The 144,179-nt window shown below is 40.9% G+C and overlaps 3 protein-coding genes across 5 annotated transcripts in view; all 3 read right to left on the reverse strand.

Moving 5' to 3' along the window:
* Nucleotides 1-6,237: 6,237 nt before the first annotated feature.
* NPM3 (nucleophosmin/nucleoplasmin 3) lies at nucleotides 6,238-15,246 on the reverse strand. 2 transcript variants are annotated; one of them, XM_070752857.1, is made up of 6 exons: nucleotides 15,070-15,193; nucleotides 13,305-13,390; nucleotides 11,188-11,307; nucleotides 8,119-8,212; nucleotides 7,434-7,564; nucleotides 6,238-7,338 (listed from the first exon to the last, which is right to left on the reverse strand). In XM_070752857.1, the coding sequence occupies exons 1-5, from the start codon at nucleotides 15,143-15,145 to the stop codon at nucleotides 7,446-7,448; spliced, it is 495 nt and encodes a 164-aa protein (XP_070608958.1). In that variant the 5' UTR covers nucleotides 15,146-15,193; the 3' UTR covers nucleotides 6,238-7,338; nucleotides 7,434-7,445. The 2 variants fall into 2 exon arrangements, with proteins under 2 accessions (XP_070608958.1, XP_070608957.1); XM_070752856.1 differs by having other exon boundaries at nucleotides 6,238-7,564; nucleotides 15,070-15,246.
* Nucleotides 15,247-19,097: 3,851 nt separating this feature from the next.
* Nucleotides 19,098-67,477, reverse strand: OGA (O-GlcNAcase). 2 transcript variants are annotated; one of them, XM_070752872.1, is made up of 16 exons: nucleotides 66,993-67,477; nucleotides 62,062-62,113; nucleotides 60,293-60,390; nucleotides 55,535-55,665; nucleotides 54,892-55,063; nucleotides 52,906-53,004; nucleotides 52,477-52,761; nucleotides 51,456-51,614; nucleotides 48,309-48,919; nucleotides 42,893-43,067; nucleotides 38,826-38,911; nucleotides 37,856-37,960; nucleotides 35,810-35,895; nucleotides 33,921-34,113; nucleotides 30,554-30,713; nucleotides 19,098-22,501 (listed from the first exon to the last, which is right to left on the reverse strand). In XM_070752872.1, the coding sequence occupies exons 1-16, from the start codon at nucleotides 67,216-67,218 to the stop codon at nucleotides 22,365-22,367; spliced, it is 2,775 nt and encodes a 924-aa protein (XP_070608973.1). In that variant the 5' UTR covers nucleotides 67,219-67,477; the 3' UTR covers nucleotides 19,098-22,364. The 2 variants fall into 2 exon arrangements, with proteins under 2 accessions (XP_070608973.1, XP_070608974.1); XM_070752873.1 differs by lacking the exons at nucleotides 62,062-62,113; nucleotides 66,993-67,477 and having other exon boundaries at nucleotides 55,535-55,660; nucleotides 60,293-60,379.
* A 12,122-nt stretch (nucleotides 67,478-79,599) lies between these two features.
* KCNIP2 (potassium voltage-gated channel interacting protein 2) overlaps nucleotides 79,600-144,179 on the reverse strand; it is a 74,473-nt gene continuing 9,893 nt past the window's right edge. Inside the window, exons 2-8 of the mRNA XM_070752880.1 lie at nucleotides 91,222-91,346; nucleotides 85,296-85,365; nucleotides 83,396-83,466; nucleotides 81,601-81,708; nucleotides 81,392-81,496; nucleotides 80,656-80,718; nucleotides 79,600-80,354 (exon numbers count right to left, since the gene is read on the reverse strand). Of these exons, the coding sequence (XP_070608981.1) occupies nucleotides 80,307-80,354; nucleotides 80,656-80,718; nucleotides 81,392-81,496; nucleotides 81,601-81,708; nucleotides 83,396-83,466; nucleotides 85,296-85,365; nucleotides 91,222-91,346 (590 nt within the window). The 3' untranslated portion in view covers nucleotides 79,600-80,306. The remainder of the gene's footprint in view (nucleotides 80,355-80,655; nucleotides 80,719-81,391; nucleotides 81,497-81,600; nucleotides 81,709-83,395; nucleotides 83,467-85,295; nucleotides 85,366-91,221; nucleotides 91,347-144,179) is intronic.

The raw sequence follows: 144,179 nt of genomic DNA on the forward strand, positions 1-144,179 counted from the left end.
GAATGGGATGAAGGAGAACAGCATGAGAGCCCCGGGGGGGGGGGACTCTCCCCAGCCAGTAGCTTGGAGTCATTAGGTGATGACGCACAAGCTGTCATTGACATGAGACAGCGACGTTCAGAGCAAGGAAAGGAGCAATTAAAGAGATATTATCACCATTGAATTAGAAACAGCTGGGTTTGGGTGTGGTCCTCATCAGCAGGGTTTAAAAGGCAGGCTGGCCTTTGAAGCCATGTGGAGTGTTATCAGCTTGGCGTGGCGTTATCCTGTCTTGTTTCTCGGGGTCTCTGTTCCTGGCTTGTGGCCCAGCAGCTTTAGAAGATCCGTGGGAGGTATAGGTCTGCAATCTACAGCCTTGGCTTGGCAGCAAGAATTCTGTATTGCTGCATGGACTTTTGGCCCTCGTGAATATATCTGAAGATACAGCATTTTTCTGTTTGTAAGGACATTTTCTGTTACCTGTGTTTTTCTTGAATTTTATAAAACTGCCTTTGCCTTTTAGCAGTGTGTCTGGCTTCTCTTTTTGGGTTGGTATTGGCTTCTGGAGTGACCCAGACAGAACAGTAGCATTTGAAAAGAGGTTGGATCTTGTATTTCCATTCTACATTCTCTAACACCTGAGCAAAGCTGGCTGAGGAACTCTGGGAGTTGAAGTCCACAAGTCTTAAAGTTGCCAAGGTTGGGGACTCCTGCTCAAGAGGACTGATTTATTTCATGAGCTCTCAGTTTTCTTCAACACCAGAAAACAGTGGAAGAGACTGTAACTTTATTAACCGTCTTTGAAGGATCTCATTGTTGTTCAAGAGTTTATACAAACTGGAGTATCACTGGTTTTCTTAAGGCTTTTGTCTATTTTTATGAGGGAATCTGTTGACAGAGGATACATTGACAGATCGATGTATTCAGACTGACAGGTCATCACACGGTGCTTTGGAACCGAAGCTGTGCAAGGCAGCTTTTTAACAGTTTCAAATGTGGCTGGCGAATAGGCAGTAGCAAATATGATGGACGTTCAAAGCAATGCAGCCTGATTACACATTTTGACTGAAGTAACTAGTGCAGATCTTTCAGTCTCTTAAAATGATGTGCAGGTAAATTTATTGCATCATAAACAATTTTTTTAATACATCCTGAGCTCCATCTGAGACCTTTGAAGAAATGGGTAAAACTAAATCCTTCAAAGTCCCTAGAAACAAATTTTAAAGATGTTTTTGCTGATAAGGCTGCCATCTTGTGGTTGCAGGAAGAATCTGCTCTTTCATAGAGCTGTTTAAAACAGAGAACTAAGTACACTTTTTTTGATTGCAGAAAAAAAATTCCATGCTTTTAGGAAATTTGTCAAGAATGCCACCCTATTCCACAAACCATTTTAATCATAAATGACTTGGAGACCTTCTTGTCTTATTGTTGCCATATCCCCAGCCTGGTATGAGGATTTCTTTCTTTTTTTTAATTAAACTTTATTAGATTTTTCATAAAAAGACAAACATGACATACATGCATTTAACGTATATTTGGGGTTGCCATTATCCCACTTATTTTTGAAGTCTAATACAGAAAAAAGAAAATTCACTAATATCATTTAAAATTGATATAAAATGAAAAGAAGAATTTTTGTTTTTATATACTTTATATCTATAAAATTAATAAAATATAACTAGTTCTAATACATCAATATAATTCCAAATCATTTAAATCTTATTTTTTCCCTTTTATTTAACCATGTATACAATTTGTTCCATATATCATAAAATTCTGATTCTTCATGATTGTTTAACCGCCTTGTCATCATGTCCATCTCGGCACATTCCATAATTTTTCTTATTACCTCATCTTCCTTGGGAATATCTTCACCCTTCCAATTTTGTGCGAACACAATTCTAGCTGCTGTCAAAATGTGAATAATTAAGAAAAAAATATCCCTTTTATATTTTTTATTTGTTATACCTAATAAAAAGAATTCAGGCGTTTTCTTTATGTCCTGTAATGTAATTTCCTTTATCCATTTTTCTATTGTATTCCAATATGATCTAGTTTTGTAGCAAGTTCACCACTGATGGTAAAAAGAACCTACAGTGGTACCTCGACATACGAGTTTAATTCGTGCCAGAGCCGACCTTGTATGTCGATCAATTCGTATCTCGAACCAATGCATTTAGATTTGGCTTTTCGCCCAGAGATAACTGGAAAAAATGTAATTCTTGCGCCACCTAGTGGACGCTCGGCTCGTATCCCGAATTTAAGCTCGTATGTAGAACAGAAATTTTGCTTACCTCTCTGCTCGTAACTTGGAATACTCGCATGTGGAGCAGCTCGTATCTAGAAGTACTACTGTATTTCTCGCTTACATTTCCAACATTTTGGTGACATGTTAGGAAACATCTTTGCTATTCTGCTTGGAGGCAGATGCCACCTGGTATGAGGATTTCTAAGTGGTTGGTCTGCTTACCTGGGAAAAAAACAGACTGAGGACGCTGATTTGGAGATTGTCTTGAAAACTGGTATACACAAACTCCCATTGTTGTAGCTTTCTTGGAAAGGCTTCCAACACCGAGTTATCATCCTCACCCATCTATCAATGTACCTGACTTCATTCTTCCTCGAAGCTTTTTGTCCCAGATATGTTATTTTATTAATTTGAATTTAATTGAATAGTTTATTTGGTCAAGCGTCATTAGACACACAAGGATTTTGATCTCGTTTTGTCTGATAAAAAAGATTTGTCAAGCATTCAAGGACTTCTACAATTAGAACCAACCACAGAAGACGCCTGATCACTTAGATCCAGGGTAGGCAAAATTGGCTCTTTTATGACTTGTGGACTTCAACTCCCAGAATTCCTGAGCCAATCATGCTAGCCTAGGAATTCTGGGAGTTGAAGTCCACATGTCAAAGAAGAGTCAACTCTGCCTACCCCTGACCTATATGACCAAAGAAACTGTTCAATTCTGTGCACTATTGCCCTTAAGGATCTAACCAGTGTCTCTAGTTAATGGATTATTTCCGAAGTTTATACTTCTTTTGCAATCTCTTTCTTGGGCAAATATTCAATAAGCATTTGAATACAGGGTTCAATCTAATAGTTTGGATGCACTGGATTGCTAGCCCTCATTTCCCCTGGACCAATACCACCTGTTCTGGCTGGAGACAATGCAAATTGATAGTTCAACAGAAGCCCCAAACTGGGGACAGAACAAAGTAAAAGAACTCCAGCCAAGAACCAACAAAATGTGCTTTCTCAGATCTGGAATCCAATTTAATCATTGGACAGGAATTTAAACAGAATTGTTGCTCAAAATATATTTATTTTTCTGGTGTGTGTTTATGTAATGTCTGTACATAAATGTCCTATCCATATATACATACCCAAAAGGAGATAGGGGAATTCCATACTGAACCAATTTGTTATCTTCACCAACACCAAGAAAAGCAACAAATTTGTTTAGTATGTTTTAATTTTAGATTAAAATTAAAATTTAGATTTCTATATAACATGTATTCACTTTTGTTGTCAGCCGCCCCGAATCTGAGGAACAGGGCGGCATAGAAATCTAATAAATAAATAATTTAATTTTGGGGACCGTGTTAAAAATTCACGTTTTACTTCCTTGATTGCTTTAATAAAGAAAAACCCTCCCAAATGCCCTTTTGAACAATGCAAAACCAGCCATGCTGGTCCAATCCTTACAGCCACCACTTCTTTCCACCAGCAGTAGATCCAGATCTACTACAATCCCTGCTGTTAGGTAGATTCATGGTCATTTTGGACTGTAATCCTTGTAGAGTCTCTGCTTCTGGCCCCTGCCAGCCAGCTAACACAAAGTCTCTGATAGACAGTGCTGCTGAAGTGAGTATGAGAGTCTATACGTGGAGACTACATTCAAGGGAAAGGAGACAGTACAAAAGCCAGGAAGATGATGCAGGATAGCGAAGGAATTGCTGGACCAAAAGCCAGGCAAGCAGAGGAGGTTTGAAAGGGCCTGGAGAAAAGAAAAGGCTGCATTGTAATCAAGAAAGCAATGGGAAAAGATAAGACTGAAGGGTGTTACTAAAGTGACTCACCAAGTAGAGACACAAAATACTGGTTGGGGAAGAGTCTGTGGCATAGCACTGGCTGAAAGTGAAAAGAAGGGAGCCAGAGTGAAGGCGGCACACCTAACAATAAAGCAGAGTCTGTATATGAACTGGATTCAACCAACCATGGTTTTGCATTCCTCAAACACAGCTGGAAGAGAATGAGCGTTGACTCACCTGATACGCTCTTTCTCTTGGTAGAGGAGTCGACAGTCAGGATGGGTTGTACTCGCTCGTTAGAGGCGTGTCCGAGTCATAGAAGTATAAAAAGGCTGGAACCGCCCACAGCCCCAGTTTTGATGACGTAACTGAAAACATTGACTCGGAGTGGCAGCACAACTCAGACTCCTAGATTCAACTAATTCAAGAAAAAAACCCTGAACTATATACAGGAAACTTCTTCAGCTCTACATTGAAGAGGGGAAAAAACAAGGAGAGAAGAAAAAGGTAGATAAGGGGAGGGAACTGACTGTCGACTCCTCTACCAAGAGAAAGAGCGTATCAGGTGAGTCAACGCTCATTCTCCTTGGAGGGAGGAGTCGACAGTCAGGATGGGACATGTCAAAGTTATTGTCCCGAGGGATGGGCAACTTCCACTACTTGTTGTAGGACCCTCCGCCCAAAGGCCGCCTGTGCTGAGGCAAATTTATCGATCTTATAGTGGCGGATAAAAGGAGTGAGAGAGGTCCAGGTAGCCGCCTTGCATAAGTCCTCCAGGGGGCATTGAGTGGCCCAGGCCGCCGAGGAAGCCGCACTCCTAGTGGGGTGTGCGGTTATACCTAGAGGCCCCTGGACGCCCTCCACGTCATAGGCTTTGGCAATGGCCCCACGGATCCATCGACCAATGGTGGACGAAGAAGCTTTGAGGCCGATCTTTTGAGGGGAGAAAATAAAAAATAAACAGGGCCTCAGATTGCCTGATGGGCCGTGTTCTTTTCAAGTAAACACGAAGAGCTCTCCTCACGTCAAGCGTGTGCCATCTGCGTTCCGAAGGGTGAGAAGGTCGGGAGCAGAAGGTTGGTAGAATAATGTCCTGACTCCGGTGGAAAATCGAATTGATTTTGGGGAGAAAGGACGGGTCAAGGCGGAGGACCAGGTATTCATCTAGCTAGCATCCTTAGTCTGGTCAGCATCAGCACATTATTTTATCCCCTGGTTAAGGGCTTAATTTTTTATTATTATTATGAGAGAGTAACAATGAAAGAGCTGGGAACATCATTAGCACCTGGAAAGAAACATTCTGAGTAGGTAGAGCAATGAAAAAACCCTGCAAAGATTTAGGGCTTGGAAAACATTCTTCTTTGCAGAGAGTAGCAATGAAAGAGCTTGCAAGCAAATAAGAGCTGGGAACATTGTTAGCAGCTGGTTAGGGCTGGAAAGAAACATTCGGAGCACGTTAGACCAATGGGGGAAAAAAACCTGCAAGGACTTAGGGCTTGGGAAACTTTCTCCGCAGGTATTAACAATGAAAGAGCTTGGGTACATTAATAGCACCTGGTTAGGGCTGGAAAGAAATATCTGGAGCAAGAAAAGCAATGAAAAAAAAAACCCTACAAAGAAAGGGTTTGTAATACATTCGTGGCAGAGAATAACAATGAAAGAGCTTGCAAGCCTGTAAGAGCTGGGAACATCGTTAGCACCTGGTTAGGGCTGGAAAGAAACTTACTCAGAGCAAGTTAGAGTAATGAAACAAACCCTGTAAAGACTTAGGGCTTGGAAAACATTCTTCACAGAGAGAAACAATGAAAGAGCCTGCAAGGTAAGAGCTGGGAAGATCGTTAGCAGCTAGTTAGGGCCGGAAAAAAAAGCTACATTCAGAATATAAGACGGACCTTAATTATCAGCCTCTTTTAGGGATGAAAAAATACAGTAATAGGAATAAGCCTATTAGGACGCTTGCTAAACAGTAGCAAATAATTCGGATTAAAACTAAAATTTTACTTTTGTAATTGTCAAGCAGCAAAAACATCCTTGCAAGGCTGAAACACTAATGGACCGGGACAATAATTGTAGCCTCTTTTAGAAAATGCGAGACATTCCCATTAAACCCATTACGTATGTAAGGAAGGGAATGAATAGAAAGGATTAAAAAATGAAGTTCTTTTGTTTTTGTATTTTTCAACACTCAACATCATTCAAGAAAATAAAAAGCCAAAGGGAAAATGTATTAAAAAATGTGTTTATTTAAGAAAGGACACCAGTAACAAGGGCAAAACATACAGGCAGCATTCTCAGCTATGTATCAAGTGTAAAAACGTGTCTCTCTCCAGCTTGTTCTGAATTATAAATTGTAATAAACTCCATCTGGTCAATAGCAAGCAGTGTTTCAATCTCTATGAAGTTAAATACAAAATATACCTTTATTTTTTTTTTTCTCAGAAAGCGAATCTAGGAAGTATCTGGACTATATCGACTATTGCAGAGAAAGTGGCTCATATCAAAACAAAATTAGGAGCCACCCAAACTTAGTAAAACGGAGTCAGTAACCTTCCCTGAGACGTTGATCAAAAACGTAACCTAAAAAAACGAATATTAAACATTTGGAAAACAGACCCTGCTTTTTATCTGTAAAAAATAAATAATATCACGAGCAAAGGGCTTATAATTGGGTACTTTTCTTAGTATCAAGAAATTCTTATTAGACAACATCACAGTATGGATCTTTCCCCTCAGGAGTGGAAATTACCTGCTTGCAGTTTGCCAACAAATCCAGATTTTTTTGCTCACAGAATAAGAAACACCTGTTATTTCTAACAGTCACCGTATTCAGTGAGCTATTTAATTCACCTCCAAATCAATAAAATAAAATCTGTAGCACTGGTCACAAACAAAAATCTCAGTCGTGGCAGCAAATATATCCATGATATGGGCACCTATTTTTTTAGCCACACAACTAACCACATCTAGATGGTTCTACTGCCCCCCACACCTTGGGGAGAAGCAGAGATTTCAGGCCAACTTCATTAAGCTGCTATCACAGCTGTCAGTTTTCCAAGATCAGGACATATGTCTGTAATACTACCATGACAAAGAAAGCCGGATACCGGAGTGTCCCTACCGTAGTATTGCAGATAGCTACTTCCCTTGTCCATCTGCAATAGCAAGTTCTTTTCCAAACTACATCATGCTATTTAGAATATGAAGTCAGAGATGGGGTTAACAAGCAAAAACTGTAGAATATTTTCTGTCCAGAACCTTTAAAGGAAAAGGCCAATTCCAGCAGGTCGGTACTAATGGTGTGAATCGACAAGTGTCCATGGTATCCTACAATAATATAACAAGCTTAATGAATGAAAACAAGAACTCTACAACATTTCCATTCAGGATGAGTATTCTTGGGTAACTGAACAGGTACCTACAGAGAAGCTCAACTATAATTTTTGTTTCTTCTTGGCTGGCTTGATAGGTGAAAGCTCTTCTTCCTCATCAATAGATTCCTCTTCATCATCATCATCACTGAAGTCATCATCTGACAGATCCTTTCTGTGAACTGAGAAACAATTTGACTTGTTTATCTCATCCAGAGAATTCCTCAAGCCTCTCTCCTTCCTATTTACCCATTAATTTCCGTTCTAAAAACAATGAAGTTTAAATTGGTAGAGCGCCCCTTATTTAGCAGTTCACACAATATTTATTTATTTATTTATTTATTTATATTTATATTTCTTTATTTATCTACAGTAGTACTGTACTCTATTAAAGAAACTGGTAGGATATCACATGCAGTTCCAGCTGAGAAACATTATAGAATGACTGTTTAATGCAAAGGGTCGATTTTAAAAGTCCAAATACTCATTAAATATATTAAAAAATATCTTTCCTCTACTTCACAGAAATTCATTTTTCACAGGTGGTCTTGGAACGCATCCCCAGAGAAAAATGAGGAATCGTTGTACTTACAAACATTTCTACTTAAGAACCTAATCACGGAACAAATTAAGTTCTTAAGTAGAGGTACCACTATACTACTTTTCTATGTCCCTTAACTACTTATAGCATACTCACAGTACCCAATATTCTTCTATCCCATTCCCAGGTTCTTACAGATTTGATGTTGTCCTGAAAGATGAACAGGTCCAGATCCTGAACGCAGACGGAAGGTCACTGGAGGCTGGAACTCAAAATTATCTAAACACAACTGTGGAAAAATAAGGAGACAGAACAATTGTGAAACAAGGTGAATATCTCCAAGTCTTATTTAGTTCAACAGGTTTTAAAGTTTATTCAGATGCTGTGTTGCAACTGTGGCTATTGGGTTGTGGGATTGTTGGGGGGTTTTTTTGGGGGGGGGGAAGAACGATCATGACATTTTCATATACAGTGGTCCCTCGACTTTCGCGGGTCCGACTTTTGCGGAAAACCTATACCACGGTTTTTCAAAAAATAAATAAATAAATTTTTTGAAAACACATGGTATTTTTTTTATTTTTAAAATTTATTTAAAGAATCCGTCTTTAAATAAAAGCTCCGCTTCTGCCCCAGCCTCTCGATCCTTCCCCTTTAATTTTTGGAGTGTTGGTATGCTCCACTTGAAGCCAAGCCTTATTGCCGCCCGCAGCAGCCAATTTTGATGCTATTGATTTCGCCGCCGCAGGGCCTCTCAGCTGTGTGGCGGCACAATTTTCTTCTGTCGGTCGCGGTGGCAGCAGGAAGTACAATCTGGGCAGCAGCGGCCAAGGCTCAGCCCCCTTGCCAGACCCGTCTTCTTTTGCCGCTGGCCTCGCCCGGGGAGGAGCCCTCGGTGGCCATGGACGAGCCTCCGTATCTGGAGGCACAAGGCAGCTCGATGGATGGGCGGCTACCTGCCTGCAGCAGCAAAGGGGGGCGACGGTTTGGGCTGGTCAGCGTCTAACGATGCCGGGCAAGCCGGAGGGATATCCTGGGAGCTGTTCCTCTGCTTTCGGGATGCCGAGCTGCTGGGGCGTTGGCATGTAATAGATGCAGCGGTTTGCAAGGAAGTGCTTGAAGCAGTTTGAGGCAAGGAAGCGGAAGGTTCAAATGGCTTTTTTTTCTTCATGAGGGAAATCAGGCTGAGTGCCCCCGCCCGCCCTTTTCTTTCTCTCTTCAGCCTGGGATGCCCGATTTCGTCGCCGCTGGGCCTCTCAGCTGTTTGGCGGCCCATATGTCGGCCGTCGCTGCCCCTGCGGGTTCTGGGGTTAAGTAAAACCAGGAATGGAGGAGGGAGGGGGAGGAAGAAAGGAAGCATCTCTACTTCGCGGAAATTCGACTTTCGCAGGTGGTCTTGGAACGCATCCCCCGCAAAAATCGAGGGAACACTGTAACGGAAGAGAAATAATGTGTTCCTAATTTGCAAATTCAACTCTCATTAACACGTCTATGGAGATTCAGGGCTCACTTTAACACCTTTTAAACCATTGCAATATAGTCAGTTATTCTAATGATTCATTATTATACCAAGCCACCTATTTAAGCTGATTTTAAAAATATGACCTAGACCAATGATGGCGAACCTATGTCAAGGGTGTCACAGGTGGCACGTGGAGCCATATCTGCTGGCACGTGAGCCGTTGACCTCGTTCAGGTCCAATGTGCATGTGTGTGCTGGCCATCTGGTTTTTGGCTCGCATAGAGACTCTGGGAGGGCATTTTTGGCTTCCAGAGATCCTTGGGGGGAGGGCATTTTTACCTTCCCCCGGCTCCAGGGAAGCCTTTGCAGCCTGGGGAGGGCAAAACACAAGCCTACTGGGACCACCAGAAGTTGGGAAACAGGGCTTTTCGGCCTCCAGAGGCCTCCGGGGCGATGGGGGAAGTGGTTTTCACCCTCCCCAGGGATTGAATTATGGGTATGGGCACTCACGGCTGTGCGATAGTACGCACACACACACTCTTTCGGCGCCCGAAGGAGAAAAGGTTCGCCATCACTGATCTAGAAAGTCATGGGTCAAGAAAGATTTTCTGATACCGAATTTTCAAATACAGTGATACCTTGTCTTACAAACTTAATTGGTTCCGGGATGAGGTTCTTAAGGTGAAAAGTTTGTAAGACGAAACAATGTCTCCCATAGGAATCAATGGAAAAGCGATTAATGCGTGCAAGCCCAAAATTCACCCCTTTTGCCAGCCGAAGCGCCTGTTTTTGCGCTGCTGGGATTCCCTTGAGACTCCCCTCCATGGGAAACCTCACCTCTGGACTTCTGTGTTTTTGCGATGCTACAAGGGAACCCAGCATCGCAAAAACAAGTGCTCCGCTGGCAACGGAAGTCTGGAAGTGGGGTTTCCAGCGAAGGAAGCATCAGTGAAATTGCAGCATCGCAAAAACACCGAAGTCCTCGAAACCCCACTTCCGGACCTCTGTGTTTTTGCAATGCTGCGATTTCACTGAGGCTCCCCTCGCTGGGAAACCCCACCTCCAGACTTCCGTTTCCAGCGAAACACCCATTTTTGCGCTGCTGGGATTCCCCTGCAGCATCACAAAAACACAGAAGTCTGGAGGTGGGGTTTCCCATGGAGGGGAGCCTCGGGGGAATCCCAGCAGCGCAAAAACGGGTGCTTCGCTGGCAACGGAAGTCCAGAGGCGGGGCATCCCAGTGGCGGCGGTGGGTTTGTAAGGTGAAAATAGTTTGTAAGAAGAGGCAAAAAAATCTTAAACCCTGGGTTTGTATCTCGAAAAGTTTGTATGATGAGGCATTTGTAAGACGAGGTATCACTGTACGAAATATTTCACTCAGGATTAACATTCTTTGGCCTACTCTGGCAAAACCACAGAAAGCAGGCCCTGGAAAATTGGGTGATACATCTCAAACTTTAGAACATAGTGGTAACGCCTACAGTTATATACTGCTCCACAGTGCTTTAAAGCCCTCTCTAAGCAGTTTACCGAGTCAACATAGCCCCCAACGATCTGGGTCCACATTTTACCAACCCCGGAAGGATGGAAGGCTGAGTCCTGTCCCCCCCCCCCCCCTTTGAACAGATGGGAATCAACAGAAGTTGCTGCAGGACCGCATTCTAACCACTGTGCCAATACGGCATATCAGAAGGACCACCGCAAATATGGCCAATTGTGTTTGAAAGTCTTTCAAATCAACATTCTGGAACCATTACACAACTGATTTTCTCCAAGACACCCATATTCCCAAAATATTATTTTACCCAGGGCTGGCACGACAATTTCAGGTTGGCCACAGGCACAGCAACCTCCTTGTTCTGATAGTCACGACCCACCACCTCCACAATGTTGCATTCATCTTTGGCACCCTCAGATAGACAGGCCTTGAAAAGAGGAGAAACAAAACTGAAACATAGAAGATTGACAGCAGAAAAAGACCTCATGGTCCATCTAGTCTGCCCTTATCCTATTTCCTGTATTTTATCTTAGGATGGATCTATGTTTATCCCAGGCATGTTTAAATTCAGTTACTGTGGATTTACCAATCACGTCTGCTGGAGGTTTGTTCCAAGCATCTACTACTCTTTTAGTAAAATAATATTTTCTCACGTTGCTTCTGATCTTTCCCCCAACTAATCTCAGATTGTGTCCCCTTGTTCTTGTGTTCACTTTCCTATTAAAAACACTTCCCTCCTCAACCTTATTTAACATATTTAAATGTTTCGATCATGTCCCCCCTTTCCTTCTGTCCTCCAGACTATACAGATTGAATTCATTAAGTCTTTCCTGATAGGTTTTATGCTTAAGACCTTCCACCACTTTTGTAGCCCGTCTTTGGACCCGTTCAATTTTGTCAATATCTTTTTGTAGGTGATGTCTCCAGAACTGAACACAGTATTCCAAATGTGGTCTCACCAGCACTCTGTACAGCGTGATCACAATCTCCCTCTTCCTGCATGTTATACCTCTAGCTATGCAGCCAAGCATTCTACCCATTTTGAGACTGTCAGAAATCACTACCCCTAAATCTTTCTCTTCTGAAGTTTTTGCTAACGAAGAACTGACAACTGAAGGGGAATGCTGAGGAATGTATATGAACTGAATCAAAAACAATAAATTTAGCCTATTTGCAGGATATACAGTATCTATATCTATCTATCTCTCTCCCTAATCTTCTTGCAGTAAAATTCCCTTTAGTGTTAATATTTACTAATTAAAAGTATGCAGAATCATAAATGCAACTAAGAGATTCTGCTATGGAAGCACAATTCTTACTTTATTATTTTAAGCAAGTAACATTTGGGATGATACAATCAGAAATGGTAGCCTTCAGCACAAAATATTTGATTTTTGTGTATTTGTGTGCACACACACATGTTGTGTTCTGTGGCATTATAATGCAGAAAAATATAAAGGCTCAGAGCCATCTTGCCCAAGCAGATCGATATTAAAGCAGCTTTGCCGGCAAAGTATTTTATCAACTATGTGAAGTAAACAGACTTTACTTTCATGTTGGCTACATAAGATGTGCAGCTTCATTACTAACGCTAACTAGAAACATAGAAACATAGAAGTCTGACAACAGAAAAAGACCTCATGGTCCATCTAGTCTGCCTTTATACTATTTCCTGTATTTTATCTTACAATGGATATATGTTTATCCCAGGCATGTTTAAATTCAGTTACTGCGGATTTATCTACCACGTCGGCTGGAAGTTTGTTCCAAGCATCTACTACTCTTTCAGTAAAATAATATTTTCTCATGTTGCTTTTGATCTTTCCCCCAAATAACTTCAGATTGTGTCCCCTTGTTCTTGTGTTCACTTTCCTATTAAAAACACTTCCCTCCTGGACCTTATTTAACCCTTTAACATATGTAAATGTTTCGATCATGTCCCCCCTTTTCCTTCTGTCCTCCAGACTATACAGATTGAGTTCATTAAGTCTTTCCTGATACGTTTTATGCTTAAGACCTTCCACCATTCTTGTAGCCTGTCTTTGGACCCGTTCAATTTTGTCAATATCTTTTTGTAGGTGAGGTCTCCAGAACTGAACACAGTATTCCAAATGTGGTCTCACCAGTGCTCTATATAGCGGGATCATAATCTCCCTCTTCCTGCTTGTTATACCTCTAGCTATGCAGCCAAGCATCCTACTTGCTTTCCCTACCACTTGACTGCACTGTTCACCCATTTTTGAGACTGTCAGAAATCACTACCCCTAAATCCTTTTCTTCTGAAGTTTTTGCTAACACAGAACTGCCAATACAATACTCAGATTGAGGATTCCTTTTCCCCAAGTGCATTATTTTACATTTGGAAACACTAGGAAATTGCCTGTAGCTAGTCTCCCCTTTTCAGAGTGAAGTGAAATATCTTACCATATTTAGAGCTAGGAAATGGTCTGAATCATCTTCTTCCGAGACTTTAAAAGTATAGGAACGTGCACTGCTGTTCAGCTCACATCCTAGGGGCGGGGTGGCGGAATACAAGTAAATATTATAACAAGGCATTAAAAAAAAAGCACAGATTTTCTTAAATGGAAAAGATAGGTTTCTCTAACTGCAGAAATGCTACACATTTCAACATGCTTTCACTCTGCAGAAGCCAAAAATAAATTCAGCATGGCTAAGCTTTTAGTCTCTCAGCTGAGCTTGATGCCTGCTACCTCGCGGAAATACCCATTTTGCTTTTCAGGCAAAAATACAAAAAAAGTTTGTCATTGCCTTTTGTGCTTTTTGAATGTGCTTTGTATTTTTTCTCCCAACTTGAAAAGATGGGAGGACTATATAGGATTCTAAAGCCAAAGGAATTAACAAGTATTTTTTTTTTCAGAGTTCAAAACTCAAGTTAACTTATGATAATTTATGCTAACAGCATAAGGTGACAAAGCATCTGTATGTGGTTAGGAACACATCTGTGCTTGCCCAACAATGTGACCTTAGACCTACAAAAGGATTACTACAAGAATTATCTGCAAAATCTACCAATGGTGTTTTCGCGTTATATAGAGCAATGTTCCCCAATCTTGGCAACTTGAAGATATTTGGACTTCAACTCCCAGAATTCCCCAGCCTGCTGGCTGGGGAATTCTGGGAGTTGAAGTCCAAATATCTTCAAGTTGCCACGGTTGGGAAACACAGATACAGAGGAACACATTCTTAGTTGTTCATTACTTCAAAGTTTCTGCTCAACAAAAAGTTATCTCTTATGAAAAAAATTGGGAGATAATTTCAGTGACATGTTGCATTTCAAATCAGCCTTTTATAGAAACGAAGGAAAACAGGCCCAGCAATCTCTATTGCACATTCACCTCAGTATTCCAGGCTGCATGGAATAAAAACAACAGCACAACCGGCAGTAAAGTTTAACAGCTTTAATTTTTAGTTCGCCATAGTTAGAAAACTTTGCCATGCAATACCACCCAGCTCCACCCAAGGAAGAATGAATGATTTTATCCTTAGGGGTTTTAATTGTTTTTGCATTGTTTTTCATTGTTGTAGGCCACCCAGAGTCCGGAAGGAGTTGGGCGGCCTATAAATCTACTTGTTTGCTTACTAAATAAATAAATACATAAATTTCTCCATCGTGAGTTCGAATCGAGTGAGAGCTGCATCCTGCCCTGAGTAACACGCCATTAGTTCCACCCAGATCAATGAGATTCAGGCAACGTTTCGCCACGTTGATTCGGCAGATCAACCCTCCCTTGCAACCCAAGAGGAAGCAACGCGTGGCTTGAATGCCTTCCCGGCCTCTTTTTTTGCAAAAAAAGGAACAAGCCAAGCCGTTTGCAAGAGCCGAGCCGGAGGGCACGAACCGAATCGGGTGCAGGGAAGCACGTGGCGCCTCCATGTGCTCAGCTTTCCAGAATCAAACCCCCGAAAGGCGGTCCCTTCATCGTGCGGTCCAAATGCATCGTGCTGATGCGATCATTAAAAGCCCCAGTCGACCGATTCCCGGAGAGATCAACTGCTCCCAAATGATCCCCGTTCCGGGAGCAGAGTCACCGTCTCCCTCCAAGCGCCTGGCTTGTGCTTTCGAGGCTGACCCGTCCGGTCCCCGCCGCTTCACCCGCCGCCCGTTTCTCAAATGCGTCCGCCCGGCAAAATGTCCGGCATGCGAAGTTCCCCCCACATCTTTACCAACCGAAAGCGAAACGACTGGTGCAAATCGGCGGCGGCGCTTCCCCGTCCGCGCTTTCTAGGTCCAAGAGAGAAGCCATGGCCGGCCAGGAAGCGCAGGGTAGAAAGGAGAAGGGAACGGCAGGAAGAGGCTCGAGTGCAGGCCCGCCTGTCCGCCCGCCCCGCCGGGGCTGCTCCAATGGGCGACGCCGCTTTTTCTCCAATGACGAGCGTGTCCGCTCCAAGAAGGGAAGGTAGACGAGAGAGCTTATTCTTTCAGTACAGATTGCGCAAATCGCGTGTCCCTTTGAGGTGTTGCACTATTTTTCACACACACACACACACACACACACACACACACACACACGCACAAACCAGGTGAGATTCTGAAACTTTTGGAACCCATATCGCATCTCAGACATTAACACCCTTGAAAATGTCCAAAGATACTTCACCAGAAGAACCCTTCACTCCTCCACTCGAAATAGAATACCCTACGAGACTAGACTTTCAATCCTGGGCCTAGAAAGCCTAGAACTAAGACGTCTTAAATAAGATCTAAGTATTGCCCACAAGATCATATGCTGCAATGTCCTGCCTGTCGGCGACTACTTCAGCTTCAACCACAACAACACAAGAGCACACCACAGATTTAAACTTAATATTAACCGCTCCAAACTTGACTGTAAAAAATATGACTTCAGTAACCCAGTTGTCGAAGTGTGGAACTCATTACCGGACGTAGTGTCATCCCAAACCCCCAACACTTTACCCTTGGATTATCCATGGTTGATCTATCCAAATTCCTAAGAGGTCAGTAAGGGGCGAGTACAAGTGATTAGAGTGTCTTCCATCCTCTGTCCTATTGCTCTCCTATATCTATACATTTCTTCTATTCCTATATCTGTTCTTCTAGTCTTTCATTGATATGTTCTATTCCTATAACTTCTCTTCTATTCTTTCTTAGATATATTTTACTATGAGTATATCCTTTATAACCTTCATCATGTATTTTACTATGTGTATACCCACTAAAACCCTCATTGTGTATTGGACAAAATAAATAAAATAAATAAATTAAACTATTCAAGCAACGAAAGAGGGGGGGATCTAGATTGCCCTATTGTGGGAAATGGACTTTAGGCATCCTGGGAATGTTGTTGTATGGCTATACTGTGCATATACACTGCTCAAAAAAAAATAAAGGGAACACTCAAAGAACACATCATAGATCTCAAGGATCCACAAACGTGGCCACTTTAAGACTTGTGAACTTCAACTCCCAGAATTCTCCAGCCAGTTATGCTGGCTGGATAACTCTGAGAGTTGAAGTCCACAAGTCTTAAAGTGGCCAAGTTTGAAGAACTCTGCTAGATATGAATGAATGAAATATTCTCATTGAATACTTTGTTCTGTACAAAGTTGAATGTGCACAACAGCATGTGAAATTGATTGGCAATCAATGTTGATTTCGGGTTTGGGAGAACGCCGAGAAGTCCCGGCTGTTTCAGAAGGTGACAGCCAGGCGGCAGCGCTTCTCGGCAGCCTCCCGAACCCGAAAAGTTCGGGTTTGGGAGAACGCTGAGAAGCCCCCCAGCTGTTTTAAAAGGTGACAGCCAGGGGGCGCCGCCCAGCGGAATGCCATTTTGCAATCTGCAGTGGGTTCGTAAGCCGAAAAAAGTTCGTAAGAGGCAAAAAAATTCGAAACCCCGGGTTCGTATCACGAGGAGTTCGTATCACGAGGGGTTCGTATCACGAGGTACCACTGTATATATATCACAGCTTTTCGCCCCAAACTCCCTCCCACGTTGCCTCAGTATAAGTTATGCCTTGTATAAGCAATTGCAGGGATATTCTTCTCCTGATCTTCGGAGGGGCGGCATACAAATCCAATAAATAAATAAATAAACCCCTCTTATGACAATGTATTGTCAAACAAAATAAAAAAAGTGAGATGGAGAGATGGAGGCCATGTGGAGGTTGTGTGCTGCAAACTACCCACCTCTAATGGGCCTCTCCTGCCTACATTTCACCCAGTTCACAAAGCCAGAATGATTTAGGACATTATCCCTGGCTGGTACGTGATCTCATTTAGGTACCAACAGGATGTCCTTAAGGATTTGCGAGGAGAAATCACCAATAAAAATACTGTAACTTTCTTCTACTTTTTGTTGTTTGGAAAACTGTGTAAAAAGCAATAAACACTGCTAAGGCGGACAGAAATTTTAGCATCCTGCAATGACTTGTCTCTAACTCTATCAAGCAACTAATCCTTTTATTTTTCATTTTTCATGCAGTGATTAGAATGCTCTAAAAATAAGACAAATAAGGAAATGTTTGAAAACATATTAAGGAATAAATTGCTCCAAAACAATTTTCTTTTGTTTTGCACTTTCTGAAAAAAAGTAGAAGGACCTGAGGTTATTAGAGAAAACTGAATGCAAAAATAACAGTTGTCTACATTACTGTATGAATGAATTAACATATTTTGAATTCTCCCTACACGTTGCTCCTAAATAATAAACTACAGTAATTGCATTTTAGACTACAGGATCTAGTCAAAACATGGGCCATAGATGCTTCAAGTAGGGAGTACATTATTTTCAGCATTACCTTGCCTACCTAAAGACCATCTGTTGAGACAATCATATTTTCCCTTCTTAGAAAAAACATTTTGAGATAAAAGTTATTACATTTCATACCATATAGCAACGTTTTTCAACCAGTGTGCCACGGCACACTAGTGTGCTGTTAGACATGGTCAGGTGTGCCGTGGGGAAATTAAACATGGGTCCGCAAACTACCATTCCTGCTAGGATGTCCCTTTTGTGTTCATCAAAACAGGTCCAGGTTTCACACTGAGTATAAATACATTCAGAAACTATATTATTAACTATATGTATAATATGCACTGTGTTAGTGTCATTTTGGTTGGCGGTGTGCCCCAGGATTTTGTAAATGTAAAAAATGTGCCGCAGCTCAAAAAAGGTTGAAAATCACTGCCATATAGCATCCTAACAAGATTCCCCCCCCCCCCCCAGGTAAATTTTGAAAACAGATAATGTTCATCTTTGGTTTTATTATCTTGTAAAGGCAGTAGCTATGCTGAGCCTAAGAGTTGCTATTTTGGAGCAATTTAAAAAATAAAGGTCAATGATGCAACTTTACGACCATTATTACTGTAATAGGCAGTCTCATTAATTTTAAACTTTCTACTCTACATTAAAAAGCATGTTAAAATGCTTGAACTAACCCTCAACTGAAGGCAATAATTACTGTCTCACTTATGCAGATTGCAGCTGCGAGAGCAATCATGGGCTTTCCCAAATATGCCCATGTTACACCAACACTCCGCAGTCTGCATTGGTTGCCGATCAGTTTCCGGTCACAATTCAAAGTGTTGGTTATGACCTATAAAGCCCTTCATGGCACCGGACCAGATTTCCTCAGGGACCGCCTTCTGCTGTACGAATCCCAGCGACCAGTCAGGTCCCACAGAGTGGGTCTTCTCCGGGTTCCTTCAACCAAACAATGTCGCTTGGCGGGACCCAGAGGAAGAGCCTTCTCTGTAGCGGCCCCGGCTCTCTGGAACCAACTCCCCCCCAGAGATTAGAATTACCCCCACCCTCCTTGCCTTTCAAAAGTTGCTTAAAACCCACCTCTGCCGCCAGGCATGGGGGAACTGAGATATACTTTCCCCCTAGGCCTTTACAATTTTATGCATGGTATGTCTGTATGTATGATTGGTTTTTATATAATCGGCTTTTAACTGTTTTTAGTATTGAATTTTGTTATATATTGTTTTATTGCTGTTGTTAGCCGCCCCGAGTCTGCGGAGAGGGGCGGCATACAAATCCAATAAATAAATAAGTAAGTAAGTAAGTGAGTGAGTGAGTGAATGAATGAATGAATGAATGAATGAATGAATGTCACTACATTGTGATCTAAATCTAGTTTTCCAGTATCTTCCTTGGTCCAGACCTGCAGCACAGAAGGAAGACATTCAATGAGTAAATATTTGGGCTCGTAAAAAATACCTATTCAATCCCCAAGTTCCAAGTGAAATATTTTATTAAACTTAGAAATAAGAACTAAAAATATAGGATAAGAAAAATCAGACAAATGACAAAAGAGCGACATGACAGTTTCAATTTCACACAACCTGGTTAATACTATTTCCAACCTTTATGACGTCCAAGAAGGCAATTTTCAAAAAAATATTTTCTGTTTAAACAATATGAAATTGAGAGATAAAAAGTATGATATATAAAACAGCTAAATCTGGAAAACTGAGCAATTGACATACTTGGGATGCAACAAAGAGGCAAATGAAACTTCAATTTGATGCCTTTGAAGTCCTTGCTTAATTGACTAAGCCAGGTATCTGGATGTGTTAAGGCTATAATTCCCATAATTCCCAACCAGTATGGGCTAATGAACTGACTTGCGTTGCGAAGTGTACTGATGTTTACCACACTGTCCACTCTACTGCAGGACAGAAATGGTACCAAAATGATATATATCACAAATGTTAATTCATATGTAACACGTTTCGACTATCTGAATAGAAATTTAACCTACAATAAAATTTACTCATTAAATATGCAATTCATCATGCTAAAATACTTAATTCTAGGGTGAATTTAAAAAATAATCCAGACATGTTATATGAAAATTATTTCTCTCTCTTATCTAGTAATTATGGAATTCAAGGGTTTGAAAACGTTATCAACTCCAATGGAATCAAAAGGATAGGACTAGTATTAAATATCAGGTCCCTACACAGCTTCCCCCACTTCCTTAATTCTTCTTTCTAGAATTATTGGGCAAAATATAAATTTAAATAAAAAGCAATGGTTAGGTTTTGACCATAAGGGTCCCTGAGCTTGGTTGCTGTCTTGCAGACATTTCATTACCAAACTAGATATCATAACTATCATAACTATTACCACTGATGTTACCTAATTTGGTCTACAAGGAAGGAACCAAGCTCAAAGAGCACCAAGGACCCTACAGTTCAATACAGTACAATAATTTCTCCTATAGGTAGACTAGGATCCATATTATTTGGAGCGAAGAAAAAGTGGAATTCGCTTAAATTTAATTTTTAATTAATTAAACATAATTTAATTTTTAATTAATTAAACATAACATCATTGAAAATTGCTAATTGATGGATCCGTGGAGTTTTTCTTAGGGCTTTGGAGGGGTACAAATTAGACACCTGCTGTCAGCAGTGATCTTGATCACATATAGTGATAATTACATTTACAGAATTTACAGAAAAGCACCCCCAAGAGAAATGAACACAAGAGGCAGATTTTGCTATATCCAAACCTGCACAGTGGAGCCAAAATATGAACTATCCATTGCTACCGTACATTCATTAGAGAGTTATAAAACACAACAGGAAAATTATTTTTCTCCACTAATTTTCCTCATTCTCTTAACATTATACCAAAACATGCCTTTACATTGACTTTGTAATTTATTCTATTTTTCACATGGTTTCCAAATACAATTTTACAGTCTGTTGTTTTGCCACAGATACAGCAGGTTGAAAGACAGTCATGAAAATTGCATTCCAACTGTATATGCAATGAAAACTTGATACTGCAACTCTGAAAGTTGGGTCAGTGCTACACTTTTTACACTCAAAGCAAACAACTGACTCAACTTTCAGGATTCACAGAATTAACTTATAACAGTGATAAATTTATATTTGTTAACAGTATAAAAATCTAGAGGCCCTCTCCCCACAAAGCTGCAATAAATCCAACTACTGTACTGTATATACACATGCTGTCTACTTAAAACAAAATGAAGTGACTTTTTTTTAGCATTCACTCAAAAGCATTTTAAAAAACCCATGAAAGTCATTTGTCCATTGTTTTGCTTCTCAAATGAAATGTATTTGCTGCAGCTGAAAATATCTGCTTTTCATTCAGAGAAAATCAAATATCAATAAGTAATTATAACTCAGGCCAAACACTAGTTTCTATGAAATGGGTGCAAATTAAAATGGCAGTAAAATGCGATTTAAAAAATGTATGATTTTTCTGATTTTTTTTTTTAAAACAGGAACAGTTCCATTTCCACCTTTACTAAAAAGAAAGAGTTTCAAAGGAAACAAAAAAATAGTTTCTTGTAGTAGGTGAAAATAATGAAGCATTATGTTCGAACAAAAGAAGTACATCCATCATTCCTCCTACAGCTCTATACAGTTTGTCAGATTGCAGTAAAAACCTTAAATGTTTGGAACGGGCAGTGATATTAAGATTAGGTAACATTTAAATAATATATAAAATGTGCTTTTGCTATTCTACACTGCCCCCCGGAAGTCTGTAACAAATATGTATGACTTGAAGACCCTGACTGAACAGGGGGATGAATGGAGTGCTGAAGTTGTAGACTTTCTCCATTCACCCACTGAGTATGGGTGAGCAACTGTCGATAGGTTCTTATTTTCTTGGTAGAAAGCAATATTTACCCATTTCCTGAAAATCCATTCTCTAAAAGCATTGATCCCTCTAGATCAGCACTTTTAAAAAGCTTTCAAACTGGCCTTCTTGTAAAGCAGTCTAGATCAGAAATAATATGAAACTCAGCCTCTCTGTCTTTTTTGAAATTGAAGGTGCCGTCTCAGAAAAAAAATGCCACTTTACTTTGGAAAGCAAAAAAAAAAAATATTACAAAACCAATTAAACACAAAGCATCAGCATTCAGCAAGTTTATATATATATATATCTATATATGTATATATTTACACACTGAAATTTACATTTCTGCCACTGAGTGACTTTGCCACAGACAAATGCACAATTTATTCCTACAAAGCTTAATCAATTTTCTTTAGAGGTGATGACCATTTCCTTACTGATAAGCAAAACAGCCAACACAACCATGAGTTATAGTTCATCTTTCATAACATGACCTGCGCAGGTATCCCTGTGTTTCTCTATACAGGGATCCTACTTCCGTGTTACATCCCATTTCATGATACAAAGGAGTCGACCTTTCTGCTGGTGTGCAGAGATGGAAAAAACCCCAATCCTTCTCTGAGAATTCTTGTGAATTTTTTCCTGAAGCTACTTCATATGCAGTATCCCTTGGCGGTTCGTGTTAAGACCAGGAAATGCTGACCAGTAACCATTCTTCTGTTTTCAGCAGCATAAGGGAGAATGTAATGGGTAGTTCTTTCCTGTCAGGCCAGCTGACCGCTTCCATAGAAAGGGCAGATAATAACAAAACACAGACTCACTACTCTCCAACCGTTGGTTGGCTCCAGTCTCAACAGGGTTCACTTAAAAAAAAAATCCCTTACAAACTTCTTCCAAGGATAAGAAAATCTTTTGGAAAACCTTCCATTTTGGCTATTTCAAAGCATCCCAGCTTGCTGTAAAATTCCAGGATTCGTTTATCATCTGGTCTCACCTCGCAGAAAGCCCCACGGGAGCCTAAAAAGAGAGAGATTTGTAAATGAATGAGGTCAAAAGGAAGACATTTGGTAAGAGAGTAGAAGCAGTGAGAATCTGGACTGGTAACTGAACAGAGAAAAGCATTGATCATTGTACATTCAATCCTATTGTTTGATCCAAAGTCCAACCATGCCCAGAAGAACGATCAGCTTTTCAGTCTTCATGAAATTGCCTAGAAACATAGAAACATAGAAGACTGATGGCAGAAAAAGACCTCATGGTCCATCTAGTCTGCCCTTATACTATTTCCTGTATTTTATCTTACAATGGATATATGTTTATCCCAGGCATGTTTAAATTGAGTTACTGTGGATTTACCAACCACGTCTGCTGGAAGTTTGTTCCAAGGATCTACTACTCTTTCAGTAAAATAATATTTTCTCATGTTGCTTTTGATCTTTCCCCCAACTTGTTACATGTTGTTTTTTATCATTGTTGTTAGCCGCCCCGAGTCTGCGGAGAGGGGCGGCATACAAATCAAATCAAATCAAATAAATAAAAAAATAAATAAATACTTCAGATTGTGTCCCCTTGTTCTTGTGTTCACTTTCATATTAAAAACACTTCCCTCCTGAACCTTATTTAACCCTTTAACCCTAGCACCCAGAAAGTTACTTCAGGCATGCCTGGAGCTCTTATAAACTGTTCTGGAACTTTTTTCAGGGTTTCCTGTAAAATATCAAGTTAAATTTTCTTGGGCATAGGAAACTAGCTATAACTGGATTATGCACCTTGGTTATGGACCTAGGCCTTCTCAGAAGCTTAAAGGGGAAAAAAAGTGAAACGTAAGCTATTCGAGATATACGAAGATGGTATATTAATTCCAACCTGCAGAGTCACAACCTTTTTTTGGTGCTTTTCTGTATCAATTGACGGTTTTCTGTATTTAATGCCCAACTGCCTGAATTTGCTATGGTGAATATGTTTCTGATAGCCTCTTTGGGATTTTTGTATCTTTCTTTTTTCTTCCATACAGTGATACCTTGTCTTGCAAACTTAATTGGTTCCAGGATGAGGTTCTTAAGGTGAAAAGTTTGTAAGACGAAACAATGTTTCCCATAGGAATCAATGGAAAAGCAATTAATGCGTGCAAGCCCAAAATTCACCCCCTTTGCCAGCTGAAGCCCCCGAAGCAAAAACACAGAGTTCCGGAGGTTGGGTTTCGAGGACTTCGGTGTTTTTGCGATGCTGCGATTTCACTGATTTCACTCCGAGTCTGCGGAGGGGCGGCATACAAATCTAAATAAACATAAACTGATGCTCCCTTCGCTGGGAAACCCTACCTCCGGACTTCCGTTGCCAGCGAAGCGCTCATTTTTCCGATGCTGGGATTCCCCTGCTGGGATTCCCCTGCAGCATCGCAAAAACACGGAAGTCCGGAGATGGGGTTTCCCATGGAGGGGAGCCTCAGGGAAATCCCAGCAGCGCAAAAACGAGTACTTTGCTGGCAACAGAAGTCCGGAGGTGGGGCATCCCAGCAGCGGCGGTGGGTTTGTAAGGTGAAAATAGTTTGTAAGAAGAGGCAAAAAAATCTTAAACCCCAGGTTTGTATCTCGAAAAGTTTGTATGATGAGGCGTTCGTAAGATGAGGTATCACTGTATATTAAAAGTAGTACTAACCTATATCCTAACTAACCTACCCAGGCTTCATGTTCTGGGGAATCCAGAGCATGCTACCATGGTCTTTTGAGACTGATGGATGCCAATGCCAAACCCATGTCCCCATTTCTGAATGGAAACATAATATGCAGTTATTCCATTGCAATGGCTTATGACAAAATGTAAATAAGAACAAATCTTCCACAAGCTCATTGGCAACACTACCAACAAGTGCCTTTTAGTATCTACAACTGCAAAGGTAATTAAGTAGCTAAAAGTGGGAACATAATTCTGCATGACTGACCCTCTCTTGATCTCATTGAATCTCAGATGCAGATGGCTTAGTAAGCTTTCCAAGATAGATTTTAAGATAATGTGATGGAGAGGCACACAATAATAAATCTTCCTCATGTTACTGATAGCAAGCATCAAGTAAGAAAATGAAGTATTCAATTCTGGAATAGTTGCTAATTCCAAATATTTTTGGAAAGTAGTTTCATGTGAAACTTATTACAATAATTTAAACATGAATGTTACATATAACTTCTAGATTACAATCTTGAACTCTTTACTCTGTACTGGTGGCACCAAGAAGCAAGGAATATGGTTTGCCCATTCCTGATTATTTACATTTTCCATCTCATATTTAAATGTATAAAGCACAGGTCCACAACTTTTCTGACTTGGCAGCCAGGTGTGTGGGAGGGAATAGTTTATTGTGAGTGGCACACGTACCCACCACTCACATGAAGGGAGCTTAATACATGTAAGGGCTGCTGCTTGCAGGAGGGGAGTTTCGCATGTGAACGTAAGGTGGCTGCTGCTCGAGGCAGTGGAGCTTAGTGCACAAGGTCAAGCTGCTGTAAACTCATGTGCTTAACAGGGAGTATTCTGACTTACCTTGCTGTGGGTTCGCTTCCTCATGCGCTGTGTGGGTAGGCACACTGTGGGGGCGGGCATGTGCAGTGCTAAAAATGCAGCTTCTTTGCATGCGCAGAAGCAAAAAAATAGCTTCTGAGCATGCACAGAAGCGAAAAGCATTGAGAGAGCTGGATTGGGGCCACGTTCAGCCAGCCATCGCTACTGGTTTCGCAAGCAGCGAGGGTATCTCTGCTATCAGTTCTATAGAACCAGTCCGAATCATCAGGAACCCACCTCTGGTATTCGCCCATTGCTTGTGTGGCTCAGTTCTGAACAGGCTGTGGCGTGGTACTGGGGAATGGCCTAGGGCAACGATGGTGAATCTATGGCGCAGGTGCCACAGATGGCACATGGAGCCATATCTGCTGGCACGCGAGCCGTTGCCCTAGCTCAGCTCCAATGTGCATTTGTGTGCCGATCAGCTGAAATTTGGCTCACACAGAGGCTCTGGGAGGGAATCTGGGAAGATGGGGCAGTGTGTTTTTACCTCCCCCGGCTCCAGGGAAGCATTTGGAACCTGGGGAGGGTGAAACAGGAGCCTACTGGGCCCACCAGAAGTTGGGAAACAGGCCATGTTTTTGCCCTCCATGGGCATTGAATTATGGGTACGGGCACTCGTGCATGTGCGATAGTGTGTACACATGGTCTTTTGGCACCTGAGGGGGAAAAAAGGTTCACCGTCACTGGCCTAAAAGAGTTAAATAGTAAAGGGATAATGAGAATTGAACAATTATATGAAAAGGACGGGAGAGTTAGCAGAACTTGGCTGGAATGGTGGCTGGGTCAACAGAAATGGCTGCAGATTAATGCAATAAGTAAATACTTAAATAAAAGTGATAATAAAGAAGCTTTCTTGAGAGAAGAAAATTGCTTAGAGAAAATATTAAAAGAAAAGATCAATAATACAAAAGCACAAGCTAGCAATATATATAGAATGTTATTGCAAGCAGAAGAGGAAGTAATAAAAGGCTTGACAAGATGCTGGCAAAATGATTTACAAATAGACGAAAGTGAAATGAAAGAAATAGTAGAAAATATACATAAGATTAAGAACACAAGAGTTAAAGAGATGAGAAGAAAAATCTTACATAAATGGTATTATACACCAGCACAACTTGCACACTTCCAGGGGAAAGAGAAAGGTAATTGTTGGCACGGTTGCCAAAAGAAAGGAATTTTCATGCATATGTTCTGGGAGTGTGTAGAAATACAGAAATTTTGGAAGGAAGTGCAGAACGAAATAAATAAAATGTTACATATTAATTGGACAATTACAAAAGAAACAGCGATTTTAATTAATTAAACAAAGAGAACTAAGAGATTTTAAAGAAATAAAAATTGCAGCACTGGAAAGTGCTCAAGCGGTAGTGGTATTGGGTTGGAAAGAGTCTATAAAATGGACACTACAGAACTGGTACTGGTACATGGTGGATCACATACATTTTGAAATCATGGAAATAAGATTAAACAATTTTGATGAAAATAAACTGGAGAAGCTGATGGCACGATGGAATAAGGTGAAAGGTTATATGCAGAGTAGAATCTGTGATGTAAATGTGAAAAATAAACTCCAATCACTCTTTCAATAATAACAAATGCAAAGTAGAGCCAAGGAAATATATATATATGAACTACCGTAGTAAATATTTGAACCCCCTGCAATTGGTGGTGGTGGTGGTGATGGGGTTTTTTTTGTCGGTCAGGTGATGGGCACACGCACTGTGCACTGTTTTATGTTTGTTTTTTATGTAACCATATTTACAAAATCTATATATATATATATATATATATATATATATATATATATATATATATATATATATATATATCATCTTAATTATTTCCTATATTTTTTGCACTCTACAACTTTAGCACTTTATAACTTTAACGATTTTTTAATAATTATATGTTATTCTATTAAGATCTTGAGAATAACGTAGTGTTAATTAGTATCCTATTTTAGTGTAATTGATTTTTATATTGTTTTTTAATTGAATTTATATTGAATTTTTAATAATTAATATTTTAGCTAATTTTTTAGAAGGGGTTTTAAACTAATGAATTATTGGGGTGGGTATGATGACACGTATGAAATGAATGATTGTTATGGATGGGCTGGGTGGAACTTTGGTATGGATGAAATAAATGGTATGAATGATTTGATTAGCCTACCTGACACAGGAGAGGCAGGAGGGGAGGGGGCACCGATGTCTGAGGTGGTAGAGGGTCGGAATATTCCAGTCCTGCTGGGGAGAGGCAGATATGGCGGGGGCCACAGAGCTAGCCGTTCCAGGGGAACAAGAGATCGTTGCGTAATAACGATCCCTTGTTCCGGCTCTGTGAACCCAATCCTGGGTGCTGGTGATGAGTGTAATTCTGGCCCTGGGCTCAAGCTGCTGCTACTCAATGCCAGGTCGGTGGTAAATAAAGCTCTCCTCATCCGGGATCTGATCCTGGATGAGGAGGCCGACCTGGCATGTGTTACTGAAACCTGGCTGGGCCCAGAGGGAGGAGTCCCTCTCTCTGAAATTTGCCCAGCCGGGTTTCAGATATGGCATCAGCCTCGACCCCAGGGAAGGGGGGGAGGAGTGGCTATTATAGCCAGGGAGAGCCTTGGCTTGCGTAGACTCGTTGCTCCAGAGATTGCGGGCTGCGAGTCCCTCCTGGTGAAGTTGGACTTAGGGGTCCAGGTGGGCTTGTTTCTCACGTACCTGCCTCCCAGCTGCGTGTCACAAGCCCTGCCTGTGCTACTCGAGGAGGTAGCCGGGTTGGCGGTGGGGTTCCCCAGACTTATTGTCTTGGGGGACTTTAACCTGCCATCGCTCGGTGAAACCTCTGGACTGGCACAGGAGTTCATGGCCACCATGACAGCCATGGACCTGACCCAAGTAGTACAGGGTCCGACTCATGAGGGGGGGCATGCACCCGACATGGTATTCCTCTCTGAGCAACTGAGTAATGGTCTGAGACTAAGGGGCTTAGAAGTGTTGCCTGTGTCATGGTCAGACCATTTTCTACTGCGGCTTGACTTCCTGGCTCCAATCCTTCCCCGCAGGGAGGCGGAACCGATTAAGCTGTTCCGCCCCAGACGCCTGATGGATCCAGAGGGCTTTCAGAAGGCGCTTGGGGTTATTCCAGATACACTCGTACACAGTTCGGCAGAGTCTCTGGCTGAGGCCTGGAACAAGGCTGCAGCGGAGGCTCTTGACCGAATTGCGCCGTTGCGACCTCTCCGCGGCACTAGACCCCGTAGAGCTCCATGGTTCAACGAGGAGCTCCGGGAGTTGAAACGCCAGAAGAGACGTCTAGAGAAGCGATGGAGGAAGAGTAAGTCCGAATGCGATCGAACACTTGTAAGAGCACATGTTAAGACTTACAAAGTGGCGCTCAAGGCGGCAAGATGCGCGTATCATTCCGCCTTGATTGCATCAGCGGAATCCCGCCCGGCCGCTCTGTTTAGGGTGACCCGCTCCCTTCTTAATCAGGGGGGAGTTGGGGAGCCCTTGCAGAGTAGCGCCGAGGATTTTAACACGTTTTTCGCTGATAAAATCGCTCGGATCCGAGCGGACCTCGACTCCAATTGGAATACAGAGTCGACTGACAACGAGTCAGTTGAGGTGACTGGGGCACGTACTTGTCCACCTGTCTGGGAAGAGTTTGATCTGGTGAAACCTGATGAAGTGGACAAGGCCATTGGAGCTGTGAGTTCCGCCACCTGTTTACTGGATCCGTGTCCCTCCTGGCTGGTTTCGGCCAGCAGGGAGGTGACACGGAGCTGGGTCCAGGAGATTGTCAACGCTTCTTTGGGGAGGGGGTCCTTCCCGGATCCCTACAAGGAGGCACTTGTGCGCCCCCTCCTCAAGAAGCCTTCCCTGGACCCAGCCATTCTCAACAACTATCGACCAGTCTCCAACCTTCCCTTTATGGGGAAGGTTGTTGAGAAGGTGGTGGCGCTCCAGCTCCAGCGGTCCTTGGAAGAAGCCGATTATCTAGGTCCTCAGCAGTCAGGATTCAGGCCCGGCTACAGCACGGAAACTGCTTTGGTCGCGCTGATGGATGATCTCTGGCGGGCCCGGGACAGGGGTTTATCCTCTGTCCTGGTGCTTCTTGACCTCTCAGCGGCTTTCGATACCATCGACCATGGTATCCTTCTGCACCGGCTGGAGGGGTTGGGAGTGGGAGGCACTGTCCTTCAGTGGTTCTCTTCCTACCTCTCTGGCCGGTCGCAGTCGGTGTTAGTGGGGGGTCAGAGGTCGACCTCTAGGTTACTCCCTTGTGGGGTGCCTCAGGGGTCGGTCCTCTCCCCTCTACTATTTAATATCTACATGAAACCGCTGGGTGAGATCATCCAAGGGCATGGGGTGAGGTATCATCAGTATGCAGATGATACCCAGCTTTACATCTCCACCCCTTGTCCAGTCGGCGAAGCAGTGGAAGTGATGTGCCGGTGCTTGGAGGCTGTTGGGGTCTGGATGGGTGTCAACAGACTCAAACTCAACCCGGATAAGACGGAGTGGCTGTGGGTTTTGCCTCCCAAGGACAATTCCATCTGTCCATCCATCACCCTGGGGGGGGAGTCACTAACCCCCTCAGAGAGGGTCCGCAACTTGGGCGTCCTCCTCGATCCACAGCTCACATTAGAGAAACATCTTTCAGCTGTGGCGAGGGGGGCGTTTGCCCAGGTTCGTCTGGTGCACCAGTTGCGGCCCTATTTGGACCGGGAGTCACTGCTCACAGTCACTCATGCCCTCATCACCTCGAGGCTCGACTACTGTAATGCTCTCTACATGGGGCTACCTTTGAAAAGTGTTCGGAAACTTCAGATCGTGCAGAATGCAGCTGCGAGAGCTATCATGGGCTTTCCTAAATTTGCCCATGTCACACCAACACTCCGCAGTCTGCATTGGTTGCCGATCAGTTTCCGGTCACAATTCAAAGTGTTGTTTATGACCTATAAAGCCCTTCATGGCACCGGACCAGAATATCTCCGGGACCGCCTTCTGCCGCACGAATCCCAGCGACCAGTTAGGTCCCACAGAGTTGGCCTTCTCCGGGTCCCGTCAACTAAACAATGTCGTTTGGCGGGACCCAGGGGAAGAGCCTTCTCTGTGGCGGCCCCGACCCTTTGGAATCAACTCCCCCCAGATATCAGAGTTGCCCCCACCCTCCTAGCCTTTCGTAAGCTCCTTAAAACCCACCTCTGTTGTCAGGCATGGGGGAATTGACATGTTCCTTCCCCCTAGGCTTATAAAATTTTTGTATGGTATGCTAGTGTGTATGATTGGTTTTTAACTTGTGGTGTTCTTAAAATTAATTTAATATTGGATTTGTCTTGTATTGCTGTTGCTGTGAGCCGCCCCGAGTCTGCGGAGAGGGGCGGGGGTTTTGCCCTGTGTAATGTTTTGCATGTCTATGCGACGTTTCGGCGAAATCACATCATTTCTGGAAATGCAAAATGTAGTTACTGCTCCTGATACCCCAGTAACCTGAAAAGCAACAACAGCAGTTTACCATTTGCCTTGAGAGAGGACAGTAGGCAGGCCATCATGCTTTTAGCAACACTCGGATCTGTCACTTTTTTATGAATATCCATCTTTATCAGTGATGGGAAGTTGGCAAGGAATGTTTCTGGCAGAACGTCTTGCTCCTCATGAAAGCTCAGCATGATTTTCTGTAATATACAAACATCTATATTTACTATTAACAGTATGCATTAGAATTATTACACCGGCTAAACATGGGCTGTTATAGCATCTTGTTAGTCCAAAACATTGAACAAACCACATAGAAAAGATGCTATACTGCCTAAATGCTATGAATCTATCCCTGTCTTCATTTGATCTAATATGTTTTAAATTAAATGCTCAAAACTAGAAAAACTGCAGGAGCTTCCCCATGAAAAATATTTATTCTTAGAATGGGTTTTTTCCCTGAATAATTACTTATGAATGGATAGAAGGAGGAATCTTATATTCCCTTTATAAAAATGGAAAAAAACCCTGTTGAAAACAAAGCAGGCAGCATAAGACATAAATGTTTGCAGACAGCATTGTTATGGAATATTGATGCCCTTAACACCAGTTGCTGCTTGCAAGATTTGCTTAATCGTTTCTGTTAAAAGTCTTAAGAAGCTTATTTTTGCCTATTTATCCATATTCTTGTTATGCACTTTAATTCATAACTTCCTTTCCAGAGGATTTCAATTCTGTTTCCTCATTACTCTAATTGTAAAAGACTAGACTAGACTATAGATTGAGCTTGGGGGTCTTTTATTCCAGCCCTCTACTCAAGCAAGAAAACCTATACCTGTGATAGTGAACCTCAGGTGGCACACAGAACCATATCAGAGGGCACGTGAGGCGTTGCCCTTTTGTCAGCTCCAGTACACATGCGCACGCTAGCCAGCTGATTTTCAGCCTTGGGTAAGGCTGTTTTGCCCTCCGGAAGCTTCCCCAAAGACTCAGACTTCAAAAATCCACCCAATAGGCAAACCAATAGGCAAAATGGACTTCCAGTTTGCCCGTTGTGCTTTTTTTTGCAGCCCGGATGCTTCAAGTGTCCTGAAGTCCTGGTATGCGAAAAACAGCACAAAGGGCAAACTGGAAGTTTCGAAAACATTTTTTCACCGTCCCAGGCTTCAGTAAGGCCTGTGTGCATGTGCGAGGGGGGGCATGCACAGGGGCAGCGCATGCATGGAGGGAGGGAATGTACTATTTGACTATTAAATAATGAAATACAACTGCACCAACAACAGGTTTGTCAAACTGTTTTTGGCCTACCATAGATCAGCAAAACTCAGAATGCCTTCATTGTTCTGATTCTGGAGAAAATTTCAGAATCTTAAAATTCAGGAAAAAATAAGGCAATGCTGGTGCATATACTCAGATCGTGCAGAATGCAGCTGCAAGAGCAATCATGGGCTTTCCCCAAAATGCCCATATAACACCAACACTCCGCAGTCTGCATTGGTTGCCGATCAGTTTTCGGTCACAATTCAAAGTGTTGGTTATGACCTATAAAGCCCTCCATGGCACCGGACCAGATTATCTCAGGGACCCCCTTCTGCTGCACGAATCCCAGCGACCAGTTAGGTCCCACAGAGTGGGCCTTCTCCGGGTTCCGTCAACTAAGCAATGTCATTTGGCGGGGCCCAGGCGAAGAGCCTTCTCTGTGGCGGCCCCGGCCCTCTGGAACCAACTCCCCCCGGAGATTAGAATTGCCCCCTTGCCTTTCGTAAGTTCCTTAAAACCCACCTCTGCCATCAGGCATGGGGGAACTGAGATACTCTTTCCCCCTAGACCTTTACAATTTATGCATGGTATGTTTGTTTGTAGATATGATTGGTTTTAAAATAAGGGTTTTTAAGTTGTTTTAGTATTGGATTTACATGCTGTTTTTATTATTGTTGTTAGTCGCCCCGAGTCTACGGAGAGGGACGGCATACAAATCCAATAAATAAATAAATAAATAAATAAATAAATAAGTACTCACTTCTCTTTGTACTCCAACATAGCATATAAGTAACCCTCAACTTACAACCAAAACTGAGACCCAAATTTATGTTGTTAAACAAGACAGTTAAGTGTTTGTCCTATTGTACAATTTGTTTTGTCCTAGTTGTTGAGTTACTGCATTAAGTCACATGTTAGGCAAACCTTGCTTTCCCCTTGACTTTGCTTGCCGGAGGCTGACTGGGAAGGTTACAAATAGTGAATTGCATGATCCCAAGACCATGCAACTATTATAAACACATGCCAGTTGCCAAGGGCCCACATTTTTCTTACATGACCAGGAAATGCTGCAATGGCTGGAGATGTGATATGGTGATCTGGTAATACGGTGCCCCTGTAATCTCGAACAGCTGTGCTCCACTAGAGTTCCCATTTTCCCTGTGCCTTCCTATATCCCTGCAGCCATCAGCCCACTCTAAATCAGCTGCTGCATTTGTGGAAAATGGTACATATCCCTATAAAAAATGGTTGCTATGACAGACAATAATTCAAGGGAATTTTTAAGAATGAAATCCAGTTTCTTCACTAAAGTTATATATTAATAGAGATTTCTTGAGTCAAAGAGAAAAATTATGTATAGTAACTTTTTATCATATGCATTTATGGTACCTCTACCTAAGAACGCCTCTACTTACAAACTTTTCTAGATAAGGATTGACTCCAATTTAACGGCTGTTTTTAACTTTACAGCAACTGCTACAAGATCAGAAACATTTATACTTTGTTTCTCACATACGACTTCGCTCGTCCCTTCCTGGCCCCCTTTCAAGAACCATTTTCCACTTATAAATAAATAGACCTTTATTACAGTCAAAGACCATCAATATAATTTAAAAATTTTAAAAAAAAATCCAAGAACCGTTTCAGCTTCTTAGAATCTAGACATTTTAGTATCTCTTTGATCCTAGTAGTAGATTCTTGGGTGATAAATGTAGTCCTTGACTTACAGTAGTTACAAGCCCGAGCCTCCGAAACTGTAACCGGAAAAGACAGGAAGAAGCCTCCTTGGAGCCTCTCTAGGAATCTCCTGGGAGGAATCAGAGCCGGAAAAGGTGGGGAGAAGCCTCCATGGGGCCTCTCTAGGAATCTCCTGGGACGAAACAGGGCCTCCACCCTCCCTGTGGTGTGGTTTCCCCAATCACACGCATTATTTGCTTTTACACTGATTCCTATGGGAAAAATTTCTTCTTCTTACAAACTTTTCTACTTAAGAATCTGGTCACGGAACGAATTAAGTGGGTAAGTAGAGGTACCACTATAAGTCTAAAATTTAACACTGGACAAGACCCGCTTAAATTGTTCCCTCTAAAGAAGAAATGGAACATTTATCATGTTACTTGTTCATATCATAAGCTGGCATGACTAACCTCAGCCTCTGATAGTTCCTTATCGCCGCTTGGTTTGCTATATTTCTCCTGCATGAAAGGAATCCAGGAAATTTTGCATTTCTTAATGAAAGGAGTTACATCAACAGTACCCAGTGCATAACCACAGATGCCACCTTCATCTTCCAGAACAAAGCAGTAATCTGGACTCAGGGAAAGCAATCCACCCACCAGCCTGAAAGGAAAAGAGCAGTGAATGAGACCAAAAGCAATGAAGACTCAAATCATAAAAACTGCATTAAATAACATACAACAGCCACAAAACATATCTACAAATACAGCAAAAAAAACCCTACTGATATAATGCATGGGAATAAAACCTGAAAGATATGAATTAATTAATGAAATCAATAAAAACTGTGCACATTATACAATACCTTCAAAGTAAAAACATTAGGCTAGTAGGCTATTGTTATGCTTTCTAATGAAACTGCATATTCAGAAGTTAATTACAGAGCACTGCACACCAAGACAACTAGACACAAGAACAGTTTTCTTCCGAACGCCATCACTCTACTAAACAAATAATTCCCTCAACACTGTCAGACTTTCTACTAAATCTGCACTTCTATTCTACTAGTTTTTCTCATCATTCCTATCACCCATTTCCTCCCACGTTGACTGTATGACGGTAACTTGTTGCTTATATCCTAAGATTTTTATTAATATTGCTTCTTCATTGCTTATTTGACCCCTATGACAATCATTAAGTGTTGTACCACATGATTCTTGACAAATGTATATTTTATTTTATGTACGCTGAGAGCATATGAACCAAGACAAATTCCTTGTGTGTCCAATCACACTTGGCCAATAAAATTCTATTCTATTCTAAAAGGATTTGGTGATATCTTATAGGAAATTGTGAAAAATAAAACCTGTAGAGCTACTGGCAAAAAGAGAAGATAAGGCCATATATCAGCTCATGAAAATCCACACCAAAGTGACCAGGAAAAGGAAGGGCTGCCTCCTGTACTGGCCATGTCCACCCCAAAATCAGACTTGGCTTTATTTTTAGGACATATCATATTTTCAGGGAAACATGGTATTAGGCTTTGCAAGTCGTCCAAAGGAGAAAGGTTTACATTGTATCCATAGTCCATGTTATATACATTTGTTTTCTTCTAACTCCATAACTTTCTCAAGCAATCAGATACATGATTTAAGACATTTAAGGCTTTTTCTCTGGGATTTCTCCTTGCATTCAGAAACTGGAATCTTAAACATTTGTAATGTATGGCCAATAATTACTTAATCCTACGTCACCATAGTTGTGAAAACTATAAAAATCTCACAATGCACAAATGTTATATACAATGAATTGTATTTTTTATAGAAAGAAGTATCTAATGCTGTACAAATAGAATATATAGCCATCACCATAGTTCCCTCTAAGCTGAGCAGTGAGCAATTGCTCACTTAAAAATCATCATCAACTCAGAGTTTTCCAAACCTGCCCAGAAGCCGAGAGGGAAAGAATGAGAGGGAAGGAGAGAGAGGGGAAGAGAGAGAAACAGATAGAAAAAAGAGAGGAAGGAAAAGAGAAAGAAAAAGAATGGGAGTAAGGAAGAGAGAAAGAAAATCAAAATCTAGTTTGAAACTAGCTCAACTATTTAAGTGGCATTTTGATATTGATAGAGTTTCCCTATTATGAGCTCACTGTTATAGACACACAATACAGTATTTTATTTTGAAATTCTCTGAGGCAAAACAGGGTGGGTTTTTTATTTATTTGTTTGTTTGTTTGTTTGTTTGTTTGTTTATTTATTATTTCTGTGCCGCTCAGACACTATACTTTTCCGCCCACCCCAAAAAAAAATTAGAGGGAACACTGGCCATCACAATCAAATTTCTGTCAAAGTAATGCATACTTGTCTCCGATTAGATCGGGCTGACTGAGAAAAGGCTGAGTAGTTCCATCATCGTATATTTCTCTGCAAATCTTGTACACTGATGCCTAAAGACACACAATACATAAAAAATATGTTAAAACTTTGTGACGTTATTTTTCTTTGGAAGTCATACTATTTCAATATGAAACAAACATGCTCATTTACTAGAACCATGGTTCTGTAGGTTCATATTTCACAGATATTGCAAGTATTGATAATGTTAAGTTGGATTTATATAAAAAAAACCTCTTCAAAATTCCACTCAGTAATGAAACATACTAGACAGAATTGGAAGGATATTACAACAGTAGACTCCCATCTTCTTTGGTTTAATATGAGATTACAAAATGCAAAATTAGTTCAGACTTAGTTTTCAAAGTACAGTGGGACCTCTACTTATGAACTTAATTCATTCCATGACCAGGTTCTTAAGTAGAAAAGTTTGTAAAAAGCATTTTTTCCCATAGGAATCAATGTAAAAGCAAATAATGTGTGCGGTTGGGAAAACAACAGGGAGGATGGAGGCCCTGTTTCCTCCCAGGAGATTCCTAGGGAGGCCCCATGGAGGCTTCTCCTCACCTTTCCCTGCCCCGTTTCCTCCCAGGAGATTTCTAGAGAGGCCCTGCAGAGGCTTCTCCCCACCTTTTCTGGCCCTGTTTCCTCCCAGGAGATTCCTAGAGAGGCCTCACAGAGGCTTCTCCCCACCTTTTCCGGCCCCGTTTCCTCCCTTCCTGCCTTTTCCAGTTACAGTTTTGGAGGCTCGGGTTTGTAAGTGGAAAATAGTTCTTGAGAAGAGGCAAAAAAATCTTGACACCTGGTTCTTATCTAGAAAAGTTCGTAAGTAGAGGCGTTCTTAGGGAGAGGTACCACTGTACAGGGAAGCTCTGATTCAGGCATCTTATCAAGGAAATCAGCCAAAGTATCAAGAATATTTACACTTTTTAAAAGAAACAATAGCATCAAGCTAACTAGATTCTACAACTTGGGGAAATGTTGGTGTAAATAATGCCAGGACTGCATATTATTTACAACAAACATGGAGTGAATTATTTAAATTAACTTCAAAAATAAGCTTTCCTATTCAAGCCATACATTTCTCAGGCATTCAAGACTTAAAAAAAAGGCAACAGTTGCCTAGATCAGTGTTTCCCAACCTTTTTTGAGCCGAGGCACATTATTCACATTTACAAAATCCTAGGGAATATTGAGCGGGGGGGGGGTTTCTTCCTCCCTTTCGCTCTAGTTCTCTCTCCCTCCCTCTTTCTCTCTCTTCCTTCCTTCCTCTTTCTTTCCCACTCTCTCCATCCCTCTTTCGCTCTTCCTTCCTCTTTTTTGCTCTCTTTCTCCCTCCTTCCCTCTCCATGTCTTTCCCTCTCTCCCTCCTTCGCCCCCTCTTTCTTTGTCTTTCTTGCTTATCTCTTTCTCTATTTTTTTCTTTCTCTTTCTCTCTCTCTTGCTTATCTCTTTCTCTATTTCTTTCTTTGTCTCTCTCTTGCTAATTTCTTTCTCTATTTCTTTCTTTCTCTCTCTTGCTTATCTCTTTCTCTATTTCTTTCTCTCTCTCTCTCTTGCTTATCTCTTTCTTTCTCTCTCTTGCTTATCTTTCTCTATTTCTTTCTTTCTCTCTCTCTTGCTTATCTCTTTCTCTATTTCTTTCTCTCTCTCTCTCTCTCTTGCTTATCTCTTTCTTTCTTTCTCTCTCTCTCTTGCTTATCTCTTTCTCTATTTCTTTCTTTCTCTCTCTCTCTCTTGCTTATCTCTTTCTCTATTTCTTTCTTTCTCTCTCTCTCTTGCTTTTCTCTTTCTCAATTTATTTATTTCTTTCTCTCTCTCTCTGTCTCTCTTGCTCCCTCTTTCTTTCTCTCTCGTACACCACGCCGGCAACAGCGGCATCGGGCAGTAGCCAAGGGTGGGCGGCAGAGCAGTCGACTGCTCTGGCACACTGGTTGAAAAACACTGTACTAGATCAAGATGTTTTCTCTCAAAAATCAAATTTGCACAAGACCACAAAAGAATTTAGGTTACCTCATCTTTGGGAAAATAAGGCCTGATGGTGTAGATTTTGGAAGTAGGAGTCAGAGGAGGGGGCTGAAAGAAGAGGTCATTTGCTCCTTCAATAGGCAGCAAACGCTGTGGAAATAAAAAGTTAATGTCAATGAGAAGCAAGAGACAATACATTCTTGGGTGCGCACTGCAGACTCCCAAGATAACTTTTGGTATTGCAGGCACCCCAGAGGAAGGATAGGATTTTGCAGGCTTTACAAACGTAAGGACCATTTTATCCGAATAGAAGTCTAAGATACGCAACTGTTACAGCACTTAACATTAAACTCGTTTTTGGCTTTAGCATTATCTTGCCAAATCTCATCTATGTTCTCAGCAATAAGATAGCCGTGTGTCAGGAGGAAAGGTTTGGTCTGAAGAGGGTTAACTGGCCAGAGACACTAACCCAACACAACGTGCTGACTCAATTGGCTGTGCGCAGAGAGCACCTGTGAGGGGGAAGAAAGTAAGCCCCTGAAAAGTCCATGAGCAAACTCAAAACACAGAAGAAGCCAACTTTTTTAAAAAACTTTTGTTTTCCAATTGATTGGTCAAGTATGCAACCAACGTTTGCTTTGAAAGAGTTCTCAACTACACTGCATCGCCATCTCTTTGCTCATGGAGTTCTCACTGGAAGACAAGCGGGCGCGCATTGTGCAATTGCGGGCGCAGATAAAAAACGCTGTGCGACCTGCAAAGAAACAATGTGAAATGTACAACTAAAGCCGCGGCGCTTCGCATGCGCTTGGGAATGGCAGCATCTCCTTGGGATATTACTGTAGAAATGGGAGGAAAATTATTTTAAAACAAAGCTATCAGGCTATTTTGGGTTTGGGACCAGAAAGCCTTCGGCAGACCAAGCCTTCCAGCCCTCCGATGTGCCAAATAAAAAATAAAAAAAAGATTTCTCAAACAAAGACAATGTCATTCAGTTGTGAATTCATATTGATACCTGGAACTCTCCTGCTAGACCACCTCTAAAGGCCCAGGGTTCTTGGTCTCCACTTAAGAACTGTGCTGAAGATTGACTACGACACCCTGTGGAGATCAGATCCAAGCGGAGAACGTTACGAGAAGGGGGATTATCCTGAGATACTAAAATGTCCAACAAGCTAACACATACTTTGTGGGAAAAGCTCTCTAACTGAGGTATTATCCAAGAGCTTGCTGGGCTGTAATAATGTTGCACAGTACATAGCTACCTAATCATAAGGTGCTTGTTTTTCTTCATTAATAAAATCAAAAGAATGTTACAATGACAGCCTTAGAGTGCAGACAGTCTACTACTGCTAAAAGCTGCTAAGCTGCTCCATTTGATACAGGTACATGAAATATTACAACATATAAGGAAACAAATGTCTAGTTTCACCCAGTAAGGGATGTAGAGTTACTAGCCATTACCACAGCCCTTAAAAAAAAAAACCTGGACCTGTCTGAAGTCACATTTTCATACGGTTTGAATCTTGCCAGAAAACTAGGTTTGGGATATGGGATAATATAGCCCAAACAGCTATGTAGAACAAGTTTCTTTTTCAGAAGTTAGAGACAAATATTATCTACTTCTCAGCCATATAACACAGCAGGTACTTCATGACTGAGAAAGGCACCAATGGCTTAAATTACGGTTATTCCACAATTACATTAGAAATGTTATAATTTCTGGATAGCCAGGCTTACCGTATGCTTTTACATTTTTGGCACAATCGAGGATGAAGCTATAAATTTTAAACTATGACTCAACTGCGAGGGAAATTCTGTTTAAGACACTGGAAAATCAATCAGTATAATTATGTTCTTAAGGAGGAAGTAAATAAATGATGCGAAGAGTATATCACCCATCTAGTTTTCTGATAAGATAAGCTGCGCAAGTTTCTTTCTTCTTGTGGACAGCGATCTACTTCCTGTTCAAGTAACAATCTCAGATCAGTAATCACACACATCATGCTAGCCAGGCAGTCTCAAAGCGAATCAAGCTAAATATTGTTCCTTGGTTTCAAATTATAAAAGCAAGCCTTTAACACAGTAAAGCTTGACATAACCCAGAGAGCCCAGTTTGAGCTTCAACTGCTTCTATTTGCTAGTCTCTCATAGACGGAGACTTTATACAGAACCCCTTCCACAGGTAACTTGAAATACTTCTCCTTTGAGATTACACTGTAACTAGCACATCAACTATTGCACATTTTATAGAGCTGCATGAATGAAGAGCTGTATGAATGAAAATCAAGAGTTAATGCCTAAGTCGCTGCGCAAATGTGACTTCAGCCCATGCCTACAACCTTAATCTGAACTGCCTCACAATCAGAACTTTCCCATCTTAAAATTTATTAATCACGACACGCTGAAAGCATCTGGCGTGGTCCATCCAATAGCAGTAGACACTTGTGCTGAAGATTCTCCCATCTGCACACATTGGGGAAGAAGACAGTAGAAGGCATTAGTAATCCATAGTAGAATTATCTACGCTAGTTATATAAACTGAATGCTAGCTGGATTGCAAGAAAAAGTAAGAAAATCAGCCTTCAGTGGATCACTAAGCATTTAAATGTTCACTGATACTGTTCTGACTTAAGTTTTTAATATTTTATGTGTTGTTAAAACTAAAAATCTGTTTTATTATATAAATAATATCAACTAAAAATCATTAACCATTGGTATCAGTCAGAATTCACCATTAACCCCTTATAGGGCTAAAGTGTAGAGTAGAACTTGAAATGTGCAAAATTGGTGATTGATTACTGTCAAGGGAACACTAATTGGAGAAACCTATATGACTAAAATATAAAACTATGTATATTCTGGTGGATTTTATTTATTTTAAATTTTGTTAGGCCTTTAGATTTAATACCGCCCCTGCAAGAATCGATTAATAGCTTGAGAACCTATTTTATTCACTATTAATATTATGCCTGGATTAGCTCCACAGAAAAATAGAATCTCATACTTAGTTCATTTAAGAAAATTACTGCTAGACAACTTTAGAGTCTTGATTTTAAAGACCACATAGGCTCCCAGCATCTTCCATTCAGAAGGTAATACGTATTATTTAGTTACTTCAAATAATACTGCCTTTTATTTTGGAATCCTATGCTCAATCCATTGATTTCTACTTCAATTTTTGCCCTACAGAAACAAGGCCACTATTTCTATGTTGCATAGGAATTCCATGACTGTGTGCCTGTATTTATACTTATAAAATTACACAGTATGCTATGGACAGCATAGATTTGTCTGTTTAGATTGTTTACTTTGTATTCTAAAAATGTAGAAGCTGAAAGTTTATCTGATGAGGCTGTGGGTTCACCATGCCTAGCGGTTGTTATGAGGCTGGATAACCATATGGTTTATGTGATTTTCCTACACACAGCAGGGGGCTGAATTACAATTTCCATAATATGGAAATTTTATACTTTTAGTCCTTTATATTGGCCATTGTTATCTTTATAGAACAAATTTAGCATTTATCTTGTTTAACTAGCCTAATCTTTTGAGCTGGTGAGTTTATCACTGAATTCAGTAAAGAGAGTGTAGAGACATTTTAGCTTGAACTGAAATCATGTATTTTCACTACATATCAATGTAGTGCTATTTTTGCCTTAGCAAATTAGCCGACAATTTTAATGAGTTGTCAAAGAATAACTTTATTTTTCCAACTGTGTAACTATGGAGTCCGGTAATGTGTTCCATGCTTCGACAACTCGGTTACTGAAGCCATATTTTTTACTGTCAAGTTTGGAGCGGTTAATATTAAGTTTAAATCTGTTGTGTGCTCTTGTGTTGTTGTGGTTGAAGCTGAAGTAGTCACCGACAGGCAGGACCTTGCAGCATATGATCTTGTGGGCAATACTTAGATCTTGTTTAAGGCGTCTTAGTTCTAAACTTTCTAGGCCCAGGAATGAAAGTCTAGTCTCATAGGGTATTCTATTTCGAGTGGAGGAGTGAAGGGCTCTTCTGGTGAAGTATCTTTGGACATTTTCAAGGGTGTTAATGTCTGAGATGCGATATGGGTTCTAAACAGATGAGCTGTATTTGAGGATGGGTCTGGCAAAGGTTTTGTAAGCTCTGGTAAGTAGTGTGAGATTGCCAGAGCAGAAGCTACATAGGATTAGGTTTATGACTATAGTCTTAATGACTTATGTGATCCAAGAACTGTAGGCTGATCCAATACAGAGCACTAAATTTATGCAGACATTTGTGACTACTACAGAAATGGCGACAAGAAACCATCAGTTTTGCTGCCTGCTGTGTACATCAAACAAGTCCACAGCGTATTTCCTTACAGCTGCATTGAAACCTGAAAGTGAAACAAGGTCACTAGAGGAACCCAGGCCATGCTGGTGCTATTCCCAAAAATAGTTAATTTGTAAAAAGCTGCAGACAAACATGCCAAAAAAAAAAAGCTCTTGGTTTTGGCTTCAGAAACCATCAGTCTAGCATAAAAGCAGACTCCAGAGCTTTGTAATTTCTTGCCCTTGCCCAAAATTAGGCTCCTTGCAAGTGTCAAAGCAAATCACTTTTGCACCAGAATAGCCTTATGCTAAAGCTCGCATGCGCAGAGAAAGGCTAGAAAGCTCGGCTCCCTCTTGGCCAAGCCCAGTGAAAGGTCACATCTGCAAGTGTTCTGTTGAAGACAGCAATAACATTATTGAAACAGAGCAAGCAGCAGATAGCTGAGGTATGGTCCCATTTCATGGTGTCATTTCCAATTTTTCCATAAGCTTGAAAATACTAAATAATACGATCCAGTGTGCATTCAGTCTGAGTCAACACTCATATTTCAGAGATAAACTTTTAGATTAATTAGCCCAAGGGAAAAAATATCTATATATAAATCAAGAGCTATTCAGGGTTTTAAGTTCACTTGGGCTTTTCTTACCAATTTAATTAAAAAATACAGTAGTAGTTTATGTACAGCAGGATCCCAATATGAAAACATTTGACGTTTTCTTTTTCCCGTGGGCTAATTGAAGACAAACATATATGCTAGCTGACACTATAATTGGTTCCTAAAGAACATACCTAGCCACTGCACAAAAGATTTCACCATTGACATGATGCTCTTGATGTCCCAGACGTATGAGTACATATCGTAAAGGATTGTCCGGTTGGCGCAGTTGGAAAGACGAGTGAACATTCCCATCACCAAGCTACACATCTCTTCAAATTTGGCGGCTCGAGACTGCCATTCTTCAATCTAATAAAATTCATTCAAGTTATTTAGTTCCATTTTTAATCAAGCAGCTATACGGGTCATCCATTTACAACCATTCATTTAGTGACTGTTGGAAATTACAATGGTACGGGGGAAAACATAGAAACATAGAAGACTGACAGCAGAAAAAGATCTCATGATCAATCTAGTCTGCCCTTATACTATTTTCTGTATTTTATCTTACAATGGATATATGTTTATCCCAGGCATGTTTAAATTCAGTTACTGTGGATTTATCTACCACGTCAAAAAGTGACTTATTTTCATACTGGTGACTATTGCAACATCTCCCTAGCAATGGGATCAAGGTTCAAGCGCTTGGCAACTGACATGACAGCTGGACTGTGTGTGTATGTGGGGGGGGGGGGGGGGGGTTGTCATGTGACCACCATTTGTAACCTTCCCAGCTGGCTTCTGAGAAAGTCAAGAAAGCAAGCCAGATTTGCTTAACAATCCAATTCACTTAACACCTATAGTGATTCACTTAACCGTCGTAAATTTTGGGCTCAATTTTGGTTGTACATTGAGAACTATCTGTACTTAATTCTATAAGAACATAAGAAGAGCCATGTTGAATCAGGCCAAAGCCCATCGAGTCCATCATTCTGTGTCACACAGTGGCCCACCAATTGTCCATGGGGATCTTAAGCAGAAAGAGAAGGCAAGACCCTCCCTTTCCCTTGACCCCCAACAAATGGTACTCAAGAGAATCCTGCCTGCCTCAACCAACATAGAGGCAGCACTTGGACATACGTTTCAATAACCACCAATATACTTGGCATCCATTAATCTGTCTAATCTGCCTTGAAGCTATCAAGGCTGACAGCTGTCACGGCCTCTTCTGGAAGTGAATTCCATAAACCAACGACCCCCTGGGTGAAGAAATATTTCCCTTTATTTGTCCTTGCTTTCTTGCCTATGAGCTTTAGGGAGGGCCCCCTCATCCTAGTATTGTGTGATAGAGAAAAGAGTTTTTCTCTATCCACCTTTTGTGTGATAGAGAAAAGAGTTTTTCTCTATCCACCTTTTCTATCCCATGCATGATTTTATACACTTTGATCAAGTCACCCTTTAAATGCCATCTTTCAAGGCTGAACAGACCAAGGCGTTGCAACCTGGTTTCATAAGGGAGGTGCTCCATTTCCTTGATCATACTTGTTGCAATTCTATCTCTTCGGAGAGGGACGGCATACAAATCTAATAAATTATTATTATTATTATTATTATTATTATTATTATTATTATTATTGAAACATAGAAGTCTGACGGCAGAAAAAGACCTCCTGGTCCATCTAGTCTGCCCTTATACTATTTTCTGTATTTTATCTTAGGATGGATATGTGTTTAGTTACTGTGGATTTATCTACCACGTCTGCTGGAAGTTATTATTATTATTATGTGTGTAAAGCTGAAGGTTTTGGCTATGTAAGTCATGATGTCAGTAGGTGGTCTAATAGGGAGTTGTTTAAGAGGGATGGTTTGCATCCATCATACAGAGGTACCCAGGTGCTCGGTGAGGAATTCAGAACTTTTTTGGACAGGCATTTAAACTAGGTAAAGGGGACAGAGATGTAACTGATGTGGGTGATTTCTGTCCCCGACCAATGAGGATAAAGCAGTTTTTGGAAGCTTATGAAAAGGGAGCTGCAAATAATATAGATGTAGTTGTTGATGATAAGGGGCAAACTAATAACGAAAATAATGTTCTTCGGGTAATGTGCACAAATGCTCGAAGCTTGAGCAACAAGCTCTGTGAATTAATGGCCATAATATCTAGAGATAATTTGGACCTGGTTGCCATAACTGAGACATGGTTTAAGGATTCTAATGAATGGGAAATATCCATACCAGGATATACACTGTATAGGAAGGATAGAATAGAGAGAAGGGGAGGTGGAGTAGCCATTTATATTAAAGAAAGTCTAAAAACAACACTAATTCAAAATACGTGTCAAGATCTAGAGACTCTCTGGATTTGCATGCAAAATAAAGAAGGTTCTGTCATTAGAATTGGGGTGATCTATAGGCCTCCAGGGCAATCCGAGGAATATGACAACAAGATGGTGGATGAAATTACCCAAATGGCAGTAAAGGGAGATATTGTGGTTATGGGTGATTTCAACATGCCTGATGTTGACTGGAATATCCCCAGTGCCCTTACATGCAAAAGTAAGAATATAGTAGAGGCCTTTACAGGAGCAGCTCTGGCACAGCTGGTTAAGACACCAACTAGAGGGGAGAATATTCTAGATTTAGTTTTTACGAATGGGAATTGGGTTTCAGATGTCAAGGTGGGAGAAAATTTAGGTTGCAGTGACCATCTATGTTTGTGGTTTGATGTAAAAACTCATTGTGAGCAATCCTATAATGCAACCAAAGTATTGGATTTCAGAAAAACAAATTTTAATGCAATGGGAGAATATTTAGATAATGAATTAAAGGGGAGGGATAAAATGGCAGGAGCGAGCATCCAGTGGACTGTATTAAAAAAGGCCATCTTAAAAGCCACTGGACTGTATGTAAGACAAATAACTAAAGGTAAAAGGAAGAAGAAACCGCTATGGTTTAGCAATGATGTAAGGGCTATAGTCAATGAAAAAAAGGCTGCCTATAGGAGGTATAAAGAGTCTGGAAGTATAGCTGATAGGGAGGTATATAAAATGAGACAGAAGGAGGCGAAACAGATAATATATGCTGCTAAAGCCTCAAAAGAGGAAGAAATTGCCAAATCTGTAAAGAAGGGGGATAAAACCTTCTTCAGATATATTAATGATAAGAAGAAGAAAAACTGCGGCATCACGAAGCTTAGTACCGGGAATAATACATGCATTAATGGGAATAAGGAGATCGCTGACCATTTCAATAGCTACTTCTGTTCAGTTTTCTCAAAAGACACCTTACAAAATAATACTATAGAGGGATATAGCATTGCTTCCAGCTGTACGGATTCAGCTCCAGTGATCTTAGAAGCCGATGTCTTAGAAGAACTTGAACGATTAAAGATAAATAAGGCAATGGGTCCAGATGGCATCCACCCCAGAGTTCTTAAAGAACTCAGATCTGTCCTTGCTACCCCCCTGACTGATTTGTTTAACCAATCCTTGTTAACAGGAGAAGTTCCTGAGGATTGGAGAATGGCCAGTGTTGTGCCTATTCACAAGAAGGGCAGTAGAGAAGAAGCTGGTAACTACAGGCCAGTTAGCTTGACATCAGTTGTAGTTAAAATGATGGAGACTCTACTCAAAAAGAGGATAAATCAGCACCTAAAAAACAATAACTTATTAGACCCAAATCAGCATGGCTTTACTGAAGGTAAATCATGTCAGACTAATCTCATTGATTTCTTTGACTATGTCACAAAGGTGTTGGATGAAGGTGGTGCCGTGGATATTGCCTACCTGGACTTCAGCAAAGCCTTTGATACGGTTCCACATAAAGAGCTGATAGATAAATTAGTGAAGATTGGACTTAATCCCTGGATAGTTCAATGGATTTGCAGCTGGCTGAAGCGTAGACATCAGAGAGTTATTGTTAATGGCGAGTATTCTGAGCAGAGTCAGGTTACAAGCGGTGTGCCACAAGGATCTGTTCTGGGTCCTATTCTTTTTAATATATTTGTGAGTGACATAGGGGAAGGTTTGGTAGGGAAGGTTTGCCTATTTGCCGATGACTCTAAAGTGTGCAATAGGGTTGATATTCCTGGAGGCGTCTGTAATATGGTAAATGATTTAGCTTTACTAGATAAATGGTCTAAGCAATGGAAACTGCAGTTTAATGTTTCCAAATGTAAAATAATGCACTTGGGGAAAAGGAATCCTCAATCTGAGTATTGTATTGGCAGTTCAGTGTTGGCAAATACTTCAAAAGAAAAGGATTTAGGGGTAGTGATTTCTGACAGTCTCAAAATGGGTGAACAGTGCAGTCAGGCGGTAGGGAAAGCAAGTAGGATGCTTGGTTGCATAGCTAGAGGTATAACAAGCAGGAAGAGGGAGATTATGATCCCACTATATAGAATGATGGTGAGACCACATTTGGAATACTGTGTTCAGTTCTGGAGACCTCACCTACAAAAAGATATTGACAAAATTGAATGGGTCCAAAGACGGGCTACAAGAATGGTGGAAGGTCTTAAGCATAAAACGTATCAGGAAAGACTTAATGAACTCAATCTGTATAGTCTGGAGGACAGAAGGAAAAGGGGGGACATGATCGAAACATTTAAATATATTAAAGGGTTAAATAAGGTCCAGGAGGGAAGTGTTTTTAATAGGAAAGTGAACACAAGAACAAGGGGACACAATCTGAAGTTAGTTGGGGGAAAGATCAAAAGCAACATGAGAAAATATTATTTTACTGAAAGAGTAGTAGACCCTTGGAACAAACTTCCAGCAGATGTGGTAGATAAATCCACAGTAACTGAATTTAAACATGCCTGGGATAAACATATGTCCATCCTAAGATAAAATACAGAAAATAGTATAAGGGCAGACTAGATGGACCATGAGGTCTTTTTCTGCCGTCAGACTTCTATGTTTCTATGTTTCTATTATTATTATTATTATTATTATTATTATTATTATTATTATTATTATTATTATTACTTTGCTTCCCTGCCACCAAGAAACATTCACTAAAAAGTTCATTTATGTCTTCCATACCTATCATCAGATTGACTCAGCAGTGATTCTCAACCTTTGTAATACTGCGACCCCTTAATGTAGTTTATGTTGTGGTGACCCCCAACCATAGGTCTAGCACGAATTCTCCCAACAGAGTTTTAAGCTGATTGGCAGGAAGGTCAGAGAAACCTTCTGTAAATGCCTGATTGGTCGGATTGTAAAAATATGTTCCAAGGCACCAGAGTAGAAGCTTTAGTTCCTAACACCATGTCTTTTTCCATGGTCTTAGGCGACCCTTGTGAAACGGTCGTTTGGCCCCCAAAGGGGTTCCGACCCCCAGGTTGAGAATCACTGAGATAGAGCTAATCAAAGAGTTGGCAATTAATGCCATGTGTGACAAACTCTATACTACAGACTTTCCTAACTGGACATATTTGCTTGGAACTGGACATTAATAGCAGGGAATTCTGGGAGTTGTAGGCTCAGCATAACTAGAGAGCAAAAGGTTGAGAATTAAAGGAGAAGGAAGTGAACACCCATCTATCTGCATGGACATTTTCTCCTTACATTAAGTTTATCTCAGAAGCTTTGTAGAGTCACTCACTTTTTCAGAATCTTTTCCTTTGCAATTCACACTGACAACACTGCTATTTGCTCGGAGCCATTGGAATTCCCGTAACATTTGAGCCCCTTTAGGTCCATGTTCGTACGGCAAGTAGAACAGATCTGCAAGTAGCTGAAGGTCTTCTAGAGTCACCGGCTCAATAGCATATAATGGCTTCTCATGGGGCCCAGGCACAAACTGTTCCTTGTTAATCTGCTCATCTGTCTGCATTGGCGCGATATCACTGCCAAAGTCCTCCTGCATTGACATCTCTGGAGATTTTGATTCCGCTATGCTCTCTTTATCGGTATCCATTGGTTTTAACTCTTCTGACATTTTTGCTTCCGAGATGTCGGTCAATATTTGGGTGATATTCTTGTCAGCATCCTCCTGCTTTTCCACCACCATTTCCATTGGTTCGTCATCTAACTGTTTCTTCTCTTCCTCCTCTTTCCCCAGAGGCTGTGACTCACTGTTTAGGTCAGCTCCTTGACTCATTATGGGCTCCTGATATACAGTAGTAACCACCGTGGTAGAATTTAAAACGGATGGTGCAATTAGAGGTACATCAACCACACTTGTTTTAGCTCCACTGTGGGCCACTTGCCTACCTGCGAAAACAGAGCAGACCGGGAAGCTTTATTTTTACCTATTCAACTGTTTCACATAAATATTTTCCTTCATATATTTCACCTGTACAAAAATATGAATATGAAGTGTTAGTTTTGTTATTGAAATTCTTGAAAAATCCCAATCATTTGATTTTCACAACTTTAATTTCCTTAATTCTTTGTATATAAACAATGCAATACAGTGATCCCCCGATTATCGCGAGGGTTCCGTTCCAAGACCCCTCGCGATAATCGATATTTCGGGATGTAGTGGTGCGGAAGTAAAAACACCATCTGCGCATGCGCGCCCCTTTTTCCATGGCCGCACATGCGCAGATGGTGGAGTTTGCGTGTGGGCGGCGGGGAAGACTCTTCGGCCGCCCAACAGCTGATCTGTTCCACAGCGCGGCGGCAGCGAGGAGCCGAAGACCCCATCTTCGGCTCCTCGCTGCTGCCGCGCTGCGGAGCAGATCAGCTGTTGGGCGGCCGAAGGAACCTTCCCTGGGTCTTCCAGCCGCCCAGGCAAAGGGGAAACCCCAAGATCGCTTGCCGCTTACCCGCTCGCCCGGCCGCTCGCTTGCCGCTTGCCCGTTCGCCCGCCCGCCCGCTCGCTTGCCGCTTGCCTGTTCGCCCGCCCGCCCGGCTGCTCGCTTGCCGCTTGCCCGTTTGCCCACCCGCCCGGCTGCTCGCTTGCCGCTTGCCCGTTCGCCCGCCCGGCTGCTCGCTTGCCGCTTGCCCGTTCGCCCGCCCGCCCGGCTGCTCGCTTGCCGCTTGCCCGTTCGCCCGCCTGCTCGCTTGCCGCTTGCCCGTTCGCCCGCCCGCCCGGCTGCTCACTTGCCGCTCGAGAGCAAGAGGGGGAGAGATAGAGAAAGAGAGAGAAGGAAAGAAAGAGATGAGAGAGGGAGGAAGAGAGTGTGAGAGAGGAAGAAGCAAGATAGAGAAAGAGAGAGAGAAAGAAAGATGAGAAAGGAAGGGAGTGACGTCATCGGGTGGAAAAATCACGATATAGCGATTCGCAATGATCGGGATCGCGAAACTCGGGGGATCACTGTACAATCTTTTTAGAATATTATGACTTAAACTCTGAGCCCTTTTGATATCAAGCCATGTAACTTTGTCAGAGATACCAAAGTGGTGAAGAAACAATGTACTTCTTTTTTTCAACCTCTTCCTGGCCCTAAAAACATTTCCCTTCTACCTCAAATAATGGAAGAGAATGTACAGTAATACCTCGTCTTACGAACCTAATTGGTTCCAGAAGTAGGTTCGTAAGGCGAAACGTTCGTAAGACAAAACATAGTTTCCCATAGGAAACAATGTAAAAGCGATTAATCAGTGCAAAAAGAAAAAAAATCGCAAAATGGCGCTCCGCTGGGCGCCGCCACCCGGCTGTCACCTTTTAAAACAGCCGGGGGGGTTCTCGGCATTCTCCCGAACCCGATCTTTTCAGGTTCGGGTTCGGGAGGCCGCCGAGAAGCAGCGCCACCCGGCTGTCACCTTCTGAAACAGCCGGGGGGCTTCTCGGCGTTCTCCCGAACGCCGAAACCGGAAGTTCGGGTTCGGGAGGCTGCCGAGAAGCGCCCGGCTGTTTCAGAAGGTTACAGCCGGGCGCTGCCGCTCGGTGGAGAGCCGTTTTTGCAATCGGCGGTGGCGTTTTCGGCCGATCTGGAGGCTAGAAAGAAGGTGGGGAATCCCAATAGGGAATTCCATAGGCAGAGCTTTGATGTCATGTGCTTGTCGGCGGCCTCTGGACGCCGAACCCAAACCTGAACTTCCGGGTTCGGCGTTCAGGAGAACGCCGAGAAGCCCCCCGGCTGTTTTAAAAGGTGACAGTTGGGCAGCGGCGCCCAGCGAAGCGCCATTTTGCGATCTGCGATGGGTTATGCAGCCAAGCATCCTACTTGCTTTCCCTACCGCCTGACTGCACTGTTCACCCATTTTGAGACTGTCAGAAATCACTACCCCTAAATCCTTTTCTTCTGAAGTTTTTGCTAATACAGAACTGCCAATACAATACTCAGATTGAGGATTCCTTTTCCCCAAGTGCATTACAATACCAATTACAATAATACACAATGAAATGATTTGCAATTTGAGTCTAGATAACAATCCTTGGATTTCTCTCCATCTTAATATTATGACTTGGTATAAGACTGTTTTTGATATTTACTGTACCTATTTATTATTTTCCCTGTGGAGAAATAGGTACAATTTTGAGACAAAGAGTGAAATGAGCATGTAACTTGCTGTATGACTTTAGGTCATCCACTACATATCCTGATCAAACCTTTCTGGAAGTATACTTGTGAGATAAAATGAAAGATTGTCATGCATGCTCCCATAAGATTCCCAGTGGGGAAATAGGATATAAATATAATGCAAAATAAGTAATATATCGTTTTAAACTAAAATAATACCACAGGAATTTCCTTTAGTGTTTTGTTTCCCTTAGAGCATGAAAGTCACCATTCATTTGAAGAACATTCTTCATTCCATTTAAGCTTAAAGCTGAAACAAAGCTATAAATCTTTCTTACTGCTATATTGATGGGGTACTGCGAATTCCTGCAGCCATTCTGTTAATGATAACTTCAAAGCCATCTGTGGGCTATAAAGAACATCTGTTTCAATATCTTCATCACTTCCTTCATTTTCTAGTTTAATCTGGATTGACACTGTGCTGTCTTCACTGTCAGCTGCAGAAAACACAGGAGATAGCATATTAAATGGTGAAAGCTACCATCAAAATTGCTGTGCTTGCATTTAAATAGAACTCCTTTAATCGTTAATACCACCTGCCATTTTAAGAAGATTAATATAATTCTGCATTAAAGGAACATAATTTGCAATTGTTCTAAAGTTTGACCTTTAAAGTTATTAAAACTGTCTGTGCAAGGCAGACCTTCTGCAGCCACATAAAATTTGCTCCAAATTAATAATTCCAGACAAGAAATTGTATGTTTTGCATAAAAATTAACCATAACTAATCCCAACTGGACATTAAAAGCCTAAGAATTTCTTAATCTGCATCTTTGTCAAATGATTACCATAAGTTAATAAGAAGCAGGTATCTAAACTGTAATCATGTTCACTAATAACATTTATTATTTTCTTTTGTCTATTTTTCCCTTACATTATTCTTTTTTGTCAACATTCTTGAAAGCTTCATTAATATCAACTCTAGGGAGCCACCGTATTTCAGATGTCAGCTACAATTTTAAGTCAGTAAGCCCTGGTCACGTTACATATTTAATTCAACATTATCTGGATGGTTTCTGGTCATTGCATTTCATTGTTTACCATAACTGGTAAAGACTTAACAGTCTTTTTAAATATTAACTAGATTGCAAAATTTTCCTTGCCAACTATCAACAATATGTTTTCATGTTAAACAATGGATCATATTTCCTAAAGAAAGCCATTTGATTTGAATGTGAACCTTCCTATAAATCATGGTTTGCCGTCCAGAACTGCTTTCGGTGAGATGGGCAGCTATATAAATTAGATACATAAATAAATATTACATAACACATTCAATTATCCATTCAATCAACTCACTCATCACAACATCTTTCCTCACTCCATTCATGTTGGATTTGTACCAAGTTGCAAGAGTGTGAATGGCAACAAAATTAGCTTCAAATTCACAGTTTGGATTAGTCAGGACCCCTTTTAAGCGTGGTATGAGTTCTGTTGATCGGCCTTTATACGGCCCAAGAAACAGTCTTTTCTGATCATAGTCGTTAGCATGAATGTTGTCCCAGATAACAGGAGCTCTGCGAATTATTTTTGAAACCTCCTCAATAGACTCCACTGAAATGTCTTTGGATACCACTTTGGGACCTAAAATGGAAACAAGTGGATTAAAAAAAATGTGGTCACAGTTTATTCAAAAGTAATAACTTTTAAAAATTGCACTAAAAGTTACATTTTAAAAGGATAAATTGGTGATCCTTGCTCAAATTAGAGCAGAATACTGATGCTCACCTGTCCATAATACATCAATTGCTAGTAGCAGTTTTTCTCCTACAGTTCGCAAGTAAGGAGACTGAGCAACATTTGGATAACAGAAAGTGCCACAATATTCTGGAAGAGAAAAAACAAACCCAAACAAACCAGTTTTAAGTTGAAAACCTAAAACAGGCAGAGAACTTTCAGATACTGATAGATATTCTGCCAAGAGAATTACTGTAGGTATTCAAAACCAGAAATATGAACTATGTTTTTATATATCTTAATATAGCCTAAAATATTTAATATAATGAAATTACAAGATGTGTGGCATATAAATATAATAAACAAATAAACAAATAATAATATATGGGGAGGGGGAAGCATCAATATTCTATGTTGAATGGATTGAGAACCCACTGCAAGAACTGACCTTTTATTTTAGAATTCTAAAGATAATCCAAAAGTTTATTCTCAGAATTTTTCAAGTCAAAACATTAGCTTTTAGAGTTAAAAATAAGGATAAGCAAAATACTTCATGCACAAAACAGCCTTGAATGGTCCTTGCACACAAGAAATATGTTCACTTACTCCACATTTTTGGAACTTTTCGAAGTAGATATAAATTTAGGTAATTTGCAAATATGTAAAATAAAGTTTGACAGTTCAGTCAATTCTGTTCCAGAAAACATGAAAATATTTCAAGAAATTTTTTTTTTAAACTTTCAAACTTGCAATAGCTTTTTCTGAATTTTAAGAAACATGAAGATGTGAAAAACTACTCCTGCAACAAAAAAGCGCATATCCAATTTTATAATTAATAGCTGTACTAATTTTGTAACAGTAATATGTATAGCATAGTCAAAGAGGTTTCACCTCAGCAGGCTAAAAGGGAATTTCAAAATTAAAAATATATGCCCAGTGGCTTTATCTTCTGTAGGTTTTTTTTAAAAATAAATTTGTTTAAAAATGCGATAAATTATGCAGTGAAAAACATCATTCATTTATTAGACAAAGTATATGGACATCCATCCTATGAAACATAACTCAACTCTGGGTGGCTCACAATATTTTTTTTTTTAAAAAGTAGAACCACCCCGCTCACCCCCCCAAAAAAATCTGGCATTTAACCAACAATCTGCAATCCAACAAAAAACACAATCCTCATCTTATGCAATGCCTGTGGGAATTTTTTTTAAAACTGCTTTTCAGAATGCCAAAAGATGATGGAACTGCTGGATCTCAGAGGGGAGAGGTTCCCCAAGTCAAAGGCTGTTTTGGAAAAGGCTTGCTTTCTAGATCCCAGCAGATTTAAGGGAAGGGCTCTTGAAGGCATCCATCCTATCTATAGTTGTCTGCCAACCTATCTAATTCTTGCCTGCCAACCTGATTGGCAGGCAAGTGTTCTCATGAAGAGGCAGTGCTAGAAATTAACATAGCCCTGTGCAATGCTGAACTTTAAAGGTAATAATCAGTACTATAAATTTATTTATTTATTTATTTATTAGATTTGCATGCCGCCCCTCTCCGCAGACTCGGGGCGGCTAACAACAACAATAAAACAACATGAAACAAATCTAATATTAAAAATGACTAAAAACCCTTATTAAAACCAAACATACATACAAACATACCATGCATAAAAACTCTCAGACTTACAATAACAAGTAACCAAACATGTTTGCAGATAACATTGCTCTTGAAATGAGATATTAATAATCTATGTACATGACCCCTGAAGGAATCAGGAAGGGAATCCAAGCAACAAGTGCTTGAGTATGTATCAGAGAGAACACCATCTTCCATAGTCCATAGGCTAACATGGCTCCCAAGTAACACGTCAACGTGCTTTTCTTCAACATCACAGAATCTGTCCATGAAGAATCAAGACTGCCCACCTGACTAACTATCGGCAAGGAATCTTGCAAACTGGCCACAGAGTTCAGGTGGAGCTCTAGTTGCCACCCCCTCCTAAAAGGGAGCTGCCTTTCCTATGATTCAGAATTTGACTTAGCAGCTTACCTGTGGGGCAGAAGAGGAATGTTTCTGGTTCTCCTAGATACTGATAGATTTCATTGGTGATTGAAATCTGAGCATGGGCAAAGGAGCTGAAGACTTCTTTATCTGCTGCACACATATTGTGATCAATGTCATCAAACAATAAGGCAAAACATTTGCAACCAAACTGAGAAACCTAAAAGAAAGACAACATTCTGAGCCCCTGAAATTAAGAATTAGCAAACCTATTCCAATGGTAAACTTATTTTATTCCTTACCTCTATATTTATTTTACCTCTAAAGTTCAGGTTAAAAAAAAAACCTCACCTCCTAGCCATGATCCCCCACCCCCAAATTTCAATTGCACATAGGTTTACACAGGAAGAATAAAGGAAGAAAACAGAATATTACTTGATAGTATTTAATAAGCATATACAATACATTTTAAGCCTGTTAGCTATAAAATAACTACAATTGTTCTAATTATTTGATTCATGTCATATTGCCATTGCTGCAATAATAGGTCTAGGCTACAACTAATAATCCAACATTGCAAGTTAACAAAATAGTGCCCAGTATTTCAATCAATGCTTCCCGTGAATGGTTATACTATAATTATGATTTCATTAACATTTTAAACAGCATAACATGCCCAAATGATCAATACCTGATCTAGCTTGCGTTTCAATGTAGATACTTCTTTAGGGTTTGAGAAAGTAATATCAAGTCCAGGGGAAATGGCATAAATAAATTCTATCTCATATTCTTGAGCTGCTGCAATCAGAGTCATGAGCTGTTCTAGAAATAGAAACCAATTTTTTAACAAGAATTGACCATGTTAATTTATTTCAAATTAAATATATTATGATAATATACACAATATTAAATATATTATGATAATATGCACTATATATAATAAATAATTCATTTATCATGTTGAATATATTTTATTTTGATATATTTTAAAAGTGATTACGAAACATATTAATTGGGGTTTATAAAGAATGTTAAGCTAGTTGTTACAAATGGCTGGAGAAGCCTTTTGGTAGATATTGAAACACCTTTGATGTAGGGGGGGGACGACAATCCTTTTGATGAATTATGATTTCTAGGTTAAATTCAATTAGCTGAACAACTTTCTGATTAAATTGTATGAGTATCTGTTGTGTTGAAGTTTTGCAAGTAATTAATTCAATTTTGTAGCTATTTTATATTGCAATATATTATAACCCACTTAGCAGTAGCATTTCAACTTATATACCGTTTGACAGTACTTTACAGCCCTCTCTAAGCAGTTTACAGGGCCCAACAATTAGGGCCCTCATTTTACCGACCTCAGAAGGATGGAAGGCTGAGACAACCATGAGCCTGGTGAGATTTGAACTGCCAAATTGCAGGCAGCAGAAGTTAGCCTGCAGTACTACACTCTAATCATTGCACCACTGTGGCTCATAATATTGAATTTGAATCAAGTTCTCTAATGTGCAGATGAATTTAACTATTAAATTTGGTTTATATGGGTACTTTTCTTTGGACTTGGTCTCAAGTATCACTTTTTTTTTTTTTTTTGCTGGCAAGGACATCAAGTTTGGTATTTGCTTCTTGTACTAAAATGATTCGATCAAATGTGTAGTTGTTTAGGTCAGTGGTCCCCAACCACAACACAGACAACACTGGTGGTCCATGAGAAAATTTTGGTGGTCTGCAGAAAAATTATTTGCATTTTTTTATATTGCACTAAATTCTATTTTTTTAAAAAAAGAATTCATATTAGAAGATTTAAAATTATGGGATTTAAAATGATGAATGTAGTGGTCCCTGAAGCCCAAAAGATTGGTGAGCCCCTGTTTAGGTTATTTGGTTTTCTCTCAGCTCTTTTTGATTATAATATAGGTTGGCTGTATTAACAGAAGGATTAGTTTTTAATTGTTGCATTACTACTTCTGCTATATATCTTGAAAGGAAGCGTCTCATTCAAGTCCCATTGATCTGTTAGTAAATTTAATAATTCAACTGGTATGTCAATGTTTCAGCATTTTAATTTTTTTATATTCCATTAGACTGGGTCTGGAATAGCACTGTGATTGCATCATTAGCTAATTTGAAGTCAACTTATGTAAAGAAAACAGCAACGCTGAAAAATAGCATTGTTTTGTCCTTTGCTACTTGTCAAGTCTTTTTTTACTTTCTCAATATATTGTATTAGTGCAGTGATAGTCAATCAGTGACATGCATGTCAAGGAAACACATCACAATATTACGGGTGATACACCAGTGTTCAACAACACCTGACAACAATTATTTTTTGAAAGCACGTTTCATTCTCATATTTTTGGAGGCTGCAGGGGTTGTGCAAGAATGGATGGATGTACTTTTGTGCAAAATCTGTTGCCTCTGAAAAATCAAACAGGGAGAACAGGATGTTCTTCTCCACTATTTTTGGAGGCTGCAAAGGCTGCAGAAGACCATTCTCCACAGCCACTTTAGGAACGAAGGCCCCATGCAACCTGAAGCTGCCTTGAGTTGGCCAAAAGGAATTGACATGCAAGCCCAAAAGGTTTGCCATCACTGTGTTAATGAAATGATGGGAGTGCTTCCAGCCATTTAACACAACTAGAGTGTACTTACAGACTGCCTTGTTCAGCAATCTTTCAAAGTTCTTCTGGGGCTAAAAAAAAAATAACTTTATGACCAATGCCTGCATTTATAATCTTTGCAGTACTTTTACTCGTATGACTGTCATTATTTGTCAGTACACACTGTCCTGTAGAACCTGAATTCCATTTAAACAGCAGATAAATTGGAGAGGAAGGGATTACAACAGTAAGCAGGTGCACATTAGGGAATACACATCAAAATGAACACAATGGTCCCAATGGCCATGAGCACATTCACTATATATACAGTCCAAAGTACAGTGGTACCTCATCTTACCAACGCCTCTTCTAACGAACTTTTCAAGATACGAACCCGGTGTTTAAGATTTTTTTGCCTCTTCTTCCGAACTATTTTCACCTTACGAACCCAAGCAGCTGCTGCTGGGATGAAGGGGTTTCTTTTCCCCCCCTTTTTTGAAGAAAGAAAAGGGAGGGGCTGCTTGGAGTAGGAAACATTTTGCAGAGAACAACGTGCTTGCAAAGGAACTGAAAGGGTGTCTTTTGAAGAAAGAAAAGGGAGGAGGGAGGGGCAGCTTGGGGGAGGAAATTTTTTTGCAGAGAACAAGGTGCTTGCAAAGGAACTGAAAGGGTGTCTTTTGAAGAAAGAAAAGGGAGGAGGGAGGGGCAGCTTGGGGGAGGAAATTTTTTTGCAGAGAACAACGTGCTTGCAAAGGAACTGAAAGGGTGTCTTTTGAAGAAAGAAAAGGGAGGAGGGAGGGGCAGCTTGGGGGAGGAAATTTTTTGCAGAGAACAACCTGCTTGCAAAGGAACTGAAAGGGTGTCTTTTGAAGAAAGAAAAGGGAGGGGCGCCCCCCTTGCCTTTCTTCCTTCCCACTCACCCTTTAGCCTAGCCTTGCTTCTTCCACCTGCCTCCTTTAGCTGCTCCTCCCTGCCCTCTGTTCGCCTCCCTTCTAAAGTTTGGGATTTTCCTGAAGGATTTGCATGCATTATTTGCTTTTACATTGATTCCTGTGGGAAACATTGTTTCGTCTTACGAACTTTTCACCTTACGAACCTCCTCCTGGAACCAATTAAGTTTGTATGATGAGGTACCACTGTACTTCTCTTTGTGTGCCTGCTTATTCTATTTGTAATTTCTTCCTCTCCAATCTCTCTGCTGAAGGCGGTGTGTGTGTGTGTGTGTATGGAGGTTAAGGACTCAGGTACAGTAAAGATTGCCTACATATCATTTCAAGGGTGAGCACTGCAAAGGGCAGGGAAGTATATCTCCGAGACCGCCTTCTGCCGCACGAATCCCAGCGACCGATTAGGTCCCACAGAGTGGGCCTCCTCCGGGTCCCGTCAACTAAACAATGTCGGTTGGCGGGCCCCAGGGGGAGAGCCTTCTCTGTGGCGGCACCGACTCTCTGGAACCAACTCCCCCCGGAGATCAGAACTGCCCCTACTCTTCCTGCCTTCCGTAAACTCCTCAAAACCCACCTTTGCCGTCAGGCACGGGGGAACTAAACATCTCCCCCTGGGCACATTTAATTTATACATGGTATGCCTGTGTGTGTGTCTTTAAATATTTTAATTAATTGAATTATTTATGATTTGTTTTACACTTGTTGTGAGCCGCCCCGAGTCTTCGGAGAGGGGCGGCATACAAATCCAAATAAATAAATAAATAAATAAATAAATAAATAAATAAATAAATAATAAAGTAGAGAAATAAGAAGTTGAATAAAATTGTTAGGAGGCAAACAAAAGCATAAAGCCTGATTCCTATAGCCTTGCCAGTTACAGATAGCAGGCGTGAGCTGGCTATCCAAACCCTGGGGGAAGCATCCTACAGGGGAAAAGGGAAATACTGTAGGAAATGATCACATGATTCCCTACTTAACTCTTTCACTTAAAGACAGAGCTGTGGGTCCCAACTGTGGCTACCAAACAAATATTGTCTGTAAATCTTTATTTTTCCTGATCAGTTATTTTAGTAAGTTGTACATCAAGATGCCTGGCTTTATGTTTGTATGAAAGAATATGTGGGAATAAATTTGTGTAGTTTAGGTCGATTGTAGAAACACTTGCAGCATGTGTATTTTGGAAACACATTAAGAAGAGGTGTTATATTTATGTTACATCTGCTTTAAGCCTCCAGAGGCAGAAAAGATGTCAGCTGGAGCATTGTGCTCTTCCCCTTTTGAAAGACATTACAAAGTTGACATGGCTACATATGGTTTTTCTTTCCTGGTATTATAGCAACCAGTCTGTTGGTATGATAGCACAAAAGCCTCTGTAAGCCTGACAAGTGCCAGAAGGAGAATTGAACAACGGGATGGGAGAATGAATAATGAAACACAAGTAGTTCTCAGCTTACAATCAATTCTTCAGTGACCAAAGTTATGATGATACTGAACAAGTGGTACTTAACAACTGATTCTTGATGTTCCAGCCATTGTAGCTAGCCTCCCAGCAATCATGTAACTGCATTTTCAACGCTCCCTGCTGCTCTCTCGCCAGCAGGGTCAGCTTAGAACAGCACGCAGGAAACTGGAAATTGCGGTTACATGAGGTCATTTGAAAATATGCATACTTTTCATTTAACAGTGGCAACTGGGACTGCCAGAATTGCCACCCTTAAGCCACACATTTGCACGATTACATCCTTTGCGATCCCATTGTTTAGTAATGGTAAAATCCCAGTGAAAATTGCCATTGAAAGCTGAGGGCTACCTATAAATAACGTTCATTGACACTAAGACAACACTGTTCTTTCATTACCACTTCTTACTGAATAACTTTTGAAAATAAAAGAAGTTAATTACCAGCTTCCTCTACAGAATACATTTCTCGCCAAAACATACGGTGCTTGTAGTCATCTTTCGGAGCATATAGGTAAGTATTTAGTCCCCATTTCTGAAGTCTATAAGGTTAAAAGATTTTTAAAAATGTATAAAGAACGGAATGTAACTGCTATTCAACTATGCTAAATTGTACACTACCAGTTGTAATAATATTTATGCAATACAATTTATACAATACGATGCAGTGGGGTCTACACACCCTTATTAATACCAGATTTTTGAGATGTAAAAGAAATTACATCAAGGTAAATCACGAATTTTTTTCCACCTGTAATAGAATATATAAGCCAAATAATTCAGTTGAAAAACAAACTGAAATCTTTTAGAGGAAAAAATAAAGTGGTGGCATCTTTAAACTAATATTTTGTTGAAGCACCTTTTGATTTTATGACAGCATTCAGTCTTTTGGGGTAGGAGCCTGTCTTGTCTTGTGAATCCTTGCCTATTCTTCCTTGCACAAGCTCTCCAAATCTGTCAGATTGTGAACACATCTTTTGTGCACAAACAACCCTCTTCAGGTCCTGCCACAGAGGGGTCAAACCATTACTAAATTTCAAAGGGAAAAAATGTTTCCCAAATCGTTTGAAGCCAGGAGCTAAATAAACATTGTGGAAGCAGATGTCATAATATCTTAGGTGCAACAGGAAAAAAATATTGCCTATATCAACAAAATATAGCAAATACTAAGAAAAAATGAGAAAACTCCAGTTAGATTGCTCCAGACTATGCATAACTTTAAAAACCAACAACCAGCTCTTTAAAATAGGATGAAAATTACTGTTTTAAAAGGAACTCTCGCTGAATATTAGTGACTCATTTAAAAGCTAGAACAACGTGATTAATAGCAGTCAAGAATATGTAGACAAATTACACATGAAGCTGAATAAATGCATTCTGGACAATAGATGTCACTTCAGATTACTGATATTATCCATATTTCAGATTATTGAGTCATTCCAATCTGGCAGCATTGCCATCCCACATACTTAATATTGCAAAAAGAGAACTCTGTTCCTGACAGATATTTCTGTAACCAATTTAGCATACTGATGCTTACATTATGATCACCTTATCTTGATTAAGCTTATTATGGTATAAGTTTATGTCTGGAGTTGCTAAAAAGAAGAATCATAGCTGAATTAAATTCTATTTCAGCAGAATATTCCCAAAAAGGATATTTATTGTGGATTGAGGCAATGAAAAATGTGTACCACATCAGTGAAGGATGGGATATGCAATCCATTTATTTCTCAGATATCCCTGCTCCTGCATAGTGAAATTCATGTTTTTACTGCTAATAATGTTAATGATTAGGTCATTTATTTGTGGATGAATCTTCATTCAGAATCATGTCCCTAATATCAACAGAATTGTCCCAATTTCTCTAAACCACTTGAAGCCAATATAAGCCATTGAAATGTAAAATACAATTCTGAAGCAAAAAGTACAATATTGCTTTAACTTTATTTGCTGGACCCTGCTTTTAAAAAAAATTAAAGGAAAAAAAGTAAACAGAATTGTGTGCTTTTAAACTACAAGTAATGGATTTATTAATCATAATGTGACATCCATTTATAAGTCTTTTGCAAATTAACAAAGGCAAGAATTACAGAATTTTGGAATATCTATGGTTTATTATTTGAATCTTTAAATCTATGCTTTAAGCATTTTTGGACAACCAAATACAGTAATTACATAACATAAAATTGCAGAAGCATGATGTCATATACCTTCTAAAAAGCTCCTTTCTCTGTTCCATAACCCAAGGTCTTCCATAAAAACCTGTAAGAAATATTGAAGGTATAAATTTAAGTAATAAAATTATGTTGATGTTTGATATTAACCTCAGTTAACCAAGAACATCTGGCAAGAACATTTTAATATGCTGTATGACCAAAAAGCTTCCCTTAATTTGTTCAGGGCCATGGTTTTTTACCATGTCATGTGAATTGTCTGTCAAAAGTATAAGAATTATTACCGAAAGTTTTTTTGAATTGTTATTTGAAACACTGCTTCATCCATTTGACTTACCAATAGTCTAAAATTCAGGAATATTCCTTCTAACAAATCCATACTATGAAGTACTTAAGATGAGTAAGATAAATGTTTTCTGTAGCAATAGCACCCGTTATAAAAATGTATTAACTAGAATCTAAAAGATTCCATCATTTCAATTTTTTTAAATTAAATGATTCATTTGTCTTTGGGTGTATTAGATTGCTATATTGTTGCTTTTTAGTTCTTTTTATTTATTATATTTTTATCCTCCCTTTATTACCATATAAGTACCTCAAGGCAGCATATACAGTACTGTATAATACTCCTTTCTCCTATTTTCCACACAACTCCTCTTCTCTGAGGTGAGTTGGGGCTGAGTGTATGTGACAAGCCCATAGTCACCCAGCTTTTTTATAATTAATTTTAACTTAGAAAGATAAAGGCAGTTTGAAGATGTTCAGCATTTCTAAAATTAAATCAACAATAGCACTCAAGAAGTCATTCAATTAAGTATTGCCCTAAGCAGTTTAGAGCTTTATGAATGAATTGAGCTCAAAGGCAATTGAGCTCAAAGGCTAATTCAAAATTGTTATTACACGCCCTGTAAAACACATATCAGTCAACAATATAACTGCCATATTTTGAATTACCTGTTACAGTACTTTCTAAACACTTCAGGGCAGCCCTATATAATAAAAATAAACAAGGTATATGAAGGAGTACACAGTAGCCTCAGATCCAAGATTGTTGCAAAATTGTACATACAGGAAAACACAAATAGTAAGGTTTAATGGTTTAAGAGGCACTGGAGAATTAATCTTTATAAATTGGTATGATTACATAAGACCCTCCAGCTTTTCCTGTATAATAATTATACACTAGGGCTTGTCCCAGTGTATTTGAATAAAAATAAGCTTCTGAAATAATGTCTACCTGGAAATATGTTCTAATGTACGAATGTACTAATCGTATTAATGGTATAGGTATTAGTTACAACAGCCACATCTTTTCCCACAGATCTCTAAGTGGTTACTACACTAGAAAGAATGAATCAAAATGTTAACATAACATTGTTACAAGTCCTGATGTAACTTTCAGATATTATTTTTATTGATCTTGTTTTGATACTAAGTCTTACACACACATCCATTACAAATGAAAGCCTCTAACATTGTCAGGGTCCTCTGAGGTGAAAATGGAAGAGTATCTTCTCTGTGATTCCAAAACCACAGATTATGCTTCTTCGGGTAATGTATATTGTCCTGACTAGATCCATGAGACAGTTTACTTCAACAAGTCTCTTTTTAACTAAAAAATAGGTGAATAGTCAAAAAATAGGATGGCAATCACCCAACCATAAGGTGCTCAATCCAAATAGCTAAAGAGACAACTCCATCTCCCAAAACTGAGAGGAACATCTATTTTATATAAATCAGTTCACCGACAACAAAAAAGTGTTTTTATTATCTTTTTTAATGGCCATTGTAAATCTATTTCATATTTTTTTCATCATTCTGTTTATAAAATTGCAGCATAATTCAGAATAAATGCTATTTATAATACAGAATATTTTATTAAACTGGATTGAAATCTTTTAAGTTTCTATAGTTATAAGCACAACCATTTCAACAACTGTCAACAAAGGAAGCTGTTATGCTCCTTTCAGGCTGTAGAAACCATCATTTTGTCATTTTTATCAAAGGTTTCTTATTCTAAAAAAAAGGAAGGAGGGATTAAATCTATGTATTGCATTCCAGTTTACCTATGATTTAGCACTTATGTAACTGAATAAACACATACATTACAGTTTCAATTGTTAACAGTGTTTCCAAAATAGTTTGAAATATACTGGGATTTGTGTAATATTAACTGCAAATCTGAAAGTATCTGCTAATCATCCAAATTCTATTATTCCTGAATATTGCACAAACCAATTATTAACCTAGATGCATCTTCATCCATATTAACCATATTACAATAATTGAACACAAGCATAGTTTTCATCTTTATATATCACTGCTTTTTTCTGTTTGGATATAAATACAGTGATCCCTCGAGTTTCACGATCTCGATCTTCGCGAAACGCTATATCGCGAGTTTTAAAAAAAATATTAATTAAAAAAAACCCCACTTCTGCGTTTGGCTTCAGGACTCAGCTGGGAAGCGGCGCGGCTGTTTTAAAAGGCTGCAGCCGGCCTGGGGGGCTTCCCAGCACCCCCCCGAGCCCCCAACCTGGGTCTTCCCGGCCGCCCACGCAAAGGGGAAACCCTGGCTCCTCGCTGATGCCCGCCGCTCGCCCGCCCGCCAGCAAGAGGGGGAAGACCCAGGGAAGGTTCCTTCGGCCGCCCAGCAGCTGATCTGCTTGGTAGCGCAGCAGCAGCGAGGAGCCGAATGGGGTTTCCCCTTTGCGTGGGCGGTGGGGAACGTAAACTCCACCATCTACGCATGCGCGGCCATAGAAAAAAAGGGCGCGCATGCGCAGATGGTGTTTTTACTTCCGCAACCCTACATCGCGAAAAATCGATTATCGCGAGGGGTCTTGGAACGGAACCCTCGCGATAATAGAGGGATCACTGTATTCTTCTATAGCGCAAGCCAATAAAACAAACTATAACTGCAGCCAATATGGTTACTATGTGAGTAGAAAGAAAACCAATCCAAGATTTAAATGATATCCTTAGCTATATGTTTTAGGCTCACTCTAGAATAGAAAATGGTATAGTACCAGTACCAGTAAAAATATTTCCCAAACCTGCAGTAATCTAGTTTTGTAGGCAACAGTAATTCTAGTAATTATACCATGTAGACTTTTAATGTTAAAATAACCAATTGTGTATTTCACATATCCATTGAAAGTAACTTGAGATTGTCATTTTAAAAATAAAGTGATTGCTTTCCATGTATAGAAAAGACAAAAACCAAGGATAACAAAATATCAATCTCTGTGGCGGCTCCGACCCTCTGGAACCAGCTCCCCCCTGAGATTAGGATTGCCCCCACCCTCCTTGCCTTTCGCAAACTCCTTAAAACCCACCTCTGCCGTCAGGCATGGGGGAACTGAAACATCTCCCCCTTGCCCATGTTGTTTTGGTGTTAGATTGATTGTATGTGTGTTTTAATATTCTGGGGTTGTTTTTATGAATTTTTAGCTTAAAATTGTAATTGGATTGGTGGGTATTGGATTTGTTATTATGTATTGTTTTTATCTTGTTGTGAGCCACCCCAAGTTTTCGGAGAGGGGCGGCATATAAATCCAATAAATCTAATCTAATCTAATCAATACAACACACATATATTACAATTCAAATAAGAAAATCCCAGTTATTTTTAGCAATTGGATAAAACAAACATCTAGAAGATTATTCATCAATTTTTGCTTAGGAAAAAGTCTGAGAGAGTGAGCAGATATTATCAATCTTAAGATTTTATATCAGGTCTCACGGGCCATCTTGGGTGTGAACACAAATCTACTTGCATCAATCATGTTTATCAGATGCAGTTAAACACTATTAGCCTAGTCCGAACAATCTGCTTTAAATATTCCCAGAAAGTTTGCAACTCAGATAATTTAATCAGAGGATGCACCTTACCTCTATATTATTTTGTCTTTTCATCCACAACCTAACCTAGAGGTTTAATATGATCACTGATCTATATAGCTGTAACCATTTAAAAAAAAACAGCTTATACACAAAAAGCTCTTCTCAAAACAATTCAATCTGTGACTCTTCTTTTAAAGGTTTTGTTTTTATGCCTGATAGCATGTTAAAGCATCGGACTTTGGCCAAGTTCACAGAAAGCAGATCAACAATAAAAACAACAACAGAGTTAGAAGGGACCTTGGAGGTCTTCTAGTCCAACCCCCTGCTTAGGCAGAAAGCCCTACACTACTTCAGACAGATGGTTATCCAACATCTGCTTAAAAACTTCCAGTGTTGGGGCATTCACAATTTCTGGAGACAAGCTGTTCCACTGATCAACTGTTCTGACTCTCAGGAAATTTCTCCTTAGTTCTAAGTTACTTCTCTCCTTATTTAGTTTCCACCCATTGCTTCTTGTTCTACCCTCAGATGCTTTGGAGAATAGGTTGACTCCTCCTTTGTGGCAACCCCTGGTGGTAGCTTTATTCCACCAGACCTGAAATAGCCAATTAGCCAATGTACAGCTACGTGGCCTCCGATCCGATCGAACTGTGGTTCATAAAATCATATACCAAAACCTCCTTCCTCTTAATGACCACTTCACCTCCAACCGCAGCAACACACGAGCACGTAATAGATTCAAACTCGACTGCAGAACATAAGACTTCAGCAATAGAGTGATCAATGCCTGGAATGCACAACCTGACTGTGGTTTCTTCCACAAACCCCCTGTCCTATTGTCCTCTTTTATCATTACTTTTACTTATGTTATGTTTATACAAACTACTATCCTATGCATGTTTGACAAATAAAATGAATTTAAGTTAAAGCCGCCGCCGCCGCCAGATTTTTCCCTGCTAGGGCGGAGTCAGGCGCTACACAAAGAGGTGAAGAGTAAGGCAGGCGGAGGAAAGGGGGGGGGGAGCAATGCTTTGTTCGAATGGCGGCTCCTCTTTTTCCGGCGCTCTTTCTGGCCACCAGCCCCGGGGCTCCCTCCCGCTCCCGACCTCTCTCCCCATTACCTTCCACAACGCCGCAGAGGAATCGTCGCGCTCCCGCATTGCCCACCGTTCCGGAGCCGCTCTCGGGGACCGCTTCTGGGCCCGAGGGATCTGGTCTTGTAGGCGGCGACTCACTTCGGGGCGAAGCAACGGCGGTCGGACTAGCAACGGAGGCGCCCGGAGGTTCCCCGCGCGTCTCAGCCACCATCCCAGCCAGATCCACTCCAGGGCTCCCGTCCGCCGCCATCGCCCTTCCCTGCGCTCTAAACCAGGGGCAGGCTGCGCTTGCGCGGAGAAAAACCAGCCCCAACTGGTCCAAGCCGGAACCAACCGCTCCGCAACCTCGATTTCCAACCGGGACCGCGGGTGCCGATCACGTGCGTCTCCGCCTCTCTTCCCTTCGGCGCGCGCCAGCCGGAGAGACACGGAATCCCGAACGAACCACTCCAAACACAACACTGTGGCTTTCAAGAGAACGAGTGGTCTAATGTAAGGGTGGGAGGGAGGGAGCAGAACTGAAGGAAAAAGCTTACGGCGCAGGCGCGAGGGGCTCGCAGGCTGCTCACTGCGCATGCTTAACAGGGTCAGAGGCGCAGGGAGGCGCCCGTACGCACGCGCAAGAAAGGAAGCCTCGCTCTACTGCGCATATGCCTGGCGTTGGCTTCACAGCCAGGCACTGTAGCGCATGCGCAGTTACCGAACAGACTCCGGGGGCGGTACGGCGCAAGTGAGAAAGAAAATAAACAAAGTAGCCGGCGTTAAAGCGCAAGCGCAGAATTTAACGCGCGAAAGGGAGTGATAATTTTGTTTAGGCTTAATGTTTTGCAAAGGGGCGGAGCCTTGCGCGGGCAGAAATGTCCAGCGCCGTCCTTCCGCGTTACTTTGGCTTCCTTGCGGTTGAGGAGGAGGAGCCATTCCTTACGAGTGCATATTTTGTGTCTGGTTGCTGAGCAACGTTGATGGCGCCTGAGGAAAACATTGCATTCCTTAAACCTTTATATCCCACAAGATAAAAACTCAGCAATACGTATTAGAAATGCTGCGTACTACCGGTAAACCAGAAAGCTTTTTTACCGTGTTTTAAGCTGTAAAAAAATCCTATACCAACGCCTGGAAAGGGGCATTAATTTGTTTTCGTTTATTCAATAATTTCCCTGTTTCAAATTTTCAGCGAAGAGGTTTGCCTCTCCAGTATAAATGCGTTGCCGGAATATATTATCTTTTTATTCCTTTCGACTCCAGCTCGACCGTTGATAACTCAGGATGTTTTTGGCATCTTCGCAATTGGCTTTTGTCATGTTTTTTTCCACCGACCATGCATGCATGCATGCATGCATACATACATACATACATACATACATATATATGTCACATGTATATTTCATTCGTTCAGATCTAGGATGTATTCTCTTAGTGTTCCCTTTATTTTTTTAAGCAGTGTATACAGTATAGTGGTTTAGGTGGATTAGGAGGAAGGAGGAGAGAATCAAGAATTTAATTAGTAAAAACCATATCAGTCTACCCAATTTAATTCTGATAATTTGATAATTCTTGGATATGTGTATTGGAATGTAGGTTGGATATGTTCGGCAATTTGAGTTATTTATGAAAATAATCATAATAAAAATAATAAAGGTGGGATACAAATAAATATTGAGAATGGTAAAATACTTAGTAGCCTTGGTACTGTTTACAGTATGTCGATACGTAATTTTACAGTTACCAAGGTTCATTGGAGTAGGGGATACAAATGCTTTTTAATAAAATAAATATTACCCAATATCAAGTACTGATGATAATAGATTACAATTGTCAAGAAAGAAAAAAATCAGTCCTTGAAAAACGGCTTGCAAGATTGGTAATCTGGAGGTAATATGCCATTGTTTTAATTTAGAAATAAATCCTCCAAGATTGTTTACTGTTTGCTCGCAAATTACTTAGAGTGAGGGTGTAGATCCAGGAGTCCACCGAATGTTGGAGAGATATGTACATGTCTGGGTAAACCCATGGCTGCTTGCGCGGCTGCATTCTGCACAATTTGCAGTTTTCGGACACTCTTCAAAGGTAGCCCCAGGTAGAGAGTAAGGCTAGGCTAGGCTAGCTAGGCTAGGTCCAACTGAGACTCAGACTAGACCAGGGATCAGAAATCTTCCCCACCTAAACTCCTTTGTGACTTGTGCAACTCTTTGACTTTTTGAGAATTCAGAACAGATTTTAAACCTGGAGTCTGGTAAGCATCTTTTCCAACTAATACATTTTATTAAAATGCACAAACGTTCATAACCTTTCACTTCAGCAGCTGCAGAGTGCATCCTATATAATTTATATAAATTTTAGCTGGAAAAGTTGGGTTTTTTTCTTTCACACTGGCACCTATTTTTCAGTTCTGAAAAATCGAATAGTTCCAGAGTATAGATTTAAGCATTTTAGTTTTGAAAATAGAAATGGCTTCTCAATTCTTATATAAACGTAAGTTTCACCAGCTTGTGACAGCATAGCTATTTTGTTTTTGCATTCTTTGGTTTTGATATTATACAAACAAAAGCTTGCATCTTATTTGTTTTTAGATACTTTTTAGAGAATTCTTCAGACTGCCATGAAGCTACTTGGATACCTTACATTGAATCAGTCTAGCCTACTTCATAGTGCTGTAAAAATAAAATGTATTTACAGCATGATGAATTTAATCATATCATGTATTCTGTTTTGAGTCTCTAGAGGATTGTCAGAGTATAAATGAAAGAAAAAAACATTATCATTCAGAAATTGTTTAGAGGTACTTCAAAAGGCAACAGAACATGGTAAATTTTAGCAGTTTGATTAGATAAAACTCAACACTATCAACATATTTCACAAAAATGGGATGTACTGTAAATGTACCTTTAAAGGATATAAAATGGATCATAGTGTTTTAAATGAAAAGAATCATGAAATCTTGAGCATCTGCATGACTTGGGATTTAATGCATAGGAAGTAAAATAATGGAATATTGAATTGTATTATGAAATAAAATTTCACATCCCTTAATGAGCCCTGGCAAAAAGGAAAATAGAAGTTATGGTTGCATAGTTTCTACATGTTTATTATAGAGATCATATGTATATTTGCATAACTTTAATAGCATGTTCATCTAAAAATGTTCATCTAAAAACAACTGAGTTGTTTTGAAACTAAATATTTACTGTTTTTGCAGAAAAATTGTGAGCGTGATTATATTAACTTTTATTGTGAGTCACCCTGAGTCTAAGGAGAAAGGTGGCATAGAAATCAATCAAACAAACAAACAAATATCTGAACTGATAATATCTCAAAGTACAAAATGAATCAGTTTCTTCATGTGTTAGATATGTTCTAATTATGGTTGTGATGGCAGTATTACAATACAAAATATAGTTAGAACATATTAGCTTCTAATTTGGGGAAATAATTGTCAAAAGAATCAAAATCTAGTATTAAAACAGCTACATATTCCCTGCCAAAGGGCAAAGAGAATTATAAATAAAATCAAAAGGTTTTTAAAACCTTTTGTAAAATTGATTATTATGCATTGTGGTACACATTTGAAAGGCTGTAGGTGGAATTTTTATTAGAAAATCTCATGACCTTATAGTGAAACATGGAGATTAACCAAGGCAGAATATATACTAAACAGAAAATAGGGAAGAGTACAGTATATATTCCTTTTGAAGGACATATTAGTTGGGGGAAAGATCAAAAGCAACATGAGAAAATATTATTTTACTGAAAGAGTAGTAGATCATTGGAACAAACTTCCAGCAGACGTGGTAGATAAATCCACAGTAACTGAATTTAAACATGTCTGGGATAAACATATATCCATCCTAAGATAAAATACAGAAAATAGTATAAGGGCAGACTAGATGGACCATGAGGTCTTTTTCTGCCGTCAGACTTCTATGTTTCTATATTGTTCCAAAACCCATTGTGAAAAGAATATAGCAAAGCAAACAATAGTGGAGGCTATGGTGTTTGTGTATAGCCATTAGGTGTGCATTTTATTGTTATATTTGATTGTTGTTATACAAAATATATACAGATGAAAATGCAAAGCTGATAGCAAAACTTGTGCAGTGGAATTAGGCTGCTTGGTCCCACTACTGATTGTAATGACAGAGAGATAGAAGGAAGCAGCTAGTAAGTGAGTAAGGAACAGTCAACAGAATCATCAGTTTCCAACTTCCAGAACTGAAAATAGCCCCACACATTTATTTAACATCTACTCAAATGTATACTGTAATTGCAATTATCAGTAAATAATATGGAGACATATTGAACCAATATATCAGGTTGAAAGATAGATTAGAACAGACTTTTGCAAACTAACCCTTCCAGATGTATTGAGCTATCAATCCTATCAACCCTATCTAGTTTAATGGACTGCTGATTGGCAATGAGAAGTCTTGAACACATGTGGAGGGAACCATATTTAGAAGAAATTGTGTAGGTTTGCAGAGTCAATTTATGAACCAAATCAAGTCAATATGATGGGAAAAATAGCAAATGTATTGCCAAATGAGAAGGGCACATGACATCATGTTTTATAAAATAATTGATTCATGTGGTCATAATCTAAAGCAAATTGAAACTCACCTTACCCATAAACATGCATTGCAGAAGTGATTGTGAGTAAATTCATAAATTGTACCATCCATAATTGTGAAAACGTACTTTATTGGACATTAGGAAGACAATCTGCGTTTATTGAAATTTTATATGTAGCCTAAGACACTATTTTCAAATGTGAAATACCCTTGGATGGAAAATTGCTTCCTCAAATGGGGATAGAAGCCCTTATTTTAACCTGATGGCAAAGGAACTGTAGAGGATAATTTCCCATAGATCTAAAATTGCATCTAAATTAAGAGAAAATAGAGGAATCAGTTCACCTCTACCTGCAACGAATTGTGATGATGCCAAAATGATAATAGGTGCATCATGGTGTCATCATATAAATGTTGGAAATATTTTATGTATTTATTTAACAAGTTTATATAGCCACCTGCCTCACACATGGAATCTCTAGGTCAGTGTTTCCCAACCAGTGTGCCGCGGGACATGGTCAGGTGTGCCGCGAGCCCAGCCTGGCTGGAGCTTCCCTGGCGGTGACGGGAAGTGAAATTTTGGGGCTCGGTGGGAGGGCGCCGGCCACTGTTGTTTCTAAGCTGCGTGGGCGTGCGCCCACACAGTCATTAGGACACCCCCCCCGCAGAAATTTTTGAAGTGGCGCAAAGCCACGCAGTCCTGAATCGCTCCCTTCTCCGGCCAGCAAAGTCGGGTGCCCGGGAAAGCGCCGCCTTTGAAAAGTGTGCGTTTAAAAAGCGCACCATTTTCCCAGGCAGCCGGCTTGCTGGCCGGAGAAGCGAGTGATCCGGGACTGCATGGCTTTGCGCCGTGATGACAACGGTGCCGTGGTGACCTCCAAGTGCTGCCCTTCGTGGCGCCCCACCACCCGTTCCTGCAGGTAGAAGTCGGGCGGGGTACCAGGAGGCGGAGGTGGTGCGTGGCTGGGCGCTGAGCGCCATAGACACCTGGGAGGGCAAAAGGTTGGATGTGGTTGCTGCCTCTTAGGCGGAGGCGAAGTCAACAGCGGAGTTTGCGCTGGGGCCATGCGGGGCCACTGATCCAGGGGGCCGCGGACCGGCAAGCCGCCCTCCACTCTCTCTCCGCTCTCTCTTTCTCTCTATGTTGCCGGTGTGGTGCACGAGAGAGAAAGAGAGAGAGAAAAAAAGGAGGGTTAGAGAGAAAGCAAGAGAGAAAGAGGAAGAGAGAAGGAAAGCGAGAGAGAGAAAGAGAGAGAGAAAGCAAGGGAGAGAGAAAGAAAGAATAAAAGAGATAGCAAGAGAGACAGAAAGAGAGAGAGAAAGAATGCAAGAGAGAAAGCGAGAAAGGAGGGAAGGAGGGCGAGAGAAAGCAAAAAAGAGAGGAAGGAAGGAAGAAAGAAAGAGGGATGGAGAGAGAGGGAAAGAAAGAGATAGGGGAGAAATAGGGCAAAAGGGAGGAAGAGAGGTTTTTTTTGTCCAAACAGTTTTAGCCCTCCCCCCCCCCCGCTGCCCCCCCCCCCGCTCAGTGTTCCCCAGGATTTTGTAAGTGTGAATAATGTGCCGCGGCTCAAAAAAGGTTGGGAAACACTGCTTTAGGTGGCAATTACGTACAGTGCTTAAGGTCCAATATCTGACACAAGTGTGACAATTATAGTATGACATCACAATGTATGTTTCTTCATTTCCCCTCTCCTATAAATGAGATGTTGTGTAGAATGTGGTGCAGGGGGTCTTTCCCAAGAAGCAAATCAGTCTGGAATCCTTACTATGTAGGAAGACAGACAGAGTGGAACCTCCATAACCTTTCATAGGGCATATATAATCATTATGCAGATTGTGCTTTAGTCTGCCAAGATTCCTGTCTATAGGCCAGCAATACTCTGAGACTCAGTACATCTTTGCGTTGTCTTGGTTCCAAGCAGGGGTGGGTTCCTCCCAGTTCGGACCAGTTCACCCAAACTTGTAGCGACCCATTGGTGACATCATGATGATGTCACCAACCCAGTTTGGTTGGTGCCTGTCTGTGGGCCTCACCATCTTTTTTTTTTTATATATATATTTTTAAAAATTATTCTGAGCATGTGCAGAAGCTGAGCTTCCCGCACCGTGCATGCAGTCAACATCTTGTTTTCAGCTTTTATTTCATTTTGCTTTTTTTGTATTTTTTGGCACTGCATGCACAAATTGTGCACGTGCCCATGAGGCATACCCAAACAGCATGGGAGGAAGCAAACTAACAGTAAGGTGAATTAGAACCTATCTTTGGTTCCAAGAAATCAAAATTACAATTACTTGGGAGTTGGAAAATATATTCTGCTAATTAAAAAGGCAAGATTGCAATGGTTTGGATGGCAAATTGGGCTATATAAGTTTTGACAATCCTACATGCTTTTGAATAAGAAATATATTCTAGTTAGGCAAAATAGAAATAAATTATTTTGAAAACAGTATAAGAGAATGGTACACAGCAGTCATATTTCTACCCATCTTGGCTGAGGAATTCCTCTAATGCAAATGCCAAAGGCTACTCCTCTGACTTTGTTCCAATTATATTTATCAGCACCAATTTAAATATCTTGCCACCATATGACATTTCTTCATATTAATCATTAAACATAAAGTGTAGCTTTCCCTCATACTATGCTGTGTTGAGCTTCCATATCAGAAGACATTTCTGTCCATATCAGTATGGAAAATTACATAATAGTAATATGGTGTGCATGTTAAATTGAATGGCCACTACACAGAACCAGCTAATTCCAATGACATCATATACCAATTATAGCACATATCTCTTTAGGCAACCTGTAAGGAAAATTAGAGAATAATAAGCAGCTATTACTAGGGCAATATCAATTCTTTTGGCTGACCTGAATGGCCACTGGATATGGTCAGGGAACTGAAATGATTTTTTCTCTCTCCCTCCCTCACTACTATTTTGGCCCTTTGAGAATTAAAGAACATTGAATTGGTTTTCATCTGAGGTTAACTCAACATAAGTATTGAAGGAGATTGCAGAAATGAAGTATGGAAACTAAGAAAAAATGGTAAGTAGAATAGTTTTTTTATATCAAACAAAAGAGAAAATTACAAAATATTAAGAAAATGTTTCTTCGAAGAAAATTAAAATAAAACATCTTAATGGGTGATACTGAACTTGATCTACGGAACTAGATTCCATAATAATTTACATATGTTGGTGTAATGGACTAGCAAAATATAATCTCAAGAAGGGGAAGAGCCATATGTGGCTATAATGCGCATGGCAGTCGTTTTGCATAGCTAATAAATCCTGAGCCAGCCTATTCCACTTCTAGACTCTGTCTAATACTTTCTGCACTACTTTTGGAGTCCTGAAATATTTATTCTTTTGCAGTTCCTACAGTAGAAATCCTTGGCGTTTGCTTTATGTGACTAGGTACCCTTAATAGGTGGGGGGGAAATCTGAAACTGAAAAAGAAGCATCAAAAGTTATTGGGGCTAGTTATTAAGAGGAAATACTGAGGCAGTCTGCCATTTAAAAAGAAATGTGGATTAAATTTAATATTTGTATGTTAGAACAAATCATTTATTTCAGGGGAGTTAAGGTGAAATATAGCCATCTGTTTATTAAATATTAGCTTTGCATCTTCCCAATCTAATGCTTTTCAGTTATTAAGACTGCAACTTCTACAATAGGGCTGTGCTTGATGGGGAGTTCTTAAAAGCTACTGTTGTAATATTTTTGCAGTGTTTCTTGAGATACAACAGTATTGTCCAAAACACCTTTTCAAATACCGATATCTATAATAGCCAGTCAATTTATGGGCATCATTTTGGAGAAAGATAGTATATACTGATAAGTATACTTTTGTATCTTCTTTGTTACAATTCAGGTTTACCTCTGTTAGAATTATCATGTTGGCTGCTAGTTTTCTTTTGAATTTAAATATCAAAGCCTATCTATTTTCCTATTACTGTACCTCTTTTCTTGATTTGGTATAATATCTTCAATACTTCATTTCCTCCTGCTGGGTATCTTTCCTCCGATCTATTCAGAATGCCCCAAGCCTTCTCATCTCTTGCTGAATTACATTTTCCCTTAAATTGACTGTTATCAATGTATTCAGTATTAAGTTTCTTATTATTATTTTTACTCCATACTGCTTCTCTTTCTTTTTCATGTAGTTTCCATTTTATGCTCCTGAGTTTACACAGCTGCTCTATTATCAGCACCCTTGTATTTATTTTTATTTTTACTTAAACCCTTAAAAAAGGCTTCACTTTTTTCAAAGTGTTTTATAAATGAACTAAATTTTCTCCCTTGTTCCTCTTTTAACGATTTCCCTAGCACATCCCCAATGCTGTCTTTTTACTGCATCTCCATTGTGTCTATTCATGCCTGTGTTATTGTTATATTCTGTATAGAACCTGGCATATCCTTGGGAGTAAGCATGCTCTGAAGGTGTTATTTGTTTGTAATGCTTTGACAACTGAAGGGCCCATAGGCTATCATGGTAACGCTATAGTAACAAAACCAGCAAACAAAATAACAGAAATGGCATTTTGCAAGTACAGTGATACCTCATCTTACAAACTTAATTGGTTCCGGGATGAGGTTCTTAAGGTGAAAAGTTTGTAAGATGAAACAGTGTTTCCCATAGGAATCAATGGAAAAGCGATTAATGCGTGCAAGCCCAAAATTCATCTCTTTTGCCAGCCAAAGTGCCCATTTCTGTGCTGCTGGGATTATCCTGAGGCTACCCTCCATGGGAAACCCCACCTCCAGACTTCCGTTGCCAGCGAAGCGCCCGTTTTGTGCTGCTGGGATTCACCTGCTGGGATTCCCCTGCAGCATTACAAAAACATGGAAGTCCAGAGGTGGAGTTTCCCATGGAGGGTAGCCTCAGGGGAATCCCAGCAGTGCAAAAATGGGTGCTTCGCTGGCAACGGAAGTCCGGAGGTGGGGCATCCAAGCAGCAGCGGTGGGTTTGTAAGGTGAAAATAGTTTGTAAGAGGAGGCAAAAAAATCTTAAACCCCGGGTTTGTATCTCGAAAAGTTTGTATGACGAGGCGTTTGTAAGACGAGGTATCACTGTACTAAGGGAAAGTTCCTTTGCAGAAAAAGGAGATTGTTGGCACAGGAAAGGAACAGCCAGGCATATCTCCCTCTGTTTTCCCGTATATGTTTTTCATATTTCTCTCATATGGTGCCTCTTCCATCCAACAATACTTTTGCTTGTAATCTGCCTATACATATAATTCAAAGACAAGGCACAATGTTGAATTCTGCCCTAATGCCACAAGAGTCCAGAGCCCTCACACATAGATATTACCATGGCATTAAGCATATTGCTATCCAAAACTTTTAGCTGATCTCTTTGTTTTTCATTTAAGGATGCTGGAGCTCTTGGTACTTCTGTTGATTACTAGCTGCAGAAAGTAATTAATATGACATCATCATCAGGAGATACATCCAGTGAGACCACATAGAAACAGATTTAGATTGCACTCTGATCTAAATATTTCCATTAAGTAGATTTCTCTGTTTCTACTTCCATTTGCATGTTATTTACTAGGGAGCAGTGAAAATCTTTGACCCAATTATTTGCTTAAATACTTTTTCTCTAAATTGCAATTTGAACATACAGTAATTTGTTATTTGTAATGTTATCTCCTGATTGTAGAGATGAAGGCCATGTAGCAGTTGTGTGCAGCAAACTGCCTAACTCAAACCAGCCTCTCATGTCTACATGATCTCACCCAGTTCACATAGCCAGGATGATTTAGTATCCCTGGCTGGTACTTGATGTCATCTAGGTTGTATCAACAGGATGTTCTTAAGGATTTCCGGGGAGAATTCACCAATGAAAATGCTCTTGCTCTTTTCTACCTTTTGCTGCTTGGAAAACTGTATAAAAAGCAATAATGAGCCAGGGTGGCACAGCAGGTAGAGTGCTGTACTGCAGGCCACTGAAGCTGACTTGTAGATCTGAAGGTCAACGGTTCAAATCTCATCACCGGCTCAAGGTTGACTCAGCCTTCCATCCTTCCAAGGTGGATAAAATGAGGACCCGGATTGCGGGGGCAATAGCCTAGCTCTGTTAAAAAAAGTGCTATTGCTAACATGTTGTAAGCCACCCTGAGTCTAAGGAGAAGGGCGGCATAAAATTGAATAAATAAATAAATAAAATAAATAAATAAACACTGTAAAGGCATTTAGACTTCATAGCATCCTGCAATGACTTGTCTCTCTAACTGTATCATCTGGCGCCCAATGTGAGACTCGAACCCATGACCCTGAGATTAAGAGTCTCATGTTCTACCAAATGAGATAGCTGGGAAAATTGTTTCATCCTGTCCCCAATGTTCTGGGGCATCCCCCTCGAGGGACACAGGAGTTAATCCCCATGGTTTTATCTCTAGTCAATTATATGAAATGGGCATTACTTATGTTCCTTCTTTGGCTCCCTAGAAGTACATTCATTTATCTATTGATACTTATTCAGGAGCACTTTGGACCACATCCCAACAAGGGAAAACAGCTAATCATATAATTTATCATCTTTTTTCAGCCATTACAGCCTTGGGCTAACCGTCTTCTTTAAAAACTGATAACAGGCCAGCCTATTTTTGATCGGCCCTTTTGCACTTTTGTACAACCTGGAATATTGTTCTTACTCATATTTTCCCCTATAATAGTCCCTGTTTGCACCCCTACTGCAGTATTCAAAACTTTACTGGCTTGGGTGGATTTTTATTAAATGGGAATTTTAATTATGGGACTACAATATATCTAATTGAGGGTTCACTGCTTATTATTTACCTCCTGATGCAATTGCTTTCTATACCCCGGTGGTAGCAATCCCCGCAAATGTAACCTGTGCAAAAGTAGTTAATTGTACATCTTCAAGTAAAAAACCTCATTGTCTTCGCATTAACTCACCTAATTTAAACTGCACCATGTTTTCCTTTAGTTTTGCCCACGTTTGGCTACCACAAGAATGTTTTTTTATATGTGGTCAAGAAACGTTTAATTATATTCCTGCTAATATTAGTGAAGCACAGTGTTGCCTCAGCTGGCTGATTACTGTTTTGCTTTCCAAACAACAAATTCACTCAAGCCATTCTCGGCATGGGGTTACCCTAGATAGAACTTGTGACTTTAAAGCAGCATTAGTTTATAAAGTGGAATATGTAGCGCTGGCTGTGTCCATAGTGGGTGTGCCGGCACTTGCTGCTTGAGCTCACCTTAACATTAATGCTGTTGCTTGTAATTTAGTAAAAATAATTATTACTACTTCTTCAGCTATTTCAGCAATTAACCATGAGCTTTGAGAAAGGCTATTTTACAAAATCATGCTATTATTTGCTTTTGGGTCAACATTTAGATTGTAAAAGTTGCTTCAACTTTTCAGATGAGTCATGTACTATCCAGCACCAGCTCAATATTTTAAACAATTTGACCTCTGATTTGAAAATTGATATTTTAGGATGTTGGTGGGAAAGCCTTTGGACTTGGTTACTCACAGGCTTATTGAGAAATGTCCTATGACTTTTAGTCATTATTTGTGTTATTTTGATTGGCGGGTGCTGCTTTGTTCAGTGTCTTCCTTCCTTTTTCAACATATATATATATCGCAGCTTTTCGTCCCAAACCCCCTCCCATGTTGCTTCAGGATCAGGTTTATGCCTTGTATAAGCAATTGCAGGGATATTCTTCACCTGATTATTAACCCCTCTTATGACAATGTATTGTCAAACAAAATAAAAAGAGAGAGATGTAGAGATGGAGGCCATGTGGAGGTTGTGTGCAGCAAACTTCCTACCTCAAATGGGCCCCTCATGACTATATGATCTCACCCAATTCACATAGGGTGATTTAGGACATTATCCCTGGCTGGTACGTAATCTCATCTAGGTTGTATCAACAGGATGTTCCTATGGTTTTACAGGGAGAATTCACCAGTGAAATTGCTGTTGCTCTTTTCTACCTTTTGCTGCTTGGAAAGCTGTGTAAAAAGCAAAAAACCCTGCAAAGGCAGTTAAACCTCTTAGCATCCTACAATGCTAATGCCATTACTTGATTTCTTTTTTTTTTTTTTAAAGTGAATGGTTCTTTTGCCCTTTGGTCTGGAGCGATACAAAGTACCCACACATTTTTTGTGTAGATGCAAACAAAATAGTTTTCAAAGCAAAATGCCTTCTGCTGCAGTTTTCTCTGTGGAATGTAACAGCAGAACTGCAAGGTAGCTTAACACTGAAAAATATTGCCTCCACTTGTTGGAAGCATTAGAATAATACTCTGTGTGCTGTGAGAACCTTGGTGCAGATCAGATAGACTCCCTTCTTTGAAGGTAAGAGTGCATTTACAAGAGTTCTTTTTTAAATTGATGCTTACATTGCCATTTGAGAGTGTAAAAGCCCTAATGCAGGATTATGGGGTTGCCGTGATTTTGAGAAGTCTTAAGGAAAAGTACATTATATAGGGATAGGTCAGTGCAGTTTTTGTGGGGAGGCAACAATTCATTTTGTAGTTAATTTCCCAGGATAAGATCTTGTAAATTCTAGGACAAATTCCTTGCCTAGCCTTATTGAATCCAGACAAAGACTCCCATTCCATTCCCCTTGTAGGGATTCCCCATCCCACCCCAGTTGGATCTTGAGTACGTGAGGATTGTCTCCACAAAATGGGCCTGCTTTGTCCATGCAGCCAAGGGAAGAGTGCCTCAGGATACACCAAGGATAGAAGCCCTGGTCTGTATATGAAGATCTTGGCTCCAGGCGTGGTCAGCTAGATCACATTGTCAAAAAGTTTCATGGAACTCATGATGTTCTCATCCTGCCAGAGAAAAGATGAAATCAAGGCCTTAGAAACAGTGGGAAATTAATAATGTATAGTTTACTGTTACCAAAATATTGTTTCAGCTCTCTTGCCTCGCAACCTGCCCTGGATTACTCTTCCAATTGTGTCACAATAATATTAATATAATCTAGAGCCAGTAGTGAAATATCACATCTTGATCTCCCTGATGGTGGTAATAAAAAGTTCACATCTATGGAGCAAAGAATAGGATGGCTGTGCATTGTTTCCTTATTCACAGCTATAGAGAATTAAAATGTCAGGAGGACAATGGTGTTACCTTCTGACAGGATTCAATGAATTCATCAATAGTCACCACACCGTCTCTGTTCCGATCCATTTTCTGAAATGTAAATGAAAATTGAAGAAGAAACGAAGTAGTTTCCTAGGAGGAGTTCAGCTGCAGGGAAAACACCCTATAATATCTGAACTCAATACAAATCCAACCTTGACACAACTGATCTGGCAACATGTCCATGATGTGAAAAGCACCACTCGTAGAAAGTGGCTTTATATCTCATTAACTATTTAGAAAGTATTTAAGGCAGAAAAGCCTTGGGAATTTTGAGATTTGTGAACTTGAACCATCAGAATTCCCAAACAGCATGGTCGTTGATCCATAAGTCTTAAATGCTACCAAAATTGGACACAATTGATTTAAGGAGACAGAAATAATTGAGTTGCTAAACAAGTTTGTGAACATAATTATAGAATTATACCATAAGCAGCACTAAAATGGAATGAACCCAAAGCAAAGGGGAAAGTTTGAAGAGGAAGGTTTTGTCTTCCCCAAAAGTAGACCAAAATAATAATAATAATAATAATAATAATAATAATAATAATAATAATAATAATAATATTGTTGTTGTTGTTGTTATTATTGTTGTTATTATTGTTATTATTATTGTTTATTAGATTGGTATGCCGCCCCTCTCCAAAGACTCTGAAGACATATTCTTGACTGTGAAAAGGTTTTTGCAGGTAAAGTACAGTATATGAACTGAAACGAAGTTTACCTGGAAAAAATTTTCCACATGTTCCTGGGGTGCCTCGTCTCTCATGGCTGGATAAGTGTACTTGCCCATCATGTCATAAATGGACTTCATTATATCCAACATTTCCTGAAAGTCAAAACATGGAAAGAATGATTAGCCAATGTGGCCGGTGGATTCTTACTTAAGCATATTCATCATCTGGCCCTGCTGATTTCTGCTACTGTCTGTACCTCTTTGGTAATACAGCCATCTTTGTTCAGATCATAGAGATTGAAGGCCCAACTGAGCCGATCATCTATAGTGCCACGGAGAATAATGGACAAACCATTTACAAAATCCTGCAAGAGAGAAGGTGATGAAAAAGATGAAATCCTAAGCACCACTGCAGCTGTGATATATGCTACAGGAATATAACGTAGATCCATTGACTACAGTAAAAAAATATAAATTGTATCCATTCATAGTTTTCTTCTCTGACTCCAGTAAAAATCTGATAAATTGTATCCATTCATAGTTTTATTAGAGAAGAATACTTGGATACTGCTCAAGATTCAGTAGTTTAATACATATAACAGCTATGGGCGATTATTTCCAACATTTCCTTTAATTAGAATTGCTGGAAATCTTTAGCATGGTTTTTGTGCTGTTTTTGTGCTGTCAGTGATAAACACCTCTTATTATATATGCATTCTGTCATCCATTGAACCCTGAAGCACAGAAATACAGATTCTATTACAGTAGTACCAGCAGATGGCCTATTATTCAATGATTAGTTGAATGGCAAGGTTCAAAATTAGAATACGGAAGCAAAAAGAATTCTAACTGTAGACATGGTATTTATTTGAACTCAACATTCTTGGAAGGCAAAGTACTTCCATCAGCAATAGGGTTTAAAGTTCTATTCTAGCCAATGTTTTTGGAGTGAAGTTAAGAAAGGTTACTGCTTGTGTGTGTGTTTGTGGGGGTGGGTGTTATGCTTTAATTTGGCTGTGTTATTTTGTGTTATGCTTTAATTTGGCTGGTAAGAATATAACTGGTAAGAATATAACTGGTAAGATAAATAAAATTGCTTCAAAAATACTACCGGCAATTACTCTGCAGAAGACACTTATCCTTAGGCAGTGTTTTTCAACCAGTGTGCCGTGGCACACTAGTGTGCCGCGTGACATGGTCAGGTGTGCCGCGAAGCTCAGAGAAAGAAAACAAGAGAGAGAGAAAGAGAGAGAGAAAGAACAAGAGAGAGAGAAAGCAAGAGAGACAGCAAGAGGGAGAAAGAAAGAAAGAAAGAGAGGGAGGGAAGGTGGGAGAGAGAAAGACATAGAGGGAGGGAGGGAGAAAGAGAGCAAAAAAGAGGAGAGAAGGAAGAAAGAAAGAGGGATGGAGAGAGAAAAAAGGAGGAGAGAAAGAGGGAGAGAGAAATAGAGCGAAAGGGAGGAAGAGAGATAATTTTTTTGTCCAAACTTTTTTTTAGCTGCCCCCCCCCCAATGTGCCCCATGGTTCTGTAAATGTAAAAAATGTGCCGCGGCTCAAAAAAGGTTGAAAATTACTGTCCTTAGGCATAATTTAAATCTGCCAAAGAAACATGCTATGGTCTATCAATTAAGGAGTATCATCTTGCAAAACCCAGGAAATGAACCTTTTCTATTATAACACATCCCCCTTGGAACATCATTCCACTAGAAGAATAAATTGGCCCCAACCCTGCTGGATTTTGTAAAAGCTTTGAAGAAGTGGTTGTGTTCCCAGCCACGGAGTCATATTTCAGAGCTTGTGAGATAGTTATTTTACTGGAATTTTTAATTTTTTTTGTCCTGATAGTTATGTATTTCATTTCATTTATATTATTTTTGTTTTTAAATTGCTGTTGGCTGCCCAAAGTTGCCATGATGAGATGGACAGCCATAGAAAAATATATAAATAAATACACAATAAATAAGAGTAGATACTGTTGCTTTTAGTCTGTAGTTTGCTCAGAGAATTTTATAGGGGCTCACATATAAATAAATAAGTACAGGGAATCTTACCTCAAAACTGACAGAGCCATCGTGGTCAGTATCAAATGCGTTGAAAAGAAAAGTTGCATATGTACTAGAATCTAAAAACATATATCAAACATAGTAAAAACTACAATGTATGCATATTTTAGCTCATTTTATTGAATCACTTGGTTATCAGGAAACTATTAGAGAAAATAGCTAAGCTACATCTTTCTTGAATGTCATAACATAATGATCTGTTACTCTTAATTACAAAAGATATAGTTGTTTCAACATTTATCCTCTTTTGTATTCACAAGGGAATGTATTAATACAAATACATATCAAGTTAAGAATAGTTTTAGCAACAAGTGAGCAACAGTGAAACAGTACTGTTAAAACTGTATCAACAACCAATGTAATATCCTGTTATTTCACTTTCTGCGAACTAATTGAGAGAACCATGCAATATAGTGTACTATTTTTTGCATGCCAGAAATGACATCTATATTAAAAGTATGGACTAGAACAGTGTTGGCGAACCTGTGCTATGGGTGGCACGTGGAGCCACATATCTGTTGGCACATGAGCCGTTGCCCTAGCTCAGCTCCAGCGTACATGTGTGTGCTGGCCAGCTGATTTTTGGCTTCCAGAGAGCCTCCAGGGTGATGAAGGAGGGCATTTTCTACCCTTCCCCAGCTCCAGGGAAGCCTTTGGAACCTGGGGAGGGCGAAACATGAGCCTACTGGGCCCACCAGAGGGCCTCGGGGGGGGGGGGGTGAGGAAAGCTGTTTTTGCCCTTCCCGGGCATTGAATTATGGATGTGGGCACACTCATGCATGTGCGATTGTGTGCGTGCATGGTCTTTTGGCACCCGAGGGCAAAAAGGTTCACCATCACTGAACTAGAAGGCTCCCAAAGCAGTAGCTGAACATTTCATCACTATTCTGTTTATACCTTAAACCCCTCAATTTTCAAATATGGATCAGTAGTTATGCCAGGTTAGAACTGGCGCAATAAATTTCTTTTACTTAAAGGAAAGTTAGAAGATGGGAATAAAACATCTAGCTATGGCAAAACATTAGGATTTGGGGATGGTAGAACAAGTATCACTTTTACATAACTTTTCTGTGATGCAAAACATGAAGTTGATTTCAAAACAAAGCCTAGGGCCAGATTATTTTCAGGATGACCAGACTTTGAGCATTTGTGCTTATCCCACCCACTTTTACATGTTGGGCAAGCTCCAGATCCTCTCCCTGAGGCAGTGTTATCTATTGGGAGCTAGAAGTTGTGCCGGTTCTGTGGCACTCTCTGCCCCTTGAAATGATCTCCTCCCTCTAAGATTAAAATGGCCCAAACACTACCACCCTCCCAGAAACCTTTAAAAACCTCCTTTCTGTCCCAATTATTCAGTTAGGATGATTAATGTACCTGTCTTCTGGAGGTGGAGTGTATTTGATTGCCATTAACTTGATGTTATCTGATCTATTGTTTATAGATAACATACAATTTTGTATGGTTTCTTGCCTGTAATTGTTGTTTGATTGGTTTATATGTGATATACACTACCCAAAATCATGATTATATTATATGTATATCTTTTAAATAAGGAAAATGCCCATTTAAAATCATGCAAAGGAAGTGACTATATTTAAAAGTGCCACTATTCCTTTGATATATGATCCAATTAACAGTGTTCACATTTTTTACTTTATGTTTATCCTGTGAGGGAGGCAGATGATGATTCTACAGATATAGGGCAATGAAGATAAGGAAGCTATAACTGAGGATTATTATTTATTAGATTTATATGCCGCCGCACTCCGAGGACTCGGGGCGGATGTGAAGTCTCTCATCCTCTTTTATTTCCAACAAGTGCCAGTTTACTCTCCTTCCCAGTTTTGCAACTTTTTCAAAATATTAGCTCTTTTGATGAAGGACTTACCTCCCTGTGGGAAAAATTGTGAGTAGATCTGCTTGAAGCTCTCTTCGTTAACAATCCCACTAGGGCATTCCTATCAAGTAGAAAAGTGTTCATTGATCACCAGTTGGAATTACTAACCTACAATATCCCAGGTGTGGCATGCAGTGTAATCTGTGAGAAACAATAGCAGAAAGAGGAATTCCCTCCTTTTGAAGAACTTGGATGTTAGTTATCTCCTAGGCCAGTGTTTTTCAACTAGTGTGCCATGAGACATAGTCAGGTGTGCCGTGGGGAAATTAAACATAGGTCCTCAAACTACCATTCCTGCCAGGATATCCCTTTTGTATTCATTGAAACAGGCCCAGGTTTCACACTAAGTGAGTATAAATACATTTAGAAACTATATTATTAACTATATGTATAATATGTACTGCATTAGAGTGTCATTTTGGGTCATTTTGGTTGGTGGTGTGCCCCAGGATTTTGTAAATGTAAAAAATGTGCCATGGCTCAAAAAAGGTTGAAAATCACTGTCCTAGGCCTGTTGGCAGTAAACAAATGGGAAGGTCAAATTAAGGGTAACAAGTATAGCAACCAGCCTTAGCATTGACAGTGAAGTTATTGAAGTGGTAGATAGCTGTTATCTTTCAGGATAATCTGTAAACAGCAAAGGACCCAGAAGTCAAGAAATATGCTGCAGATTAACATTTGGTAGAATAACCATGAAGATTTGATTTTTGTTTTTTTGTACTTTTGAGTCACTTTTGATTCCTGATGACTACGTGGACAAATCCTTGCAGTTCTCTTGGCAGATTCAGAATGTTGCCTTCTTCTTAGGGTTGAGAGGATAACTCTCTCAGTCACCCAGCTAGCTTCATGCCCCAAAGTGGGATTAAAACTCAAAGTCTGCCGGTTTTTATCCTAATATCTCAATCACTCCCATAAATTGGCTTTCAAACTTAGTAGGATTGCAATGAAGGCTTGGAATAAATGTTTAGATTCTGTTACATATCTATACCTACAAAAATCAGAATTGTGTGGAAACAGGCTTTCCCTGTGATGCTCTATAAAACCAAAAATTGGACTTTGAAGAAGTCCAATGTGGTCCTGAAAGCGGACCACATTGTAGGGGTATCAAATGTCCAGGCAGAGTGGCTGAGCAGGGCCACAATAGACCAGTCGGAGTGGTGTCTGTTGCCCAGTCTATTCTCAGTACTGTCAACACAGTTCTCTCACTCAGCCCTGGACCTATTTGCCTCCCTAATGAACTCACAACTTCCATGGTTCTTCTCCCAGTTTCCAGCTCAGGGGACAGAGGAGGTTGGATGCCCTTTGATGCCCCTGGCCCAAGGAGCTGTTGTATGTGTTTCCTCCCTGTCCCTCATCCCAGCTGTGATCGGGAAGGTTCTGTTGGAGAGGGCAGAGGTCATCTTGGTGGCTCCCTACTGGCCCTGGAGGCTGTGGTTCACCAACCTTATGTGTCTGTCGGTTGTGCGACCATGGCACATTCCGCCAGAGAAGCTCTCTCTGTCCCAGGGACCTGTCTTCCATCCTGAGCTGCAGTGGTTCCAATCCACCATGTAAAGGCTGAGTGGCAAATGCTAAGGGGTGAGAACCTTTCTTGGGGGGTGATCCAGACCATTAAAGTAGCAAGACAGCCTTCCACAATCTGTATTTATGAGATGACCTGGTGATCCTTCTTGGACTGTTGCACTAGGCATCATAGGGATCTGGCATCAGTGTTGGTGGCTGATGTCTTGGATTTCCTTCAACATAGTCTGGTTCAGGGTCTCTTCCCCAACACTTTGAGGTGCCAGGTGGCAGTTTTAGGTTTGGTTCTGCAGATCCTAGTCACCCCATGGAGCTTCAGTCGCTCCTGTAGCCCAGGGGCATCACAGCCCATTCCACTAGGAGTGCAGTCACTACCACTACTTGGGCTTTTCAGGCGTCTGTGAAGGAGATTTGCTGGGCAGTGACCTGGTCATCCCCTTCTCTGTTTATCAGGCATTATTGTCTAGATGTCTGTGTCTCAGCTGAGGCTGCCTTTGGTGAGAGGATCCTCCAACAGGTTCTGGTCGAGGCAAAAGTTCTGGACTAGACCGCTTCCTGCCCTTAGGACTGCCAAACTGCTTTGATATGTCCCATCCTGGATTCTCCCCTTGATCAGAGCATGCAAAAGGGATGTTGGTCTTACCTGGCATGTCCTTTCTCATACAGATCGACAGGAGAGTCCAGCCCTGCCCACTGTTCGGACTGGGGTCTTTGCCCGGTGGTGAGGGCAGTTGATTTTGTTTTCTTTTTTTCTGGTCCATGAGTTCTCTTTAGACCAAGTACAGTTCTACTTGATTCACTTTGCCTTCATTGTCAACTGGAGACTGTTACCAGGGAGGTGTGTTTTCAGACATTCAACCCAGTCATAGAACTAGAGCAGTGTTTCCCAACCTTGGCAACTTGAAGATATTTGGACTTCAACTCCCAGAATTCCCCAGCCAGCGAATGCTGGCTGGGGAATTCTGTGAGTTGAAGTCCAAATATCTTCAAGTTACCAAGGTTGGGAAACACTGAACACTGAACTAGAGGACTAGAGCAACTTATCCTGGACTCTCCTGTCAATCTGCATGAGAAAAGATGTGTCAAGTAATTAATATAATTTAATTTATTCGACTTCTATGCCGCCCAATCCCGTAGGAATCAGAGCGGCTTACAACAAGAAAAAATAATACAATAGTACAAGAATAAAAAGAAGTCAGACATCAACAATAGATTAAAACCCCATTAATAACCCTAAAGAACCCATTATAAAACCCCCACAAATCAATCTAACAAACATACACACCAGTCAAACATTATTTGGGCACATCTGATGTTAGCGTTCACGGCCCCCAGGGCTGTCGGCAAACCAGATCTTAACAGCTTTTCAAAAAGCCAGTAGAGTGGGAGCAGTGCGAACATCTGGGGGGAGTTGGTTCCATAGAGTAAGACCAATATCCCATCTAAAAAAAATTGGCAACAATGTGTTCTATCCCAGGATTTTCAGATTGAAATGAATGGCTAAAACCCATGATTTAAGCTTTGAATTACACTTTATTTAAAAAAGCAACAGTTATGAGCAGAATTCAGTCTTTAAAAGTTCATGGAATAGATTTCTCTGCTGCAAAATTATCAGATAAGCTTCCAGGAAAGGTGCCAGTTTCAGGGCCAATGGCATTCCGGTTGCCGATCAGTTTCCGGTCACAATTCAAAGTGTTGGTTATGACCTATAAAGCCCTTCATGGCACCGGACCAGAATATCTGCGAGCCCGCCTTCTGCCGCACGAATCCCAGCAGATGGTTAGGTCTCACAGAGTTGGCCTTCTCCAGGGCCCATCGACTAAACAATGTCGGCTGGCGGGACCCAGGGGAAGAGCCTTCTCTGTGGCAGCCCCGACCCTCTGGAACCAGCTCCCCCCAGAGATTAGGACTGCCCCTACCCTCCTTGCCTTTCATAAACTTCTTAAAACCCACCTCTGCCGTCAGGCATGGGGAAGCTGAGACATCTCCCCTTGCCTGTGTAGTTTTATGTATGGTATGTTTGTCTGTATGCTTTTTATATAATGGGGTGGTTTTTTTAGCTTTTTAATGTAAATTGTTATTTTAGACATCAATATTAGATTTGTTATTGTTTTATCACTGCTGTGAGCCGCTCCGAGTCTACAGAGAGGGGCGGCATACAAATCTAATAAATTAATAAATTCCAGCAAGATAAGACAGGCAATGAGTCAAGGAGCACCGTTCTTTGTAAGCTGCGTGCGTGTGCGTGGGCACCCCCAAATACCCCCCCGCACCCTTTTCCATGGGCGTGCGCTCCCCATCCCCCTGCCAGCCCGCGGGGGGGGCGGGGAGGTGCGGCAGTAGGAGGAAAGGGAGCCGCGGCCGCCCCTGCCTCCCCACGGTACCTCCGGCTAAACGTGCCTGGCTTCTCGGCCCTGCCCCCCGCCCGCCCGATCCACCCCCTCTCCTCCTCCGCCGCCTCCTGTCTTGGCGCGCGACTTCTCCCGCGGCGGTGGCAGCTGCGAGACGAAAGCGCTGCCAGCCAGGGGGCTGCGAGAGAGGGCTTTCTCCACGGGCTTCGGGAATGCCCGCCCCGCCCCTCTCGCAGCCCCTTCGCTGGGAGCGCTTTCATCCCAGACTTCCAGCAAGGGGGCTGCAGTAGAGGCAGGGCAGGTGTTCCCGAAGCGCTGGGAGAAAGCGCTCTCGCAGCCCCCTCGCCGTCGGTGCCGTGCCGCCACCCCACGGCTACTGCCCAATCCCGCTGCTGAGGGAAAGAGAGAAAGGGGGGGAGAGAGAGATAGCAAGAGAGAGAAGAGAAAGAAAGCAATAGAGAGAAAGAAAACAAGAGAGAGAGAGAGAGATGAAAGGGGGGAGAGAGAGATAGCAAGAAAGAGAAGAGAAAGAAAGCAAGAGAGATAGAAAGAAAGAGTGAGAGAGAGAGAAAGCAAGAGAGAGAGCAAGAGGGGGAGAGAGAAAGAGAGAGAAATGACTCTTGATTTAAAGCATATGGTAAAAAGCACCCAAATAATAACAGAGAAAAAAAAACCCAGCCGTTTGTGTGTGTGTGTGTGCGTGCGCGTGTGTGTGTGTGAACTCTTGAACCATTTCCAATAGCTCACCTCTAATTGGAAATGGTTCAAGAGTTCACACACACACACACACACAAAGGGGGAGGAGACAGGGATGGAAAAGGAGAAGATAATAATAGTAATAGATTTTGGTTTTGTTTTATTATTAATTTCTTTTAATAAAAAAAGAAGGGAATTTTTTTCTTATTTGTTTGTTTGTTTGTTTGTTTGTTTGTTTGTTTGTTTATTTTTCTATGCCGCCCAGTCCCAAAGGGACTGTCGCTCAGACACTATACTTTTCCACCCACACCGAAAAAAAATTAGAGGGAACATTGTCAAGGGGTATAAAATTCAGCTCACCACATTCTGGCAGGCAGGCAGCTTCTATCAGAGGACTTTTGCAGAACAGATATTGGGTATTTAGGGTAGCATTTTCTAGAACCCCAAATCTAACACAGCATCCATGAGATGAATGTTGAAACTCCACCCAGAATTTCCCAAGATTCTTCCCTTTTATACCTGCTGGCAGTGGTCAGCAAAACCCCTAGAGTTAAAACTATAAATTACTTTGTTTTACCATACAAGTGTTGTCTGCTTTGTAACTGCCCTGAGTCTACAGAGAGGGGCGGCATACAAATCTAGTAAGTAAGTAAGTAAGTAAGTAAGTAAGTAAGTAAGTAAGTAAGTAAGTAAGTAAGTAAACAAACAAACAAACAAACAAACAAACCTCCTGAATCTAGCATCTAAGAGTGGCTCATCCACTCTAATGTCCCCTTTGTCCTCTGACTCGGACCAATTCCCCCATTGATATATCTGCCCTCTCTGGTGGTTCCTCGGGTTCATCCAGGTCTATTTCTCCATCACTCCCGCTGGCCTAGGGTATCCAGAGGGGCCTGACTCATCCTCCTCAGAATCTAATATTACCAGAGGTGGACAAGGAGTGCTCACAACACAATGGACGTTGGTTTTTCATATTACTTTAAGCCGAAGAGGGAAAAGGAGCTATTACAAACAGAAAAACAATCCTTCTGCACCTGCATACTACGATCACCTTTATATCACTAAATTATGATGATAATGGGGTGTGGGTGGTGGTAAAGTAAAATGAAGAGTAGCTGAATGCAGTTTGACCTTCAGAAAGAGGGGAAGATATATTTGTTGGGAGTCCTGATATAGACAGAAGGTAATATGGAGAATATGTTATTAAGTTAATAACTACCAATGTTGTAATAACGTGGGTACATAGTAAGTAAGTTGCTCATAAAGAAGCTAGTCAAGAAAGGAAAGAAAGAACGCACTCACACCAGAAGGAAATGCCAGCTAGAAAGGGGAAAGTCTTTTCAACTCACATTCTTGAAGCCTCGGTATAAGACTTGTAGCTCTTTGCGGCTGAACTTAGTTTGCTCCTGTAGTTGTTCCAGACCCTCAGGCCGATGACAAACCGTGGAGAGCTCAAACTCATCCTCTATGCTGTCTGTAGGAAAAAGAAGAATCTCAGAAGTATAGTAAGACACAGCCACAGTCCTTTCATCCCTTCCTTCACTCCATCTTCTTTCCTCTTGAAGATACTGGATTTTTTTCAATCCTCACACTGACACAAAAGGGCCCATTACATTTGATTGAACGTAAGAATAAATGCCTCTTTTTAATTTTCTAACAGAAGAGCATATTTCAAGTGTGTATGCATGCTACTGAACCTCAGTAGATGCAGTCTTAAAATAGAGGCACAATCAAAAATTCGGAGCCCCAGTGATCACACCGTAGGCTAGAGGAAGAGTAGACTTTTAGTCTATTCCTAATAGAGCTTTATCAGCCATGTTCTCCTGTTTATTATACTTAAAAGAAATCAGAATGAGAAAAATATCTTCAGGACCGGTTTATATGACAACTGGAAGCTATAGCTGACCCTCTCATTAATGAAAATAAGATATGTAAATAATATATGCCTAAAAAATTGGAAATACTTTTAGACTATCTCTAAGGCACATATCTACAAACAAGTGGGAGAAATATTTATAGTAGGCAGCAAACCTTCAAATATGCTTTGGATGCTGATATTGATACTACAACAAATATGCTGTTGCACCTGAAAGGTACTCCTGCATTATTCAACTGTGTACTAAGGCCAAACAGTCTCTTAGTGATTTAATGCAAACAAAAAAAATGAAATGTCTCACCTTCTAAGACAAAGGGTAGAAAGGTTCAGGTATTAAAAACATTCAGTCTTTTTATTAAATTGCTGATAGATAATTTATTAGTTGCAAGGTAAGTAATACCATAAACTAATTCACAACAGCCAAGAGAATAAATGTTAGAGGCGCAACACGCAAGCATTGCTACATATGTCTCTCTCCACCAGTTCTCTAGGCTCAAATACAAATATGTAAATAGAAATCTGAAGCTGTGGAACTAATGCTTATCCTTTAGTCGCTATGCATATTGATATCAAATCACAGAGATTCTCAAAGGTATTTAGTCAATCACAGCAATGAACTGAAGCTATTAAAAATTGCAAAAGAACCGTTCTATTCTCAGTTTAAGACAATCTCCAGTACGTTACTTGCAGTATACAGTATATGAAAAGGAAATGTGTACGTGCAGATAAATACATATATAGTAGATATATTGCAAAGCTTTCCTAATGAGTCAATATTTTTCCTGGGCTAGGATAAAGTGTTAAAAATCAGAAAAGTAAAAAAACCCCACAGTTTATTTCTTTTTATTTAGACTATTTAAACTGCACAAATCACCAAAACACCCTGAAAGGAAAGGCCAGTCTTTGACAATAGCATACAACTATTATTACTGGCTATGAGTTAATCAACCTGCTGAATGTGGACGTTGAGCACATTCTTAACTTGTAGCTGGCACGATGTTAATAAATGACACAACAAACCTGTCCATAAAGCTTGGTTTACAAACAGACAAAGGAAAGAATCCATCTCACAGCAAGAGTTAGTTAGCCAGTAGTTTAGGATTACCATAAATACTCAACCTTGATGCCCACAGTAGTCCTGTACACTGTAGCAAGCATTTGCAGCAGGTAACAAAGACCCAATTCCACCTCAAAGCAGTGGTACAATATCAGTGGCTCAAGTCAGAAAGTCTGCCTTGGCTATCCATTTTGTATCTTAGGTATTACTAGCATATCATCATTATTTGCAACCAGAGGTGGGCTGCTAAGGGGGATCGGTGATGTGTGCTACCCCCCATGGCTCTGAGTGCTAGTGGAGTCCAGTGCAATAATGGTACTGCACCTGGGCAGGTAGCGAAATCACGCACGGACACACAGGTGTGCCACATGTCACCGTTCCACCTTAGCAGCCCACCTCTGATTGCAATATATATTTGATCTAAAGTTTGTTTGTTTTTTTAAAAAACATCTAAGGATTTTATATAAATTCTATGCAGAGGGAATCCTTTCTCCCCCTTCCTGGATGTTATAATGTCACAGCACAGAGAACATAAAGAGGCACAAAGTGTCACTTGCTTTGGCTGATTGAGGGGATGGATTTAGGTTGGCGGCAGCAGGGGAGCAGCTTGAGGAACCGCTGCTTCAGGGCTTTTTTAGCATGACCAGATGGATTGCCTGCAAAAAAATGACAATCGCCACAAGGAATTAACATATCACGGCATCTTTTAGCTACCCCAATCATTCCCTAAGTGTCAGTCATAATAAACATGGAATAAATCAGAGAAGACAAACATGCATAATCTCAGTGCTGCCAAAAAAGAAGAAGTCCAACTTGGTTACAGCCCAAAACTCCCTTAAAAAGAAATAATCATTCCTCTCAATCAAAATGAATTATAGGAAATTGTACAGTAAAAAGATGAGAAAGGAAAAAAGCACAGATGTTTATGTATCCTCTTTCTCCAGTAGCATTTAGAAGTTTAACAGTGTCAAATCCACTTACTGAGCATACAGTGACATCATGAAAAAATTTCATATCTGGGCAGTGGGCACCCCAAGAATAATACATTCTAACATTTTATGGAATCAAGGAATTGATACTTGGAAACATACTGTTATGCCCTGCTGCATAACTGCCAGATAGTTAATAAAATTCATAGTATAGTTGAATCCTGCCACATTCTCAGCTCAGGCATAAAGATTAAACAATTGCAATGTGACTTTTTGTTTATTTACTCATTTCTTCCTGCCATTTGTAGTGCTGTACAATTAAGGAGGCACAAAACTGTATTTGTGTCCATGCTGATGCAGGTCTTAGTTTTAAAATGTAATTCTAAACTGAGAAAACTAAAAGGCAGTTAGGAATCTGCACATGTAGATTGGAGCAGGTGTAAAAAAGATTTAAAACAAAAATTAGAAGAGAACATAGTAACTAATTTGAGCAAAAGCACTGAGAATGCAGCAACTGATCATGCATTTCCAAAGAATAAGTGGTATAGGAAACCACTTACAATATGTTTCATTTATTTTTGCTGTCCTGGCTTCCATTAGTTCATTGTCTACTCTCTTGGCAACTACTTCAGATAATAATTTCACTTGAAATAATAACTTTAAAAGTTAATCACACTCTCTTTCACACTTCCACACATTTTTGTCCTTGTTAAGATCTAATGCACATATTAAACCGGTTTGTTTCTATCATGGTATTAACTAGAAAGAGACAGATGATACCTACACAGAATATATACATCATTTGTTACCCTTTTATAAGCACACACCTAGAAAACTTAGCTGCATTTGCAACAGTTGATGACCACACAGCTTTATGATCAAATTGCCCAGAAAAAAATAACCTCTAAATGGGTAATAAATAATAAATCAGCCCAGAAGCAAATATAGCTTCATTCTGGTCGGCATTTTCTAGATAGAAAATAATGCAAAAGAATCTGCCAGTTTCATTTTCCATGGTTAGAGTTCCTGTAAATCACTTAATAACTTATGTAGGAACATCTTAAAGAGTACCAGGCATGACTTTGTCGAGCCATTTTTTATTTTTTTTTTGCTACTACATTTTTAATTTTTGGAAATGGCTACAAGACCTAAATGATCCCTTTGCTGTCTTGAACAGAAGTCTACCACATGTCTTCCTCTGTCCACCCCTTGGGCTTGGACAGATTCCTTGCTAATCCTGAAAACATATTCCCACCCCATTCCTTAGCAGTAACCTGAATAACAAACCTGAAGAGCAGAAGCTTCTTACTTTGGCCTATTCTTTCATGCGAATGTTTCCCATCTTTAATCCTTCATTTAGTCTCCTATAATGCTCCCCAAATGTTAGCTCTGGTGATTAGACCTTTGGATCATTTTCAGTTTTGATACATTACCCTTATATTTATTTAGTCTGTGGAAGGGAAGCATTATCCTTTTCTGATACATGCTACTATATCCTATTATAGGATCGTTTGCTTCATGGCATAGACTTTAAACTCTCAGATAACACGAATCCTCTGTTCACCTTCTTAAAAAGTAATCATATGAAAAAAATACCAATGGGATCATATCAAAAACTAATCACTAGCTTAAAAGAAGCTGGGATGCCAAATGTAGAATTTACTATAAAACTTCAAAAGGAATACAGCTATGTAAGTATCTGTACATTCTGAGTCATCATCGTATCACTTTCAATGAATGTAGTGAAATTCTCTTAAGGGGAATTTGCTTTACAACAGTGATATAGCCACTATAGTACAGTGTTGTGTTGCCTCTGTACAAATCAATGGTGAGACCACTCTGGAGTACTGTGTACAGTTCTGGTCACCACACCTTGAGAAGGATATAATGGAACTGGAAAAGGTGCAAAAAAGGGCAATGAGAAGGATCAAGGAAATGGAGCACCTCCCTTATGAAACCAGGTTGCAACGCCTTGGTCTCTTCAGCCTTGAAAGACGGCATTTAAGGGGTGACTTGATCGAAGTGTATAAAATGTGTGAGATAGAAAACGTGGATAGAGAAAAACTCTTCATCACACAATACTAGGAAAGGGGGCCCTCCCTAAAGCTCATAGGAAAGTGAGGACAAATAAAGGGAAATATTTCTTCACCCAGTGGGTTGTTGGTTTATGGAATTCACTTCCAGAAGAGGTTGTGACAGCTGTCAGCCTTGATAGGTTCAAGGCAGGATTAGACAGATTCATGGATGCCAAGTGGTTATTGAAACGGATGTCCATGTGTCGCCTCTATGTGGTTGAGGCAGGCAGGATTCCCTTGGATACCATTTATAATAATAATAATAATAATAATAATAATAATAATAATAATAATAATTTATTAGATTTGTATGCCGCCCCTCTCCAAAGACTCGGGGCGGCATACAAATTTATTGGGGATCAGGGGAAAGGGAGGGTTTTTCCTTCTCTTTCTGCTCTAGATCCCCATGTACAATTGGTCGGCCACTGTGTGACACAGAACGCTGGACTTGGTGGGCTTTGGCCCAGTTCAGCATGGCTGTTCTTATGTTCTTATGTTCAGTGGTTAAAGTGTGAATTAACCAAGGAGGCCCTCCTTGGCTATGGAAATTCACAGGATGATTTTTCAGCCAGTCCTCCTCTCATAGCTTAACCTACAGTATCTCAAATGCTGTTATTGGAATAAAATGAAGGGAAATTCCCAGATAAACTGCCTTAAGTTCTGGGTGGAAAATGGATAGAATTCTAACAAATTAATAATATATGACCTTCTAAACAGTTATTATAGTCCCTCTGAGGTCAACCATTAAAAATGTAATTTAACCCGAGAAAATGTGTTCAAAGAATATAGTGGGTTAAATTTACTGTAATATTGTGCTGGTTTTCCTCCTTTCTCCAGGGTCAATGCCAATCGGTGGTAACTGGGGAGAGAGCCTGCTCTTGACTCCTACTGCGTGAGGTACTGTAGGGTTCACTGCTCTCCCCATTCCTATTTATATTTACAGGAAGCCACTGGATAAGCTCATCCATCATCGTGGGGTGAAGTATCATCATTTCCCTGATGCGACTCAGCCCCTGGCAAACTGAGAAATTCTGTTGCTGTCATACCCTGATGTCTGAGGGTGACAGGATAAGTCTGGATAAGGCACAAAAGACTTCACAAAAAACCCTGGCAAGATTCAGTGGCTGTGGGTTTGGGGCTTGCCTATGTCATATTTCCTCCTGAGTAGAGTTGCACTGCCCAAAACAGACCCATTGCACAATTTGGGGGTCTACTTGTAGGTCATCCTGAACTCATGACTCCTGTTTGAAGAACAGGTGACAGTCATGACTAGGAGGGCCTTTATTTTTATTTATTCATTTATTTATTCATTTGTCCACTACATAAATACATAGGAAGAAATATAGACATGTAGTAATATATATAAGGATAAAAGTGGACTTATAGGAGAGGATATATGAAAGGAAGAAAATATATATGAAAAGTGAGATAAAGGAAAGACAATTGGACAAGGGACAATTGGACAAGGGGCACTTATGTACGCCCCTTATTGGCCTCTTAGGAACCTGGAGAGGTCAATCGTGGATAGTCTAAGGGAGAAATGTTGGGGGTTAGGGGTTGAGACGATTGAGTCCGGTAATGAGTTCCACGCTTCGATAACTCGATTGTTGAAATCATATTTTTTACAGTCAAGTTTGGAGCGGTTCGTATTCAGTTTGAATCTATTGCGTGCTCTTGTGTTGTGGTTGTTGAAGCTGAAGTAGTCATTGACCGGTAGGACGTTGCAGCATATGATCTTGTGGGCAATACTCAAGTCGTGTTCAACTTCATCTTGTGCCCCAATTGCACCCATGTCTGGATTGTGAGGCTTTGATTATGATTACTTATTCACTGGTCAACTTCTGGGTAAACTATTGTATGGGCTGCCTTTGAAGTGTACCTGGAAGCTTCAGCTGGTACAGATTGCTATGATGCAGGCAGTTACAGGTGGCCCTGGATTGGCACTTGTTCAGAAGTGGGTTTCAGTAGGTTCTGACCAGTTCTGGAGAACAGGTAGCAAAAATTTTGAGTAGTTCAGAGAACTACAATCTGCCCCCATCTATTCTCTACCTCCTGAGTCCCAGCTGATCCGGAAGAAATGAGGATTTTGCAATAACCTTCCCCTGGAGTGGGTGGGGATGGAGATTTTACAGTATCCTTCCCCTGCCATGCCCACCAAGCCATGCCCACAGAACTAGCACTAAAAATAAAAATAAAACCCACCACTGCACTGTTATACCTCTGCTCTGTTAGCTGCGCTAGTATCCAGTTTGCTTCTGGGTCCAATGCAAGGTGCTACTTTTAAAGCTTTTCATGTTGTTAGATTAGGTTATTTGAGGGACCACTCTTCCTGATCACATCTGCCAAGCCCATCAGATCTAGGAGAAGCATATTGTGAGTCCTTATCTTTTAGGGCATTATATTTGATGGGACTCGGGAGACAAGCATTTTCTATTCTGGCACCTGCTCTGTGGTACCCTAAACGCTAGTACCGAAACTGCTCGTCATTTTTATTTAGACCTATTGTATGGGAGGTGTGGCCTTATAGGTTCCTCAGTTGACTCATATTATGGCATCCAAGCAATTGTCTATAATTTATTGATACTAAATTTCAGCACCTTTTTAATGCCAGATAAAGATGCTATAATTCTCAAATGCTTTGTATAGTAGCATAGTATAGTATATAATGCCCTAAAAGATAAAGATAGGTCCCACAGAGTTGGCCTTCTCGGGTCCCGTCGACTAAACAATGTCGTCTGGCGGGCCCCAGGGGAAGAGCCTTCTCTGTGGCGGCCCCGGCCCTCTGGAATCAACTCCCCCCGGAGATTAGAACTGCCCCCACCCTCCTTGCCTTTCGTAAACTACTTAAGACCCACCTATACCGCCAGGCATGGGGGATTTGAGACATCTTTTCCCCAGGCTCCTTATAATTTATGTTTGGTATGTACGTGCTGTTTGGTTTTTAATTATGATAGGGTTTTTAGTTATTTTTAATATTAGATTTGTGCCATTATAATACTGTTTTTATCGTTGTTGTGAGACGCCCCGAGTCTTCGGAGAGGGGCAGCATGCAAATCTAATGAATTGAATTGAATTGAATATAGTTGCATAGTGTAACTATGTGTTATAATGCTATTTTATTGCTTCTGTCATTGATCCTCATTTTTATATTGTATTTATATTTTAAGTATATTTTTAAATGACAGATTATTCTGATGACTATGAATGGACATGTTAAAATATATAAAGCATACGAATAAAATATTAGAGAAAAAGAAAAGAAGATCGCTCCCAACAATCGAACAAAAGAGGTTAAGTTACTCCATTTTTTTGCAGCATTTATCCCTTAAGCTTCCACTTGTGACTTTAACCCTGATAACATTATCCCATTCCTATCTAAGTGAGGATCCATGCCTCATTCTGTGTATGTTACAATTGTATTTCATTTTTTTTCCCGCATGAACTTTTTATTCTATGACAGGTTTCTTCTGTTTCACACCACTTATGGCTGGTGACAAACACTATGCCTCTATATTTCTACACATCCGGAAAGGGCAAAAAAGTATAATATTACTTTAACTCCTAAAGAAATGTTATATCATTAACATTTATCAGTATCTTTACAAAACATATAATACAGAATACCCTACGAAAGCAGACTATCAATCCTAGATCTAGAAAGCTTAGAACTACGTCGCCTAAAACACGATCTAAGTATTGCCCACAAGATCATATGCTGCAATGTTCTACCTGTCAATGACTACCGTATTTTCCGGCGTATAAGACGACTGGGCGTATAAGACGACCCCCTAACTTTTCCAGTTAAAATATAGAATTTGAGATATACTCGCCGTATAAGACTACCCCTCTTCTGACTGTCAAAAACTGAGTCTAGGTCTATGATGTACTTGCATTGAGAAAAAAATCATTTCTGAACATGATAACACAATATTTTAATTACTAATGATGAAGATCTTATTGTTAAAATTATGAATGAATTATTTAGAGAGAGAGAGCCAAGTGGGAGCACTCTTCTGTCTCTCTCTCCATATGTCTCTGTCTATCTGTCTTGTCTGCCTCTCATATTTCTCCTCACCACAATTAAGTTTATTATTATAACTCATCATAATTTGTCAACACAAAAAGGTGAACCTGGCTATTTTTCTTTCTCCTATCATCTATTCTGCAGGTATCTTTCAGTCTAACATGCAGCATGCTGACACCTATGTGAGAATCTATTATGGAATGAGAATCTGTATGTGATATCATGATATGGCAATCCAAACAGCCCATCCATTTTTTCCTCTTTCCGCACTTTCTGTCTTTATCCTCTTGCAATGTCACTTAAACAGATTTTAACTTGTCGGGTTTAATTAGTGACCCTGCCAATTTTCAGTACTGTGCAGTGTGCTATGATACAGAGCAGGATGAATAATATGACCTCAGCTTTTAAAGTTATTTTAAAATGTTGCCTAAGAAATATGGAAAGATGATTCTTTTTGGAGGAAAAGTACATTTTCAATGGTTAAACATAAGAACAAATACAAACAGGCAGAAATAAATGCATCCAGTTTAACATTCAATTTTGCAACCACTAATAATGTTGGTCAAGTAGGTACAAAAATACCTGGAGAAATGATCAAAGTCTGGGAAATGGGTCCCTTGTCAGTTAAAAGGAGTGCTGATTTACCACCTGCTAGAGCAGTGATTTTCAACCTTTTTTGAGCCGCAGCACATTTTTTACATTTACAAAATCCTGGGGCACACCACCAACCAAAATTACACAAATCTAATAAATAAATACATACATACACACACACACACACACACACACACACACACACACACACACACACATAAATAACCCCCTCATATATACAATCCCATGTAACATCCCCTTATAAATACAGTCAATCATCAATCATCCCTCCTCAAATTTATACCACTGTCTCATTTCTGGGTTCTTCTCCTGTCTTTCCCCCTTTTCTCTCTTATGTTTCTCATTTCTCTCTCTTCCTCCCTTTTTCCCTCATTCCTTCTCCCTCTCACTTCTCCTCTTTTTCCATCCCTGTCTCTCTTCCCCCCTTACACGTGTGTGTGTGTGTGTGTGTGTGTGTGTGTGTGTGTGTGTGTGTGTGTGTGTGTATACACACTCGAATCATTTCCAAAACCAGTTGAGGGCTGGGGTTTTTTTCTCTTTTATTCTTTTCAAACACAGGTGTGTGCTGGGGGGGGGTGTTTCTTATTATTTGGGTGCTTTTTACCATATGCTTCAAGAATCACCTCTCTCCCTCTCTCTTGTTCTCCGCCTTCATTGCTTATTTGATCCCTATGACAATCATTAAGTGTTGTACACATGATTCTTGACAAATGTATCTTTTTCTTTTATGTACGCTGAGAGCATATGCACCAATGCAAATTCCTTGTGTGTCTAATCACACTTGGCCAATAAACTATTCTATTATATTCTATTCATGAGCGGGCGGCTGTCTGGTTTCAATGCAAAAGCGCCGCTCGGTGAAAACGACCACGAAGCGTGCAGGGGAGACTAAGATTGTCCCCGGTTTTGGTACGCGTTCCTTCAGCTACGCTACACATAGACGGGCGAACACCTTTCCAAAGCGCAGGTTGAGAGGCGACGAGGACCAGTGGGGGCGAAACTTCAAGCGGTTCAGAGACAGGCGGAGGAAGAGAGAGTGAGAGGAAGAGTGGGAGAGAGGGAGGGAGAGAAAGAGATGCTCCTCCGTTCCTTTGGGGATCCGGCTAAAGTCGTCCTTGGATTTCCGGCAGGCAGCTCTGCCCTTTCCCCCTCCCCTTCCCCGGGAGAAGCCGCAGGCGAAGCGCGGGATAGCGCGGGGCTTACAGGTAGGCGGTGAAGGGCCTGAGGCCGGCGGGCACGGAGCCCAGCGCCCCTTCGGAGCAGTCGGCAGAGAGCGCCACGCCGTCCTCCTCGCAGTGGAAGAGCGGTGGGCAGAGGAGCGTCACCCGCGGCGGCGGCGCCCAAACCAGAGTGCCAGAGAGCGCCAGGACCAGCCAGCCAGGCAAAAGGCCGCCCGGCCGACCACCCGCAGCCGGCATACTGGCCGCCGCTTGGCCCTCTCCCTCGGCCCGGGCGGTGTGCGGGAAGGCTCCCCCGGGGCTCTGGCGGCCGGCTGCACCTTCCGAAGCTCCCGTGCGCGTCTTGGTCGGCGCCAGCGGGAAGAGGAGGCATGGCTGGATGGTCGCGGTTATTGGGTTTCAGGCGGGCTGGGCTGGGCTGGGAGGTGAAGGCACGCGGGGAGGAGCGCGCAGGGGAGACGTAAGATTGTCCCCAGTTTTGGTACGTGTTCCTTCAGCTCTCTCCCCGCCGGGCAAGAGGCAAAGGCGGCGGCGGGAGTAGCGGAGGCGAGGCGGAGAAGAAAGAAGCGGCGGATAGCTGCAGCAAGGGCTCGTTATGCCGGCTACCCCCCGCAGTTCCTGCCGCCGGGCGTGGCGCTCAACCCCAGCAAAGCCGGCGGTGGGAGCAGCAGCAAAGCGGCACGGTCCAGCCCTCTAGCCAGCGCCTCGCCAGCTATCCGCTGCTTCTTTCTTCTCCGCCTCGCTTCCACTACTCCCGCCGCTGCCTTTGCCTCTTGCCCGGCGGGGAGAGCAAAGGCGGCGGCGGGAGTAGCGTAGGCGAGGCGGAGAAGAAAAAAGCGGCGGATAGCTGGCGAGGCGCCGGCTAGAGGGCTGGACTTCGCCGCTTTGCTGCCGCTCCCACCGCCGGCTTTGCTGGGGTTGAGCGCCACGCCCGGCGGCAGGAACTGCGGGGGGTAGCTGGCGTATGCTCCGGCTAACGAGCCCTTGCCGCGGCTATCCGCCACTTCTTTCTTCTCCGCCTCGCCTCCGCTACTCCCGCTGCCACCTTTGCTCTCCCCGCCGGGCAAGAGGCAAAGGCGGCGGTGGGAGTAGCAGAGGCGAGGCGGAGAAGAAAGAAGCGGCGGATAGCTGCGGCAAGGGCTCGTTATGCCGGCTACCCCCCGCAGTTCCTGCCGCCGGGCGTGGCGCTCAACCCCAGCAAAGCCGGCGGTGGGAGCGGCAGGAAAGCGGTGAAGTCCAGCCCTCTAGCCAGTGCCTCGCCAGCTATCCGCCGCTTCTTTCTTCTCCGCCTCGCCTCCGCTACTCCCGGCGCCGCCTTTGCTCTCCCCACCGGGCAAGAGGCCGGGCGAGCAGGCCGAGGCGCTGGAACGGCGGGCAGGTGGCGCTCGGCACCCGGAATCCCGTCTTCTCGCCACCGCCCGAGCTCCCTCCGGAGCCTGGAATCAGTATCCGGCGTATAAGACGACCCCCCACTGTGGAAAAGATTTTCAGGGGTTAAAAAGTCGTCTTATACGCCGGAAAATACGGTACTTCAGCTTCAATCGCAACAACACAAGAACACGCAACAGATTCAAACTTAATATTAACCGCTCCAAACTTGACTGTAAAAAATATGACTTCAGCAACCGAGTTGTCGAAGCGTGGAACTCATTACCTGACTCAGTAGTGTCAACCCCTAACCCCCAACATTTTTCCCTTAGACTATCCACGATTGACCTCTCCAGGTTCCTTAGAGGTCAGTAAGGGGCGTGCATAAGTGCACCAGTGTGCCTTCCGTCCCCTGACCAATTGTCTCTCCTTATCTCATTTATCTTTTCTTCCTTTCAAATATGTTCACCTATACTTTTATATCTTTTCTTCTATTCTTTTCTTTATTTATATTATTACATATCTATTCTCTTCAATGTGTATTATGTATTGGACAAAATAAATAAATAAATAAAATAAATAAATAAAGGTGAGGTGGCACCAAGGAGTACCCCAAATGAATCCCTTGCAAAACTGTTAATCTCATGGCATGTCTGGTCGGCAAAAAAGACAAACATACTGCCAAGAAACTGATAAGACTAAAATAAACTGAACTCTCCAAGTAAACAAACCTGGAATGTGCATAGTTGTGCATAGTTTTCATTATCTTGTGTAAAATTCTCATTGTTGCTTTGGCTGTTTGCAATTGCACTTGGCAGCTTTTTGATATGGGTAAAAATTCCTCTTTGAAGTGTACATCTCAGCAATTATATGCTACACTTGCAAAACAAGATGAAAAGGGTGTTTAAAAAATATATTTTAGTTCATTTTTCCATGAAAATAAATTCCAAAGAGTGGACATGAAACAAATAGGAAACGTCAAAATGGCTAAAAGACATGCCACATAAGTGGACAATGCTGTTTCTGATAAATGTGTGTGCTCTTGTTTTAAATAGGAGCTTAGTCTACCCTAAAATTTACTAAATTTATAATTTGATTTTCATCACCTGCATTACAAGAGAAAACTGCTTCACACTGTGGATCAAGTTATTCTTAGAAGCTCCACAGTGCCTAATATTATCAATGTTTATGTTGAACATTGTTTATGTGCCACAAGGGTCTGTTCTGGGTCCTATTCTTTTTAATATGTTTGTGAGTGACATAGGGGAAGGTTTGGTAGGGAAGGTTTGCCTATTTGCCGATGACTCTAAAGTGTGCAATAGGGTTGATATTCCTGGAGGGGTCTGTAATATGGTAAATGATTTAGCTTTACTAGATAAATGGTCAAAGCAATGGAAACTGCAGTTTAATGTTTCCAAATGTAAAATAATGCACTTGGGAAAAAGGAATCCTCAATCTGAGTATTGCATTGGCAATTCTGTGTTAGCAAAAACTTCAGAAGAGAAGGATTTAGGGGTAGTGATTTCTGACAGTCTCAAAATGGGTGAGCAGTGTGGTCAGGCGGTAGGAAAGGCAAGTAGGATGCTTGGCTGCATAGCTAGAGGTATAACAAGCAGGAAGAGGGAGATTGTGATCCCCTTATACAGAGCGCTGGTGAGACCACATTTGGAGTACTGTGTTCAGTTCTGGAGACCTCACCTACAAAAAGATATTGACAAAATTGAACGGGTCCAAAGACGGGCTACAAGAATGGTGGAAGGTCTTAAGTATAAAACGTATCAGGAAAGACTTAATGAACTCAATCTGTATAGTCTGGAAGACAGAAGGAAAAGGGGGGACATGATCGAAACATTTAAATATGTTAAAGGGTTAAATAGGGTTCAGGAGGGAAGTGTTTTTAATAGGAAAGTGAACACAAGAACAAGGGGACACAATCTGAAGTTAGTTGGGGGAAAGATCAAGGGCAACATGAGAAAATATTATTTTACTGAAAGAGTAGTAGATCCTTGGAACAAACTTCCAGCAGACGTGGTCGGTAAATCCACAGTAACCGAATTTAAACATGTCTGGGATAAACATATATCCATTGTAAGATAAAATACAGGAAATAGTATAAGGGCAGACTAGATGGACCATGAGGTCTTTTTCTGCCGTCAGTCTTCTATGTTTCTATGTAACATGAACCCAAACAAGAAAGTTGCATTTTAAAAATAAGGCAGGTCCTGGAAGCGCCTCCAGTGATCTCTCTAGCAAGTAGTTGATATATCCCAGCGTTCCCATTCCGTATCTAAGACGTATTGGAAGTTGCTGGGAAGTGTAATGTGCAAAGAAGCACTAACTTACATATATTTTTTTTTGGGGGGGGGAGATCATTCCCTGATTAGTGGTAGTTTCTTACCACCTTAATTCACATTTTTATCCCACAGCTGGCTCTCTAATTCTGTTCCTTCTTCCTAGTGCACAGAATCACCCTGTCAATTTCAATCAGGACTTTTGTCTACTATCCACTGCAGACTTGATTATGTGCAAGTTTCTGGTAGTTGGACTTTTATCTCTTCTTTCCTCTCTGCAACTCTGTCACATCCTCACTTAGGTACACATCTTCTCTGTTTCCTGCCAATTTTTCTTCTGAATTATTGATGGCAGCATTTTAAGAGCCACAATCAATAACACCAGATTTTCAATCTGTCCTATAGTCCCTCTTTTTTCCTATTAATGTGTCAGGTTTTGGACCACCAATGAGTTAGCCAATGTGAGGCTTGTGAATAGTAGCAAAGATGGCAATGTCCTTCAGGGCAGTGGGCTCCAAGAACAGCACTCCAGGCACCATTAACCCCTGGCATTGCGTGGCATGGTTTTGGTGAAGCCTTCCTAAACTATGAAAACACAACATTTTGTATCTATTTACAAAAAGCTTTCATCAGAAGCTGTGTAAAGTTAGTGTTTTTGTGTGGTTAGCTTATGCTCACAGCTTGCCTACTAAAGAACTCCCAATAGTTCTCGATTTATGACCAACCACTTAATAACCATTTGAAGTTACGACATACCTCCCCAAAACTACTTACAACCCATTTTTAAGTTATGAATGCCACACATACACACCCCACAGTCATATGATCGTATTCTGGTTTCTTGGCAACTAACTACTTTTATGACTGCAATGTCCTGTGATCGCCTGTGATTTGATTTGCAATGTGTTTTGCTGATTTCTGGTACTTACTTTCGGTTTCTGGCAAAAAACACATACCTTGATTCATTTAACAACCATGGCATTTACTTAATGATTATGCCATTCACTTAATGACCATCAAAAGTAAAACAATTTGATCCAGTCAAGTGATTTCCTGATTTATTACTTCACCTACCTATGACTGTAATTTCAGACTCAATTACGGTCATAAATCAAGGATTACCTCTATAGCTTTTCAACAGCTATTATAAGTGTTGACTATCTAACAAGCTAAACTTCCTTTTAGTAATTTCACTTTAGAAAAACTTTAGATTTCACTTCATCTCCATCCAATGTCAAAAAAAATTCAGTGACAATATCTGTTGCTCAACAATCTGGCAATGTTGACTGTACTATTTTATCTCTGTATTAATAGATTGGTAAACAAAAGAAAGACATTGGGACGATCTGGAAAAAGATTTTTGCTGCATCATAATAAAGTGTCATTTGCTTGTAATGATTACAGTAAAGATAAAGATGTATTCTTTCTCAAAGCAATGCCTTTCAGATACAACTTATATTTAGACTTATATACCGCTTCAAAGTGCTTTTCAGTTCTCTTAGCCTTTACAGCATCAGGATATTGCTTCCAACAATCTGATTCCTCATTTTACTGACCTCAGAAAGATGGAAGGCTGAGTCAATGATTATATCATGTCAGCACTGTGGATTACACTGTATAAAATTTTCAATGTCTATTTAAAATAAAGGAATGAGCAGAAAGAACAGACACGAGAAATGATAATTTTTTTAAAAAAATCAACGAGGGAACATTTTACTAGCCCAGAACACCTCGTTACTGACCTCAAGAGAGTCATTCTTTGGATTCACCCCCCCTACCCCCCCATAAGACACATTATGTAGCCAAACTCAATTTGTTAAGAAGTATAATCATCTTAATCTTTACCATTGTTGCTTATCACCACACATATGTTAATTACCTGATTCAAAATGGCTACATGGCATTGGACCAGATTATTTATGGGACCGTCTTCTGCCTCACATGTCCCAGTGACCAGTTAGGTCGCACAGAATCAGACTCCTCCAGGCCCCGTCAGCCAAAAAAAGTTGGCTGGTGGGTCTACAGGGGGAGAGCCTTCTCTGTGGCAGCCCCGGTCCTCTGGAACCAACTCCCCCTGGAGATCAGAAACCCTCCCCACTCTCCTTGCCTTTCGAAAGGCTTTAAAGACACATTTGTGCTGGCAGGCCTTAGAACCATGGGTGATAGTTTCGTTCTGGCAATTAGGATGAAAGAAGCTTGATTGATTGTTTTTACTGTGGGTTTTATTTATTTTTAATGTTTTAAATTCTTTTTTTTTTTTGCTACTCTGTTGTTATGTAAGCTGCCCTGCGTCCGTGAGGAGAAGGGCAGACTATTAATCTAATTAAACTAAACTAAACTAAAACTGTCTATCAATGTTTCTCAACCTTGGCAACTTTACGATGTGCGGACTTCAACTCCGAGAATTCCTCATCCAGGGTTGCTGGCTGGAAAATTATGAGAGTTGCAGTCCACGCATCATAGTGGACTTCAGGTTGCCAAGGTTGTATATCTTGTGGAACAATTGTTTTGTGAATGACAACTATCAATAGATAAATCACTAATTTTATTTTGCTGTGTTTTTTTCTTTTACTCCATCACTTTATCTCTCAGGAGCCATGAACGCTGATGCTGTAATAAATGTATCCATTCTCAAGGTGTTTTAAAATGCATCAGAATAGATTAACACAAAAAACTCTCTGGAAACTTGTAGTATAGGAAGATGATTGGTTGTTTTTCTCTTCCCCCCCCCCCTTGCTGCATCGACAGTCTCCTGATTCAGCAACTCTCACCTTCCCCATTTTGTCTCTTTTTGTGTTGGGCAACAGTCAGGAACACAAACACAAAAACAGCCCACTCTTTGGCACAACCACAGATATAGGGTGATTGATTGTGGTGGGCTGATGAAGGGATTTTATCCATTAAAGTCTGTAAGCCATTAGAGGATTTCATTTCACCAGGGAGCATAATGCAGCAAAGCTTAGAAACACTCTTATAGTCAAAAATAACACAAGGCGAGAGGTAGAGACAGTTTTGAGTGCCACAGACGGAAGAATGAGTTTGGGCCCAGTTGCAGGGATTGACCTACAAGAGTGTCTCCTAAGCCGCTCCAACAGTGCGTTTCCCGAAGAAGGAAGTCCATATAGGACATAGAAATCTGGACAAACTATTTAAACTATACTAGTCTCCATTTATTTCTTTATCAGTAAAATATAACCAAAAACGGGAAAGGCACTTCTCCTTCTTCAAAAGGTCTTCTGGGGAAATAAAAATGCTGCACAGTTTTGTTCTAACTCCAGTAAAAAGGAGAATCAACAGAATTCACGAACTAGGGATTCAGTCTCTCAGATACTTACCAGGCTAATGTTCACCAGGGGAAAATAATGCAGAAGAAAGCAATTGTGCCAAGTTTAGGAGCTTTGATCACTCATAAACATTTTCAATGTTTAAAAATATTTAAACATTTAAATATGTTAAAGGGTTAAATAAGGCTCAGGAGAGAAGTGTTTTTAATAGGAAAGTGAACACAGGAAAAAGAGGGCACAATCCGAGGTTAGTTGGGGGAAAGATCAGAAGCAACGTGAGAAAACATTATTTTACTGAAAGAGTAGTAGATGCTTGGAACAAACTTCTAGCAGACGTGGTTGGTAAATCCCCAGTGACTGAATTTAAACATGCCTGAGATAAACATATATCTGTCCTAAGATAAAATACAGGAAATAGTATAGTGGCAGACTAGATGGACCATGAGGTCTTTTTCTGCCATCAATCTTCTATGTTTCTATGTTTCTAATACAGACTATATTTATGGCATCATAAATAGTATCTCAAGTTGTCTTTGGCTGGACTAACACAACATACCTTGAAAGTGGATCAAATGCCGTGTTATTCCATACACAGAAGCCAACTTGACTAGCAGCTGAAATTTGTTTCAGTATGGATGCTTGTTTCAAACACCCTACAAAGCACCTGATTAAACTAGATGACAGTCCAACCCTATCACACCACTGTCCTTTCCCTACCTGCCCAACAGAGTATTTGAACCATGAGGAGACAGTATTCTGTCTAATGATAGGCAGAATCATACAATTCAAAGAAGTCATCAGCCATGGACCACTGGTGATCGGTTAGAAAACTTTGGTGGTCTGCAGAAAAATTATTTGCATTTTTTATATTGCACTAAAGATATTTAGTGCAATATAAAAGATAAATTTATCTTTTTTTAAAAAAAATGTATTAGTGGTCCATGGCATTTAAAATTATTAATTTAGTGGTCCCTGAAGTCCAAAAGGTTGGCAGCCTCTGATTTAGATTATCAGATTCAGCCCCTCAGCTCAATATAGGAATCTAGATTAAAACAAGAGATGATTGTCTACCCCAAAGTATCTAGATAATTAATTTCCAGTGAAAGAAAGCAGACTGCTTCTCAGGACCATTGATTCCAGAATCAAACTTGTCTTACCAATGTTTTTTTGACATTGAAACTACCACTTTCTTTCTACAGTTTGAGTCTATTCATCTGAATCGTGCATATTATATCCTGATATTATATTATTATATTATGTTATATTATATTATGTTATATTATATTATATTATATTATTATATTTTATTTTATTTATTTTATTATATTATATCATATCATATCATATTATATTATATTATTTTAATAAAATTTATATAACTGCCCATCTCACTTAAGCAACTTGTGGCGGTTCACAACAAATGACTAAACCACATATTAAAAATAAGCACCACGGGGGGGGAGGATTTATAAAAATATAAAATTCACATGTAACAGTAAATATTATAAAACAGAAGGGAAGGATGGATTCTGACCCTTCTTCTCTAGCACAATGTTTAATTTGTTATCCCGTCTTCTCAATATTACCCATTTCACTCAGCATCTTATCACCAGATTTAGTTTTCTGTCCTCTGACCAACTGTTGCCTTTGTCTGAACCTTAACATAAATAAAGAGCCGGGGTGGCACAGAAGGTAGAGTGCTGTACTGCAGGCCACTGAAGCTGACTGTAGATCTATAGGTCAGCGGTTCAGATCTCATCACCGGCTCAAGGTCGACTCAGCCTTCCATCCTTCCGAGGTGGGTAAAATGAGGACCCGGACTGTGGAGGCAATATGCTGGCTCTGTTAAAAAGTGCTATTGTTAACATGTTGTAAGCCGCCCTGAGCCTAAGGAGAAGGGCGGCATAAATAAATAAAAAATCAACCAAATAACTGGAAGTAATCATAATACCCGAGGTGCAGTCTAGCTAATGCAACAAAGAGTGGAAAAATTACTTCCTATGCTTTAGAAACTCTATTTTTATTAAAGTAATTAAGTAGTTATATCACATTGCTGATTCATTTTCAGGTTATAATTGCCTACAGTTCCAAGTTCCATTTCATACCGTATCTATTATTACCTAATCTTGTACACTTTTGTACATGTCTATCTGTGCATTTTATTCCTTTTTCCTTGAAGAACAATTTTATATGATTCTTTGTAAATATGGAGCCCTTCTCTTCAAAAACAATATACCTTTTTCTCATCAGTGATGGGAAGAGAAAATAAGAAATGGACATTGCCTTTCTAGTTCACTTTACCATAGTGTGTTAAACCAATCTTTATGGCAAAGTACTTATTCTGTGTTCAAGTCTTGCTCTGCCATATTTAGAAAACAGAGAGGGTGGAATATTAGAAGATTTTTTCAAAGTCCATTACTACCCTTCAAACATTTTATGAGACACATCTAACAAATCGGTTATCCAACATCTTTTATTAATCCCTAAAACAGAGCCTATCATTCAAAAGAGTCAAAGCAGATTGAAGATAGACAGGATTAGTAATTTAAAACAGCTCTCGATTGAAATTTTGACCCACTAGAATTGCCCCATAATCTATTTCCACTATTTGCACTGTTCAAAATTTAATAAGTCGAGTCTGCGGAGAGGGGCGGCATACAAATCTAAATAATAAATAAATAAATAAGAGATGTATTTTCCGCAATATTTTATTGTTAAACCAGCCTAATTAAGTGCAGTTGAAGTCAGAAACCTGTAATAATCTATTGCAAACTACTATTCCAGTCACTCTATATACACTCTCTGCCCAAATTATGCACCATTGAGGATTCTGAGTCCTTGGAGAAGGGCGGTATATAAGTCCAATAAATAAATAATTCAAAAATACTGTTACTAAAGAAGAATGTATGGGAAGAGAGATTTAATAAATTCACTAGGGGCTTTTCCAAGTTCAGCCTTCAGTAGCTAGTCTTTTTCCTGATTTTAGCCCCTCTTCCACATCAGTTACAATAACCAAAAGTTCTAGCTAATCCACTGTTTAATTCAAGCCGCAGTTGATGAATACCCCTTCTTTACCCTTTGTACGCCTGCCAAGAATTCAAGTACCAAGTGCTCTTCTTTCAGTGGACGTATCTTTTGAGTATTGGAAAACATACACACAGACAAACAAACAAACACACACACTATGTTTCTCAACTTCAGAATGATAAGATGCCTGTTGAAGTATAAACATTTAAAAATTGTTGAGAAACACTGCAATAGACAGTTTTTCTGATTACAGTGATACCTCGTCTTACAAACGCCTCGTCATACAAACTTTTTGAGATACCTCTTCTTACAAACTATTTTCATCTTACAAACCCACCACTGCTGCTGGGATGCCCCGACTCTGGACTTCTATTGCCAGCGAAGCGCCCGTTTTTGCGCTGCTGGGATTCCCCTGAGGCTCCCCTCCATGGGAAACCCCACCTCTGGACTTCCATGTTTTTGTGATGCTGCAGGGGAATCCCAGCAGCGCAAAAATGGGTGCTTCGTTGGCAACGGAAGTCCGGAGGTGGGGTTTCCCATGGAGGGGAGCCTCAGGAGAATCCCAGCAGTGCAAAAACGGGCGCTTCGGCTGGCAACAGGGGTGAATTTTGGGCTTGCACGCATTAATCGCTTTTCCATTGATTCCTATGGGAAACATTATTTCGTCTTACAAACTTTTCACCTTAAGAACCTCGTCCCGGAACCAATTAAGTTTGTAAGACAAGGTATCACTGTATTTGGCAAAACTTAATTTCACCTGATTTGGAAATTGCTCCTGTTCCCACTGCTTTTTTTTTTTTTGCTTCTAGATAATTAATCTATTTCTCTGTTGTATCTCTAAAAGGATGATCCGGCTATCTAATTTGCTTTAAAATCCCGTTGCAAAGAATTTAAAGAATCAGGTGTGAATAAATTAATCTCCTTTGGAATGTCCAGGCTTTGCAACTGTTTGTCTCCTCTTCTCTAAATAGAGGCACCACCTGCCCTTTTGCTGATGTTAGCAGGAAGTGCCGATCCACACTGTGTTTGTTTAATTATAGTCTGATTCAAGAAGGAAATTTCTGGAATTTCTTTTTAGGAAACTGACGGGGGGGGGAAGGGGAACACATTGAAGGAGCTGTGAGTGTTGTCCCTGAACTTGTCACTAACTTTATGTGTCCAGGCAGAGGTGGGCTGCTAAGGTGGAACGGTGACGTGTGGTCGCCCCCGTGGCTCTAAGTGCTGGCGGAGTTCGGTGCAATTCTGCTACTGCACCTGGGCAGGTAGTGAAATTGCGTGCGGACACGCAGGGGCGCCACAGGTGCAGTAGCAGAATTGCGCTGGACTCCGCCAGCTCTCAGAGCCACGGGGGTGACCACACGTCACCGTTCCACCTTAGCAGCCCACCTCTGTGTCCAGGTATAATGAAGCAGTAAATAGTTTTGACTTTTTGCTTTGCAGAGTTTTTCTAACCTTATTTCAACTTGAAAATTCTAAGTACAGTGATACCTTGTCTTACAAACTTAATTGGTTCCGGGACGAGGTTCTTAAGGTGAAAAGTTTGTAAGATGAAACAATGTTTCCATAGGAATCAATGGAAAAGCGATTAATGCGTGCAAGCCCAAAATTCACCCCTTTTGCCAGCCAAAGTGCCCGTTTTTGCACTGCTGGGATTCCCCCGAGGTTCGTCTCCATAGGAAACCCCATCTCCGGACTTCTGTGTTTTTCTCAACACATGCTGCAGGGGAATCCCAGCAGGGGAATCCCAGCAGCGCAAAAATGAGCGCTTCGCTGGCAATGGAAGTCAGGAGGTGGGGGTTCCCAGTGAAGGGAGAATCAGTGAAATCGCAGCATCGCAAAAACACCAAATTCCTCGAAACCCCACCTCCGGACCTCTGTGTTTTCGCAATGCTGCGATTTTACTGAGGCTCCCCTCGCTGGGAAACCCCACCTCCGGGCTTCCGTTGCCAGCGAACCACACTTTTTTGCGCTGCTGGGATTCCCCTGCAGCACCACAAAAACACGGAAGTCCAGAGGTGGGGTTTCCCATGGAGGGGAGCCTCAGGAGAATCCCAGCAGCGCCAAAACGGGCACTTCGCTGGCAACGGAAGTCTGGAGGCGGGGCATCCCAACGGCTGCAGTGGGTTTGTAAGGTGAAAATAGTTGTAAGAAGAGGCAAAAAAATCTTAAACCCCGGGTTTGTATCTTGAAAAGTTTGTATGACGAGGCGTTTGTAAGATGAGATATCGCTGTATGTCAAATTGCCATTCCTTTCAGTCTAGATTATTCTAATCTACAGCCAAAAATTAAAGTTATTGGTAACTCAGTATGAGGAAGTCCAATGTAACTACAAAAAAATCAAGTTAGAAAAGACTGATCTGCAACCATGGAGGTCTAATTACAGAGGCATGTAAAGTAGCTCAGATAGTAGTGTCATAAAGATGCATGACAAAGGAGAATGGAGCTCTGCAGAGTGATTTGTATCCCCATCTAGAAATGCAAATGTTCTATATCTTCTGCTGTACTGTAAAGAAATGTGCAAATCAGAATAGATGAGGTGGTGGTGGTGGATACTTTTGCTATCCAAATTTGTACATTCATGCTTTATAGAAAAATCAAATTCTCTCATCAGCTGTTCTGGAAAACCGTACCATAACATTCATCATTCTCAAAAAGAATAGCTGTAAACATGCTGGTTGGGGATGATGGGGAGTACAGTGCAACTTCTCTCAGGGCATCAGGTTGGGTAATGCTGCCATGTGCACATAATGAATAACTACATTCATTTTGGTATAAAACATATCTAAGAAACCCCGAGGATATAGTCTGGCTTAATGCACACCTTAATTATACTGTTTCCATTACTTAAATCAGCTGGAAGGTGACTGGAAGTTCTTTTCCATCTAACAAATCTATGGAAAATTCCAAAGTCAATATAACCAACAGGATTCTGAAAAATAACCAAGATGACCAAGATGTGCATAAAGATATAATAGAACAGAACCCAATACTAAGGGAAGAAAATAGAGGCAAAGAGGAGATCTTATTGTCCCAATAAAACAGAACATGCTTTCATGAAGCTTCTTTTAGGTAAAGAGACTGTTTTTTAAACAAAACTGGGAATCAGGACACCTTCAGATACATTGAAATTGATTGTCCAGTCAGAAATGAAGAGGCTGAGTTGAAATCCAAAATTTCTTTACTTAAGAAAGTCCTTCAGAAACTGAAGTAACATTCCAAAAGAAATCGATGCCAATAGTACAAAAGGTCACATAGAATCTAAATTGGAATACTGTGTTCAGTTCTGGAGACCTCACCTACAAAAAGATACTGACAAAATTGAACGGGTCCAAAGACGGGCTACAAGAATGGTGGAAGGTCTTAAGCATAAAACGTATCAGGAAAGACTTCATGAACTTAATCTGTATAGTCTGGAGGACAGAAGGAAAAGGGGGGACATGATCGAAACATTTAAATATGTTAAAGGATTAAATAAGGTTCAGGAGGGAAGTGTTTTTAATAGGAAAGTGAACCCAAGAACAAGGGGACACAATCTGAAGTTAGTTGGGGGAAAGATCAAAAGCAACGTGAGGAAATATTATTTCACTGAAAGAGTAGTAGATCCTTGGAACAAACTTCCAGCAGACGTGGTTGGTAAATCCACAGTAACTGAATTTAAACATGCCTGGGATAAACATATATCCATTGTAAGATAAAACACAGGAAATGGTATAAGGGCAGACTAGATGGACCATGAGGTCTTTTTCTGCCATCAGTCTTCTATGTTTCTATGTTTCTAAATTCATACAGGTATTAATGGGCAATAAACTGGCCCAGAGCCTTCTCATTTATCCAATTGTTTGGTAGTGAGTTGCTTCTTTAATTTTATTTAAAGATTTTTAGATCATGTCCCTAATAAGCAATTGTCTAAACCACAAGCAGGAACATAAAAGCAAACCATCACTAGAGAAAATGTACACGCTAATTCTTTATTTGCCCCATATCTTATTCCTGTACTAAACAAAATTAGTAGATTCACTTAATTACGTAGAGACCACACATTCTATGATGTCGCTAGTCCTCCAGTAAGAGACCCAATGACGACTCCCATTCTTTGCCTATGTCGTTTAAGTTCTAACTAAAAAAACCAAAAAACTTTCCTGATCTTTCTGGAAAAGAAGCAAAAGAAGACAAAAATGAAAAAGAGAAGTATATAAAGATCCCAGCAAACTTTCAGCAATCTATACTCCTCTGGACAGTCAGTCCAACTACTCTACATCTCTTTTCTAACAAAATGAAAACATGCATATAAAAAAAACCATTATTATTTTCACCATATACTTCACAGTCCATTTTTGCTTAAACATGCATACCATACCAGAGATATTTTTCACATGTGCATGAACAAAAAAAGGACCAGTTTGGCATGCCAGTTTTCACATACCGGGTACAGAGTTAGAGAAGATACTGATACCAAGTACAGTCCTAAAAGTTTGCCATGACGGGTGCCTGTTTGACAGACTTGCCTGCTTTGAAATCTTGTTCACCCAAAGCTCACTTCAATTGTCAACTGAACACAAGGACATTTCAAGAATGTTCTTCAAATGTTCAAAAGGAAACACCATCGCTTCCATTTCTCTCATCCAAGACTGGCTTTGCTGCTCCTTCCCGGAGTATACATCCAAGCGTATGTCCACCCCATATGGGTTCTGCTCCATGCCCCATTTCTATATCCTTTAACATCCATGTAAAGTCCTCCAGCAGAACCTCTGCAAGTATCGTCACTATTTAATAAAATATTTAATGACTCATTGATTAGAATGATCACTTCCACTTAAGTCTGAGCAGGACTCTGACCCCAGCCCTGGAAGTATGGAATTCCTTCCCTCTCCCTCCCACTTTCCCCGTACATTACCTTCCAAGGAGACAGGCTCAAAGAGCCCAAATTGCTCCAGCACTTTAATGAAGAGGACCAGAACCACCAAAACAGCGATCATCTCCAGACCTTCCAGGTTCATGGTGAGAAGGACTCATGACATCCAGCCCTCAGCCCAACCCAATCTCTTCCCTCACCCCAAGTTAGCCAGGGCTACCCACACAGTTGTGGATTCCTGCACCCTGTGCTTCTGCTTTCAAATCCTGCTGTGTAAGATTCACTCTGCATCAGAATCTCTACCAGGGCATCTCTGGTCCTCCCCAAAGGACTTTGCCTGAGGAAGTCACAGAGGAGAAGGAGGAGAGGGAGCTTGCCCTTATTAGCTCAGAGGCTTGGACTCTAAGCTACATTTGCTTGGCTTACAAAGAAGAAAAAGGGCGGGAGGGAGTGTGGCAGGCCAAAGAAAGCTTGGAGAGAGATGTGCAGCAGGAGCCCTGCCCTCCCATCCCAATGACACCAACTAAATCGATTTGCTTAATGCAGTTGCTAAGGAGATGGGAGAGTTAAGAGGATCTTGGCTTACACTCGGAGGTGGAGTATAATTGGGGAGGGAGTGTTGTGCAGAGCCCCTCCCTTGCTTGACACCTCGGTATATCAAATCCCAGCCCTCCACTGAGAAGAGACTTGGGCCCAGATTGACTGCTCTGGTGCAACTCCTGGGGCAAAGGAAAGAACTTCATGTCCTGCAAACTTTCAGCACAGTCTCAGCAGTCTGCTTGTCTTCCTTCGTACCCAGCCTACAGAGATGTCCCACACAGACACCGATATCGTATTACATGTGGCCACTTCCCAATTCTTATTCCTGCTGTTCTTCACAATCCTTTTAGACAAATCCTCCATCATTGCAAGTATTTTTTGCTATCTCACCTGGGAGAGAGAGAGAGAGAGAGAAAGAGACAACAATAGTACTACTTCAAGCTAGGTCACCTATACTTTTATATCTTTTCTTCTATTCGTTTCTTTAGTTATATTACCGTGTTTCCCCGAAAGTAAGACAGTGTCATACTTTCTTTTTATCCCCAAAAGCCCCACTATGTCTTACTTCCGTGGTATGTCTTATATTGGAGCTTCCCTAGCGGTGACGACGTGAGCTTTTGGGGCCCCGGTGGGAGGGCACCGGCCACTGTTGCTTCTAAGCGGCGCCGTTGTTGTCCTCACGGTGCAAAGCCACGCAGTCCTGAATTGCTCCCTTCTCTGGCCAGCAAAGTCTGCTGCCTAGGAAAGCAGCGCATTTGAAAAACGCTTTCCCAGGCAGCCGGCTTGCTGGCCGCTTTCCCAGGCTTTCCGCAGGAACGGGTGGTGGGGCGCCACGAAGGGCGGCACTTGCGCAAAGCCACACAGTCCCGGATCGCTTGCTTCCCCGGCCAGCAAGCCGGCTGCCTAGGAAAGCAGCGCCGGGGAAGCAAGCGATCCGGGACTGTGTGGCTTTGCGCCGTGAGGACAACAACCGCGCCGTGGTGGCTTTCAAGCGCCGCCCTTCATGGCGCCCCACCACCCGTTCCTGCAGACGCGGTGACGTATGCGCCATCCCAGAGATTACGGGACTTCGCCGAAATCCGCGCTGCAAAGAACTTGGGGGACTTTAAACCGAGGGGGATTACAAACGATCGGCTTTGTTGGAGGGTTTTTTTTTCCCACGGAAGGCCAAGCTTGGAGGAAACAACCGAGGGAAGGGGCCTCGCTGGCGTCAAAGGTACCGAAGAGGTGGAGACAACCTGAAAGACGGAGGGAGGGTAATAGTAGGAGCTACGATGAGTAGAGTAGACGTGGGCAGGAGGCGGCGCGCAGCTACGTGTTTCCCCGAAAGTAAGACATATGTCTTACTTTCGGGGTACGGCTTATATTAGCCGACCCCCCTGAAACCCCCAATACGTCTTACAATCGGGGGTGTCTTACTATCGGGGAAACACGGTACTACATATCTATTCTCTTCAATGTGTATTATGTATTGGACTAAATAGATAGATGGATAGATGGATAGATAGATAGATAGATAGATAGATAGATAGATAGATAGATAGATAGATAGATAGATAGATAGTTAAAATAGAAGATCCACCGAAGTCAAAGTATCAATGATAAACACAGAGGAAACACCACCAGAGCTGGCCTCTGTGGAAATACTGCAGATTTTAGGGTTTCCTCTTCAAAAATGTTTCATTAGCAGTTAAAGGGATAACTGACTACTAGGAGAAGGTGTTATGAATGGCAATAGGGAGGTATTCATGTTGCTTCAGCTGCTGTCAATTAATACACAAAACACACAATACCAAAAATTTAAAAGCTGCCACTTCTGCAGCATAGTAAAAGAAAATTGCAACAACAACAACAACAACAACAATAATAATAATAATAATAATAACAGCAACAGCAACAACAACAATAATAATATCAACAACACACCAGACATCCTGATTGTGGAGAAAAAAAAAGTATGGATCATCGACATCACAATCCCAGGAGACAGCAGAATTGAGGAGAAGCAGCTAGAGAAATTGGTGAAATACAAAGATCTAAAAATCGACCTGCAACGACTCTGGCATAAGCCAGTGAAAGTGGTCCCAGTGGTACTGGGCGCAGTGCCAAAGGATCTCAGCGGACATTTGAAAACCATCGGAATTGACAAAATCTCCATCTGTCAATTGCAAAAGGCTGCTTTACTGGGATCGGCAAGCATAATTTGCCGCTACATCACGCAGTCTTAGGTGCTTGGGAAGCGCCCGACTGGTGATGAAATATGAAATCCAGCATAGTGATCTCGTTTGCTATGTTGTATTGACATAATAATAATAAGAAGGAGAAGGAGAAGAAGAAGAAGAAAAAGAATAGCACTTGTCAATTCTTTAAGCACAAAACAATTGTGCCAAACATTTGTAACATCCCTTTTTGATCACCTGCCAATTACTTCCATTTCAATTTTCTACACCGTGATACAAAAGAAAACAAAAATCGATGTTGTTATTGTATGGCCACAGATGTGTCAGCAGTTCCAAGATTTCCTAATTACCAGCCTAACTGACACCTCATTCGGTATGCTGAAGGATCTGCCTGCACCAAAGTCCAGAGAAATTGCCAGGCCTGGTGCCAGGATTCAGAAAAAGGGGGAGGCTCTACCCAGACTATGCACATCATCATCACTCAGATAAACATAGCCCAGGGGAAGCTGCCAGGCTGGCATTCGGCGTCAGCTCTGCAGGCAGAAGAAACTTAAGACAAGAGCCCCAACTCTGGAAGTCAGGAAGAAGGCAGGGGTCCCCCGCATCACAAAAGTCGGTTATTATCTCTTGAATAGTTACTAACACATTACAAAAAAACACAAAAAGAGGGCAAGGAGAAGGAGGAGGAGGAGGAGTAGAGTAAAAGTGAATATGCTGGCCTAGAAATCAGGAGATTGTGAGTTCTAGTCCCACCATAGGCATGAGAGTCAGTTTGGTGACTTTTATTTATTTATTTGTTTGTTTGTTTATTTGTCCAATACACAAATACATAAGAAGAAAAATAGACATGTAGTAATATATATAAAGGTAAAGTGAACTTAGAGGAGAGGATATATGAAAGGAAGAGAATATATATGATAAGTGAGAGAAAGGAAAGACAATTGGACAGGGGACGAAAGGCACACCAGGGCACTTATGTATGCCCCTTACTTTGGGCCAGTCACTCTCTCTCAGCCTAATCTGCTTCACAGGGTTATTGTGGGGAAAATAGGAAAGGAAACAGTATTAGATACATGATCATACCCTTGAATTACTTATAAAATAATGGCTGGATTTTTAAAAAAATCTTTAAAAATGCCTTTAAACATTGGAAAAATGAGTAACCGGTAGGTAGGTTGGTAGATAGGTAGGTAGGTATGTATGTAGGTAGGTAGGTAGGTAAATCTTTACTTTGTGTGTGTGGGGGGGTTGCCACATTTTTTAAGATGTTCTACGGAGAGGGGCGGCATACAAATCTAATAAATAAATAAAGAATTGGATGTTACATTGGCAAGGTTGGCTGATGAAGCCAAAGGAAAGCCATATGTAAAAAACAAACTGAAATATAGTAAATCTTAAATATATGCAGAATAATTATAATAACCATATTTGTATGGAAGATGCAGCAGATAGCCTGTTAGAATAAGTAAAATAGGAATGTAAACTTGGAGCATCAGAGTAAGCCTTTTTGCCTGGAAGATGAATACTGAATTGGTGCTGAAAGATTTTGGAACACCGGGTTTGCACAAAAAGCAGTGCAAACTTGTCTTTACTACCATAAAGCAGCTTGTTTTCTGTTCTTTTGCAACACTCATTACATTATTTAACTTTTATCCCGTGTAGCAACTTATAAGGTTCATGATACAATTAATAAAACATCCACAGTAATTCTAACCGTAAAACCAAATAAAAACAGGAACCTCTTATATAAAGTAAAAATAAAAATGTTGCTACCTGCTACATTTTTCATGAATTGCAATTTCCAAATCCTTTTAAAGAGTTGCTCCATTTAAAGCTTATTCTGGTAATCAAGAAAGGAAGTGAACAACATGAAGTTTCATGCTTCGTTCACTTCCTTTCTTGATTCCATCTCGAGTCCATAGTCTCAGTTAAGGCAAATGTATACAGTTGATTTTGAGTCTTTGTAAATTCTGCCCCACCAGCTGCTTTTTCTGTGGATTCCTTGGTAGGTTCTCTGAGCTTGGTTGTTTGTTTGCAAATGTTTTGTCACCAGACTAGGTAACACCTTCAGTGATAGAAGTGAGTGGGGTTTGCCCTCTGCTTATATACTGCAACCTGCTGTTAGTGTTGATGGGTTGTCTTCTTTATCCTTGGTAGTTCCTTAATTAGGCTGTTGTTTACTGCTTGAGCTATGTATATTCTCTGCTATTGCTTTTCCTATACCAGCTTTGGCTAAGGTCCAGAGAGATGTAGAAGATGGCATGAAAAGCAAGAGTCAATGTTGCAGCACAGAAGGATCATTATCAATTAAAAGTAAAGCCAAAGTTGCCAAAAGCCAGCATGTGAGAATTGAAGTGCAATAGCAATAGCAGCCAGGGAGCCAAATCAATAGAGCCCATTACAAAAACACTCGAGGCTAAAAGTAAAAGGCCAGGCAATAGATTGGGTGCATCAATTGTAATTCTAAAAACTGAAGACATTTTAAACAGTAAATGGAACTTTTATGACTTCATACATTTCTTAAATTTATATGGCTTTTTTGGGAGCCAAGATCTTAGCATTAGACCTTTGCTTCTCTTGCTGGTTAGCTAAAAGGTAATAGCAATATACAGTGGTACCTCTACCCACGAACTTAATTCGTTCCACAACCAGGTTCTTAAGTAGAAAAGTTTGTAAGAAGAAGCAATTTTCCCCATAGGAATCAATGTAAAAGCAAATAATGCACGCAATTGGAGAAACCACAGGGAGGGTGGAGGCCCTGTTTCCTCCCAGGAGATTCCTAGAGAGGGCCCACAGAGGCTTCTCCCCACCTTTTCCAGCCCTGTTTCCTCCCAGGAGATTCCTAGAGAGGCCCCACGGAGGCTTTTCCCCACCTTTTCCAGCCCTGTTTCCCCCTAGGAGATTCCTAGAGAGGCCCCACAGAGGCTTCTCCCCACCTTTTCTGGCCCGGTTTCCTCCCAGGATATTCCTAGAGAGGCCCCACAGAGGCTTCTCCCCGCCTTTTCTAGCCCTGTTTTCTCCCAGGAGATTCCTAGAGAGGCCCCACGGATGCTTCTCCCTGCATTTTCTGGTTACAGTTTTGGAGGCTTGGATTTGTAAGTGGAAAATGGTTCTTGAGAAGAGGCAAAAAAATCTTGAACACCCAGTTCTTATCTAGAAAAGTTTGTAAGTGGAGGCGTTCATAAGTAGAGGTACCACTGTACCGCTATTAGACCTATATACTGCTTTGCAGTGTTTTACAGTCCTGTCTAAGTGGTTTGCAGACTCAGCATATTGCCCCCAACTATCTGGGTCTTACAGCTGATCCCCAAAGTTAGGGCCATTGCAATACCTACACAGCCAAGTCATAAAAACCCAAGTGCTTGGCAGCCCCATCTGCATTTACAACAACAGAGGCACCTCAAATCCCTCCAACCATCTATATCCCCTCATATAGGATGTTTCTGGCCCCTGCACTCTGTCCCCTTTTGCCATCTTCTTGTTCCCACTGCTGACCAAGCATATTCAGCCTGGTCTCTTGTGAGGCAGCTGCCAGGCACAAGAGGTTTTCTCCCCCACGGAGATGATGACTTCAGTTCATTTGTTTGTTTGTTTGTTTGTCAAACATATACAAGATAGCAGGTATAGGTATAAACATTAATATGTAGTGCTCAGTGGAACTGCATCTACATGGAGGGAAGTATGCAGTGGAGTACCTTAAGACTCTGTTTTATGCCCAGTACTCCTCAACACAGTATGCCTAATGTGGTCTCACCAGCGCTCTATACAGCGGGATCACAATCTTCCTCTTCCTGCTTGTTATACCTCTAGCTATGCAGCCAAGCATTCTACTCGCTTTCCCTACCGCCTGACCGCACTGTTCACCCATTTTGAGACTGTCAGAAATCACTACCCCCTAAATCCTTCTCTTCTGAAGCTTTTGCTAACACAGAACTGATTGGATTTATATACCGCCCCTCTCTGAGAACTCTTCCTCAGGGCTAAGAGAGGCCAAGCTGGAAACAGCTTGGATTGGGGTGAGTCCTTGCCTAAATAGTGGTAGAATTTGGTTGAACAATGGGCAACAGGAAGTGCCAGCATTGTTTTCACTAAGTCATGCTATTATATGACATTGCCCTTTAACACTGCATCTAGCAATGGAAATTTGGAATCCAATTGCGGTCATAAAATTTAATTTGTATGCCGCCCCGAGTCTACGGAGAGGGGCGGCATACAAATCAAATCAAATCAAATCAAATCAAACCAAACCAAACCAAACCAAACCAAACAATCAATCAATCAATCAACCAATCAATCAACAAACAAACAAACAAATAAATAAATAAAAATCCTGGTCACGAAATTAATCCATTTTTTAGTTTTAAGAAACACATTGAAAATAACTAACCAAAAATGACAAGATATAGAACAACTAAAGTGTTAACTATAAATGAAAGCAAAAACCCAACAATACCATTAATCAAATTTAGCATATTGTACAAATGTAGCTTGTAGGGCATCCTTTGGTCCAGAAATACCTGAACAACTTGTGATGTCTATCCTGACATGGAAACTGATTGCTGTTTATAGGAGTCAAGATCTAAACATTAATAAGCTAGCTCCTCTTCAGCTATTTATACTATCAATATCATATATGGATTCTTTACCAAAGAAACAGATACATAGAGATATATCTATAGCAGAGTGGCCTCTTGTGGCCATCTGGTATAGCAAGATGAGCAAGAAGGATTCGTGTTTTGGAAAAAAAGATAGCTGCCTAAAACAGAAAAGAAAGGTAATTGCTGTATGCCATCCATCCACACCATATCATTTATTCCTCCACATTTTTTATCCAGGCTACAGTTTTATACTATTTAACTACTCTGGGAAAAGTGGAAATAACTAAAAAGCCTGCTTTCTTCTCAGTAAGTATGCATAGGAGCGAATGCCTGTAAATCCAGACTGCAATTCAAAACTCAGTTACTCAAAAGAAGGCAGAACTCTAAGTAGACCTGTTGGCTGGTGCTAGAATTGGATCTAGGTACAAATTGTAATTGGGTTATGGCAGGGTTAGGCAAAGCTGTCTCTTCTATGACTTGTTGACTTCCAACTCCCAGAATTCCTGAGCCAACCATGCTAGCTCAGGAATTCTGGGAGTTGAAGTCCACATGTCATAGACGAGCCAACTTTGCCTATCCCTGGGTTATGGGAATAAAGAAGCACGCAACCAGTGATCGTCTGTTTTCAAAAATATAAAATGCAGCCATTTAATTAGTACAGGATTACAGGTATAATTCCCAGGTGTTGGCTGTCACCTCATGGCCTAAGGACCAGTTATCTAAGACAGTGTTTCCCAACCTTGGCAACTTGAAGATATTTGGACTTCAACTCCCAGAATTCTCCAGCCAGCGAATGCTGGCTGGGGAATTCTGGGAGTTGAAGTCCAAATATCTTCAAGTTGCCAAGGTTGGGAAACACTGATCTAAGAGACTGTGTGTTTCCATAGTTTCTGCCTGACCTTGCATGATCAGGCAGAATTGGCATGTTCCGGGTCCCATGTGTTAAAACAGTGCCATCTGATAGGATCTAGGAAGCATTATCTTTTCTATTCTAGCACCTGCCCTCCGGAAAAATACACTTCCTCCGAGTTCCATCTGGCTACCACCCTGTTCATGTTTAGCTCTGCCTCAGGACTTTGATTACATTGAAAGGTGGATTCTGTATACTGTACTGGTTTTAGAATGGACGATTGCTTTCCTTCCCAATGCCTGTGTTCTTTTTATTTGTAATTTTTGGTAATGATTTCATTATTTCCATCACTCACAACGGTTCTAAAGTTGGATAGACTTATAAAATTCATACCGTACTTTTCGGAGTATAAGATGCACTTCATCTCCCCCCAAAAAGTGGATGAATATTGTGATGCGTCTTATATACCGAGTGTTGCAGGAGCCCCCCCCCTCACCCACTGGCCCCAACCCTTGAGCCATTTTTTGTCCCCTGCACACTCCATTTTTGGTCTCTGCGTATCACATTTTCAGCTGGTTCCAGGTGGTGTGGATGGATGGCATACAGCAATTGCCTTCCCTTTCTATTTTAGGCAGCTATCTTCTTTCCAAAACACGAATTCTTCTTGCTCATTTTACATCTAGCACACGTGGCATAAGTTCGCCAACACAGGTATAGATGAATGGGCCGTAGCGGCAAACAGGCTGCGGCAAGCAGGCAATGGCGAATGGGGGGTGGCAAATAGGTAGGTAGGTAGGTAGGTAGGTAGGTAGATAGATAGATAGATAGATAGATAGATAGATAGATAGATAGATAGATAGATAGATAATGAGCCAAGGTAGTGCAGCAGGTAGAGTGATGTACTGTAGGCCACTGAAGCTGACTGTAGATCTGAAGGTCAGCAGTTAAAATCTCAGCACCAGCTCAAGGTTGACTCAGCCTTCCATCCTTCCGAGGTGGGTAAAATGAGGACCCAGATTGTTGGGGCAATATGCTGGCTCTGTTAAAAAGGGCTATTGCTAACATGTTGTAAGCCGCCCTTAGTCTAAAGAGAAGGGCGGCATAAAAAAAAATTAAATAAATAAATAAATAATGAAAATGAAGGGAGACTAGTATAGATCTATTCATGTTTATCATTAGTTTCCTGATTGAATTGCAATAGCATAGGGAGGAAAACAAGTAGTCCAGAAATGAGATCACAATTGCAATACACAGGGGCGAAAAGTTTTATTTGTACATTTCTTAGATGTACAGTATATCTTCTTGAGAATATCAACGTTGCACATATACCATTCTTCTTCCAATATGTATCCAGAACAACCCTATGCGAGAAAGTAACTGACTCAAAGTCAAAATAAAAAGGCTATTAAAGAGGAAAGTTTGTGTCAGAAGAGAAAACGTGTTTTTCATACTACAAGGAGAAATGCACAAAATTGTCACCATGTTACCAATATTGTGTTCACACTGGCATTTATTTATGAATTATGCTATATCCTTACCCGCATATAAAACCTTAGTAGATAATCTACTGTATCATATTGATGCATATATAGTTAAAGCTCCTGATGTTAAGTGAAAGCTAAACAAAATAATATCATATTTATCTCACTGCCCACTACTTCAAAAACTATATTTGTCATTTGTATAAAACAGTTGGAGACGTATGTATGTTAAATTTTGTACTCCATTTTCAGATATAATTAGTAATCTCATGAGTCAAGTGCCTGTAGAAACTGTTAAGACACTCTTATAAAACTGCAAATTAAAACAAAATTCTGCACAAGGAAGACATTTTTTCATTAGTATTCATTAGGAACTACATTTGAACAGCCACTGAATTTACAGTAAACAGAGACAGTAAAAAGAACCATATCTGATAAGCTCAGATGTTGCGTTTTTTTAGTTCATTTTGATTATGGAAATGACCATAATTGCCATAATATAAAATTGAGCACATGTTTTATTGATGCTTGATCTTTACATATGAGGATTTAGCTGATTTAGCTGATTCTAATTATCAAATTAGAATTCATGGCAATCTAAACACAGCGGACAAGCTATCAGTAGAGGCATCAGATAAATATTTTATATTGGCCATGCTGTCTGCAAATTCTGGAACTGTAGTTCTAGTGTGTTATCTAATTGGAAAAACCTGATATAGATCACTAGTAAAAAGCAATTCCATCCGTGTCTTTATTTTATATATTGTGCATATAACATTAAGGTCATTAAAACAAAAATGAATAAGCAACATTATATCAGTACCACTGGTTAATTTCAACATGTTCAGGAGTCCGTGGAAAAGAATGGATGGATGGATTTCTACAGCCACCTATCTCCACTCTAGGCAGCATACATTATAATGTAACATGGAGTAAGATTATAGATGGCTGTGTGTTTACAAATTATTCTTCTTTTTTGCATGGAATAGGATTAGAGAAGTACAATGACTTATGCTACTACAAGACATACAGCAGGCTCAGGGCAGGGCAATAATTTTTGCTCTTTACTCTCATCATTTTAATGCCAGCAAGTCAATTCTAACTGCAGAAAATCTTCAAATTATTTTCTAGAACTGGGGAACAGAACTGATAGTATGAATGTGCCCTATATCATTTATGAAAATGAATGCGTATTAATTCTATTTTTTTAAATGTCTAACATACATTGTTGCCTCTAGACAAATTGGCACATATAAATCCAAAAAATTAATTGTTCTTTGTGTACATGCTAAACAAATAATACATTACAATACTAAATAATATTAAATTGTAATGCCAAATATTTCAATACTAGTGTTCTGCCGGGCTCTCTGGTAGGAGCCTCCCGAAAATTCAAGGGTACAAATTTCAGACACACACACCTTTGAAAATTCAAAACAATGTTCTTTATCCCAAAATTCAAAATAAACTAAGCACTCTTTTTGTATTGCAAGGAGCACTTGTCCCAAAACAACAGGGTAGTCTGTACAATTAACCTTAAGCAGTTTTAAGTACTTAGCTAGCAACTGTGAAGAAACTTCACACCCCTTCTTCTTCCAACGAAGTGAAACACACACACACGTTGCTCTGCTTTGTTTTCAAAGGCGTGAAAAATCAACGAAGTCCAGAAACCAGCAAAATAGGATTCCTGAAGAACTGCGACCAGATATTCTTCCACAACGGCCAAACCCATATGCTGCTATTTATAGCAGCAGCCCTAATTACTGGAGCCCCACCCAGACACAGGTGGCCGCTCTTATCTCCTGTAATATGTCCTTACTCGGTCTCTTCTACGCATAATTCTGCACTTGCGTGGGTCCAAAACGTCTTCATCCGAATCAATGGAAGATAAGGGAGATTGACTACCTGGGCTGTGTGCCAAGCCCCCCTCTGCCAAGTCACTCTCACCTTCTTCTTCGTCCGAGGAAACTAAACTCTGAACTGACTCTGTCGGCAATAACACAGGCCTGTGACATGTTGAAGTTTCCCCTGCATCCACCTCCACATTCCCTGGGGTAGGAGCTGGGCCAGAGCCAACCACAACAACTAGTGACTTTGGAATAGCATCTAGAAACAACCTGTTGCTTTTGGATCCATCAAACCCAGAATGCAAAGGTTTTAGCTACAACAACATAGGACTTTATATAACATGATAGAATGAGATCACCTAATCCAGTTCTTTGTTCAGTACAGGAACCCCCAGAAAGAAACACACTGGATGAACAGAAAAAAAATTGCCAGCACACAGTAGTGATTTCCTTGTGCTCTGCTCATGAAATATAAGACCTTCCAGGATCACTGATTCTATTATCTAGCCAGTTCTATGTTTCCTGCTACATCTGTCTTTTGGGCAGCTACATGCTGGTAAGAAATGAACTACTACAAGGTAAGTATCTGTACTACTCCATCTTTTTTTGGCAGTTCCTCCGGACTAAGTCAAGGAGATATAATTTAATATAGTGACACTCATACAGTTTCTCCCCAAAAGCTGAAACTAGAAGCAAGGCATAAATATTTACTAAATTCTCCTACTTCGGCTAACTTTTTTTTCTTTTTCATTATATGGTACCTCAGAATTTTTCTACTACTAAGATGGACTATCCATTAATAGCGATGGGCGAACTGAACCTGCACAATTCGGGTCCGTACCAAATTTTGCGGTGTTCGGTATGCCGAATACGAACTTGAATTTTTTCCAAAGTTCGGGCAAAGTTCACGGTCGTGTTTGGCATTCGGAGCTTTGATGTCACCGGCAGGTTGCTAAGGAATCCAGGAAGTGATCACCTTGGCGTCCTTAGCAACCTGCCGGTGACGTCAAAGCTCCGCCCCCGAAATCTCTTCATGGGAGGGATTCCCCGTTCGGGTTCGAGTTTGGGTTTGGTTTGGGTTTGGCCGAATTTTGCGTAAAATTCGCCCGAACTTGCCGAACCCAAACACCGTTGGGTTCGCCCATCACTATGCATTAACATTCAAAAGGAAGAGATAATTCCAGTTCCATTACATACAATTATAATAGTATTCCTGGCACAGGAGCTATAGGTATAGTGGACTATCCCACTAAAAACATCTGCATTTTGTCTCATGCAGAAATATCTTTGGTCTCAGATTCACTTCCTTATAATGGAAGTGATAATGACTTTCTTCACGGAGATATTTGAAGCAATGAGATAATGAACAGTAAAATACTTGGCACACTGTAACTGTGAACGAATTATTTATAATGAGTGACATTACTCTGAATGTTTTACACCAGATTCATCAAGAAATTATCAACAAATAGCTCTAATAATGTGGAACACAAAATCTGCAAATTAGGTAGGATGAGATGCCACTAAAACAAGCTCGGTATTAGTTTTCTTTAGTATTGGTTTTAACAAAAATAAACGAATCAACATTTGTTCTCCTAGTTAAACCTGGTCCCCTGGTCTAACTTGACCTCTTAGCAGCCTTCAGTATCACTGAGCATGAAATCTTTCTGAGCTACAGGTAATTTCAAGGATTAAGTGGAAGCAGTGTTTTGATGTGCTTCTCTCTTCTAAGTGGCCAGTCCAATCAGTAGGAATAGTAAGGAGAGGTCAAGCTCTCAGGAAATCTGCTAAATGATCTCATAGGGCAGTGAGGGTATACCTTTTTTGGGCTTGAATTCCAAAAGGGTGCACTTGCACACGGTAGCACATGTGTGTGCACCCACACCCATAATGCAATGCCCTCCCCCCCACTCATGTGCACCCCCCTCCCACTACTCCCCCAGACCTTTGCACAGGCCTCACTGAAGTCTCCAAACTTTCAGTAGACCTGTTGGCATAGTTCCCTCTAAGCTGAGCAGTGAGCAATCGCTCACTTAAAAATCATCATCAACTCAGAGTTTTCCAAACCTTCCCAGAAGCCGAGAGGGAAATTTTATTATTATTTCTGTGCCGCCCAGTCCCAAAGGGACTGCCGCTCAGACACTATACTTTTCCGCCCACCCCAAAAAAAATTTAGAGAGAACACTGCCTGTTGGGCTTGTTTTTGCTGAGCCCAGGGTTCAGGAAAGCCTCCTGAAACTTGGGGATGGCGAAAAATGCCCCAATGAGCCAAATGGAAGTTCAGAAACGAATTTCTGGTTGGCCAGTTGGGCCATTTTTCACCATCACCAGGGTTTAGGAATGCCAGGAGCGAGCGAAAATAGCCAAAAAGAAGCCCCAAAATTAGCTGCCCAGCATATGTATGGGCATTGGAACTGACATAGGGAGCATGCGCGCCATAGGTTTTTCATCACTGTCATTGGTTCTCAGTCTTCTGTTTAATACCTTCATACCTGCTAGAAGAAATTATCCATCAGCCTTTGGTAAGGTGTTGTCAGTGAACTGATAATACAGTGATCCCCCGCTCGTTGCGAGGGTTCCGTTCCAGGACCCACCGCAACGAGTGGGTTTTCGCGAAGTAGCGCTGCGGAAGTAAAAACACCATCTGCGCATGTGCAGATGGTGTTTTTACTTCCGCAGCGCTAGCAAGGAGCCGAAGATTGGGGGCGGCGCGGGTGTTTTAAAACGTCCCCGCCGACATGGGGGGCTCGCTAGCACCCCCCTAACCCGGGTTGGGGGTTCGGGGGTGTGCTAGCGAGCCCCCCATGCCGGCGGGGACGTTTTTAAAACACCTGCGCGACTTTCCAATGAGTCCCGAAGACAAACGCGTTGTCTTCGGGACTCATTGGAAAGTCGCGCGGGTGTTTTTAAAACGTCCCCGCCGGCATGGGGGGCTTCCTAGCAGCCCCCCAAACCCGGGTTGGGGGTCCGGGGGGTGCTGGCAAGCCCCCCATGCCGGTGGCGACGTTTTAAAACAGCTGCGCCGCCCCCAATCTTCGGCTCCTCGCTAGCGGGCAGGCAGGCGAGAGCTAGCGCCAGCGAACGGCTTGTCCGCGCTCGCTCTGGCCGCTTTCGAGCTGAGTCCTGAAGCGAATTCGCTTCAGGACTCAGCTCCAAAGCGGCGAGAATGAACGGTGTGGGCGGGCGAAGGGCGGGCGGCAGCGAGGAGTTTGCGTGGGCGGTGGGGAAACTCCTTGCTGATGCCCGCTGCTCGCCCTCCCACCAGCAAGAGGGGGAAGACCCAGGGAAGCCGCCCAGCAGCTGATCTGCCGGGCACCATCTACGCATGCGTGCCCATAGAAAAAAGGGCACGCATGCGCAGATGGTGTTTTGACTTCCGGGTTGAAAAATCGCGAATTACCCTGTTCGCAATGGTCGGGGACGCAATAACCGGGGGATCACTGTACCCATATCTACATAAGAATTCTGAACCATGAATACTTGAGGAGCCAGTGCATTGAGCATGTTAGAGCCGGGGTGGCACAGCAGGTAGAGTGCTGTATTGCAGGCCACTGAAGCTGACTGTAGATCTGTAGGTCAGCGGTTCAAATCTCATCACTGGCTCAAGGTTGACTCAGCCTTCCATCCTTCCGAGGTGGGTAAAATGAGGACCCGGATTGTGGGGGCAATAGGCTGGCTCTGTAAAAAAGTGCTATTGCTAACATGTTGTAAGCCGCCCTGAGTCTAAGGAGAAGGGCGGCATAAAAGTGGAATGGATGGATGGATGGATGGATGGATGGATGGATGGATGGATGGATAGATAGATAGATAGATAGATAGATAGATAGATAGATAGATAGATAGATAGATAGATAGAGTCTGAATGGGGAAACTGAATCCCAATGAGTTGGAGTAATGATGGATTTGAAAGACAGTTATTTCCAAGGATAGGCACCTCCAAGCTACAGGTGAACTGCAATCAAGGGACTTCCTTGGATTCATAGCTTGTGTTTAATTAGCAAATAAAGGCTGTGACCAGGAAACCCTTTATACAATTGTATCTTGTGCACCAGTTACACCCATGTGTAGAATAGGTTTGTTTTTGTTGTTTTGTTGCTTTAACTCATTCCCTACAATTTGGAAGTTTCAACTAGTCCATCATGTTATGGCCTAAGTAGTTACATACCTATCTAGGTTTGTGGTGACATATTCAGTGACCCTTCTTTGATTGTGGTTTATAAACGATGGTGATAAAAAACTATAACATGATGTGTGTGTGAAGTGTTAAACTGGCATGTTTTTCCTGGATTCACAGTGTTTTTCATTACCTGGGCAAGTTTAGCTGTGGAAGAAATTCAGGGATGTTTTAAAGACAGAAAGTGATGGTAATTTCAACAACTGTACTGGTTAAATCAATGTGATGGGTCTTTTTTTATGCTGAATCACAATGGCTGAGAGAAGGATTTCTGACAGTCTCAAAATGGGTGAACAGTGCAGTCAGGCGGTAGGGAAAGCAAGTAGGATGCTTGGTTGCATAGCTAGAGGTATAACAAGCAGGAAGAGGGAGATTATGATCCCGCTATATAGAGTGCTGGTGAGACCACATTTGGAATACTGTGTTCAGTTCTGGAGACCTCACCTACAAAAAGATATTGACAAAATTGAACGGGTCCAAAGATGGGCTACAAGAATGGTGGAAGGTATTAAGCATAAAACATATCAGGAAAGACTTAATGAACTCAATCTGTATAGTCTGGAGGACAGAAGGAAAAGGGGGGACATGATCGAAACATTTAAATATGTTAAACGGTCAAATAAGGTCCAGGAGGGAAGTGTTTTTAATAGGAAAGTGAACACAAGAACAAGGGGATACAATCTGAAGTTAGTTGGGGGAAAGATCAAAAGCAACATGAGAAAATATTATTTTACTGAAAGAGTAGTAGATCCTTGGAACAAACTTCCAGCAGACGTGGTTGGTAAATCCACAGTAACTGAATTTAAACATGCCTGGGATAAACATATATCCATCCTAAGATAAAATACAGAAAATAGTATAAGGGCAGACTAGATGGACCATGAGGTCTTTTTCTGCCGTCAGTCTTCTATGTTTTCTATGTTTCTATGTTTCTAAGGAAATAGCCATATGCCAATAATCTGGTCCCTTCCCATAATTTGAATAGAATCATTATTATATTAATGCAGTAGCTTCTCTTGAGCATTATAGCCCCTCAATTTAGCAGATCTCTCTTTTGGAAATGAGGTATCTTCTTGATGCAGAAGATAACCCTTCAGTCACCAATTAATTGACAATTTAAATAGGTACAATTCTTCCAAACTAATATCTCCCCAAATCCCCTTATATTCAGGAGGGAATACAGCTAGAAAATGGAGGCATCCCTCTGATTCAACCTTCAGTGAAGATCATTCAGCATCCATCTAAAATTGCTGCTCATTCCTGCCTTTGAGATGCTGCCTTCAGGCTCTGTTCAATCTCGAACTATTAATAGAAAAATAGAAACATAGAAGTCTGACGGCAGAAAAAGACCTCATGGTCCATCTAGTCTGCCCTTATACTATTTTCTGTATTTTATCTTAGGGTGGATATATGTTCATCCCAGACATGTTTAAATTCAGTTACTGTGGATTTATCTACCACGTCTGCTGGAAGTTTGTTCCAAGGATCTACTATTCTTTCAGTAAAATAATATTTTCTCTTGTTGCTTTTGATCTTTCCCCCAACTAACTTCAGATTGTGTCCCCTTGTTCTTTGTGTTCACTTTCCTATTAAAAACACTTCCTTCCTGGACCTTATTTAACCCTTTGACATATTTAAATGTTTCGATCATGTCCCCCCTTTTCCTTCTGTCCTCCAGACTATACAGATTGAGTTCATTAAGTCTTTCCTGATACGTTTTATGCTTAAGACCTTCCACCATTCTTATAGCCCGTCTTTGACATTTCACTTCACTTTTCCATATGTGCGTTTGTATGTTCATGTGCACAAAATTGTACTATAAAATTAAACAATGAAAAGAAAACTCGGTTAAAGCTTCTGCAACTCATTAGGCGATAATAAGAATTGGGAATTGCTTCAAAGAATGGAAAGGGCACATCTCCCCTATCCAATATTGTTAGCATCATAGATATTAAACATGACGGAAGAGATTGTGGCTTAACTGTCTGTAAAGTGTCAGCTAAAGCCACCCTGGAAAATTGATACCATTGTAGTCCCATCTCTAGGGTTGTATAGACCTTATGGTAAATAATATCAATTTTGCAGGCAAACTGTTGGAAATAAAAACTGGTTTTTTGGTTCTCTAGCAAAGTGAACAGACATTTGTATATGATGCATATACTGTAGTTCAGTCTGTGCAGTTCCAAGAGTTGATCTGAGCTGAATAAGAAAGCATGAATTTCAGAAGCTAAGCTCATTTAACACATAACACAGTCATTAATAACTAAAGAGGGCATATTCAGAATGTTTCCTTCTAATACAACCCCCATGGCAACTGACACTGAAATTTAGATTTCAAGGTTTCCAAGAACAAATGAAGGAACTGAGTTCCACAAATTCTAAATGCAGAAAATGTCCATCAGATGCAGAGAATGTCCATCAGACCATAGATCAGTTTGGCATCAGTTTCTTTCTTTAAAAAGGGGAATTGTGCTGGTTTAGGAGGAAGGCCACCATAGCCTGGTATTTTATTCCCACTATGACCAGTCAGAAAAATCTCTAAGTAAAATAGTCTCCTCTTATGGATGCACTTTTGCAACTATAGCAAGAAGAACATTGCTTTCAACACAAAACATGGATGCAGGATCGTTATATGATCCTTATCAGAAGTCATCAATATCCCTGAAAAAAAATATCTTTGTGGATCATTAGCTTCCTACAAGGTGGGGATATTCCCACGAAAATGGGTATCTGCGAAAGAGTAGATGCTACTGAAGACAAGTAGTTACGCACAAAATATGCTGATAGCTCAGAATGGATAAAGGACTAAAAATAAGGGAAAGAAACTAAGAATGAAGGAGGTTTGGGAGGGGAGGGTCTTCTCCCACTCTCACAGACATGTCTGCCTGCTAATCTGAGTAGCCATTCCTTTCTGCCCACTGCCAGGTCCTCCCAACCCACACCTACCTTCAATTCCACTGAGGATCTTGAAGCATTTTGTAGTGAACCAGTAGGATATGATCAGGAGAATGACGATCAGGGAGGCATACAGGAGGCTGTCACTATGGGGGGATCCCTTCTCCATATCGCCATGCCAGGTATGTCCCCCTTCTCCTTTTGCCTGGGCTCCCGGAGTCTCTGTTACATTAGCTTCTCCAAGGCAATCTAGAGCTCACAGCCATGCACATGGACCTGGCTCCCCTGACCAATTACGTTAATTGCTTTCCTCCAACACATGGCGCCTATCTAAAAATAACTGGCTGGCCCAAGGGGAGATGGGGGGGGGGCGTACAAGAGATAGGAAGAGAAGATATGTTATTGGATCAAGATTGGGCCCTGTTCCACTGACACTTCCTCCATGAATTGGCTGCCATTCTTGTTTCTCTAAGGCTCGAGCCTTTTTCTGTTCCACAGCAGTCGTTTCTGCCTGGCTGATCAGAATTTCCCCATAGTGAGCTTTAATAATAATGAATTGGAAAATCTTAAGCTGTTCTTCATGACAGAACATGTATTCAGTGATTGCAATGTTTGGCAGTTAGTGGGTTTTTCTTATTTTTCTTCTGCCTTTCTGGGAGACAGCACAACTCTCCCCTCTGGTCAATCATTTCCCTCAGGGGTGTAAAGATCAGGAGCCAGTACCCTAGCCATATAATCTCAATTTTCTCTTGTATTGTTTGTTTGTTTGTTTGTTTTATTCATTCATTCATTCACTCATTCACTCATTCACTCATTCACTCACTCACTCGGTCATTCATTCATTCATTCATTCATTCATTCATTCATTCATTCATTCATTCATTCATTCATTCATTCAATTTCTTTGCCACCCTTCTCCTGAGACTCAGGGCGGCTTACAACATGTTAGAAATCTGCATTAAAAAATGCCCATGTAACACCAACACTCCGCAATCTGCATTGGTTGCCAATCAGTTTCCGGTCACAATGCAAAGTGTTGGTCATCACCTATAAAGCCCTTCATGGCACCGGACCAGGGTACCTATGAGACCGCCTTCTGCCGCATGAATCCCAGCAACCGGTTAGGTCCCACAAAGTGGGTCTTCTCCGGGTCCCATCAACAAAACAATGTCGTTTGGCGGGGCACAGGGGAAAAGCCTTCTCTGTGGCAGCCACGGCCCTCTGGAACCAACTCCCCCCGGAGATTAGAATTGCCCCCACCCTCCTCGCCTTTCGTAAGCTTCTTAAAACCCACCTCTGTCGTCAGGCATGGGGGAACTGAGATATTATTTCCCCCTAGGCCTTTACAATTCATGCATGGTATGTTTGTGTTTGTATGTATGTATGTTTGGTTTTACAATAAGGGTTTTTCAGTTGTTTTAGTATTGGATTTACATGCTGTTTTTTTATTATTGTTGTTAGCCGCCCCGAGTCTACAGAGAGGGGTGGCATACAAATCCAATAAATAAATAAATATACTAAAAACTCACAATTAAAACTAAATAAACAGATTCACACACATTGGGAGAGCAAAATGTCAGGTTTTGATGGCCCCAATCCTGCCAGCAGAGATAGGTCTTTAAAGCTTTGTGGAAGGCAGGGAGAGTGGGGCCAGTAGGAATCTCTGGAGGGAGCTCATTCCTAAGGTCCAGGGCAGCCACAGAGAAGGCCCTTCCCCTAGGCTCCACCAGACAACATTGTCTTGCTGACAGGACCTGGAGAAGGCCGATTCTGTGGGCCCTAATATTTGATTTTTCCTCATATAGTCTCTCCTTTAATACTGCAGCTCATGATAGTGAGTTGGTTCACTATCTTAAATCCAGAGATTAATACTTTCCTCTCATTTAGTCCAGAAAGCTATAGAAGGTTGCCTATAACACCCTCAACATAGCTTGAGAACATGTGATACTGCCAATTTCCTAAGCTAAAAGGCATAAATTGGTCAGTGCTCTGAAATTCATGGTAGTAGAAAGGGGGGGATCTAAATTTACTAAACAAAGAGATTCTATCAAATTAGATCAATGTTTTAACTAGCTCGGTATTAGTAATAATATATGTCTATGACTTCTTCCTCAGTCATATCTAGAGAAACTATGGATTAAATCTCATATCAGCTGCTAGTGCAGTTATATTGAAATTAAAAATTCTGAAGAATTACATTTCAATGTTACATGTGCAACTATGTTTATACACAGAGTCATTTAATTTTCACTCACCTCCAGATATCTAAAATTGTTGCATCTAAGCTACAACAATTAAACAAATGGACAAAAACAGTTCAATAAAGAATACAAGCATCAGTTACCGGCATGTTAATTGTGATAGTAGCTCCATCAAAGTAATTCTCCTGTCTCATGTTTACAATCATTTATCAAGCTTTCACATCACATAGATGTCTTTCTTCTGGCATGTGTTCAGCAATAATCAATCTAGCTGGTATTTATAAGGGTCATGTGGGAACTTCAGCAATAACAGCAATATTTGTTTGCACAGCAAATATCTTGGAGTTAATACTTAGACACCCTGGATCAGTCCATTAGACTAAATAGTGTTATCACTTTTTCCTTTGCTCACAGAAACACAGCATGTATATTACACAAATATCCTTTAGTTCATTGTCATTACATTGAAAGGCAGTTAGTCTCTAGGAAGATACAAACAATTGTCTAAAATGGATCATTTCAAGCAATGTGTGTGATAAAATAAGAAGAAATAAGACCAAGAATAAGGGGTGCTACATGAAGGTTGGCTGGATACAAAAGTGAAAGAATTAGAGAAGAAAAATTTAAAATATGGGAGAAATCCTAAAAAAGGGAGCAGTGGGCATTTTTAGGAGGAAAAGACAATATATGTAATAATGGACAAATGTAGTAAAAGCAAGGGTTAAGGGTTAGGATTAGGGTTTGCTAAGACAGAAACGTATAGAGAGATATAATTAGTACTTTTGATATAAATGCACATGTAACTATATTCTCTTTCCATGTTTTATTAAATGCCAATAATTTATGGAAATACTATTCCTTCCTTCTTTTCCACATAAGACGGGCTACAAGAATGGTGGAAGTTCTTAAGCATAAAACGTATCAGGAAAGGCTTAATGAACTCAATCTGTATAGTCTGGAGGACAGAAGGAAAAGGGGGGACATGATCGAAACATTTAAATATGTTAAAGGGTTAAATAAGGTTCAGGAGGGAAGTGTTTTTAATAGGAAAGCGAACACAAGAACAAGGGGACACAATCTGAAGTTAGTTGGGGGAAAGATCAAAAGCAACATGAGAAAATATTATTTTACTGAAAGAGTAGTAGATCCTTAGAACAAGCTTCCAGCAGATGTGGTAGATAAATCCACAGTAACTGAATTTAAACATGCCTGGGATAAACATATATCCATTGTAGGATAAAATACAGGAAATAGTATAAGGGCAGACTAGATGGATCATGAGGTCTTTTTCTGCTGTCAGTCTTCTATGTTTCTATGTCCTGGAAAGGAATAGCAGGAGGACTACACATATATGTATGCAATTCAACTGAGGTGTATACAGTATGTATTTAATATGCTAGATGTAGGCAACCCTTTTCAGATAAAGAGCTAAATTCATGACAAAAATGATTAGATAGAAATGTTACTAAAAAAATAGAAATGTCTATTGATCTGAAAAAATAGTGAAAATCCTCTCCTGGAATGATACTCATTTCCAAACAAAGCAATGATTATGTTGAGTAAGCTGAATATTTTACAACTGCTGCACTCTGCTTAATGAAAGAGTTGGCCCTACTATCCTACTATACAATAACCTCAAACCTAAGGTGGAGAATTGTGACCCTCCAATTGTGACCCTACAGAATTAAACTCTCAGCAACCCCAACTATGAGTGAGGATTATAGATGTTGTATTTATGCAGCTTTAGTTTCCCCAATCCTATATGCAGCTGTTGTTGTGGTTGTTGTTGCTGCTGTTATTATTACCGTGTTTCCCCGAAATTAAGGCGTACCCCGAAAGTAAGGCATGTCAGAGTTTTTGCAGAATTTGCTAATATAAGGCACCCCCCGAAAATAAGGCATAGTCAAGTTTACATACGGTACGGTGGAAAAACATACGGTACCATTCAAAGCTGTCCATAGTGGTACCGTAATAATGTAGCGTCCCCTGCTGGCCCCTTCCATCGCTTTGTACCGTCCAGTACAGCAGACACAGTCTGCTGCTGTCTCACTTTGTTTATTATCCGAAATGTGCGACCAGGACAACTTTGCAAAGCAGCTGCCACAAGATCTGAGGGGACAGGGTGAGACGGAATGGGAGTCGGGATCTGACACGCCCCTCCTGGCCCCCCGCTTAACAGCCTCCCAGTCTCTACCGTCTAACCGCTCCAAGCTGCAGGAAGGGTAAGGCGGGCTGCAATACCGGCAGCTTTGGGGGCTCCTTTCCTCAGCGGTTTGGTTTGTTACCTCTAGGCAGCTGCACTAACTTTTTCCTTCCCGGCAGCGGCTCCGGCGGCTTCCCTTCATCACGTGACGTTCCGGCGCTGCTGCTCCTCGAAGGGAAGCCGCCACCATCGCCGCCACCAGGAAGGAAAAAGTTGGTGCAGCTGCCTAGAGGTAACAAAATGAACCGCTGAGGAAAGGAGCCCCTGAAGCTGCCGGTATTGCAGCCCGCCTTACCCTTCCTGCAGCTTGGGACGGTTAGATGGTAGAGACTGGGAGGCTGTTAAGCGGGCGGCCAGGAGGGGCGTGTCAGATCCCGACTCCCATTCTGTCTCACCCCGTCCCCTCAGATCTTGTGGCAGCTACTTTTAGTAAGGCACCCCCCAAAAATAAGACGTAGCACAACTTTTGGAGCAAAAATTAATATAAGACAGTGTCTTATTTTCAGGGAAACAGGGTATTATTATTATTATTATTATTGTTGTTGTTGTTGTTGTTGTTGTTATTATTATTGTTGTTGTTGTTGTTGTTGTTATTATTATTATTATTATTATTATTATTATTATTATTATTATTATTATTATAGGATTGAAGTTCAGAAAGAATTGATGAGCTAACGCTACAAAACTAACTCAGGGAAGAAACAATATTTGAACCTCGGCCCCCCTGATTCCTAGTACAGTCTTTCAGCCCTTTCAGCCAACTCCTTCTGCATCTCTTTTCTGTTTAGAGATGCCTAATAGCCATAAAATAAATGTAATCAGATATTTCTTTTCCTTTGCATTGCAACAAAATAATTTATGTCCTTACATCCTTACATAGAGCTTGAGCCCAAGAACCAGGTGCCACTGTCTCTTTTTTTCTCATTTCATCTGTAAAATATAGCCAAGCACATATTTGCTTTCTTTTTCACATATATACACTCAGCCACCCACCAGTTCCCTGGCAAGACAGCACTGGCATAGAGCTAAAATTAGCCAGTCACCCACCTGTCTGGCTATAAATAGAAAATTAAAGCAGCACATAAGCAAGGTTTCGAAATCTCTGAGCCCCAGCTGGGCACCACAATGCTTGATGCCTACCCTAGACTGCATTGTAAGTCAGTCCCTCTTGTCAGAGAGGCACAGCAGGCATCTTGAGTCAAAGCCGTTGCTATTAAATATAAAAGTCAAACAGAGCATGGGTTTCCATCCAGCACCTCACAAGAATCCTTCTGCCGCACGAATCCCAGCGACCGGTTAGGTCCCACAGAGTTGGCCTTCTCCGGGTCCCGTCGACTAAATAATGTAATTTGGCGGGACCCAGGAGAAGAGCCTTCTCTGTGGCGGCCCCGACCCTCTGGAACCAGCTCCCCCCAGATATCAGAATTGCCCCCACCCTCCTTGCCTTTCGCAAGCTCCTTAAAACCCACCTCTGTCGTCAGGCATGGGGGAATTGAAAATTTTTTCTCCCTTCCCCCTAGGCTTATAGAATTTATACATGGTATGTTTGTTGGTATGATTGGTCTCTTAAATTGGGGTTTTTTAGATTACTTTTTAATATTAGATTTGTTACATTGTTTTTTTATTGTTGTTAGCCGCCCCGAGTCTTCGGAGAGGGGCGGCATACAAATCTAAATAAACTAAACTAAACTAAACCCTGCTTAAATGTTCTCTACCCAAACAAGTGTCATCAAGACTCAGTGGACTATAACCCCCGCTAGACACCAGCTCTGATCCTCTTTGCTAGTTAGATACAGGAGTCTTAGTCTGTCTGCCAGATGGAGAGAGGATCAACTAAAAATGCCAAACATTATCCTAGTGATAAACTCATAACTTTTGGTATGGCTCCGCATGGCCTCTAAAACATCTGGTAAGTTATTCCAAGTTGAATGATTGGAATTTGTAAGTCTGTGCAGGGAACAACAGAAACCTTATTCCCAAAGGTTCAGATACAAAAGACAGAAAGAGAAAGAGGAGTTAAATGGATCCTAGAATCTAACCTGTCAATCTAAGTAGGAGGTAGAATCTATCAGAGACCAGGAAAACCGAATGCTACATAGTAGTGGTGAAATGTACTTACCTTCTCTACTGGCTTGGAAGTGTGTGCTTTGCGTGTGGTGTGTGCCACTGTCACACATGCTTTTTCACCCTCTGCACATGCACAGAAGGCTTTGCACATGCGCAGAGGGTTAAAAAAAAAAGAAAATGGCGACATCCGGGTGGGTGGGTGGAGCCCCGCTCTGCCGCCATTATCGGCTCTCTGAACCGGTTTTCGGGATCACCAACCCCACAGCTTTATTTCCCATTTAGTTTGTTAATCCTGATGTTTATAATAAAATCTCACATTCCCCTCCCCCCTCCCGATGAATCTGCTTTTTCATCCCAGGAATTTAGCCTTCGCCACATGATCCAAGTACCGTAAGCTACAGGGGGAAAAAAAGAAGGAAAGCAGAAGCTGATAATCCCCCTCAGAAATAGTGAGAAGGGGCAGAGAGATTGTGGGTGGAGGATGTAAAGAACCCATAATGGGATCCAGGCAACCTACTTTATCAAATCCCTGTGGGTGCATGTACCAGCATGTCTCATTGCAACCTGTTCTGTCGGGCTCTCTGGTAGACTCCTCCCGAAAATTCACAGGTACAAATTTCACACACACACACACGTTTGAAAATTCAAAACAATGTTCTTTATAATGAAAATTCACTTAAACCAAGCCCTCTTTTGGTATAGCACAGAGCACTCGTCTCCACACAAACTGGTAATTTGTACAAGTCCCTTATCAGTTCTGTGATACTTAGCTTGCAGCTGTGAGGCAATTCACAGTCCTTCTTCTTTCACAAAGTGAAACACACTTTGCCCTGGTTTAGTTTCAAAGCGGGGGAAAATCAGCACACAAAAGGTCAAAGTCAGCAAAGCAGGCACGAAACACAAGGATCAGATAATCCTCCACAATGGCCAAACCCACAGGCTGCTCTTTATAGCAGCCTCACTAATTACCACAGCCCCACCCAACCACAGGTGGCCTCATTTTCTTTGATAATAATCTCTCAGTTGTTGCTGCCTATGCATCGCTCCCCGCATGCATGGCTGTATCATTAACTCTTGTTCTGAATCCAAGGAGGAGCTAGATAATTGATCTCCTTCTGAGCTGTCTGCCACACTCTCCTCCTCCCTGTCACTCATGTCTTCTTGGTCAGAGGAGCCTTCATCAGCAGGTTCCACCGGGGGCAAAACAGGCCTGCAGCATGTGGATGTCTCCCCCACATCCACAGTCCTTGGGGCAGGAGCTGGGCCAGAGCTAACCACAACACAACCTGACTAGATGGATTTCAGTTTTTGCTTTCCTAAGAATCCTCTTCCATATGCAGTATTCCCATTTATACAATGACAACTAGACTGTCTCTTTCTAAATCTAAGTTTCTTTTAATAAGTACGTCATCATGAAGTCATTAACTTTAGCCACGGACAATTCTTGACTTCTTTAGCTAGAGATACATAGCTTCCTTACTTAGACAAAAGAACCCAGTTTCTCCAAAGGGAGTATAAGAGTAAGTTGGGGTGGGGGCAAGGGAAGGCTTTATTGAAATCCAGGCTGGAGAACCAGAAGGTATTTTTGAAACTATCTTCCTTGCAATGAATTCCAAACACATCCTGATATCCAAGAGCTTATTCAAGCACATAATATATAACTGGTTAGGTAGATTGACTGTAGATTTGAGAATCATGTAGATTGGGTCAGTATATAAACAAGTGAAATAAATAAAAAAATGGAATTCTTTGTCTTTCTTATATTCCCCCTTTCACACTAAATTCCTTTTTTACATATTTTGTTTCATTGATTTAATAGGGGAAATTTCTCATTAAAATCATCTCACATGAAACAGTACGGTTTCTTAGCTATCCCTTGTCTTTCAAGATTGCCACGAGGTTTGTTGTTTTTTTCTGGGCTTGGGAAAAATGGCATCTTGCCTTTCCACCTCCCTAAGGATGAACTGAAGGGAGAAATTTTGACAGAATAGCTAAAAAATGAAGGAGGACTGACTAGGGAGTATCAGGAACTTTTATTCACTGGTGATAGTTTGTCATAAACATAGTTTATTGCACAGCTCTAGGAAGAAATTATCCTCCTCCTAAATGTGTAACAATCTCAAATTTTCATAATCTGACCCTCAGGCCCTCCTCAAAAAACCGAAGAAATGAATTGTGTGTTCACATGAGTGCTCACAGACAGACAAAGACAGGACATCTTGTTTCATAATACAAGACTTCGAAGAGAATGATTGCTGCCTATACATCATTTTATAATTTATATAATGACAATGGATTCTGTAGAAAGTCCTTAGTTGCAACATGGATCAAGACTTAGTGACACTATAACTGCTAGTATACTGTTGCCCAGTGTTTCCCAACCTTGGCCACTTGAAGATATCTGGACTTCAACTCCCAGAATTCCCCAGCCAGCATTTGCTGGCTGGGGAATTCTGGGAGTTGAAGTCCAGATATCTTCAAGTGGCCAAGGTTGGGAAACACTGCTGTAGTCTTCTTTGGCCATAGTTAGCTCATCCTTCCCCATTATGCTACCTTCGATATATGTTGGTTTTCACATCCCATGATTGTCATTATTATGATGAATTGGTTAGGAAGGATTATAAAGCCCTTCATGGCACCGGGCCAGATTATCTCAGGGACCGCCTTCTGCCACACGAATCCCAGCGACCAGTTA

The sequence above is a fragment of the Erythrolamprus reginae genome, chromosome 5 (assembly GCF_031021105.1).
Source record: "Erythrolamprus reginae isolate rEryReg1 chromosome 5, rEryReg1.hap1, whole genome shotgun sequence".
NCBI classification, from domain to species: Eukaryota; Metazoa; Chordata; class Lepidosauria; order Squamata; family Dipsadidae; genus Erythrolamprus; species Erythrolamprus reginae.

Coding starts and splice junctions, on each gene's coding strand:
- NPM3 (XM_070752856.1), bottom strand. CDS start 15,145: ATGGCTTCTCTCTTGGACCTAGAAAGCGCGGACGGGGAAGCGCCGCCG. Junction 11,308..13,304: donor ATTTCCTAGCTCTAAATATG/GTAAGATATTTC, acceptor CCTCTTTTCAAG/GCCTGTCTATCTGAGGGTGC. Junction 8,213..11,187: donor AATTGTCGTGCCAGCCCTGG/GTAAAATAATAT, acceptor ATTTTTCCACAG/TTGTGTTTAGATAATTTTGA.
- OGA (XM_070752872.1), bottom strand. CDS start 67,218: ATGGCGGCGGACGGGAGCCCTGGAGTGGATCTGGCTGGGATGGTGGCT. Junction 51,615..52,476: donor GAGGAAAGATGTTGTGATGA/GTGAGTTGATTG, acceptor TGTTTTCTGCAG/CTGACAGTGAAGACAGCACA. Junction 38,912..42,892: donor ATCTTTTGTGCAGTGGCTAG/GTATGTTCTTTA, acceptor TGATCTCCACAG/GGTGTCGTAGTCAATCTTCA.